General features: G+C 29.5%; 3 protein-coding genes across 4 annotated transcripts; 2 read left to right on the plus strand and 1 right to left on the minus strand.

Annotated features, from left to right (window-relative positions):
* Positions 1-32,537: 32,537 nt before the first annotated feature.
* On the plus strand, positions 32,538-46,520 carry LOC107444791 (putative protein-lysine deacylase ABHD14B). Of its 2 annotated transcripts, none has more exons than XM_016059014.5 (5): positions 32,538-32,917; positions 35,517-35,779; positions 38,335-38,506; positions 42,394-42,704; positions 45,654-46,520. In XM_016059014.5, the coding sequence occupies exons 1-5, from the start codon at positions 32,908-32,910 to the stop codon at positions 45,843-45,845; spliced, it is 948 nt and encodes a 315-aa protein (XP_015914500.2). In that variant the 5' UTR covers positions 32,538-32,907; the 3' UTR covers positions 45,846-46,520. The 2 variants fall into 2 exon arrangements, with proteins under 2 accessions (XP_015914500.2, XP_087020499.1); XM_087164373.1 differs by having other exon boundaries at positions 32,665-32,698.
* A 4,399-nt stretch (positions 46,521-50,919) lies between these two features.
* On the minus strand, positions 50,920-88,712 carry LOC107444792 (uncharacterized). The gene is made up of 5 exons (XM_043046938.3): positions 88,374-88,712; positions 62,617-62,776; positions 58,693-58,835; positions 55,633-55,750; positions 50,920-51,628 (listed from the first exon to the last, which is right to left on the minus strand). Exons 1-5 carry the CDS (start codon positions 88,453-88,455, stop codon positions 51,388-51,390), a joined length of 744 nt encoding a protein of 247 aa, XP_042902872.2. The 5' UTR covers positions 88,456-88,712; the 3' UTR covers positions 50,920-51,387.
* Positions 88,713-96,443: 7,731 nt separating this feature from the next.
* Positions 96,444-120,722, plus strand: Crk (Crk proto-oncogene, adaptor protein). Its single transcript, XM_016062878.5, has 8 exons — positions 96,444-96,636; positions 102,235-102,357; positions 103,777-103,930; positions 106,187-106,237; positions 109,207-109,338; positions 110,427-110,537; positions 115,075-115,152; positions 119,357-120,722. The coding sequence occupies exons 1-8, from the start codon at positions 96,602-96,604 to the stop codon at positions 119,492-119,494; spliced, it is 822 nt and encodes a 273-aa protein (XP_015918364.1). The 5' UTR covers positions 96,444-96,601; the 3' UTR covers positions 119,495-120,722.
* The last annotated feature ends 1,174 nt before the right edge of the window (positions 120,723-121,896 follow it).

The following is a 121,896-nucleotide window of genomic DNA, read 5'->3' on the forward strand; positions in this document are numbered from 1 at the left end:
TACTTATTGAAAGTTAGATTAAAAATTTTAACATAATTTGTAACAATAGTTTTTTAAAAAAAAAGCTAGCACTTTTAATTTGAACAATTAACACTTCAACCCAGTTGACCTCAAATATTAATCTTATCATATCCCATGATATCAATTTAAATGTAATGGTAGGAGATTTCATGATCAAAATGATTATCTTGTCGTATCTATTTAAATGCAACAACATAAGAACTCTTGACTAAAATGATCTCTGGTGTAAATCTTGTCGTATTCCATGATCTCAAATTAAATGCAATATGAGATCACATGATCAAAATAATTTCATATGTATCTCCTGATCTCTATGCATATACAACTACGTAAGATTTCATGATCTGAATAATCTCAGGTGTAAATCTCGCCTTATCCCATGATCTCAATTTAAATGCAATTATATGAGATCTAACAATCAAAACGATCTCAAATTTAAATTTAGTTGGAATATATGAAAATTTAGAAGAACAGGCATAAAAAAACAATTATTCCTATTAATTTTTTTTTAAATTTTATTTATTTATTTATTTTTTATTAAAAAAAATTACTGTTAATTCCATTTTAAAATAATAAATGAAAAAATGTTAAATCAATGTTTTTAAAGTGAACTAACAGGAGAAAAAAAATTTAATTGTGTGACTACTGTAGTGAAAAACGTAGGGTCAACACTAATAGAAGACAGGAGATTGGTAATAGAATTTTATTACGAAGGTGATATGCAATACGTTTTTCGTTTCAGGTGTGGCGTATATAGAATTATTTTCACCTCCTCAATCTTTGAAAAACACATTTTTTATTTTATTTGTTTTTAGTATTATATTCTTTGATATTTTACGTCTCTTAAATTGTTTATGTCAAAAAATGATCGAAATTTAGATTGGAATTAAAAGGGAGGTAATTTTTGCTTACAACAATTTTAACTTGAATTGTAATTCAGCACAGAGCACAGAATTGTAATTAAAACTTAAATGCTGAAAACGTTCGAAATTTTGATTGGTTCGTAGTGATTTGAAAACAATGAGAACCTGTATTACCGACGGGAACAGAGCTCTGATCGAAATTTGTGTGCTCTAGCTCGTCGGAAAGTGAACAGAATTTCGATTGTGAGATTCTCTCGTATCAAAAACGAATGCGAGTCAATAAATAATAACATTGTAAAAAGTAATGAGAATCAACGTCGTTACAATTTGCATCATATTTAACTTGGAAAAAAGTTTTATGTTATAAATAGGAAACACCCTAATTAATAATTCAATCAATAAACAATAAATCAATCTCCGATGTTCTATTTGAATTTAGCTTTCGAAGATCATACTTTCGAAGATAATTATCAAGTACAAAATGTTACAGTAAAAATTAATCTCTTTACTAGAATCACATACTCATAACATGGTAATAAATCAGTTAGTAGAAAACTCACGTGCTGGCTAGCTATTATTAACGGTGATTCTAATAAACTTTTTCCCGAGATTCAACGGGGTTCAATATATAAGGGCCGATCACCTCTACTTTTTTCTAGCTCGGGGGTTGTATAGTGATAATTTAAGAACCATTAAGACACCAGAATGGACTGGAACGATTGCTTTGGGCTATTTTATTTATTATTATTATTATTTTCCTGCAGCGAAATGGTACCGCCCTTAAGGTTTTGTCTGCTTGATTTTCAGCATCGTTTTAAGCACGGCTGTCAACTATTTACGTTTTTGAAGAAAAAAATTATTCTTCAACTATTTATGTTTTGATCATTTCGTTTCAGTTTTTAATTGTCTACTATTATAATAAAATATTTCGCTAAAATCGTAGCTGTTCGGAGGCCTGGTTTTAAATCAAGGTACCATGATACAATATGTATCTCCTCGATGAGCATTCTTTTCTAGACATAAGTTAAAATGCGAGTTAAAGAAAATGGACTCAGCTAAAGATGCGTGTTAAAAAAAAAATAGACAGAGCTCAAAATTCGCCTTTAATGAAATGAACATGGCTATCTATAAAAATGACAAACATTATTTCATTCTTCAAACTTCTCAAATGTGAACTTCTTTTTTAAAAAGAATAAACTAATGCATCCTAACCATTTCCAAATAGTTTATTACATTTTTTTAAAATTAAACTTTTTTTTTGAAAAGTTAAGGAAATTCAACTGTTCTTTTTACAAGTTTGTCATGGATCCTATAACTTTATAACAACGGCATTAAATCAACGCTGTAAGGATTTAGTTTTTCTTTTAAATCACTTTATGTCAGAAAAGTTTCATCAGTAATATGCCCTAACCTACCCCGTAATGATTATGCCAAGTTTTTTAAAAAAAGTAGAGAAAAGTAAGAGCTAAAATCTTCGTTTAACTGCTATATTGAGAGAACAATGAAAAAGCACATTCTTTGCTGTCTTGCATTTTCTTAAACGTGCATTTTGAGCTGTGTCCGTTTAGTTTAAAACACGCACTTCGAGATTTATCCATTTTCTTCACGCATTTCAAGCTGAGTCAAAAACTCACTGAAGAAGAATATTTCTGTTTTATAGATTTCAGTTTTGGCCAGGATTTCAGTATGGTGGTAATTTGAATAGTAAGAAGATAGAACTCCACTTTTGCATTTTTTCCAGAAAGCTAAGAACAAAAGCCTTTTTTTTTTATCACTGCAAAAAATCTAAGAAAAAAAGTTCAGGTCTAGGCACTTGGCCATCTATGTTGTTCCTGTTAGTTCTCTATATCATCGATTCCTAAATGGTGTTCCGAGGGTCCTTAGGGTAAGGAACGTAGAAAGGAGGAAAAGTCTAGCTCTTCGAATATGTAACTAACACGGGCAACTGTTCGGTGTGGTACGACGCTATACCATTAAAACAACTTACAGGGTGAGCAGCATATTTTGATTTAACAGAGCATCATATATACCAGGGGTGGTGAACCTTTATGCACCAGCGTGCCATTTTTTCTAAAAAATTGCTTAATTTGGTCATAGACGTGCCGTCAAACAATTTTGACTTCGTGATTATTGGGGAAATAATAACACTAAATACTATCAATTCAAAACTCTTTATTTACTACGAAAAGGAATACATTTCGCAATGTCTCAGTTATACGCGTAATTCAACTTAAAGTAACATCAGTGTGACTTCTGTTGTTGCAGATTAGATGACAAATAACTTATATTAGGTTGTAAGATGTCATTTTAAGCAGGTCTGTTAATTTGTTTTTGCTAGTTATTTATTGTTAGCTAGTTTTTTTATGGTAATTGACATTGACATGACTTTTTTGTAATTGACATGATGATTGTAATTGACATGACCTTTTGGCATTAATTGTAATTTTTTTGTTAATAATATTTTATTTTTTTATGTTTGTTTTTGTGAATTTTAATTTAATTGGTAAATTGCATCACAGTGAACTTCGTGATCTGTGGCGTGCCCAAAATATTATGTGGCGTGCCATGAACGGCACGCGTGCCATTGGTTCGCCATCCCTGATATATACTAATATCCAGCGCATGCGCATAACGAGTAAGGAGACAAGTGCTACGTCAGCAGTGAACCGGTTGCTGGACAACTATAGACTATATACACGTATGATTGGGTAAGCTACCTCCCGCCAACAGCCATTTAATTCTTTCTTTCTATGTCAAAATCATAGAGATAAGGGCATAGATATCCCCTATATTAGTCCCTGGTCAAAATATATTAGCAGATTTAATTAACATGGATGATTGTATCCTCAAAGAAATATCTTAATTAATAGTACAGTAGTGTTTATAAATAGTAAAGCAGTGTTTATTAATGTGTATGCAGAACAAACCAACAATAAACAAAGAGAGAAAACCTTCTTACCTTTAAACGAGATCTATTTGACTATCTGCTCTATTTTACACACATTACCCTAATCCAAAACCTTGAAAAACAACCTTCTATTTAAAAACCTGAAAATCGAGGTTGTTTTAGGGTTTTCAAGCGTGAAAAAAATCCTTGAATAGAGCTAGTCTTAAGGTGAAAATAATCTTAAATCTAGTAAATTATAAGGTTTATTTTCGCAATGTCTTGTAACAATGACAGTCGAAAAACACGGATAATCCGAAAACTCCTTTTATTAAAGAAAAATTCAATATCAGTACAAAAAATATAAAAATTACTGACATTTGCATGTATAACATCAAACTAGGAATTTTCCTTATTAAAAAATGTGTAATGCGTCTTCGCCATACATCGATACACATATTTTACGAACCGCAGTAACGTCACCGTAATCAAATCCTCCCATATGATCTAATAAAGTTTCCACAGAGCAGCAGAATGAGAAATTGTATTTCATTCATTTGCTACATCTTCTGCATCAGTTACTATCATCACTATTTGATTTAACAACATAACGATGTTTTCATCAGTCAAATACTGGAAGCCAGGCTCACATGCATCACTTTGAAACCAATCTTCTAAATTTTCTTCATCAAGAATTTCGAAACCTTAGATTTCTTTTGCTTGTTCGAGAATACTGTTATCAGAGTTTTCTTGAACATCTGAAGAGGATTGTTCATCAAGCGGTATTATCTTTCTCCAAGAACGTGATAACGTAGACGATTTTACCTTTGATACCTGCTGATATTCCATATTCTGCAATCCAATAACGAATATTGCTTAGGAAATTTGGTAGTATAATAACTTCATGAATCAAATTTTTTAATCATGAAAATGTCTCTCTTTATATTTTTTGTGTGACTCCGGAATGAACACGGATAATCCGCAAACCGGATAATCCGTGCATGGATAATCGAGGGTGTACTGTACTTTATTGACAGTCACTTAACACGTTCACGCCGGGAAAAGAGAAAATACTGGTAGAAGAACTATTTCAATATTAGATAATATTCGGGAGGAGTTAATCTATTCTCAACAATAACAATTCACTGTCAGGAAATTTATCACGGTGAAGAAGCAATTCAGTATAAAAATTGCATCCGTTAAAAACAATTGGTAGTTATGGATTTTTATTATTCCCGGAAAAAAACTAAAAGATGAAACTTATTGTTACCACTTTTTACTCCGATGAAGCAATCTAGCATGACCCACCGGTGGGTCACGCCGGCGTGAACGCGTTAAAACACAACAAAATATTAGCGTCTCCCCTATATGTTTTTTCAACCCTTTCCGAAACAGCGAATTTCGATTTGAAATATAAGTCAGGCAGGACACTAGCAAGTACATGAATAGTACAAGAACTTAGTGCGCAAGTACCTAGGCAGCACATTTTAAGTTACTTTGTTGTTTGAAGTGGTTGGTGTTTTAAACGTTTAAAAACAATTGCTTTTACATTACCAGTGGCCTGTTGAATTAGCGTTGCCAGACTGGTTAAACTGTACCGAAAAGTGTCAAACTGTTTAAATGTAACGGTAATCAAAATTATTTAAAATAAAATATTTTAAAATAAGAATCAATGCTCACAATATAGTTTTCGCTGCACGCAGGGTTTTTGGGTTGACTGATATTAGGTAATCCACCCAAATGTAACTTATTTTCTGTCTTTTTTTTAATTTTCTTTCAAAACATCACTATTTTGTGGAGAAAAAACATTATTTTTATTAAAACATCCTACGTGCAACATTTCTACGTGTAGTTTTAAAAAAATCAAAACAGAATCAAAATTGTAGGACTTTCTTTCAATTTTATGAGTACAGCAAGAAACGGATAATTTAACACGTTAAGTGCCATGTGAATTTTACATGGCTTGCCCGTCTGGCCAAACGGTAAATAATTACAAACTAAATTGGCAAATATTAGACAGATTTTGCTAGTTTTTAATAAGGTTTAGCATGACATATCTGAAGAAAGTGGTGAATTGTATAAGCCTGCGAATTAGAAATCGTGGTGGATTAGAATCTACTAAATTTAATTTATTAAACCAAGAATCACAATTAATAAACTACCACTTGAAAATATTTATTCGCTGTCCAGAACAAGTTGGCATCTCTGTGTATATAAATAAAACTATTTTTGTGTGTTCTATATTGCATTCATTTCTTCAAACCATTTTAGTAACGATAATAATATTAAAAAAATTAAAAGCATTAAAAATTCTCTCGAATTATGTGTTTCGAATAATCTCGACTTCGCCGGTCACTGGTGACCCCCCTTGCGCTACGAACAAACTCAGTGCCGGTGACCCCATGGCATCCAACGTGTTAAAAAATAAGTTTTAAACATTTTAATATATCATCACTAAATTTGCAATAAGATGAAATAAAAACTTATTACTTATTAAAAAATTATCACCATCGCTTCAAAATTCATTAAAAAATCTTTTTTACAGGCTTCTAAGGTGTTGTTCCCCCTTAACCCCTTGGGGACGGGTGATTCAGAAACGCATTCGTACAAAATCAGAATCAGGATGTAATTAAATAAAAAACGGTAACTTAAATGTAGTCGTTGCTAATTTGATAGACTTACTTTGCTTTTACTTTAATTATTGTTAGTTTAATCATATATATAATCAATGCTCATGCTCATATGTGATGGTTATCTTAGCATCAGCCCCGCTAGGGGCTCTAACTAATTCATCTGAATGGAAATAAATAATAAATCGCCGAAGCGCAACTGAAAGGTGAAAGTTGGGGTTCAGTATCTTTTACTGAGAGAGTTAGTTCAAAGTATGACTATATAGTTTTATTTTGAACAAAGTAATGGTGGATTAAATAAATCAAACAATTATAACTCTGCCCACAAATAAACAGCTAAAGAATTACTTTGATTACCAGTTTTATTACCCTGGTTGATACGGTTTTATGCTGGCACGTATTTGTGACAGTCGGCGTGAAAGGGTTAATGAATCAACAATCATACATTAATCTATACAACCTATTGAATCTATACAACCAAATAAATTAAAATAACAATTAAGAATTCTTCACACTAATTAGTATATCAACAACTAATAAATTTAAATTATTTCTCATTATTCAAATTCTAAGTGATACTCAGCATTATTTTGTTCATTATAAAATTCATATTATAAAAAATTACATCCTCTGTGAATGATAATGATAGTTGCTGATTTATTAAAGACTTTAGTCAAATACTAATGGAACAAAAATTGCAGACTGTAGATTTTGTATTTGTGACAAATGACAATACAGAGAGGTCATTGCACCTAAATATAACATAGTTCCTGGATATATTTTCATAAAATAATCATTATGCGTCGCTGCCTTATATATATTTAATACTGGTTATGTTTCTAGTTACATTACCATAGCTGGCAACTCGTACGGAAAAAATTAACGAAGTGGTAATAAAATAATAATTACAAAAGAGAACTTTTCCTAACATTTCACCAGCACTAAATACATCTTATGGACGTATGTTTAAAGTAATGATTAATCGTGGTGAGTTGGAAAAAAAAAGAAACATTGTGTACTTAGAAGGCTCCAACTGCTGAAGATAGTCCGTAGTTTCAGGAAAAGAAGATTCCCTAGTGATGTATTTATGTTCGTTCGTTCGTCGTAATGGAACTGTGCGTCTGATCCACTACGGCCCTTTTCCCATTCATCCTGAAATTAGACTAAGAAAGATACATGGCAAAAATAAAGTTAGGGGTGCAAAATGAAGTTCGAAAGAGGAAAAAAAATGGTGCTTTGCCATTATTAGGTGATAACAAAATTACAAATAACAAAAAAGTACACGAAAAAAGGTTAAATTAAAATTAATAATTAAGCACATTTAGAAAATAAACACTAATGAATATTTACAGTTTGGGAATATACAAAGGGTTTAGTACGAGTTAAAGGAATGTGAGGATGTGTGTATATGCGTAAGTAAGTGTGGCTCTGTTCAAGTAGAGACCCGGCCGTCCTGGTAATTACCACTAGTGCCAGGTTGCTCTCTACACTTAAGTTACAGGGATTAGCTTACCCCTGATCAGACCCCTTCAATTTTAAAAAATAAGAAGTGAAGTTTAAAATTTTCCTGAAGACAAATTAAAATAGCTGCAATAAATGGAAATGCGCCTAATATGACATATCCAGGTTGTAGCTAAAAATAACCTAATACTCATAACCTTATAACCTAATACGCATAACCTAATACTCATAGCCTAATACTCATAACCTAATACTAATGCTCACAACCTTATAACCTAATACACATAACCTAATACTCATAACCTAATACTAATACTCATAACCTTATAACCTAATACGCATAACCTAATACTCATAACCTTATACTAATACTCATAATCTAATACTCATAACCTAATACTATAATAAAAGTAATCGAATACTCATGTAAAATTTGTGTGAAGCCGACAGTACGAAAACTGAAGCCATCTATTGGCTGTATAGCGACGAGCATGGATAATGGATTATCTTTCTTGGGTTTCGTAAATTGCGAATGTTTATGTAATTGTATACTTGTATATTCTCCTTTGTCCTAAATTGTCTATAAATAATTATGGCCCAGAACCATAACAACTGGAACTTACACAAAAAGAGGATTTGTGCTATGGAATCTAAAGTAACGATTTCCAAATGGTGTTCCGCGGTCCCCTAGAGTTCCATGGTTTAGGACTTTTTTTTTTAACCAGTAAGATTTTTTAAACCTGTAATAGGTTTGCATCCAACCAGTAATCAGTTATATATTTAATATTAAGGTTATTTTTATGAAATTTTTTGAATAAATTTGCAATAAGAAATGGCAATTTTAAAAAGACATAATTCTTTAATTACAGTATTCAGAATAAATTACTAAAAAGATATGCATTTACAAATGATAGCACCAGTAGTCCCCATTTAACTTTAAAATTCAAAATAAAATGAACGATTTCAAAAATAAGTATTATTTTTCTGAGATAAAAATTTTAAAAGTTTATAACAGTTATTTTTTTAACAAAAAAAAAATTCAGTTTATTTTATTCAGTTTCAACTTATACGGCAGAAACTACTGGACTTAACTTATACAGCAAAAAGCGAAGCCGTTGCAGACTTGCGAATTCAACTGCCTGTCACAAAACTTAATTTCAGAGACTTGTTGATAATGTATATATTTATATACCGAAGTCAAAATTTTTGATGAGTTTCCATTGATGGACCAACATAATCTGCGATTTTAACCATCAATTCCATCTTTACAATTATATTTTTGAATGGTAACCAACATGAGTAAACATCCTCCCAATGTAGGATTTAGGACTGAAAAGCAACCTGTTTTGATGGTTTGTTCATGTTGAACCATCAGAAATTTCCATCATAACTTCTTCGAAATCAAATATTGGAACAATTGTGAACCACCATCACTCTAATTTAGGACTTCGAACTGATTTATGATGGTCCGCCATAGAAAAACCGAATTGTTTTGATGGTATATTCCTGAGAACCGATAAGAATTCTCATTAAATCATCATGGAAATGTATAGTTGGAACCATAATGGACCATCACGAATCATCATGAATTGTTGGTCCATGAGAACCAAACTTCTCTTGGCGGTTAACCATCTTAAGGTAGCATTTTCCATTGTAGAATAATATCAGTTTGTTGGCATATCAAAATCCATGAACGCATAATGTAAAATGTCGGAAGATGGTGACTATCATATGATGCTGGACCATCAAATTATGTTGGACCATCGCATTGAAACGCATTGAAACCAACATAAACCATCAAAATTTTTTGATATAACCATCAAGTGTTTTGACTTGGGAATTTTAGAGATATTTTATATTTTAGAGAAACAATGAAAATATTTCATTCGCATTAAGTGGTTCTGAATAAAAAAAAAATTTCTGAAAACATCTTTACACTTACTAATGAACATTTTTTAAAGGCCAGGGATGCACCAAAAGAAGTTCGATCGTCTAGGCCAGGGTACCCTAGATGAAAAAAATTGGGAACTGCTTGTCTAAAGCTAAGTAACAATATGAGTAAAGCACAAATAAAAGTACACAAATGGACTTGCTAAGGAATGTTCTGGTTTATAGAATTGAAACTATATAGTGTTCATATCTGTAATTTTATTTGCATTTTATGCACGTTTCTTTCAGTAATTAATATAGTTTGGAACACTGAAAAAAAAGATATAATAATAAAGAAAAGAAAACGGTAAAATGTACCACGCTTGTGGCTCTAAGGGAAGACCAAAGCTGGGTACTTTTTACCGAAGCGCTTTGGTAACATTTTTGGTAATATTAACAGTTAAATATATGGTTTTATAATATGTGAAAAATTTGGTAAATGTTTTACGCGATCATCTTTTTTATTGTATTTTAAAAGTTTTTTGTATAGCTTCCCATTAGAAATAAGAAGAAATATTTAATTTGTATTTATTTAATTTTTTATTTATTTATTTATTTGCTACAAATTGCCCATAGGTTTAAGAAAAAGTACATAAAATATTTTTCGTCCATTCAGAAGTAATTATTAATTTACATAATACTAAGTCCATTCGTTTCATTTTAAAAGTGTAATATGGACTGTTAAGGTTGGTCTAATTTATGAATCTGTTTCCTTAATCGGAATTTTTATTTTAGTTTTTAAAGGGGAAAATTGAAAGAATGATTTGAAATATTAGATAAAAAAAAAAAAGATTAAATTTACTTTCTCTTAAACTCGTTTTCTCAATAACTTATGTCCCCGCAAAAAAAACCCAAAATATACAAAATATTTGATACATATTATTTCCTAAAATAAAAAATAATAATAATTATAACTGCATTAAAAAAACAATTTAATTTACAATGGGATATTAGTAAAGATCTCGCACTAAGTAGAGATGAAAAAAAATTCTGAATTTTTGTTTTAGTTCTTAAAGGGGGAAAATTTAAAAAAACTTTTTTAAATATTCGATTCAAAAAAAGAGATTAAATTTTCTTTTTCACATCTGGTATTTTCAATAACTTACGTCCCTGGAAAAAAAAACAAAATAAAAAAAATGTGTATATATTATTTTCTAACAAAAGAATAATAATTATAATTTCATAAAAAAAATCTATTTGATTTGCAACTATATATATATACTCGTAAGGAACATTGAATAAATAGAGGTAAAAAAAATTCAAACATTTGAAAAAAAATCTTAATTGTTTTTTTTTACATTTCTTTTTTAAAGTAATAAAATCCTCAAAATTTCAAGATTTTTGAGTTCGCTTTTCAGACATGTTCCCCCTCATGTCCTGCATTAAGTAGGAGAGTGGGGTCAATTGTAAAAGGGTACGATTGTAACAGACAAAAAATTTCGAGTGTCGGGTTCTAGATTTGGTTCCTAGGTGGCGCACAAGGTGTATTTAATAAATCTACGTGTACACCCCTGCTGGCAACCATTTTTATGTACTTTTGAAAGTACATCACAAAAGATATTTTCAAGCTACGTAAGTACTTTTTTGGTATTAAAATATTATATTGTAACAAAGTAATTTTGTTTAAACAAATAAAAATTATTAATCGAACATGTAAGTGGACACCTTAATTAACATCTCAAAAGAAAAACAAAGATTAGTTTTGTTAATTAACTAGCATTGTTAAACAAATGAAGCTGAAATGGCCTCTTGGGGACGATTGTAACAGCTGAAAATAAATAATCTTATGTTTGCAAACCATTGCTTGCCTTTTTAAGAACCACCAATAGTTTCCTATATCATTTATATTATGTTGTATGTGCATTATTTTATTTGTCACCTTTCACAGCATAAATTAAAATTTTTAACCGCTTAAAGTTAAAAGTTTAACCCTTTAGATCTCTGCTCATTATTATTTTTACTCCTAAAATATCACTACTGTTTTGATCCAAAAAAAATATATCACAACTATGATAATATGTATAATTAACTATGTTTTAGTTGAATTTGTGAACTGTTACAATTGACCCCGTAAGTGGGGACAATTGTAACAAGTGCACGACTGTCAAAAATTGCTAATAACTAATATAATAACATTTAAAATAATGTTTTTTTTCTAGTAGAGGATAGTCTACTTTACTCGTCTGTCAATTAATACTAATAATATATTGGATTTTTTGTTAGTTAAAAATAGTTAAGTAAAAAATGTTACAATTGACCCCACTCTCCCCTATCAATTTTAAACAACACTATTTGTAAAAATTAGGTTTTTAACAATGTTTCTTTAATTCGATGCGTAACAATACCATTGTTCAATTAGTTTTAACCGTACATTGTTCAAAAATTTTTGAAGAACCAATTAATTGTTGCGGCGTAACAAACTATAGAGTGCATTGTTTTGCAGCGGAATTCATCATTCGAAAAGTTTAAGTGCTATCTGTAGGTGAATATTTTACAGTTGCTTAAACTATTGATTGAAAAATGGCAAATATGCTGAGAGTTTTGCGAAAAAAGCTGTAAGTATCAGATATAAGTAATATTATCTAATAGTAGCATTAATTTAATTATTTTTCCCAGAAAAATGTATTTCATCTCAGATAGAAAACCAACGCTAGCTTAAACTTCAATGTTAAACAACTCAACCGTTAATAGTAATCCAGTAAAATAGCTTAGTGCATTTTTATAAGAACACTTATTTCAAACGTAATATTTGAGAGTTCCTTATCTAACTTTTAAGAACAATATCCACAAAGGTAAGTTTAACTGAACAATATATATATATATATATATGTTACGGTGAAACACCGAAATCTGGAGAATGTCGACATTCACCGGTGAATGTCAACATTCACCGGTGAATGTCAACATTCACGTAGTCGTTTGGTGTATGTCCGAAATATTTGCTAAATACCCTTATTTCTGACACTCAGCGGTGAATGTCAACAGTCACATAGTCGCTTTGGTGAATGTCCGAAATATTTGTTATATCCAAATTTTATATTAATTTATTCGTTAATATTATTATATTTATTTGATATATTTATATTTATTCTATATTTTAATGCTTACTGACGATAGATTAGGAGAAACATCAGTGTTTCATGTGAAGTTCAGTGTGAAACATCAGTATCGGGCAAATATATACCGGGCAATGGCACTTAACCTTAAAAAAACATCAGTGTAGGGTATACCGGGCCAATGTATACCGGGCAGTGGCACTTAACCTTAAAAATACATCAGTGTAGGGTATACCGGGCCAATGTATACAGGGCAGTGGCACTTAACCTTAAAAAACATCAGTGTAGGGTTAAAATATCGAATAAATGTAATTATATCCACGAATAAATTCATATCAAATCGAATGTAATAAATATTTCGGACATTCACCAAAGCATATCTGTGATTGTCGACATACACCGGTGAGGGTCCGAATGTACAAGAATGTAATGAAATATTCGATCTTTCACCTACTTATTTGGTGTTTGACGGCATTCACCGTGAAAGTCAACAACCACCGATTTCGGTCTTTCGCCGTGACATATATATATATATATATATATATATATATATATATATATATATATATATATATATATATATATATATATATATATATATATATATATATATATATATATATATATATATATATATATATATATATATATATATATATATATATATGTATATATATATATATATTATAACCGTCGTTGAACAGCTGACTACCAGTGCTCAACTTCATAGCCTTGTAATATTGAACCCAATCCAGAAGTCAAGAAAACTTCTGGATCAAATAGTAGGGAAAATTTGCCTTTTAATTTTTTGTGTAGAACTTTTTAATGAAACTAACCTACATTTGCGTTACATGCAGAAGGAAACCACAAAAACGTCCCACAGTTAGCCTGATGGCAAAGAGACTCTAACCCATGATACCAATCGCTGGGATTCGACACCGGTTCAGCTCATTGGAAGGCCAACGCTCTATCCCCTGAGCCAGCACGGCTCATCTCTAGAATTTATATAAAATCATTTCTCAGACAAAAGTAAATGTTGTGGTAAATACAGTGTCTGAAAGAGTACTAAAACATGTTTTCATTTCTAGTGCAAAAGTTTTTAAGAAGGTAGAGAATGCGGATGAGAATTATTTTGAAATAAGAGATTGGAACGAAGTTCTGAAGGAACAAATGGCGAGTGAGTTGGAAATTGGAGAGCTTAAAAAAGCTCGAAATGATGAGAAAGAGTCTACCAAGACTAATGATGCAAAGTTTGAGTTGAAAGATTGGAATGAGGTTCTCAGGGAACAAATGATGGCTGGATTGCTGGAGTCTAGAGTGACTCCTAAGGATGATAATCCTGATGATGCACTTTTTGCATGTAATAAGGAGGTAAAGAATGCTCATATATATGGGGCAATTGATGAGCTTGATAATATAGATACTCTGGAAGAGTTGTTACACTGGTTGATATGCTGGTAAAGACTCAAAAAGGATTTTCAAAGTTGATAGACTTTCAAAGAGCAGTTGATGAGGTGGATATAATTGAGACGCTAGAAAAAATTTGAAAAAGTCTTTCTAAGGACAGTTGATGGCGCAAAATTATGTAACTTTCGATAAATGTGCAAAAAAATGTCTAAAGATGATTGAGATAACATTTAAATTGCTTTTGTTATATTTGCAATAGACATAGCTCATATATCTGTTTAAATAAATGATTTATTAAGCGTTATTTCTCATATCCTTTTTTTTTCTAATTTCATTAAGATATAAGTGTGATAAAATAACCTGCAATTCAGTTTTCCTTCATTCTACATATTAGGGAGACAGGAAAGTAATGTCGTTTCAGTGCATTTGATGTTTGTTATCGGGATTTTACTTTTGATTAATAATATATTCACCCTCGTCAGCTGAAACCTTTCAATGTCGGATCGAAAATGAATCGAAACGGATAGAAAAGAAATGAATAGATTTTTAAGACTAATGAATATTTAATGCGCCAAAATGACATTACTTTCCAGTCTCAAGGGGAAAAAAACGAAGAAAATTAAGAAAAACAGTAAGTTTTATTTACTGTGCATAAGCTGCAAGTAAACAGAACTCATAAAATAAGTTCAAAATGCCGAGAAAACACGGGAAAAATTACAGAACAATGAAAAAAGGGAAAAAGAAGAATCATAATAATAAAAATCACATAATAATAACATAAAAATAACATAAATTCGGAAATAAAAAGTACTCCTCTTTGCGGATATAATCATGTGAGCTGATGAAAAGTTGTTGCAGTTGTTGTAGTTAATTTACGTCGCACTAGAGCTGCACACAATGGGCTATTGGCGTCGGTCTGGGAAACATCCCTGAGGATGCTCCGAAGACATGCCATCACAATTTCTATCCTCTGCAGAGGGGATGGCACCCCCGCTTCGGTAGCCCGACGACCTGCACGCGAAGTCGAGCACTTTACGGTAGAACAGTTTAACAAGGACCACACACCCTCGGTTCCTACGCAGACTAATCCAAGTGGTCACCCACCCGCACACTGACCGCAGCCAGTGATGCTGGACTTCCGTGATCTGCTGGGAACCGTGTCTTAACGATCAGTCTACTGCAGGACCTGATGAAAAGATTAAATCTTTTATTTTCCGGATTTTTATTTATTTTTTTTCCAGATTTTTGTTATTTTTATTATTTTTATTTTTTCCTTTTTTTATTGTTCTTTAATTTTTTCCATGTTTTCTCTACATTTTGAACTTTTTAAAAAAAAATTTGACTAGAAAAATAAAATAACGAAAATATATTCTAAACATAATTCAATTGCCTTTCACAGTTTTTTTTTTTTTTAATTTTTGCTAAATGCATTATATAGTATATAGAGTTTGCAGCTAAAGTATTTAGTGTTTTCAAATTAAAAAAAATGATAAAGTAACAGTATAAAGAACGATTTCAAAAAAGTATGCGACAAACAAAAAAAAAAGACAGTAGTTGCCGGTAAGTATTTTTAAATATATTCCAGCCTAGTCGAAGGAAAATGTCAATATATGCAAAAAAATGTGAAAAGGAAAAAAAACCATAAAAAAACTGAACCCATAAATGATAAAGAGAATAAAAATAATTGAAAAATAATTAAAAAAAACATAAGAAACCTTACTTTTAAAAAAATATGCTAAAGGAATGCATTCATCATTATTTTGACGCTTAAGTTTTTTTTATCATTATTTTTCTATATATTTTCGTTTAAATTTTTTTAACTGCTGTTTATTACTTCAAAACTTATGTTTTTTTTTTCTGGTAACCTCCATCAAATTTATTTCGGTACTTTGGCAACGATCAAAACATTCTGGAAATAATACCCATCAGCATCAGTGACTGATGATGAGTATCTGTCTTTCTTATGGTGCAGATTGACCGTTTTATGGTTAAATTGCTAATTCCTTTTTAGTTAATTCGTATATTATGGATTGTGCGAATCTTGAGTTTAAAGAATTGCAATGTCTCTCCCCTTTAATAAACGCAACTTATTTTGTTTTTTTACACTCAACTTGTAAATATAAACAAGTAAGCTTAGAAGCCGGGATAGCCTGGTTGGTAGGAGATTCGGCCCATGTCCAAGAGGTCGTGGGTTCGATCCTCGCTGGCCGAAGACTCCCCGTGTAGTAAATGGTGACTGATGCACGTTGAATCTGTCGAGTCTCAAGGTCCTCCATGTTCCCATAGCAAATCACACCTCTAGGGGTACTGATCCAGGGGTTTCCTTGCCTTCTGGATTGGTTCAATATTACAAGGCTATGGAGTTGAACATTAGTAGTCGTAAGCTCAAAATTGGGTCGGCTATATAAAATAAAATAAAAGTAAACCTAGAAAAGTCGTGGTGGCTCAAAGGATAGAGAATTCGACTCCCAATGAGGTGAACCGGGTTCGAATTCCAACCACAGCTGGTCGATACGAATTCCGCACCCAGCTCACACCGACCACAGTGCTGTCTAAGAATATCCTGAGTGGTAGACTGATTATGGGTTAGAGTCCCCTTGCCGTCAGACTAACAGTGGGAGGTTTTCGTGGTTTTCCTCTCCATGTAACGCAAATGGGGGGGGGTTAGTTCCATTAAAAAGTTCTCCACTAAGGCGAAGTTCTCCCAATACTTGATCCAGGAGTTCCCTTGTCTTCGGGATTGGGTTAAAAATTACAGGGTTACGAAGTTGAACATTAGTAACCGTAAACTCTAAATTGGGTCGGCTGTTCAACGACGGTTTTAGAATATGAAAAAGTAAACCAAGAAGAATTTCAGAAAGAAGAAGCAAAAATGATAATAGGTCTCTCACATTTACTATGGAATCAATATTACTCCAAATAAAGATAAAGAGTATACTATGTGCTATAGGTAAAGTAAAACAACAATAATAAAGCACAAGTAAAGGATACAAAAAAAGATATACTACAATTTCAGTTCTATTAATAAAAACCTTCCTCGTCGTCAAAACACAAAATTGGGAAAGGTGTGTGTGTGATTTTGTGTTCAAACACTGTGGAAGGTTCTTATTTATAGAATCTAAGCTATAACATGTCATTTATGTCATTTATGTGCTTATTTTGTGATTCGTTCTCGTTTCATTACTTTATTATCAAAAGTTATCATGTTACTAAAAATTTCTTCTGTTTCATTCAGTCATTAGGTTACACAAATCGGTTAACTATGGAATCGATATTACTCCAAATAAAGATATAGAGTATACTGTGTGCTATGTATAAGAAAAGCAAAAACAATGTTAATAAAGCACAAGTAAAGGATACAAAAAAAGATATACTACAATTTCAGTTCTATTAATAAAAACCTTCCTCGTCGTCAAAACACAAAAATGGGAAAGGTGTGTGTGTGTGATTTTGTGTTCAAGCACTGTGGAAGGTTCTTACTTATGGAATCTAAACTATAACATGTGCTTATTTTGTGATTCGTTCACGTTGCTTTACTTTATTATCAAAAGTTATCATGTTAGTAAAAATTTCTTCTGTTTCATTCAGTCTTTAGGTTACACAAATCGGTTAATTGGTCAGTTCCGCGACACGGAGAGTTTTGAAGCTGGCTCCAAATTCCTTCAACTTTTGGAAAGTAAACAATCGTTTGATACAACAATCGTTTGATAAAAGTAATCGATTATATCAAACGATCAAGCTCATAGTTTTCATGTGACGTCATTTTTCTTGATTTATAATTAAATCTTTCATAAATATTTTAAATAATTCTATCAGAAAAGCAAAGTAAAATAAAAAAAAAATTAAAATTCTTAATGAATAATAAAATACAAGAAAAAACATCGGGAGCATTCTTACTAAATCAGGTTTGATCGTACTGCTTAAAATATCCCAATAGAATTTTCAATTTCTAAATGTTTTATATCATATGAATTTTTTATTTTGAGGAAAGAGATAAAATAAAATTTTTACTTTCGATGCGACATTGTAATATATTTGTTTACCGAAATGAAAAGTTTGTTTTCAAAACATTTTAATTAAAAGTTAACAGAGTCTTACTTCAATTTACTTTACTTTATCCTTATTGTAAATACTCTTATAAATATTTATTTTGTTATATCACCCTGCCATTTCGAGTAAATATTCTATTGCTTGTATCATTATATTTTAATTCATTTGATTTTATTATTTCTAACTGCCTATTATGCTTATCATTACGTTACCTACTATATTCACTCCTGACAATGGAGTTATTCCCCAATAATTTTCTCATCAATTTAATGCTTTAAACATACTTTATTCCTAACTAACTCATAACTACTGACAGTATCGATGAATCGGCTGTTGGCGCTTGGCGCCTAATACCGAGATACAACATATTCCCAGCATCTGGCTTTCTCGTGGTGAGCCTTTTAAAACGTTGGCACAGTTATCAAAAATTCGGAAAGCTTTATTTTTTAACTATCTACCACTGTGTAAAATAGTATGCAAAAAGTCTAGCGGTTGACAGTCCTGCACCCAATGTCTTTTCCACTATAATCGAGTGTACTGTATCGGTCCCAGAGATGGCAACTTGCTCCGGACTGCGGATTTTTTCTTTTTATATTCCAGTTTATACTGGAATATAAAATATAGTGTTTTAATGTATGATTCTAGGTATAGTAAACTCGATATATGATGCTACCACTACTTCTGAATAATGCAAAGGCTTATGTAAAATGCCACTTTATTACAGTTATGCCGTGTTGAACCTTTTAAATAGGTGGCGAAATTAACTGAAAATCTGTTATATTGTGAGCTTAAAAAAATCCTTATTTCAAATTAAGACATTATATTATATTATATTATATTATATTATATTATATTATATTATATTATATTATATTATATTATATTATATTATATTATATTATATTATATTATATTATATTATATTATATTATATTATATTATATTATATTATATTATATTATATTATATTATATTATATTATGTTATATTATATTATATTGTGAGTCGTAATTTTTCCATGAGACAACTGGATAGCTAATGTGTTATCTGAGTTTTAAAAAAATGCTAATGGCGTTTTTTCTTTTTTTATATAAATAACAATCATAGCTTTTTGCAATAGTCTTCAATCATAAAACAGAACTCAACAACACACTCAGTGCTTATATTCCAATTTTCGAATGGATAAATATATAGCGCAACGGAATTTATTTCAACAATATAATTCCATTAACTAAACAGAACTCAACCAACCTTTGACTCCATGACATCTTCGAGCAAACGACCTGCCTATAAACAAATAGAAGAAAACGGTAATGCAGACGATAACATTGAAGTGGGGTGCACGACCCTTAAATGTGATTGCAAATAGCTGCGAACAAACAACAGGAACTTATTCTCCAATTAGTTCGATGGAACAAACGGGTAGCATAACAAAAAGCCGATTTTACCTTAGAGGCATTCTGGTACCACCCCTTTGGTCTAGACAGTTTAGATGAAGGGTAACATAACAAACAAGAGGATTTGGGGGATTCAAAAGGGGTTAAAAATGCATTTTGGGAATGAACAAATAAAAAAATTGATAGCAGTGCTATATTTGTATATTTTATTTATTTTAAGCAAATAATTCAACGTTTTTCTTCACAGTGTAATAGAGCGGAGATTTTTTTTTCTTTTAAATTTCAAGTTTCAATAGTTTTGCCTATTTTAAAGGATATTAGTTAGGATAATCCTAAGTACGAGTTCATTTACTTTTAGGTTGAAGAGTGTAAAAGTTTAAAATTTAAATAAATGAGAAAGATTTCCATGTGCGCCAAAGTTGAAGTATGTTAAGTGCAATTTAATCTTTGACCTGTTGAAAGCTTTGAATAGAATTTCAATTTTAAGCATTTTATTTATGGCCATACTTTTCTCAATATTTACTCTTTCACAATGAAGAGCAAGAAGTACGTATGCAACAATAAACATTTACGCATTTAAAACTGTGATACAAACGGAATTTATTAGTTCAACTTATAACTGAAACTAATAAATTACTAATTATATAAATACTAAATATTTCAGTTCAGCATTCTCAGAAAACTAAAAAACTGGTAGCAAAACTATAGAAATAAAAATTTACGCCAAATGCGTAAAAGTTGGCAGGTATATATGTATATATATATATTTATATATATACAACTGATTTTTGTTTTCAGAACATTAAAATTGGAAAAGTAACGCAGTGAGTTTTCAATTATTTGTATAGATTTTTTTAGTTTCTAGAGGACAATGCCAGCTTTTTTTTTTTTATACGCGAGTCCCATTTTCATTAAAAATTTTAATTTCTACTTGCTACCATTGATAAATATATTGAACTAAAATGATGGCATGTTTATATGTAGATAAGTTTTCTTTTTACCCTTTAAGACCGAGCTTGAGCGATTGTGCTAATTATATATCAACTCAATATGTGTATAGTGAGTTTTTCAATTATTTGTACATATTTCTTAGTTTCTAGAGGACAATGCCAGCTTTTTTTAATATGTGTATCCCATTTTCTTTAAAAATTTTAATTTCTACTCGCTACCATTGATAAATATATTGAACTAAAATGATGATATGTTTATATGTAGATAAATTTTCTTTTCACCCTTTAAGACCGAGCTTGAGCGATTGTGCTGATTATATATTAACTCAATATGTGATTATATATTAACTATATATGTGAATATATTTTAACAATATATGTGATTATATATTAATGCGATTATATATGTGATTATATATTAACTCAAAATGATGATATGTTTATATGTAGATAAATTTTCTTTTTACCCTTTAAGACCGAGCTTGAGCGATTGTGCTGATTATATATTAACTCAATATGTGATTATATATTAACTATATATGTGATTATATATTAATGCGATTATATATGTGATTATATATTGACTCAAAATGATGATATGTTTATATGTAGATAAATTTTCTTTTTACCCTTTAAGACCGAGCTTGAGCGATTGTTCATTTTATATATCAACTCAATATGTGTATAGTGGTAATATATTCAATTTAAATCAAGTTTAAACTGAGTAAAAAAAATTTCTCTCAGCTACCATTTTAATATTAAAAATATCCTAGTTTCTTCATTACAAACACAAAATTAGATCTTAAATTTAATAGCATATTCTAGGGCGTTTAGCTTCAATGTCTTAGACTAGTGATAGTAAAAAAATAACTTTCCTAATTCTTTTTACGTTCTGAGACATTTATAAAAGAAAAATAAGTACTCTTTCAAATTGCATAAGGTCCTTAAGGGTTAAAATCAGGGCTCAAAAACCACCCGTCCGCCCGTCCTCGGCGGTCAAAAATTCCCCGCGGACAACGAATTTCTCTAATCCGACGTCCGAGCGGACGGCCATTTTCCCATTAATGTTGGTGATACATTTTCAATTTTTGTTATCTTACAAGAGTCTAGCGCCTCACTTCTAAAATGACCCTCTAATCTAGAAATACAGCAACATACTGCGCATGGTGGAATTGATGTTTTCTCTGTCTCCCGGACTGCAGCGATTGAAAGGGACTTTTCAGTAATGAACTTAAAGAAAAAAAAAAAAAAAAAAAAAAACATTACGTACTGGTTTTAAACAGGAAGCGTTAAACGCAATTATGAACATCTACCTAAATAGAAAACCCCTTTCAGATTTTCGTGCAGAAACCTCTGTAAATCATTAGCTTGATTGTGGAACTGGCAAACGTCATATTTGATTCATTTAAAAAAGGTAGTACCCTCGGATAAATTGACATTTCAGATAACTTGACATTTGTCATTTACATTATTTCATAAAAGAAATAAATTATTTCATAAAAGAAATAAATTATTTCATAAAATAAATAAATTATTTCATAAAAGAAATAAATCATTTTGTAAAGGAAATACTAGGTTCCTATTAGTAACCTAGTATTCCTTTCATTACTGTATAATGCAATCCTAGTATTTGTAATCCTAGTAACTACTAATTCATTGTGCAATTTATATAAATGTTAGTAATAAATTAGAGAAAATTATATTTTTATTTTTTTAGAAGTGCGGGTTAGTTTCAAAGGAGGACGGGTACATTGTTGGACAAGTCGTCCTCGGGGACGGGTAAAATTTTTGAGTTTTTTCGAGCCCTGGTTAAAATTTTTAAAGAAGATGTTATATTTGTATTCCATGTAAACAAATAAATAAGTAAATAAGAATATCAAGAAGGACCATAGTGAAGGGGGGTTATCAAATCATTCGTTTTCTTAAAAAAATGAATATATTTAAGTAAGCTATTGCTCAGGGGATAAAGCGCTCGAATCTCAATGGTGCGACCCAGGTTCGAATCCTAGAGGGGGTTAATCGATACGAATTCTGCTCCCAGCTCGCACTGACCACAGTGTTGACATAAATTATCCTCAGTGAAAGACTTATCATGAGTTAGAATCCTTTTGTCCTCGAATTAACCAGGGGAGGTTTTCGTTGTTTTTTCCTCGTGTAACACAAACGCTTATTTGTTCCATTATAAAGTCCTCCACAAAGCGCTTATTTGTGTCAACACTTGATCCAAGAGTTCCTTTGTCTTCTGAATTGGGTTCAAAATTTAGAAGTTACGGAGTTTTACATTGATAGTCGTAAACTCAGAATCTGGGCAGTTGCGCAACGCCGGTTATAAAATAAAACTTTAAATAAAATAAATTCTCCTAATTTTTCATGCAAATAGTAAAAATCTTTGAAAACCATCGCTCTCTTTAGATACAATTAGGACTTATGAAATTTTTTAAATTGAAATTAATCATTACAACTATTTCACGAAATTTTTTAACATGATGATTATGAGTCGTATAAAAATACGTTTCTGAAATTTCAATGATCATACAAAAATTTAAAACAGTGATGGCAAAGCTATTTCGTTTCCACTCTGTCTAAAAAAATGATTGAATCATTATTACCACAGATATAAATGATTAAATACGATTGTTAATATTACGCGTCATGAAATTTTTTTAAATTGAAATTTTAGCTATTAGTATAGATTTTTGATAAAATCTTGTCTACTACTTCAATAGGCTTTAATTTAAAAAAGCCGAATCATTATCTTTTGAAAAAGTTGCCCTTATGTAATGCGTTAAAAGTAAAACTATGAGTTTTTTTAATATCAAAATCAATTACTTCGTTAATTTTTTAAGTCCATTAGTAAAGCATGCTTCGAACGAAGTTTATTTCAGTTTATTTCTTGAATGTAAAACTGCTGGTTAAAGTTCGAAGACTAGAATTTTGAACTTCAAAAGTATTTCGCTGATTCCAATTGCAGAGCCTATGAAATGAGTAAATTTTATTCTATTTTATAACCGGCGTTGAACAGCCGACTCAATTCTGAGTTTACGACTATCAATGTTTAATTTTGTAGCCTTGTAATTTTGAACCCAATCCAGCTCTTGAATCAAGCATCGGGACAAACTAAACTTTTTGATGGCACAACCCCACCTTTACGTTACATGATGGGATGGAAACACGAAACACTCCCACGGTTTACCAACGTCAAGAATATTCTAATCCTCTGTGGATATTTAATGTCAGCACTGTTGTCAGTGCTAGCCGGAAGCAGAATTCGTATAGATCAGCCAACGTTTATTTTTACAACTGGACCAACCTCCTTAGCACCTATGCCCTCGTGAATAAGTTGTAGAAAATCAGTAACTTCTTATACTTTCACCGACTTGTCTTCTTCCTATAATTCTTTGGTGTTTTACCTACCTAATTTTGTATGTTATTAATTGCGCATAGCCTAATCAAAGTAATAAAAGGTTCGATATTTGCAATTTCAGACCGAAAATCCCTGACTTCTCTATTCAGATTTGCCAGTGCCAATTGAGGAGACTTAGCTTTTACAGTGGTCAAAAGGTTTTCCCAGTTTGCAATAAATGTGTATCTATAGAGTCTTCCCCAGACAATATTTTGAACTGCTTGCAATCCATCCTCGTTGTCTTAAGTAGATATCTTCTAATGATTCTGAACTTTTTACAAGCATATAATTTCATGAAATTAATCTAGCTGTTGCTAGACGTGGATGATATGAAAGAAAAACAACATCTGTAATTGTATGCATTGCAATCCTTATACTATTTTATAACCGAAATTGAATCTGACCCATTTTTAAAGTTTGTGACTATCAATGTTCAACTCAGTATACTTGTTATTTTTACCTTATCCAGGAGACAAAGAATCTGCTGGATCAAGCATTGGGACAAACTAGCCTAGGTGAAAGACTTTTTAGTGGAACTAAGTCACATTTGCTCAACATGCAGATGACAACTACGAAAACCACCCTCGCTTGGCCCAGAAGCGAATGAACTGTAATCTATGATCCATGTTCCACTGGCGATATTTTACGTCAGCACTGTAGTCAGTACGCGCTGGAGACATAATTTGAGTCCTGGCTAGTATAATTGAAAGGCGCGAGCTTTATTCTCTTAGCAATCACGGTTCAATTTAGACACTGACTGATGAAATACTTCTTCCAAAATAGATTGTAGAAGTGAGATAGTTTCACTGTCAGTTTTTTTCCTCTCTGTTATGCAACAGCCTAAAAGATTTGAAGAGCTACGTGGAAGAACCACTTGACCAAAGTCGAAATTTTTATTCCATTGATGGACCAACATAATCCTGATGGTAACCATCATGAACCTTTAAATTTTTTCATGATGGAATGTTCATAATGGAATTTTTGATGGTAATCAACATAAGAAACCATCACCCCAATGTAGGAATTTGCACTGATTTATGATGGTCCAACATAAGAATAGCAACTTGTTTCGATGGTTTGTTCATCTTGAACCATCAGAAATTTCCATCATGGTTTCTTAAAAGTCAAATGTTAGAACTATCATGAACCACCATCACCCAAATGTAGGAATTCAAACTGATTTATGATGGGCCAAAATAAAAAAAAATTGTTTTGATGGTATGTTCCTGAGAACCAACAAGAATTATCATTGAACCATCATAGAAATGTATAATTGAAACCATCATGGACCATCACGAATCATCATGGATTGTTGGTCCATGAGAATCAAACTTCTCTTGATAGTTAACCATCATAGAATTGAAGTAGCATTCTCCATCATGGAATGATGGAAGTTTGCTGACATATCAAAAACCATGAACGCGTAATGGTTGGATGATAGTGACCATCAAATGATGTTGGACCATCATGAATCGTACTGAAACCAACATAAACCATCAAAATTATTTGATGGGACCATCAGGAATATTGACTTGGGAACTGACATTTTCAGAGAGACTATAATCAGAATAAGAGGGGGACAAAAAGTGGTATCGGAACTATTTTATTACCGATTTAGTGCAAAGTGGTGCTAATAATTTCTTGCCTTATTTTATTTACCGCTGCCTAATTTAAAAAAAAATTATGCAAGCATTCTCAAAACCAATATGGATTAGTTATATTAAGAATAAAGAGAAAGCAAAAACGATTCTGCCAAATTAAACATACCTATAGTGCAAACAGCTATTTTATGTCATTTTCTGTGAGTCATAAATACCCCTAAAATGTCACTTACCTAGTTCTTCCACTAAGCTCTTCATGCATGAATACAACGATTAAATGTGAGTTTCACATTTTAACTGCCACAACCTTTTTTTAAAAATTTTGCTTTGTGCTTGTTTTGTTATCATTATTATTAATATTATTATATTTATAAAAAACCAACAATGCTATTTCCTTATCTCCCAATAAACCTTTCAATAATTTTAAGTTTTTTTTGTCACAGCTTCCCCAACAATGATAACGAATCTTCGAGTAAAATTAGCTTCTTTTCCAAATATTTTGATTTTATTAAAATCACGATTGTATTTTGTATCTAATAAAAACGAGAATGGGATTTTATTTTAAATTTTTTTATTTTATTTTCTTTATAGAAAATAATGAAAAGGCTACTTATTACAGTCCCCCAATAATCCCTTCAACTAGTTAAAACTTCATTTCTAGCTTGCTTTCACAATTAGAACGAAAATTCATACGATCTGAAATTATGAAATTTTTCATTGCATTATTTTGTACGCATTTTGGTGCTATCGTATTTTTTTTATCTGTTTAAATTGGTAAGAAAAAAAATTTCTGTACAAGAAATTTTTTTTTATTGGTCTCCAAGAAGACATTTAATTATTTGAAGCTTCATCATCAGTTATCGCTTCCTTTGACAACACGATCACAAAAGTTTAATATTAAAAAAAACTGATATATATATATATATATATATATATATATATTTTTTTTTTTTTTTTTTTTTTTTTTTTTTTTTATTATTTCCAGGACACTGGGGTCAGCTTAGAAAATAAATTTTGTCAAATCACGATAGCACTTTGTATCTATTAAAAAATGAAATGCGAGAATAACCCCTTTTTTTAATCAAAAAAAATGTGACTTAATGCAGTCTCTCAATAAATTCTTCAACTGTTTTAAGCATCATTAGTCATAGCTTCCCTAGATGATGATGATGACAAAAGTTCGTATGACAGCTTATGACCCATTACAAGGAAAAGGAACACTACTTTTCTTAGTCATTAACAAACCCACATGACTGGATGCCATATCGATGACTGGTGACTACTAATGGAATGAATTCCCTCAAAATCGCGTGGTGAGGAGGCAGTATCGATGCATACTATGACAACTACTTCCATGCACTAAAAGATATCAGAAGACAACGAAGGGCCAAACCATCCCTGGGGGCTATGTCTTCGGGATCGTGGGCAATAAAGGGGGTAAGAAAAGCATTCTTTGCCCCCCTCCCCTTCACAAATGTGTACCCTATCATTAGGCCTAAGGATGAATTTTTCTGCACTTCAATTAGTCACTGAACGTCAGTAATGGCGGGGTTAACCTCGAAAGCAGTCGATGTATTAATTGTCAAGACAATATTTTCGGACAAGATTTCGATTTAAGGCTTTTAATAATTTTCATGAGAAGGATTTTAGATAAAAGAAAAAAATAGTAAGAGGGTGTTATGAAAATGAAGGAATATGCAGGCGCAAAAGAAAAAAAAAGAAAAGAAACTTTGAAACACCTGATCTAATGATTGGAATTTCAGATTCTGAAACTCAATCTTAATGACATGAAATATACTAATTAGTCAGTGCAGAGTAAGTTACGAAACTGACCCAAAAACTTATTGTCTATGAATAAACATAGTTTTTTGTCTATGAATAAACATATTATTATTTCTGATTCCCAAAATATATGGAGTTGCCGTAATCTGGAAAATATAATCCCAATAATGTGATCAGAAGTGCGGTTAAAAGTTTTGACACTTTGATGTTGATTTTATTTTTTGCATATTTCGCCATGTCTCAAATTTTTTTTAAACGAATTGAAAAATGTTTGCCCCTAATTTTAAAAGTTTCATGTCCAAAGATAAATCCAAGCAAAAAGCAGCTTTTTATAATTATTTATATTTTTATTTATTTTTTACTTATTTCGCCAATATCTCAAGAATTTTTTTAATGAATTGAGAACTTTTTGCCCCTAATTTTAAAAGTTGTATGTCCAAAGATAAATCCAAGCAAAAAACAGCTTTTTATAATTGTTTATATTTTTATTATTTATTTTTTACTTATTTCGCCATGTCTCTAAATTTTTTTAAACGAATTGAAAACTTTTTGCCCCTAATTTTAAAAGTTGTATGTCCAAAGATAAATCCAAGCAAAAAGCAGCTTTTTATAATTGTTTATATTTTTATTATTTATTTTTTACTTATTTCGCCATGTCTCAAGAATTTTTTAAACGAATTGAAAACTTTTTGCCCCTAATTTTAAAAGTTGTATGTCCAAAGATAAATCCAAGCAAAAAGCAGCTTTTTATAATTGTTTATATTTTTATTATTTATTTTTTACTTATTTCGCCATGTCTCAAGAATTTTTTAAATGAATTGAAAACTTTTTGCCCCTAATTTTAAAAGTTGTATGTCCAAAGATAAATCCAAGCAAAAAGCAGCTTTTTATAATTGTTTATATTTTTATTATTTATTTTTTACTTATTTCGCCATGTCTCAAGAATTTTTTAAACGAATTGAAAACTTTTTGCCCCTAATTTTAAAAGTTGTATGTCCAAAGATAAATCCAAGCAAAAAGCAGCTTTTTATAATTGTTTATATTTTTATTATTTATTTTTTACTTATTTCGCCATGTCTCAAGAATTTTTTAAACGAATTGAAAACTTTTTGCCCCTAATTTTAAAAGTTGTATGTCCAAAGATAAATCCAAGCAAAAAGCAGCTTTTTATAATTGTTTATATTTTTATTATTTATTTTTTACTTATTTCACCATGTCTCAAAAATTTTTTAAATGAATTGAAAACTTTTTGCCCCTAATTTTAAAAGTTGTATGACCAAAGATAAATCCAAGCAAAAAGCAGGTTTTTATAATTATTTATATTTTTATTATTTTATGTAATAATAGTCAAAAAAATTATGAATTCTAAGGTTTACAATTTTTTCCATAATTTTAAAGAATGTTATTTTATATGGCGAAATGCGAAATTTTAACGTAATCGGTCGAATAATTACTAAAAAATCGAATTTTATATATTTGAATTTTTTTAATCTCTATTTCTCAAGAACAACCGATTTCGTTCGAACATTATATTTCGCCCTTTAAAATTATATCCTTAAAAATGATGTAAAAATTGGTATTCTTCACAGCTCACATTTTTTTTGAATTATTATTAAGTGAAACAACAAAAAATTATGAATAATAAAAAATTTATTTATTTATTTTGCTTCGAATTATTTTTGAATAAATGAATTTTGTAATTGAGTGCAAAAATTTTTCAATTCGCTTAAAATCTTTTTGAGATATAGCGATAAAAGCAAACCGTAAAATTAATATTATGGGTTTCAAACTTTCGACCGTTCTCCTGACCAAACTATTGGGGTCATTTTTCCAGATTACAACTCCCACCCCCCCTCCACGTATATTTTAAGACTCAGAAATCTGAATCCGTCGACAAAAAAATATGTTTTTTCAGATAAAGTACGTTTTTGTGTCAGATTAAAGGCTTAGTTAACTTTATTGTATCCCTTTATTTATTTATTTATTATTTTAAAATTTATAAACTATTTTTCGAAATAAGCGCAAATTTGAACTCACAGACTACAAATGTTTCATGTTCGCTAATAGCTCAACAACAAATAATAATAATTCCAATGCATAAATTTCAAAAAAAAAATTTTTTTTTCTAGATCAATAATGTCATTACCTGTGTTATGAGTCTTAAAAAAATTTAACGTACAATGAAATGGAAATAAATATATTGTTTAATATAAAATTTAAACAAAAAAATTATAAATATTCTTACTTAAATCTTGATTAAAAAAAAAATAACATCTTCACAATTAGACCTTAAAATTGCAAAGATTATATAAAATCTACTTACGAAATTTAAAGGAATTCTATTATAAACTTTTTTTTGATGCAATGCGTGTTAGCGCAAAGAAATTTTCTGGAAGTCAATGTTCTTCAGAAAATTCAATTAAAATGCATGAAAATTTTGAAAATTCAGAAAATCCTAAGAACACTATGAAAATTAATACATAATTCAAAATATTGATTTCTGAAAATCTATTTTACTTGTCTTTAAAATATAATTCATTCAAATAAAAAAAGGTTAAAATACTCAAAGCATAACAAAAACTATTTTACTTTCGTTTTCGGGAGTGTATTTCTGGTTTCAATTTCATCTGTCGGCATACGAAAATACTACTATAGCTCCGTTTCTAAGAAATCAGAGAATCCGAATCGGAGAATTCTAAGAATCGGAATGTTACTAAGGAATCGGATTTTGGAAATGTAATGAACTGCACTAATCTGCAGTAATTAATAAGCACATCGGAGGTTATTCTCTCAATCTCGAATCGTTAAGATTGAGTCATAGTATGCTAAAATACAATCAATAGATCAAAATTAATCAAAGAGTTATTAATTTATTTAGTTTTTGCACAATGTACACAGAGCTGAGTACTTAGTAATTGAAATTTTCTATTCTAACTCCCCGTGGCTCATCAAGATTTTATTTCGAAAGGGGTCAAGATACTATCCTTCATAAAAAAAGTAAACAAAAGGTGGAAATTTTTAGAAGAAAAAAATTCCTTCATTGTTTTTTCTCTTAGTTATGGATAAAAAATAATTCATTTATTAATTAACAAACATATAATTCTTAATCACTCAAATCCGATAAAAAAAATATATTATTCTAAAACAGGTGGTGTGTTAGCCATCAATAGCTTTATTTTTTTTTTCTTCCCCCCCTTTTTTTCCAACAAATTGTTTGGCAACAAATTGATTGTAGATTAACGTATCATCAGAACAGGATGCGATCGTACTGCGCGAAATTCGGGATTAAAAAAATCTTTCAAAATGAAAGTAAAGTATTCCTTTGACATTCCACTGCTGGCCTAGGGGGTCATGGAAGTTAAGGATAAACAGTTTTGTAAATAATGGGTGACTCTCACAATACTGTCAGGATCGCACACAGATCTCCTTTATCTATAATACAAGCTGGAACCCATCGGTGTAAAGCTGGGTCGACTTGAAGCAACCAGTGGTGATCGAACCGCAGTTCTACGTTATAAGAACTCAGTGTCTTAACCACTAAGTCATTTCGGCTGAACATTACTACCTCAAATTCAAAAAACCAATCGAATTCCAGCCAGTTAAGAAAACCAAAGGAAGATGAGGTAAGATACTAACCCAATTAAGCAGGAACTAAGCAACTGCGAACGAAATAAGACCTTAAGAATTTATTAAAATGTAATTTCTATAAAATAAAAAAAAAATAAAAAAACATTCGTCATAAATGTATAAAAATTCCTTAAATATTACACATTACTAAAAAAACACTTGACCGATTTTAAAAAGCAATACTTTACTTAAAAAATAATTTGGTAATTAACAGAAAAAGTTATAAGAATGCAACTGTTTTCTACATAATATCCTTTAAAATAGTGCCTTTTTGGTGCAAAAAGCATTACAAATAAAATGTTGGTCTGGGTCAACATGCATCAAGGTAACTGCGTTTTAACTCGAAAATAAAGGCATGGGGACAAATTACAATTCGCAAAATATTTCGCAAAAAGATCGCAAAATATTATTAAAGGGGACAAATTGCTTGTATTGAATTGTATTCTTTGAAACTAAAGTTGCACAAATTATGAAGGACCATAGATTACGATAACCTAGGACTTAGGGGACCATATCACTCTTTCTACATTCAAAGGGGATTTCAAACTACTTACATTTATTGTGTGGTAACATCAAAGGAAATAATGCTTTGAATAATTTCGTTGAAATTTTTAATTCTAAATTAAATATTGTCTAAATGTTTATAGAATACCAAACGGGAATTTATGCATTGAATGCTATGATAGAAAGATCTCTAAAATGGAAGGTCGTACTAAACCACGTGGGTAGCACTTTTGATCCTTTCAGGTGCAAAAAGAAGTCGATATATTAGAAAATTTCTGCCTGAAAAAATGGCAGTGCACATCTATTTATAGCAAGAGGATTTTTTTTTGCTGCCGTGCATGGATGCAAAATTGCAAAAATATAGAGGGTTTAAGTTAATCGTATTTATTTAAAAAAAACTTTTTTTTTAATTTAAAGGAAATGTTGAGTCATCTGTGTAGACCATAATATGTATTTTTAGAATCATTATCATAAATGATCTATGAAATTATAAACTTTGGGGTCACAAATCATTATTTATACAAGAGTTTTAAAAAAAATGATAAAGGATGGGGGAGTGCGTTGTAATCAAAATGGGCTGAAGGTGGTGTAGAGCAGAACTCTCAACCTATGGCAACACTTTGCATGCTTTCCCCATTAGCGTGTGGAGAGTCATAGGAGAAGGAAGTACATTAGTTTCTGTGTTGATTTTCAAATAGATTGAAAACATTTAAGTTAGAAAACTATATGGAACTGAAAACTACAATAAACATAGTTTCAAAAAATGTCACGGAAATTTTAAAAAACAGTTTTGTCTATTGAATACAAAAATACTATGGGGGAACATATTGTAGTATATTTCTATAGAACCGAAAAGAGAAGGAATTGGGGGAGCCAAAACATGGAACTGGTATTCTCCCCAGATGGCGTATTTGAGCGTTAAAAAAATTGTAAAGGAAAATGCTATTTTGAATTTTGTTTCATAAATTTTGCAAACAATCTTATAGTAGAAAAAATAATGCTGAGATAAAGTATTTGCTCAATGCTGTCTAGCAATGCAACCTGTGACGCATCTACAATCTTCTCATAAACTCCAACCAATGGTGAATTTTTAATTTTGCAAGATCATCATAAAATGCATCTGGCAATCAAAAGTGAGAAAAGTGTAAATAAATAAATCACTATTTTAACAGCTGTTGATTGTTCTGGAGAGCCGAATCTAATTTTAAAAATAAAATGAGTTTCTCACGAAGTGATACAATGATTAAGTTCAACATCTGTATTGAATTCTTATTTTTCCAAACTTAAGAATCCAGATTTTTGTGGCAAATAAGATTACTTTGTAAAATTACTCTTATTCAAAATGGTGTCTAGTAAGTATGATTTCAACAGGTAGCTAGTATTAAAACAAAATAAAAATAGCTAGATAATCTATGAATTGCAATAATTTTGTAAGAAAAATATTCAGCTGCTTAAATTCTACCATTTTTTAGGGGATATTTACGTATCTTGATGTGTATATTACTTGCAGACAAATTTTTTTAGATTGCTTTATAATGTATTTTTTTCATAAGAAAAATATAATTGTCATTTATAAGTGCTCGTTACTAATTTAAGGAGCAAAAGTGTTTGGTTGCAGATAATATATTTTTATCTATCTAATGTATACATATATTTGCTAAGTTATGTCATTGCATTATTATATTATCATTTTGTAATAAGTTTATTTTATGTCTTGTAATGAGTGCAATGTTAACTTAGACATTTATGAAAAGAAATAACATTGCCCTTCATGCTCATATATTTTTTAAATAATTAAATTAGTGAATGTATGTTTTTTTTTTGTAGCTTTAGGCTCAGTCTTTATTTTTACTTCTTATTTCAGTCTTTAAATAATTATGTTCCATGCTTGTTTAAATATTAGTGAATTATAAAACAAACAATTATTAGTTTTAGGTAAAATGATTGCTTACTATTAAAAATTATTTTTTATAGCAAGATTTACATATTGTGATTTGTGCCAGAATAATCACTAAATTTTGGGAACTTCAAGGCAGGCAAACGTAAAGAACTATAAAAAAAAAAAAAAAAACATTGCAGAAAGAGACCAACTCGACATGTAGTCAGGGGTATATCCGTATCGTGATCTGTTGCGCCAACTACAATCGCCGAGGTGCCAAATACATTTTAAACTTGCAATTTTTCTTATTAAAAAAGTGTAGATGTTGGCCCGGGGGCGACTATGAGTTATACATTTCGAGTTGGTCCCTTTCTATGATGTTTTTTAGTGTAGTTTCTCGCTGGCTGCTGCCTAGAAGTTACCAAGACTTGGCGATTATTCTGCCGCAGATCCTGAAACTTAAGAACTGGAGGGGAGTTGCCATGGACAGAGGGAGCTGGAGAAGGCATGCTGTTGAGGCAGCCAAGGCCTGCAAAGGGCTGTTGCGCTCCTGAAGAAGAAGATCAGGATACGGAAATCTCTCCCGTAGTCACTCCTGGATAATCCTTTACCTACAAATTTTTTTTTATATTTGCAATTTAAAAATTCATTTGGCACCTTGGTGATACTAGTTGTTGCAAAGGATTACAATATAAAAATATCCCTTATTTTACTAATAAGCAGTCAATTTCAGAAATTTATTTTGTAATTTGCTATTTTGTTCTGTGAATGCCGAACGAATTTGATTGAAGAACATTGAAGATTTTGGCAAAGTTTCAACCTCAATGCTTAAGCGATTTATGAATATTTTTGCTTTATAATTTATACTTCTTTCTATCGCATTTCTTATGAACCAAACTAGCCCCCCTCTAAGTTAACGACTTGGTGTTTTAACAATTTTAATTATTATTAAGAAATATATAATGTCTTGATAAAAACATAAGAATTTGATGAAATGAAAAAATTGTTGGATTTAATAACACCCGATTAACCGAAAACTACTAATGTTTTCATTATACTCGCATTTGTCTCCAACATAGTGCTTTTAGTTAGTATGGTTTGATATAAGCAAAAAAGTTGTGAATTTCGGGTCTATGTGTTTTTCAGCAATCAAAACTCTTTACTTTTTATTTCTTTTTTTATTTGCTTTTATGTATAAGCCACAAATTGATTAGAAATTCTTCTATTTTCCTTTAATTTTTTGCTTATAATTTTTTTAGCTTGATTTTTTTTCCTTAATTAACTAATTCTTTTTTCCAAATTGTGTAAAAGTTCTAGTAAATTTTTTCTTGTAATTACTTGACAGTACAGTCAAACCCCGCTATAGTGAATGCGGCTTATAGTGAACTCCCGGATATAGTGAACGAAATGCTCGGTCCCATGCCCTGCTATACACGTACAATGTTATTTTTTGTGGATATAGTGAACCAAAAAAGTGAGGAAGCTGGATATAATGAACTTTTTTCTGTCTTCGACTGATTCCCCCCCCCCCATTTTCTTTGTAATAATTTTGAAATTTCTACTTCAAAATAAATACATATACCGATTTTTAAAACCATCTATAGAAACTTCTTTTATGTGCTGCTCGAATGGCAGGTTAGACAGGTTTAAAAAGCGGAATAACAGAAATTCAGGAAAAATTATCTGAGTGTGGGGAAGTGTTTCCATATCTGATGTTGAGGATTGCTCATCAGCTAAAGATTACTAATTTTTATTTGTACGCAAGACGAAGAGTGATGAAAAGTAAAAAATTTTTTGCTACTACATAATATTTTTCAGTCATTTATATGAATATAATGTAATAAAAGGGAGGAGTTTGGGAACCATTAGTGAAATTGCCTGCATAACGGATATAGTGAACTCCCGGTTATAGTGAACCGAAATTTCGGTCCCTTGAAAGTTCACTATAGCGGGGTTTGACTGTATTTTCATTTTTCAATATGTTTTTATTTGCATGCTGCATTTCTCATAATTGTTTCTGAAGTTCTTAATATTGCTAAATTTTCAGCTTTTCTCCTTGTTTTTATTTGCAGGTCGCAAGTTGATGATTATTTCTGGTTTAATATTTTTGGTTTGGGTTGGTGTAGGAATTCTTATGTATACATCTCCTTCCATGAAACTTCCATCAGATGATCAGAATCTAATTATGTCAGAAGAAGTTGTGAAATGCAAGACATATGGCCAGAAACTGAGTCCAGATTTTTGGAAACATGTTGACTTACAGAGAGATATTCCAAGTTCTGTGAACAAAACTGTACCTCAAATTGCTGTACATTCTGATTTTGCCACTATACAGGTATAACTAGTTAAATTTATGTGTTGAAAGTCTATTGTTGATCTGTTATTTTATTTGTACTTCTTCATTTTCTCCTTTATTTTTATTATATTTTTTTAAAGCCGGCCAGATGGCCGAGCGGTTAGCTCGCCTGACTGTGAAGCCATTGGCTGCTAGCTTGAATCCCACTCTGGGCAGGGTTGTTTCTCTCGTCCTCTGTTGTGTGTGAATGTGGTCCACCCTATAAATGGGTTTGTGGCAGTGTGGCGTGGGTAATGTTGCTCGCCTCCGTGACTTTGTTTCACAGGTGCCCCTTGGGTAACGTGAAATGAGTTACAATTCTGGCATTTTCTAAGGCGAAGAATAATGATCAGTGCCTGCCATTTGAAAAAAAATTAAAAATTAAGAAATATTTTGTAAAAAAAGAAATTTTTCAGTCAAACCTCAATCGTTTGGTTTGGTTCCTTGATCATTTGGTCTATCGTTTTTAATCGTTTGGTTGATAATTTTGAATCGTTTGATTTTAATAGTCTTGTTGTAAATGCTATTTTTATAATGTAAATATTACCGATTTTTATCATTTTTGAAACTAGTTATTACTGTGTCTATCCTTCAGAAATTCTACTGCTAATAGAAATAAAAATTTAAATTATAAGGATTTAAGAAGAAGAAGAAAACTGCAACTCCTGGTACTACTGATGGAAAAGAAAATTAAGATTTGTTATTGTTTTGGAATAACACCTCAATTTTTGCATCAGTTTATGATAATGTGAAAAATTGTTGGTTTAAGTGATTGAGAAACTGAAAAAGTCCAAAATGATAGGTTGAAAAGGGTAAAACGTGCAACCAGTGCCAATATTTTCAGAAGGCCTTGAAGCCTTTGAAATGACTAGAAACTTTCTGTATTCACAGAAACTTACAGAAAATAAATGGCTATCTATTACAAATGTCAAAAATTGTTTGCACTGAGTAGAAAAAAGTAGGTTCCAGTCAAAATTTCCAAATATTTTTTAAAAAAAATATGTGTTTATTCATCTTTCTTTTGCATTGTAAATATTTTTAGAATGAGAAAATATTTTAATTTTTATGCTCAATAATTTTCTAATTTATCAATTTTTCTAGCATTACTCTATTACATTGCACACATTTTCAAGTCATTAAATGATATTTTATGTTGATTCTTCCCATATTGATATGTTGATTTTTCCCATATCTATTGTTCAGCATAAAAGGCCACATTAAAAACATTGGATTGATGCTTTATGGTATTCATTGATGTAGGATTAGTGTATTAGACTAAAATAACTGCTTTAAAGATTAGTTATATCTATTTACGAGGTTTGGTGTAAAAATAATTAGGATCACATTTTAGAGGTTGTTCATCTACGTTTTAATCTGTTTAATTATCTATTAAATTAAGCTTATAATTGTAATTTTTCTTCCGAAAATCTTTTACTTTGTACTCTTTATATGAAATCAACTATCTCATCCTAACACAAAAACTGTTTAAATTTGTGATATATGATAAAAATAAGGATTAACTGAATGAATTTTAATTTTAAAAAAAAACGGATTTTTAGAAGATAACTCGATTACCGATGTTTCAACTCCATTAATAATTTAAAATTTATAGTTAAAAAGAAGGTGGATACACAGACAATTAGAGTAAAAAATGAAGTTTCAAATACTGAAAGAATTTTTTCAAAATATCAAAATGCAAAAAATTTATTTGCAAATGAAGCTCCCATTGAAAAAGCATTAGCTGCTGGCATTGAGAGGGGAAGCATCGTGTTCATTCTCTTAAGGAACCTGTTACCACACTACTCATATAAGCATAACAGGTAGCTATTACAACAATTAATTTTCATTACTGTCAATAATAGTTTGAAGATTTTTTTTAAAACCCCTTAAAATAATTAAGTACCAAAAATTGTTTCAGCATTTGAAAGAAGAGCTCAGGGTATTTTTTACCCCAAATTTTAAAATTTTTTAATTTTCCTTGATTTCTTCCATAAATATGAAGGTATCAATTTACTTAATTAATTCCACACCCAATAACTTAATGTAAAAGAATATTGATATACTTATACATTGTATATTACTTTTAATGCATAATTAATAAGTTATTTATAACAGTGTGAAATTAATTTTTATTTTTATGCTTTTTTGCATTATTTGAATTCTTGATTTTTAACTTTTAATTCTTTTATTTTTATCTGCATAGTGTCTAAAAAATGTTAGGATTAACTTTTCTTTTAGGTATCATGAGAATTCAGATTTGTATAGCAACTCTTGATTTGAAAGACAACGCCACTAGCATAAATTATTTAATTTTAAATATTGTTAATAAAAATCTTCACAATTAAATATTTGAATGAAATTATGTTTATTACCTAAATTATAACCATCTTTAATTTTCTTAGTAAAAACTAATTGTTCAGCCATTCAAAGAACATTAAAAGAAACAATGTTGTTTTAATCATCTTTCTAATTAATTATTCTTTTATAATCTGATGTTGATTATAATATTATTTACTAATTTGTGTTTATTATTTAACATTTTGCTTGAATTTCAGAATACAAAAATACACTATCTCTACGCTGTTCATCCAAATCCTGCTATGAAGAAGGATGTGTCAGTTTTATTACTTCACGGCCAAGCATTTACATCTGATATTTGGAGAAAACTTAATACCATTCAAAATATTGCTGCATTTGGTTTTCATCCTGTTGCCATTGATTTACCAAGTATGTTTTACATCAAAGTAAATTATTTTACTAGTGCTTCTGTATTTATTATTATGTATGCCAAGTACTTTGCAGTAAGATTATTCCATCTTAAAACTTTACTGCACATATATATATTTTTTTTTTCAATTAATCTGCTCTGAACTTCTTGTGAAAGGTTTTAAGTGAAGTCAGGGAAGTGAATGTTATTTGCATGTTATGGAAGTAAAGTCTCTATTAAAAAAATGATACTGTACAAAAATAGGGAAAAATGAATTAATGACTGAAAGATTTACTGTATTAGTATTGTTATTCCATTGTGATAAAAAATTTTAGTTTATGTTGCACTCTATTGCAATCTGGTTAAGCAAAACAGTATCTAAGCATAAGAATTTAAAATATTTGCTTTTATCAATCTTATATTTTATATAAACTAAATTATATTATTAGTTATAAAAATTAATTAACAATTTGAATCTTATTCTTTACCATCATGTAATTTGACTGTGCAACTGTTCTATTATTTGATAAGAATAATATTCAGAATATAGGAAAACATTAGAGAAAAGTAAATGTCTTTTGTAATTTTACTTGTATGCAATCCATTATGCAAGTTATTTCTTTTTTGAATTGAATAAGTATGTAATATGAAGTGTCCCATCTTTATATTGTTAAATGTCATCATATCTATTATAGAACTCTTTTTTCCATAAACTTGCAAATATACCTGTAGCACCTTTTCCAACAACACACAAACCTACTGCTAGTGCCTTCTTCACAAAAGAGATAGAAAGATTTATTTTTCGGTAGAGATTAGGACATAGCGCTGTCAACGACTTTCCACCTCCATTTTGTTCAGCTTGTAATCCTATGCATTGTTTTGTGGATAAATTAGACAAAATTGAAAAACTTTACCCTAAAGCCCTTTTCGACACATATATTACATGGTGCGTAGCGTTTTTAAAAAGTGCTGCTTAATGGTACTTATTTTCAATTTTCGTTATTTAAAAGCCCTTAAAGGTGCTTTTGTCATTGGATGTTTTTAATGTAATTGGATGTAATTTTAAAAAATGTTTAATTTTCTCTTTTCAAAAATGAGATTTTTTTTGTTACCATGTCGATTTTCGCCACGTATTATGCAGAAGCGTGCTTTTCACATTGTTCTATTCAATGTTTTCACAATTCATTTCGGCCTACCATTGGTCCATAGCGTATGAAAGCGCCAATCATTTTACATGTTTGCTGAAATACTTGGGAGTCTGTATGTGCGTTTACTGAGCTGGGTTCGGTGAGATTATTGCCTTCTCATGTGCAACTCTGCTGCATTTTGCAAGATATTCTCAATTTCAGGCTTCACTTCATACCCTCTGAAATCGAACCAAAAAATATCTCGATCCTTTTATGGTGGCTAATATAATCCGGAAAAGAGTTCCTTGTCAGAAACTAGTTATTTTATCATGATCATGTAAAGTCTTTGAAAATTATTTTCCATTTTGCTAATGCATATAGTGCTTAAAAATACTTTTTGATTGCTTAAAAAGTACTTAAAAGGTGCTTATTTTTTGTAGAAAGATTTGGCTCCGCACCCTGTATTATATTTAAGCCATTTGAACTATATATTTAACCATTTGAACTATATATTTAAAAGTATCATATATCCCAGTGTATAAGTCAAATTTCAAACCCCCAAAATATTATGAAAAACAGGAGGTTGACTTATACACAAGTAATAAAATCAGATATCCGATAATCAAGAAATACTGATGCATTGTAAACAATGAGATAAAAATAAATAACTCTTTATCAATTTTTCCTTCAAAAATCACCCATTTCAAAAACAATTATTATTATGTTATAGGCAATTAATTTTGCATTTTCTCTCACTGTATTTTCCTTACATATAAAGGATTTGTTTTAGGAACAATACTTTGAATTATGTTCAGAAATTATAAAAGCTAAAATAGTTTATTTAAGAGTATTTAAAAAAGTATCACTATGAAAACTTTTAAAACATACCATGAAGTTACAAATGTTGATTCCACAACATCATCTGTGCAGGATTCAATAACGTTATCAGTGTTGTTATATGGATCCCAATCTGTAATTATTCTACTTCATCCTCAGTCCTGCAAAAAATTGTCTTCAACCACCACACTTAATAAAATATTTTATAATAACTTTTGAATCCACGTTTTGCCACACACTTAGTATTATTTTACACATGACGTGTATAGGAATAATCATCGACTTATACTCTCTACCGACCAGTAAATTTCCTATCCCTTATCAAAAATAAGGAGTTGACTTGAACACTGGTATATAAGGTAATTGAAGAAAAAAAATATTGGAAAAAGAAATATCAACAATTCCATTATCACAGTTTGATGATTTCAGAGGTGAAAAAATCCGAATTTCCAGATTTTTCGCTAACCTTGATCCGAAAGTTTCCGGAAATCCAAAGTCCAGAAGTTTCAAGAAATCTTTGATCACATTTATATATAAAAGTTCTTGTGTATTTTATAAATGTGATAATGTATATGTGTATAAATGTGATTAGAGATAAAAGTAAACTTACACATAATTATTCATTTCAATTATGCTGTATATAATTCATTTAAAATATCATGTTTTGAAAATTTAATGATTTAAATTTATAAAGATATAAATTTTTTGAATGATTTTACTCAAGAAAGTTTTTGGATTTTTAAGTTGGGCCCACAATTACCTCTGCTGATTTGATACACGTTGTCTACAATTGCAGTGATGTATTTCAAGTAGAGTTCTGAATTGCTTTCCTGAATTGTGTAACTATTTTAAATGCTACTCACCTATTTTAGACTAATATTACAAAGCTAAGACTTCCAATTTTTCATATTTGTAATCATACAGTTTGTTTCCCTTAATTATTATTGAAATTTTTTATTTTAAAGAGATTAAGTAAATACAATTTTCTTTAGATGTCATTGACTCATTATTAAAACACCATTTTTAATTTGCTGATATATTTTTCACATCTTGTTTTTTTTTTTTTTTTTTTTTAAAGGGAAACACATGATTAATAACTTAATTACCTAAACATTTCAAAGCAAATTACCATTGCTTTTATATGTAATGACAATAATATTAATTAATATTATGTAGTTTTGAGCTAAGTTAGTATTAAAATCCAGTTTGGAACAACATTTAATAAATGGCAATTAACATGATGGAGAAAGAATGATGGTGACTAGGAAAGTGTATTTCTCTTGTTTGGGAAAAATGCACAAAAAAAAAATTAATAATAAATATTTAAAGATCACCTATACTACTGTTTGCTTGTTTTTTCTTTTCTTGTGTAGATTGCATGACTATTCAGTCTTTCTGGTTTATTTCCGTTTCCCTTCCAGTAAAAGAAATCTATTGAGGTCTTTTTTTTTCAGTGAAAATAGCTGAAAAATGTTTTTTTTTTTTTTAAATTCTATTAAAAAAATGTTAAGCTATGTTGAAATTTTTTTTAAAATTTTTAATTTTTACAGCAGAATTCAAGTTGCAAAAAAAAAAAGTTTTGTGAGCTTAATATTTCACAATTTATGTAATTAAAATTTAAGTATGCATGAGTAGCAGGATAAGCATTTAAAGTGATTTCTTCCAGCCTTCTCAAGTCATTTAACTTTTCATATTCTAGGAAATATACTTTAAAATTGAAGAAAGAAGTCTCCAAATTACATAAGAATTACTCCGAATTTCATATGAATGTTTTGAGCAATAATTTCGGAAATTTTTTAACTGATGAAACATTAAATTTTTGTTATTATACAGCATTAATATACATATATATTGTGAAGAGATAAAAATGGTGTGTTGTGCTTGTAAATGTTTTTTAAAAATATTTGATTTTTTTTTTATTAATTAATATCTTTATATCACAGAATATGGTAAGAGTCCAGCCATTGAAAACCTGAACAGAGGGGAGTTTTTGGACAGTGTCATCAAAACACTGAACCTGAAGAATCCTGTGATCGTTAGTCCGAGCATGAGTGGTTCCTTCTCATTGCCGTATCTCTTGGAACATTCTGACAAACTTGCTGGATTTGTACCAGTTGCACCTGTGGGTATAAACATTCTGGACAAAAGTTCATGCAAAAATGGTGAAAATGTCTACAAAACATCTTTGAGTGAAGACTGTGAAAGAATTAAAGGTTACTTGAAAAAACAACCTCCAGATTTGAGTTGTATAAAGGCAAGCAATTAATTACTGTTATTTAATTTAATACTTGTTTCAAAATAACCTGGAAAGATAATCTTCAGAAGTATTTCATTTTACAAATTATTAAGATTCATGACGACAATTGTCGCCAAATGTTCTAGAAAAGTCGCTAAAATTACATGCATGGGCAACAAATTTGTTGCCTTGAAATATGTTTGGAATTCTAAATTTTTTTTTGTTTTTTTTTTGTTGCATCGAATTCCATGCACTTAAAAAAATTTTGTTATTCTAATTTTATTGTTCTATGTGTGGTATGAAATTTAAATGGAATAGCAGAAAGTGCCTGATACAAAAATGTTTACATTTAAATGTTGAAATTTCAAACTTACATGTTGTACTGTGCTTTGCATTCATGTACTTTGTTTCTTTGGTCTCAGCATTTTAATCTCTGTTTTGAATCTATTTACTAATATTATTTTAGCTTTTTTACACTTAATTTTACTAAGCACTAATCTTTAATCATTTTGGGTTAATGAACCTAATTAGTTTTAGGGTGTTATAGATGGCAATTAATAATTTTTGATGTGTACCGTGAAATTAATTACGTAGTTTTGAAGTTATTTTTTCTTGAGTTTGTCTACCACATTAAGTTTTTGGGAACACTGAATGAATAACTAGGTGGTCTTATTGGACCATTAAGCTTTCATAGCTGGTATGAACCCTACAAATTATGGTATTTCTATTTATTGGTTTAAAATCAAATGAATCCTTAAAAAAGGTTTATTTTTATAATCAATGTAAGATTGTTAGGTTTAAAAGATAATATGATCATTATCGAAATGTAAGTATACATAAGCCAAATGCAGCTTAGATAATTGCTCTACAACTTTATTATTTTTTTTTAAACTTAACAGAGTGATATAATTATCAGTATATTACATAACCATCCTGTAATTCTTATGCTTTTTAAAAAATGCAAGAAAAGAAATTAATTACATAAATTGAACTATTTCTCTTAATTTTATAATTTTGTTTAATTATTTATTTTAATTAAATAAAATAACTGCTTTCATTTATTTAAAAGTAGTGCAAAAATGGTTCAAATTTTTTGCTTAAACTGTGCAAAACTGTTCAAAACATGACCTAAAAAAAATAAAAATTGTAGTGATAATAATGTTTATCTAAACTTAATCAGACATATGATTTTTCAGTATTTTTACTATGTTCAGAAATTCTTGTGGGATATGTGTTTGTCTTGTGTGTGTTTTCAGTAGTTTTATATGCTTATTCATTAATATCTCAAAAAAGTATGCAAGCTAATTACTGTACCGTTTCATTAATTTTCATTCTAGTTGCATAACATGTCAGTGTAATACATGATTGTAAATTTAAGTTTGAAATAGAGTAGTTTAATATAATTATTTAAATTTATATCTATATAAAAGGAGAACATTTTTAAAATTAGCAGGGTTAAATCAAGCAAATTATTTCCTCTTTATTTACTGTACTTAATGGTGAGCGCATTATTTAAATGATAAGATTTTAAGACATGAAACAAATTATTTTAATGTCGTTAAAACGACCAAATGTTTCACATTTTAGTAGTTTGAAATGAAAATAGCATTTCAGATTGATATAGAAATACACAACTTTAAGAATGCAAAGATTGGAACATGGGTGGAAAAATAACAGGTTTTTAGGCGTTGTTAATGTTTAGTCAAATAAGCAATCCTAAAAAATTTACAGTGCAAAATCAGTGTTGTCACTCCACAGGAGAACAGGAAAACCTGGAAAATACAGGGAATTTTGTATCTTATATTTTTTTTTTAAAAAATGGTGACCATTTAAAGCGTAGTGTATGGGATATTTAAGGATGATATTTCAGCTGTACTAAACTATTTCATTTACTTATAGCATTATTAAAGTTTGTTCAGCTGTTACTTGTCCAGCAATTGAAACTAGCATAATAGCTAAATATAGCTCACACAAAAGCACAGTAATTTTTGCGTTTTCTCTTAATATATTGTGTATAATATGTACAGGGAAAACACTGGGAATTTTTTTTTCGAGATTTGAGTGGCAACTCTAAAAATATGAAGCATTACAGCATTATTATGTTTCAGAAATGAATATATTAATAACTGATGTTCTTGTTTCAATGTAAAATTTTTGGCAAAAATTATTCTTTAAATCCTGTTTATTAAGTAATATTTTTACCATCTGTCTGAGTAAGTTTCATCTGAAACCTATTTTACTTTTTTAAAAATGAAGTGGAAAACAAAAGGAAATTTTCTGATTGGTTAAGCGTTAGTCATTGTTTGAAATTTTTCTATAAGCGACTCAGTCTTTTACATATTTTAAAGATTACATGAGTGATAATTTTTAACTTATAGCTCAGTTTGAACAAAGGAAAATAGTTTATTGCGCACATTTAAATATTTAATCATTTTTTATTCGCTGTGTCAGATAAATTCAATAAAAAACATTATGTGGTAGCACATGTGGTCCACTTCACCAAATTTATACTTTTGTTGTTGTCTAATACAATGCGCCTTTTTTTTATTTTATCGATTCCTACTATTAGTTCACAGTCTTTCTATATATATTTATGTATCTTGTTCAAATTTTCAATCGTTAATAAAAACTTTTTGTTCATCTACTCAAGTTTAAATACATTTTTTTAAACTTGTAGTGGATGACGCTTGATGTTAATACAGTTTTTTCAAATATTAATTAATTAATTAAGTTTATTTAATTAATTTTAGTTTTATATGAAGAAATTTTTTTTATTATTTATTAAAAAGTAACTATAATAAAATTTTTCTTCATTGACCTAAGTAGGTATTGACTCAAAAAAATTTTTTAATATTACTTGTTTCTAAAATTCATCTGTTTTCTAATATCGCTCTGATCGATTAAATATTTACTTTTTCAGAAAAAAACTCCTGTTATTATAAAATTAATCTTTATTTTCATTACCAGGTACCAACTTTAGTTGTATTTGGTGAGAAGGATCGAGGAGAAAATTCTGCTAAGTTGTGTTTTTTGCCAAATAGTCAAGGAGCTGAAATTCCAAACGGCAGTCACACTGCTTACAAGAGCGATCCTGAACTGTGGCATAAGTTACTTTATAACTTTCTTTCTGTGATAAATGAAACATTAAAGTGTAAATAATATGATTACATGTTCCATGTTAGTATGGATTTAATATTATGTGATTTTTGCACATTTTGCTTTTGCACTTTGGAGTTAATACATGTATATTGTTAACAGATCTTTTGTAAGACATATTATGAAGTTTTTCTCACAATACGTATTGCATTTAACTATAGCACTTTTCTATTTTCATTTTTATGTTTGCAATTTTAATTTTTAAAGCATGTTTTGAATTGAAATACAGAAAATCTCTGATTATCAAGAAAACTGCTTGGGGTGACAGCAGAAAATTGGCCTATTCTGCAATTAATCTGCTAAATGGTCAAAAGATTTTCATTCTCATTTGTTTGATCTAATTAAGTTAGTTTCCCCAGTATTTGTAATTGGTGTTTTGTCAAGACAAAAAATAATATTATTATCCTAAAAAATCTTAAAAATGAAGAAAGATTATAAGATATCTATTTAAATACCATGGGACAGAGACTCAAGCTGACAAAATATCCTAAGGCAGAATCTCACATGAAGAAAATACTCATAAATAGAGTAGATTTGGAACCAAAATGAAAAATAAAAATAAATAAATATAAAGCTTGTATGAATCACAGCAGAAATGTACTGTCTCTCTAACTAAAGAACTCTCCTTGCCATTTCTCTTGAACAACTACCATTGACAATAGTTATAAAATTAGACTGTTAGAAATGGAGGTTAGGAGGACGAGTTATGTCGTGGTTCAGTGAAACAAATACCTAAAGTTCCCCTGGAGAGTTCTTTGGTTAATTGAACCATATTTAGATAATCTTGACTGCTTTCTGAAAATGATGTCATTAAACCTGAATTTTTTTATCTTACTTTATTTCCCTTCTGCAGAGAAGTTGATAATTCACTAGATGCTTGGAAGTCAAGCTTATCTTTCTTCTCCTCAATAATGCATGGGCAAAACAGGGAAGAATCAAAAAAGATCCATGCGGCATACCATCCCTTTAGACTTGTTTGGTCTTTAGTTCACAGGACTATTGATTATTGTTTTATGATGCTGAAGTGGTCTTGAACCAACAGATTATCGTTAGTTTTAATCTCTAATAAAGTTTTTGAAATTTACTTAACCATTTGGTGCATGCAAAAGTTTGTAAAATCAGATCACATATAAACCACAAGAGAAATGATCAGGGGTTTGCTGTGTAGTGAGTGTATATGAACATACACATAAAAAATTCGATGCAATAGTTTTAAATTTTATTAATGCAAATTAAATGAATTTGATTTTTTAGAACCATTTACAATATTTTACACATTAGAGCCTCAATATATTGTTAACAAGCATCCTATCTTTGTCTTAATTTCCCATGAATAATAATAAAAAAAATAGTACAATTATATTAATAATTAATTATTAATAATTTCACTATAAACTTAGATACATAATAAAAAGATAGTTTCATATTTGATGGTAAATTGGCATATCTGATGCAATGTATCATCTATTACAATCGTCTATATTTACATTTTCATATATTTGCCACCAAATCTTGCAATGTCAAAATCTACTTAAAGATTTTTAGTTAATATTTTATTATATTTATCTGGAAATTTTTTACTCAAATATTTTATCTTACCCCTTCTTGATACATTCCATCATTAATAGATAAAATCCATTCCATCAATGGATTCATCATTACTAGGTGTTTTATATTTCAAAGTTGACTTATTTATTTTAAAATGTGAAAGTTATATTGCTGTTTACTAAATATGAAAATTCTCATAACTCTGTTAATGCATTTTTCTACGTTTTTAGTTTTATTGCATAATTTTTTCATTTGTATTTAGTTTCATTTTCGTTACTTAGAAATTTTTTGTACTATTTCACTTTTAGACATTATTACAGATTTATGCCTTCAAATTGGTAATTTTTTTTATATGAAAATCTTTATCTAATAGAAAAAGTATAATGAGTTATAACTGAAATACTTGAAAACTGAAATACTATATACATTGAAAACGAACATAACAGATAGATTTATACAGATTCCTTTGAAAAACTAACTTATACTTTGACAGTAGTGTACACAAGACTCTAGATAAGAAGACAATTTTTTGTGTGGTTATATTAAGAGTATTATGGTTTATTATAATAATTTATTTTTAAAATAATATAATTTGAACATAAGAATCTAGCGTTAATTTTTTTATTATAAACTAATATAACTTGTATGTTTTGATTGTTACCTTGCATAAAAGTTTCAAAAATATTTTTTCAAACTTTTGTTTCGAGATAATATATATTTTTTTTGTTGCAAAGTTTAAGCACACAAAACTTATGCTTGAATAAATTGTATGGAAAAAATTTGCCTTGCTGATGCAATTTTAACAAAAGTTATTTAAGAAAAATGGTTAATATTTTTTTAAAAAAAGCAGTGAAACTTTTAAAATAAACTACTCAACATTTAAAAAAATATTTTGCTCCAACTAAAAACGAAAATCAAGTTATTTAGCCGATTAATACTAAGCTACAGAAAGTGGTCTATGTGTTAAAACATTTATTTAAACAAAATGCTTGTGCATAATTTTTTTCTTTTACTATGTGGATATTTTTTTCCCACCGCTTTCATATTTTATGTATATATATAAAAATAAAGGAACCATCCTTCCTAAAAGATGCTAGACACAAGCTGTTTAAAAGTTGATGGAAAAAGAGAGATAAATCATGAAAATGAGAAGTGTTTATTTTATGTACTCTGTTTTTTTTTTCCGAATATGAATTGATGCACTTCTTACTGTCACACATAGTAAGAAGTTCAGATTATTATGCACTTCTTACTATGTGTGATCTGAATTACAGCTCAAAGAAACAAATACCTTCCTCTTTCATTGTAGATATGCATACCTTTCAGATCTTACATTTGTTTTACATTAAAAATAAATAATTTAAAGTATATCCTACCCATCAAAGTACAACACAGTTCCTCAAAGTCTAGTAACAAGAAGAAAAAAACTGAAATTAACTGTTCAAATCAACTGTTTGCACCTAATACTGTTTTATTCAAAGCAGTCAATATGTAACTTTTTTTTTGCGATGATGCAAATTTTAACTCCTTTTATTTTATAGGTTTTCAACTTTTAAAAAGGAACATTTAATTAGATTTATAAAATTTAGATTTTATTATGAAATATTTCATCAGAAAAGTATCGCCATCCACTTCAATAATTTTATTGTGAAGCTTTTAAACATTTCACTTCATTTCATTTTTATTAAAAAAATTTTCATTCTTAATTTTACCTGTCCGGGATTGTGATCACATATATTTGATGACACAATTCTCCCTCAAGCTCCACCATATCATGCATGAGATGGGCTTTTCTGACCCCAGCAGCCCGTGATCGCATGGGTTTGGAACGTTTTTATTCCAATTTTTATGTACCACTAGATGGTTGTGGAAGTCCATTGAAATTTCGAATAATATCTCACAGGTGTTTAATCTTATGTCTTTTTGGTGCCAAATTTTTTTTGTTTGATCCAGGGTATTTAAACGCATGAACAACTGTGCATCTTCGGTTCTTTCGAGAGGATTGGGCTCTTGAATTACTGCGCTCTGGGGTTTTGTTTAGATTTTGATGAAGCAAGAAAATGATGCAATGCTTATTGTTTTATGTGAGTGTGGATTTACCATTTGCAGTTAGCGTTTTACTAGGCATGTATGTTTTGGATATGCTTAGCAATTTATTATTATTATTTTCTTGAGCATTTAATTCGAGAATATTCAGGTGCTATCAGTCATAACAAACTGTAATGCAATAATAATTTCAAGGGAATTTTTTACTGAAATTAAACTTAATGTTAAAAATCACCCTGCCCTGTGCATATATATATATTCTCAGAGAGTGCAGGCCGTTGAAAGAGGTCTTTCTCCTTCTCCCAGTCCTGAATAGGTTAAAGACAGAATTCACTAAATGTGGTAAATTTTACAATGATTTAAAATTGATGAACTCTCATTATTTTATGAAATGTTCTGTTTTCTTGTATACTAAGTCTGAGAGGAACTAGTTTGCTTTCTTAACGTATTTTTCTTATGAAATTATCTGAATTCATGTTGTGGTCATGTATTTTTTAAATACTTCATAGGTAATTGTTATATATTTTCTTCAATACCTCATATGTTGTTGTTGTTTTTGATGTTTTGTCTATTCTGCACAAAGTCTTAGTTATATGAAGAAAATAGAAAATGAAATAGTAGTTAGTCAATGCAAATCTTCAACTTTGTTTGTATCAGTTGTTATTTTTAAATGATCATGTATATCTTAATAAAAAGTGTTGTGTTTATTTATGTTTAAAACTTGTTTTCTTATTTTTTTATTTTAAAATAATTAAATATGCATGATTTTTTTATTGCTTTGGGATTTAAAGACTAGCTTTAAAGCAAGAAAACATTGAGCGATTCAAAATCATAAAACATGATCATCAAACGATTTTAAGAATATGCAATTTCAACTTATGAGCTTTTATTTTACTTTTAAATCCTCTGCGTAGCGATTTACTGATTATGACTGGCCGTTGTGTATTCTTTTTTTAAATTTCATCTATTTATTGGGAATGTGAGGACTAGCATTAAAACAATTGAACTACATTTTTATTGAGTATTTAATATATCACATTATTATTAGAGCATACAATCCTGATTTAAAGGCTATTGCTTTGCTTCTAAATCACCTGTGTAGCAGTTCACTGACTGTGACTAGCAATTTTATATATATATATATATATTCTATTTATTTATTTAGAATGTAAAGACTAGTATTAAAACAATGGAACAATATTTTTATTCAGTATGTAACTTGGTATGACATTATTTTTTACAATGTATAATTTTGACTTTAAGGCTGTTGCTGTATTTTATTATTTGGATTGTGAAGTATAGCATTAAAACAATGAAACAACATTTTTCTTAATTAAAACTTGATATCACTATATTTTTAGAACTCACAATCCCAACAATAGGGCTGTTGTTTTATTTGTAAATTACCTGTGTAGTAATTCACTGACTGTGATATATATATATTTTTAATTTTATTTATTTATTTAGAAGGAAGAGGCTGGCATTAAAACGATGAAACATAACATTTTATTAATTATTTCAAAATCACTACAAGTACAATTTTTATAAAGCTTGAACATCACATGATTTTAATTCACTGAAAAATTGTAAAAGTCTTAAAAAAATGAGAAGATTATTATCTAAAATGAAAACTTAGAATAATCTAATGTTCACAGAACCATTGACACTTGATTACTATTCATTTTTTTTTTAAATAAATAACTGCAATTTTTTTCAACGTTGGAAATGTAAATAGAAACTTAAATCATTGAATGCAAAAATAAATTTTAAAAAAATAAGTAAGTTTGAGTTAAGTACGACCACTTATATTATTCTTACTTATTTTTATTTTTCAAGATTGGTCTTGATATGGCAAATTTTTTGAAACGAATTTTTTTTTTTTTTTTAAAAAAAGGCTTAGCTTAAAAAATGGAGTCAGAACCCTGTGTAATAACATAGTACAACAGTAAAATTATCCAAACGTTCTTACAAAGAAGTTTTTGACTGCCATCCAAGCTGTCACAAATGGTTCCGCAACATAATCGTACCACATTTTAGGGGGTGGTGGCTCTGGCTTTTCATCCATCTCATCTTCTTCAGGTGGTTGATCTATTCCGAATAATGTTCTAACAATCCTATTTAGGCTGGTCCTAGCTTCTTTGCTACATTCGATGTTTTCTCGATTTGTACATCTTATTCCTTTCGTCACTGCACTGTAATTTAAAATGCATTGTTTAAATATGTATAGGCATAGAGTGAAAGACATTTTTCACACGTATTGTAATTTTTCACACTTAAAATTTTTATGAGAAATTTATATTGTTCTTATAAAAGTAAATCATTTCTGTAACAGCCCGTGGTGGGTCAGGTGGTTGTGGAGGTTAAGGCTTCACAATTTCATGATTGTGGTATCATCGCACACAGGCGCTACTTGTAGTTAAGACAAAATGGTACCCTCGATCGGCAGTTGGGTGGGCTTCAAGCAGCCATTGGAGATTCAATTCCAGACCTCATTATCAACTGATTACATAAAAGAAATAAATTATTTAGAATTTTTTTGTGTGTGTTTTAACCTGTTTTTGCTATATCTCTAGACAGGGATGAGAGTAGTCAGAAAGTAAAAAAGAGGAAATCCAAGAAAAAAGATATATATATATATATATATATATATATATATATATATATATATATATATATATATATATATATATATATATATATATATATATATATAAATAAAAACAAAAATTTGATAAAAAAAAAGTGCAATTTTTAAACTTGTAATTGTAAACCATGTGATTATAAATCCTGATATGAGGCTTTTAAATCACGTAAATATGAAAATCTACATCGAATTTAAAAAAGGCGAAAATACAAATCATGATTTTTTAATTTTTAGATCTCGATGCATAATTTTTAAATCGTGCGAAATTACAACCGCAAAAACGAATCACGACATTGGATTTTAAGCTCGCGTGAATTGCTACATAGGGTTTTAAAAGCTCGTAAATACAAATCGCGATATTGATTTTTTAAATCTCGTAAGTAAAAATCGTAATGTACAATATTTAAATCGCCTGAATAAGAACCGCAACGTTCAACTTTTAAATCAGGTAAATACGAAAATCGAGGTTTGATAATGAAATCGCGATTTGAAAAATGCATAAATACAAAACACGATACTGGATTTTTAAATCTCGTAAATAAGAATCGCAATGCGCAACTTTTAAATCAGGTAAATACGAAAATCGATGATTGATATTAAAATCGCGTGAATAAAAATCAAGATATTTGCAGAGTCTGGACTTGGGATTTCTAATAGGCTTGTTTGTATTGTTTTTGTTTAGACATAATAAATAAAAATTTACAAGATTAATTGAATGAGCAAATAAATATTTTCACAGCAAATATTTTTGTTCTCTTTTTTCCCCTTTGTTTCTTCTTTTTTTTTGTTTTTGTTTTCATGCCAGAATACAAGAAGCAGCGACGTCTGAATTACGAAAATAAGAGCTATCCAGCCGACGGATAAAAAATACGGAAAATCTTATTTTCTGCGCGTGAAATCGGAGAAAATAGTTAATATAAGTAAAAATGCGGAAGGATTAGCAGCTAGGGCGTAGATTGAATTTTCTGTTTATTTTTGAAAATCGTAAATAAATATAATTATTTTACTTCAACGACTGAATTTAAAAAAAAAAAAAAAAAGCGGGATATTTATAAAAAAAAACGAAACTTTCAGAGAATCGGAGTTTTTGATAAAAAAAGCTGAAATTCGAGAGACAAAAAAAATCTCATCTCTGAATAAAGAAAGGTCAACCAGTTTTATCCCAAGGAAATGATTTTTAGAGAAACTTCAGAGGGAGGAATAAGGACTTCAATAATTTCGCTCCGCGAAAAATTAAATTCCTCATAAAATATTTTAACTTGTGCAAAAAACAATTTCAGCGGAAATTAGCGGGAAAAATGGAAAAATCTGAAAAAAAGCGGAAATCCGCGAATCCGCGGAAGAATCTCATCCCTGTCTAGATCTAATTGGCCAATTTAAAAGCAATTAGTGCCATTTGATTTATTTATTTATTTTTTTGGCAGAAATTTTGAATTTTTTGTCAAGTATGTGAAAGCCTGCTTGGCTTTATTTTAAGTCACTGCTTTTAAAGACTAATAGTTTCTTTTTTTAAGTTCCTTTACTTCATTGAAGTACAGAACTGCCATTGTAAAGGCAGTTCAATGTCTTAACCATTGAGTCATCAAGACTCTCATTGTTCAAGCAGCCATTGGGGATTCAATTCCAGATTTTCACAATGACAGTTCAGAGCCTTGACCATTGTGTCATGAGGACTCCAATTGTTCTTATTGCAGAAAAAAATTAAGCTTTACTGCAGTAGAACCCCCTCTCTGAGCTGAATATGAGCAGCCATAGCTTATGCATAGGTGGACTATGCGATATTGGAACAGTTGCTTAGATGTTTTGTTTTCAACAAAAATATTTGTCTCAGACGCAAGATTACAAAATGAGTGTTCGGTACTGTTCCTATAATCCTAAGCTCCCGGCCAATGGAACTAGATTGTTTTCTATCTTTTGCAGGTAGAGAAAGGCAGGGAATATTCTACTAAAAAGAATACAGTAGACTAAATTTCTTTTATTTTTCAGAATTAGGGAATCGAAAATGAATCATTACTTTTCTAATAATAAACAGCATTTAAAAGTATTTCGCCACTTCGATTTTGTTGATTCTTGCTTTGTGTTGATTTTTTTATACCATTATATTCCTTCATATATTTTTTTAAGTTGTTGAAATACTTTTTGTCCCAGGTGTGGCTAAGAATTTCGCATAATTTAAGTTAGAAAAAAATGTGTGAGTAGAGAATAAAGGTTTATGGCACCTTAAAAGTGTAAAAAAAAACCCATCTGCTTAAGGAATACCATGCATTTCCAACCTTTTTCCACTTGCAAAAGAAACGGAACAATCCACTCACATGGGGTCGGAGCTTAAAATTAAAAGCCGCCCACTTGTTTTATAATCTTGCAAACAGGCTCAACCTTTTGTATCATGCAACGTGTTCTGTTAAAGATTGAAAGTACCAAACACCTTTCGGACAGAACCATGTTTGTTTTCATTTTGAGTGTATATTTTTTCACTTACGCATGTAGATTTGTGTGCTCAATGCAACAACGCCTTTTAAATACTAATCAAGTTGAAGAACTTATATCACAAAAGAGAGTAGGACAAGACAATATAAAACCTCCATAACACCCTGGCTATCTATAAATATAAAAGTTGCATAAGCCTATTTAAATAATGCCTGTGGTATTCGAAATCGCTACCTTGATGCTGCAGAGCGTTTTGCGTAAGCATGATATCACTTGGTTTTCTCTTTTGATTTTGAAAAAGTTAACAGTAAATGGTTAGTCAATTTTACATCTTCGCATAATGCAAAAATCACGTAATGTCTATTAGTATTCAGTTTAAGTTGTTATATTTAGATATTTAGTTGTTATATTATATTTAGTTATATTAGATTACAAATCTTCCCTACTATAAAATGTGTAGGATATAGATCTAAGATGTTCTTTAACCTGTGTTAAACCAGCATGAGCTTAAAACATGCCAACAAAAATCTTTATCTAAATCAGCAGCATTAAATTATAGCATTCCAGGCCTGCCAACTACTACGCTTTTTCCAAAATATTTTATACAGTGGTGGACATTTAAAAACCAAAGCTTTTAAAATTTTAGGTACTTTTGCCAACATTTTAAAAGCCCCACCACGTGACAACTGGGATAAAGTGACGTTGCATATAAGCTTTTAAATCATTTACATATAGTGGTGTGGAAAATAAGTTCAAATTAGAAAAATAATGCATTGAAGCATAACCATATCTACCACTAGAATAAATTTTTACAAAAAGCTTAGAAAGTTGGCTAACCTGGTATTCAAAACATGATGTGTGGTCCTATTACCAATCTCAAAGTATGCACTCTTTTATAGCATAGAAATTCAATTTCTTTTCTAAATGCAATCCCACATTGTATTTGTAAAAGCTGCTTTTTTAGGCAAGACACTATCATCATTTTAAAGTTTTGTAACACCCTAATCATAAGCTATTTTGGATGAGAAGTATTTAAAAGTATGAAATATTGTGTGCAGTTCTTGTATCTATGCTAAAGTAACGCCTGATTTTAAAAGGTTAAGTATTGTCACAGATAAAGCTTACCTTTGAATTTCATATTCACTTTCATTTATGGCTGCTGGAAGATCCCTGAAACATCTCTCATATCCATTCATGGATAATGTGTCTTCCACACATGTTAAATCCTTTATTTTCTCTCTTCCTAAATTCAAATATGAATAATATCGATCAATTAACAAGCAATCTTAAATTCAATTATGAATATATATTAATATGTCAATCGTTATTAAGATTTTTTAAGTTGTTATCATAAAAGAAATTTTTTAAATATTAATGTTATTATCGTCTCTCATTAGTTGAAATTCTTGTTTCCATAGCACCAGGCGCCCTCAGACTTTGTGGGGGGAGGAGTTCTTTACTTAGACAGACTATACGTTTCTTCAAATGAATAATTTTATGTGTATCAGGGTGCACCATTACTGAAAGACGTGTGAGGGAATGGGTCGACTGGTGATAGAAGTTTAATACTAAAATGATGTGCCTTACATTTTTCGTTTCTGGTCTAACAAACAATTGAATAATTTTCACTTATTTAGTTTATTTGAAAAACGTAGTTTTTATCTAAAAGTGGTCGGAATTTTGGTTTCCCACAAATAAATTCGATGGTAATATGACGGTAATCAGATACAGTTAAAATTTGATCAAATTAACTATTTGGAAAGTTATAAAACTGGACTGTTAGCACTAATTTCTGTTTGACAATATTGTCGATAAATTCTGCTGGTCCCGTTATGAAAACGAGTAAATCTTCAGATGTCATCCTCCACAGAACTTCAGTTGAATTTTAAGTGCACTTATTAATCTTGAACTAGCCGAAAAGATTATAATTTTAGCGATAATTTTGCATTAAATTCTGATAGCAGCTGTCAAGAAACGATTATAATTTGTATTGTCACTAAACAGAGAGCTCTAGTTAAAATATAAATGCTCTAGCTCAGCAGTTCCCGTTAGGGAGGGGGCTTATAGTTTTAGAGGGGGTAAGGTCAGTTCGATTACACTTGCTGCCTGCTACGAATCCCGAATGTCTCTGGTACTTCATATTTAAAGTTCTCAAAACTCAGATTTACATCATCAGAAAAAGTAACATGCTAAATTCTAACTTTTATACAATATACGTATTTATAAAAGTTTATAGAATCCCCAGAAGCAGAAACTGCCTAAAACTGTGACGTTCGTCGCAGAAAAAATGAAGTCCTGTGGAACAATTTGTATCTTGAATTAGGGACAGCGTTTTCCTGCGAAAGCAAGCCGTAAAAGAATTAAATTCTGAGATTTTGTGAAGCAATTTGTGAATCGTGGGGATTCACGATTGACAGAATTGTTTCTAAAAGATCAAATGTTTTCGATGGAGATTAAGAAGTTGTTGGAACAACAGACCAGCGAATGCTTGTGTTTGCAAATGGTGCACCATCTGGGCATTTGTCCCTTCGAAAGACATTTAAGGCAGCCCTTATTTTAATGTCCGGACCTTCAGATCATAGTCATTTTATTAATAATTCATCATCGTCATTAACAAAATTTTGTACTTCAAAAGTGATTGAAAAAGTAACAAATCAAGAATGTTTGCCTTGGTTTAAAAAATAATGTTGTGTATCTGTGTATGATCCCGTATTTTAATAAATGAAAATATAGTATTTTAACGAAAGTTGACTTTTTTTCACTTTGAAATGCTTGTAGAACATATGTATAAATAGTCCTGTTGCCGAGCATAGTCCTGTTGCAGAACATTTGAAAATATTCTGCTTATGGGATAGAATTTATGCAGTTTGAATGGCGTATGTATTTTATTTTTTTAAACTCATCAAAATTTCATTCAGAATAAATATAAACTAGCATAATTTTTTCATAAATCTTAAGAGAATAATATAAATTTTAGCTTAAATCATATAAAAAAATATTCTTTGTTTTAAATTTTTAATGTTATAAAAATGTGAAAAAATTGCACAAAATAAATGAAGGTAAACCAAAAATTCTTTATAAAATTTTCTCAGACCCGCCGCGTACATTATATTGACCGATATTTACTAAACTTTTATCATTAAAAAAATAATAATATTTTGAGTTTTTTTTTCTGTTTATATGCCTTCAGAACGTGGTTTTCTTTGTCAAAATATCTTTGATTTTATCGGTCGGAATTTTCAACTACAATTAAAAATTATAAGAGTTGAAATTTAATTGTCAGACAATTTCATGCCATACAGATATCTTACTATTTGTGTCATTGTATTTTTTTTTCAAGACTGAAATGTGAAGAAATACACTATAAAAATTCCTTACAATGTGTTAAAAAAAGCTAAAAATTAGAATTTATCAATTTTTAGCAATAATTAAAAACAGTTCAATGCGTTTAACTTAGTAGATTAAGAAAAGAAAAAAAAAATTTTTACCATATTTTTGAGTTAACTTTCTCCTGAGCTATATTTATAAGTAGAAATCGTACTTTATGATATTATTTATAACTTGAGTTTCAGAAGAATATTATATATTATAGTTTCAATTCTGAAAAGTTAAAACACAGATAGAAGAAGAAAATATAGATATGCTATAGAAAACTAACAAGGTATAGTGCGGCTTTCAGGAGAACTCCTCCAGACACCCGCCTCGTGTCGTGGCGGGTACTATGGTTACGAGGAAAGTTCACTTCGAATAGGGGTGTGGTGCGAATAGTTATGTCTTAATCCTAGCGTAGGTCGTCGTGAGTAAACCAATCAACACCTTCTTTCCTCCATTTTAACCCCCTTAGAAATGTGCCCTCGCTTGTTACCATAGCAGCAAACAGCCGCAGACTTTCAATCTGGAGGAGTTCTCCTCAAAGCCTCGCTATCCGACAGTTAAAAGTGGATTGACCAATAGGGGGAACTAAACTATAGCATGTTTGTTCATGTGTCACGATTTTTTTCATATAATTTCATTCTTAAGCAGCCCAAAGTTAACCCTTACTTTGTTCCCTTAAATTCACTCTAAATGTTTTTCAATCAATAGTATGTTTAGCCAATAATCACTTCCTTATTATTTCAAAATAGATTGAGTAAATTAAGTTTCTTCTCATTTGAAAAATCACTGATAATTATACATATCTCTTACCAGAATATATTTCGTCAAGATACATGCTTGAATAATCCTTCATTTGCTCCAAGACTTCACTGAAAATCATCTTGAAATCTTCAAAATCGGGTTTACATTCTTTGTCTGAAGTTTCCACGCATGCTTCCGCGTGACTTAGGATTCTGGAAATTAAAAATCGAATAAAGCTTCCACAAATTACAACTCCTATGTATACAATTTTAGTGTACTTTAAAGCAACTACTTTATACCAAAAGAGGAGTTAGGATTCTGGAAATTAAAAATCGAATAAAGCTTCCACAAATTACAACTCCTATGTATACAATTTTAGTGTACTTTAAAGCAACTACTTTATACCAAAAGTGGAGTTAGGATTCTGGAAATGAAAAATCGAATAAAGCTTCCACAAATTACAACTCCTGTGTATACAATTTTAGTCTACTTTAAAGCAAACTTTATACCAAAAGTGGAGTTAGGATTCTGGAAATTAAAAATCGAATAAAGCTTCCACAAATTACAACTCCTATGTGTACAATTTTAGTCTACTTTAAAGCAACTACTTTATACCAAAAGCGGAGTAAGGATTCTGGAAATTAAAAATCGAATAAAGCTTCCACAAATTACAACTCCTATGTATACAATTTTAGTCTACTTTAAAGCAACTACTTTATACCAAAAGCGGAGTTAGGATTCTGGAAATTAAAAATCGAATAAAGCTTCCACAAATTACAACTCCTATGTATACAATTTTAGTGTACTTTAAAGCAACTACTTTATACCAAAAGTGGAGTTAGGATTCTGGAAATTAAAAATCGAATAAAGCTTCCACAAATTACAACTCCTATGTATACAATTTTAGTGTACTTTAAAGCAACTACTTTATACCAAAAGTGGAGTTAGGATTCGGGAAATTAAAAATCGAATAAAGCTTCCACAAATTACAACTCCTATGTATACAATTTTAGTGTACTTTAAAGCAACTACTTTATACCAAAAGTGGAGTTAGGATTCGGGAAATTAAAAATCGAATAAAGCTTCCACAAATTACAACTCCTATGTATACAATTTTAGCGTACTTTAAAGCAACTACTTTATACCAAAAGTGGAGTTAGGATTCTGGAAATTAAAAATCGAATAAAGCTTCCACAAATTACAACTCCTATGTATACAATTTTAGTGTACTTTAAAGCAACTACTTTATACCAAAAGTGGAGTTAGGATTCTGGAAATTAAAAATCGAATAAAGCTTCCACAAATTACAACTCCTATGTATACAATTTTAGTCTACTTTAAAGCAACTACTTTATACCAAAAATGGAGTTAGGATTCTGGAAATTAAAAATCGAATAAAACTTCCACAAATTACAACTCCTGTGTATACAATTTTAGTCTACTTTAAAGCAACTACTTTATACCAAAAGCGGAGTTAGGATTCTGGAAATTAAAAATCGAATAAAGCTTCCACAAATTACAACTCCTGCTATCCAAGTCAAAATTCTTTATGGTCCCATAAAAAAAATTTTGATGGTTCATGTTGGTTGCAATGGGACTCATGATGGCCTAACATCATTTGATTATCACCATCATCCAACATTTTCCATTATGCGTTCATGGTTTTTGATATACCAAGAGACTTCCATCATACCATGGTGGAAAATGCTACTTTAATACTATGGTTAACCGTCAGGAGAAGTTTAATTCTCATGGACCCACAAACCCTGATGATCCATGATGGTTTCAACTATACATTTTCATGATGGTTTAATGGGAAATCTTGTTGGTTTTCACGAGTATACAATCAAAACATTAAATTAGGAGGGTTTTTTTAAGTTGGATCTTCATAAATTTATCGGAATTCCTTCATTGAGATGATGGTCGGTCATGATCATTCTAACATTTGATTTCTAAGGAACTATGATGGAAATATCTGATGGTTCAACATGAACAAACCATCAAAACAAGTTGCTATTCTTATGTTGGACCACCATAAATCAGTCCGAATTCCTACATTTGGGTGATGGTTACTTATGTTGGTTACTATCAACAACATAAAATGGTTCATGACGGAATTATTGATGATTACCATCAAGATTATGTTGGTCCATCAATGGAAAACCAAAAAAAATTTTGACTTGGGAATGTGAAGAATTTTAGTGTACTTTAAGGCAACTGCCTTATACCAAAAGTGGAGTAATGACAAAAAAGAATGTTCCTTTATTCTCAAAAGTAATGGTGGAAATTACTTTTGATGTTAAGTAATTTCCACCTTTTTTAGTGTTTATAGTAATACTAAAGTTTATAATAACAATAAGCTGTAACACACGTAAGAGTCTGCAAAGTTATCTTTGCGATAAAGTACAAACAATTAGTTTAGGGTCTGCATACATGGACTCTTTCTTAAAATAAAATTAGTTTGTAAATCTAACAAAGAGCTACATATCGCAACGAAAATATTAAGACGAATTCCATCAGTTGGACTTAAAAGAACAAAAGCAGATAGAAATTAAATATTTTAAAACTATTTAAAACGCTGACCGATATTTAAAATTTAATAAAGCTTTTTTTCTTTATTCAATTATTCAATTTTATTAAGTTTTTCTTTATTTAACTGGGCAGTTCTACCATTTTTATCCCGTACGTGATGAACGTAAAGTAAATAATGTTTTAGTTAAAAATATTCTATAAATGTGCATTTATACCTAAAATATCTTTGTATAAATTTTTCATATGTATATATAAAAAATCTTTTCATTCATATTTATGAAAATAATAATAATTAAAAAAAGTTTTTTTTGCTTGTCTTTATCGTGGAATGTCAATATATTAAAGATTATTTGATTTTATTTTTTGGAAAAATATTTTACTTTAAAAATATTAATTAAATGTTTAATTTTGCATTTTAATATTATTATAGAAAACTACCCCAAGACTATGCCAAAAAATAAACAAATAGTTCCACCTTTAACACTTCATGTTTAAGGTGGTATTGTTCTATAGGCCGTACAGTGATAAAGCGAACTGGAAGCAAGTGAGGCACTCTGGTGGCGAATTGTCATAGCATTAATATGCGCACATCACCTCCGTGCATGCTTATGAAACTTATGGAAATTTGCCTCCGGTATGCCTCCTGCTTCACACTCACTCCCTCATTGAGCGGCCTATTTTAAGGTGGGCTTTAGAACATAGTTAGTATACAGTCTCTGGCCAAATTATTAGACTCGCTATAAGATCCTATGTAAAATTTTAATTATCAGGTGATATAGCATTATTGTTTTTACAAGGCTGAAACCGGTTTACATTAGTTTATGTTCGTGTATCATTTGGTTGACATTGTAATGCAATACGTTAAAAATAAATACAAATGAGAAGTATATAAAAAATCTCCTGAATAAAAAACCATTACATGTATGTTTAAATATAGAAGTACAGCATATAAACTCGTGCAAAACATGTAATTATTAAAACGCTACAATGTGTCAAGCAATTTAGTCTGATTATTATAATATACTCATATAATACCTGATATAATAAATATTCTATATTTATATAATATATCGTCTAATTTATCCAATCGTCGAATTTATATAATATATCGTCTCATTTTACCAATTGATACACGAACGTAAACAAGTACAAACCGGTTTCAGCCAAGTACAAATAATAAACTGTATAGTATCACCTGATAAGTAAGATTTTGCATAGAATCTTATAGTGCGTCTAATAATTTGGCCAGGGACTGTAGCCTAATATATAGGCAATTTTGTTATGGTTCGTATGAAACAGTTTCTGCAAAAGCTAAAGTTTCTGTAAACTAAAAATTGTCTCATCACATGTTTTTTCAGTTAGTTCATAAATTTAAAAGAGAAAAAAAATTATCGGACTGCAATACTTTGATAAATTAAACATGCAAAATTTCAATTTTATTGTAAAATTAATATAAATTACCTATCTATAATGTGTTCCAAATTCCTACCGCCATCGTCATATTTCTTTCCCAGAAAGCAATCATGAAAATCATTTTTCCACTTTGTGGCAGTCTCTTTATCGCATTGATTTAAGACAGCAATAAATTCTTCACTCGGAGAAAACTCACTAGACGTAGCTTCTAAAAAAAATAAAGTTTTCAATTGCAGAAAAATCATCGCACAAATTCATTATGCAAGATTACGTAGAAGGAATAACTTGTCCGAAAAAGGAATATTTTCACAATTTTGTTGTTGTAATGAATGAAGTAAGTTAAGTTCCGTTGTAAGAGTTATTTTATATAAACATTAACCATATAAACTAAAACAAATTTACCATTATTTGATAAAATTTTTTATTAAAATCTTGAGTTTGTGTCCATGTGTGTCATATTTTTTTTGTAACTCCGTTGTGCAATAGCGACCTAAAATTTGGATAGAGGGTAAAAGGGCAATTTCAACAAATGATCCTAAAATTAATTCAAAAAGTTTAATTAGGTCATTCGGAAGTTTTAAGAAAGGAATTTTCTTATTGGTTCAAAACTAGCCGTCGTTTTGAATTAAACTATAGATGATTCAGTTTTATTAAATAATAGTGGGCTGCGCCCCCTGCTCGCTAACGCTCGCCAACCCCCGAAAATTGCTACGCAATCTTATATGGTTTGCTTCGCAAACCAAGCTCGCTACTAACTTAGGTACATTGCAAATGCACTAAATTCTACGAATTCGAAACAATCATTCAAATCCATATAAATTTTTTTTTAAATTACATTTTTTTAATAATCACTAAGTCATTAAAATAAATTTGAATTCAAATAAATGACATGTAATTCGTTAAACCTATTAGAAATGTGCTATAGTATAATTCGTGAAATAAATCAAAAATCGTCAAATAAATTCGTGAAAAAAAGCGCTTTAGACAAAATACTAAAATAGAGATCTATCGACAAAGACTACTCACTTCTGCCTAGCTTAATAGTATGCTTAATTGTCACCGTGTAAGAGAAATAGTAACGTAAACAAAACAACGCAAACATTGCCACCGGCGGAAAAGAAATACAACCAAAATTTGGGAGCCACGTAAAAAAATTATCTACTATATATTAGATTTTAAGGATTACCTCAGTGATGTTTGCTAGCTTATAGCTTTTAGTAAAAAAAGGAGTGGAGTTTATCACTCTTTTTTTTAATTCTTTATATTGGAGACATCCAATGATCAACGTGAAATTGTTAGCACAGGTGGATTATGACACCGAATTAACATAATGTTTTCTAAAACCAATTGATTTTGCTTACAGCTACGTGTTTGCATAAAAAAGTATTTGTATAAAACTAAGTAATTTAAAATGAACACTATTTGAAATAAATGAAATAAGCTATGTTAAAAAGTCTCAACAAGTTTGTGGAAGAGGTAGGCAAAAATAGTATGCCAAACATCAGTTGTCAATTACTCAATAAGGTTCGCTAATGATGAGAGATGTGATTTCATACTTTTCTCCAAAATAGGATTTTTATTTAGGCTTCTAGGTAACAATTCATAGAAAAGTTAGAGGCCAACTAGGCAGTAGCTTACAGAGACTATGACAGATACAGTTGTCTTGCTGTATTTCTCCTTTTTCATGTGGATAACAGCATTTTTACTCACCGAATTGCAATAAGGGAAGTTGTTTCTACAACCGAAAGTTCCATAAACAGCTAGAGAAAACAACACCAGACTGTTATAGAGCCGCATCGACTTATGGTGCAGGTGCCAGGTGCTATATTATCAGCGTGAAGATGTTGGAATCTATATTGAACTTCTTGCTACTCAATTTCTAATCTCTAGAGTATATACTCTGTGTTCTGTTACTCAAGCAAGATGTTAACTTGATGGTGTGCATAAAGCAATGGTACACACGATTGAATTATATATATATTGGTGGTTGGCAAAATTACTTTAAATAAAAATCACTAAACTAAGAATTGGGTATTTGCACTTCAAGAAGAAGAAGATCATTGATACCTAGACATGTGACCTATGATCTCCGCTCCAGCTGATTGCTTATAAACAAGATGTCGTGTTAAAGTATAGCTAAGTCTCTTCACATAAGTTAGAATGTTGATTAATTAAATACAAGGTCGTATCGCACATCAAATTAGTTAAAATATAAATATTTCTTTTTCACGTCTTTTACTTAACTTAGATGTATTATTTGTTTATATTTTTCATTGTAACAGTGATAAATTTTTGTTTTGTGCACCTGCCAATTTTGATGCATGACTAGTTTCATTATGTTCTGCATGGCTTCACGCCTGTCTTTGTATTAAGAGATATTCAGTGCAAGAATTGAAATCTTTGTGGAAGAATCTTTGTAATAGAAAATATAACGTGTCATTTAAGAGAGTTGATACTCGATGGACTTGGCTTACTCGAAATAGAATGGAAAGAACAGTTGATAACGTAAACAAATGCGTCGTTTCAACAACCAATCAGGATCGAGATACCCATACTACGTCACTTGCAGGCATCCCATTAAATATATCACAACCTAATTTTGCTAATACTACAAAATGTTTTTCCGCAAGGTGGAGCAAAATGACGCGTCTGTATTAGAACATACAGATACGTCTGCTGCCACATTAAACGTAAAAATTCTAACTTATCTCGAAAAATCAGCGATATTTGTTAACTTTCATTATCGATGCTTCAGATTCTTTCTTCAAGGCATCTTCAGATTCTTCTAGAAGGAGCATCTTTAACAAAATTTTAAAAACCTTTCGTTGGATGTTTTTTCTGTTACACCTGTTTTTGTTATTATTCTATCAACCAGAGCAGTGCTGTTTTGTAATCCAGATTTTTCAGAAGAGAAAAAAAAATGAAAAGAAAGTTTTCGACGCAGTTTGTCATAAGAGAAATTTTATTGACATCTAACATTTTCATTCCCTGCCAGCTGTTAACACTGGGAAGGTAGTTAAAACAATCTTTGCTGGAGTAGTAAGAGAATGGTGCAATCCGAAAATGTTATTGCGCATTTTAATGTAGGAGTAAGTCTATAGTCTATGAATGTAGTTACGTGAATCACGAAGATGACGTAATTCATACTATGTCAGTGATTTATATATTCTCCTATCAATGACAGCATTCATATACTTTCTATCGGCAATGTTCTGAATATTATTGAAACATTTTTCTCATTTAGGACCAAGAGACATCTGGTGGTGTACGTGAGATATTTAACAAAAATATTTTATTCAGTATACACCATCAATGCATACTGAATGTCGATATTTGCTGAGGGAATACATAAATAACAATATTTATAAAACATTTCGAATCTTCATATCTTCTCTTAAATTTAAAAGTAAAAACAAAACTTTTTCTACCATTGCAAATGGTACATTTTTTAACTGTTTAAATAGGTTGCAAAGTCATAAAATATGACTGAGTATTAGGGTCGGGTGGGATTTTGACCAGCATCATTTTTAAAAAATTCCTCTAGAGTAAATTTCAGAAAAGTATGCTTTATCAAAGTTTTGTGTGGGTCTCTAGTTTCAGGAACGTTTAAAACAGTTCTTGAATAAAAAATTTCTTGTCTATATTTAAATAATTCATCAGATCAAAGACTATACAAAACTTTGAATTTTGTCATATGCTAGTTCAAAAATATTTAAAAACTCGAAGAAAATTTTTATGGTAAGTGCATATCTGATTAAAACTAAGCTCAAGTTGTTGTTTTTTTCTACTTTTGATTATAATTTTCTGCATTTTTCTTATTCAGTTGGAAAAAAATGCTTACAATATAACAAAAATTAATTGTTTTTTTTTTTACTTAATAAAGAACTTGAAGGATGCTCCTGTGATGGTAAAAGAGAATAGCTTCAATAAAAAGCTGGAAAAAAATATGGCATTCTAAAATAGGTAACAATAGGTTGTATATAATGCCGGAAAAGGAGAAGTATTACATACTTTCCCTAGGCATTGTATATAAAACCTAGGCATTCTATAGAATGACAAATGGTATTTAGGCAAAGTATGAAGAAAAACGTCCTGATTTTTTTTTTTTGTCGTATGCCTGTTTAGGCAGTGGAGGTGCGATTGTTCCTGTTATTCAGTGGCGCCATCTATGGCCAGGAATTCGACTTCTGCCACGCTATTCACTCAACCACAACCCGTTTATCGGGCGGGTCACATTCAAACACAAAGGAGAAAGGACATAGAACACACAGAGAGAGAAAGAAACATCCATGCCTTGCCCGGGATTCGAAGCCAGGACTTTCTGATGCAAGAACAGTTAAACGTCCTGATGAGGTTATTATGTCAATGATGTGCATTTTAAAAATGCTATGCTGAAAAAATAGTGAGAGTGCCATTAAAAAAAAATATTCAAAATGCGTAAAGAAAAATGAAAGTTGTACAAAACATTATTTATGCCTTCCTTATTAAGGGAAACAAAATTTTCATATAAAAAATAAGAAATTAGCCTACTTGTTGCAACATGGCATACTTGAATGACAATTTGAATTACATTGCGAAACGAATCGGAGATGAATTTTATACTTTGCCGGTTCCGGTTTCTCATTTGGCATTCTATAGAATGCCTGGGAAATGTGTGAAATATAAGTCGTTTCATACACTGCCGACTAGTTTTAGGCATTATATACAATGTCTAGGCATTCGATTGGAAGTGTGCCTAGGAAATGTGTGAATGCCTAGAAAAATGTGTGAAATATAAGTCGTTTCATACATTACCGGCTAGTTTTAGGCATTATATACAATGTTTAGGCATTCTATAGAATGCCGGATTTCAAACTTTGCCGGTAACATATACAATATCTAGGCATTGTATACAATATTTAGGCAATGTGAAATTGTTAAGCCATTATATATTTTGTCAGTCGAATTATCAAAATTATATGTAACGCCGGATTCCCTATATCACTTATATTATATCCAACATGATAAAGAATAAGTAAATGAGAGTTAAATGATATAATTTGTATAAAGTTAAGATGAGGAGGTCGTAAATGAACAAGCTTCCTGGAAGAACGTCTCAAAAATAATAAAATAAATAAAAACATGTGCATACATGTCAAAGATAATATGATAAAAATACCAATTATTTATTATCCATAAATTATAAAAAAGACCCTGCTACCTAAAACGAAGAATGCGAATGATATAATCTTGTACAAATAAACAAAAAGAAGTCTTACGTTCAGTTGATTTTTACGAATCTATGCTACATTTTAGAAACTCATTTAGATTAATTTATTATTTGATCTGCACACTTTGTAAAGGTTGACGGGAATAAATCAATTATGCGCATATAAAGCTGAAATAGTGAAAGTATTTAGTATTTTCAATTACTTGAATAAATATTTGATATTTATAATACTTTTTTAAAAATTTAATTACAATTTATATTATCTTCAAAATATTTTGAGTTTACAAATCAAAACTAGATCCGACGGAACCTGCACAATTGTGCCGGCTATTTGACCACTTGAAGGACATAATTTCATATTTGGAACATGTGCCTTTTTCAAAATGGTAAAGACTGGTAACTCTATTCTTTCTTTCTTATCATTTGTATTGGAGAAGTTTAATAGTCCTATCAACCAAAAGTATTTTGTTGAAATAAAAATTAATATTTATTTCTAAAAATCAAGCAGTTGTTATGCTTTATTACAAAATAAGTAGTTAACAGAAAAAAATTTGCATTTTAATTTTATGCAAATCTGCTATTACCATTTTTTTCATAAAGGCACATTTCAAATTACTGCAAAATAGGAATCAGGTCGGCAAACGGTAAAACCTTGAAAAACGTTTTTTTTCTCTAAGCTAACGTTTTAAATTTTAAAATATTCGTTACAAATTTAAATTCATTTAAAGCGGTAATATTTTTAAATACATATCAAGTCAAGTCAAGAAAATAAAGCATTCTCCCAAGTGTTAGTTATTATTTATTTAAATAGATTAATCGTAGTAACGAAAATACATCCACTTTTTTCATTTTGAGGTTTTCTTTATACGAGAGAAATAAGTACTTTCAAATTACACCAGGTTTTAAAGAAAAAACTCGATATTATTCAAATTAGTTCATATCTGCCGTTTTTTGCACTTTCTGGTTAAGATGATTGGTAGTGATAGAGATATAACAATCATTTTAACTATAACAACGCTTGAAATTTTAAAATTATATTTTAGGAACTTATATCGATTTGTTTAAATTATTTATGTGTAGTGGTGGTTCAATATATAAATAATTAATACAATTATAAATATTATTATATGCAATTATAATAATAAATTAATAATGCATAGATCAAGATATGAATTATTAATACATACATTTTGTTGGCAGTTGTGTATATCGCATATCTTCCAATTTTTACGTCTTGAAAAAAAGTTTCTCCGAGTGGTAATAATTTTTGAGGTTTCTATAAAATTTAACTAACATTAACTTGCGAAAACTAGTTCTTGGTGCACCGGAGTACCTGGCCAAAAAGGCCACCTCCGTAAATTATATGATTACGAACTGAATCAAAGGCCATTGATGTTAAAATTATTTGGATTAGTAAACTTAATGTTAGGTTGTTAAATTATATTGTGGTAAAAAAAGATAGAAAGGATAGCACAAAACAGGAATAACACAGACAGGTAATAACAAAACAAAATGAAGTCATTAGGCTTTAAGAAAAAATATTATTTTAAATTATTTTTTTTTTTATTTATAATTATTGACAAATAAGCAGTTAGTGATTAGCATTGTAAATAGTTGTATTAGTAAATTAAATCAGAATTGCATTAGGTCTCTATGGAGGGGTGATCGTGTAAAGCTAAGGGTGGTGGTAAAATTGCTCTTTCAAGACTTCCGGGTTACTGCTTCCGATATATTTTTACGCCGCAGATTGAAAAAACGTGCCATCATATTATTGCATCATACCTTTTGCAGTATTTCACATGTACCGAGTTCTTTCTTTCAGCCTTTAAACTTCAGCATTATCATATTAATATTATAATCATTAGAATATTTTCTAATTAGGCTAACTTAAAAAGATATTTTTGGCGACATTTTATTCAAATGTAGCCAAATAAGGGATAAAATACAAAACATGGCAAACCTTAAGATTTATTGACAATAAGATATTAACTTTCCAAAATTTTTTTGGCCTTACGACCTCTGAGAATCAATACATTTCTGAAAGCTCTTATGAATGGTACAATTATGTTTAGATTTGAACCCAAATTACAATAACAAAACTGCATAGAATATTAGGCTTGTTCACACATCGCCTCGTAGTCATAACATAAGCGGAGGGATACACCGGAAATTTTCTGAATTTCTTCCGGTTTAAGGCAATACCTCCTAGAGAGGAATCAAGCCCCACAACGGGTTACTATAGGCGATGATGACGTAGTAGAGTTAGGCCCAGAGGAAAACCAGTCAGGGTAGCTATTTTTACGAAAAACTCCGAATCTGATCAAACGAGCCATTGGCGATATTCTGAAGTATTGTAACCTGTGTCGGCATTCAGCCAATTGGCGAATATTTCTGATTTGAATTTGTAAACAACCGTCGGTGTTCTGATGTCAACGTTCTTCGTAAAATTTATATTTATTCTACAAATGTTATAAATGTCAGCATTAATTTAATTCTTAGTGTTATGAATAATTGTATATGAATGCTGTGTACCAAACTGCAGAGGAAATTACCAAGTTGATGGTACAAAAGTATCAGTTTGTGGAGTTCCCAATACGTAAGAAATGGCTTGCCGCCATGCCAAGAGATTTTGAAGTTGCAAAGAATTCTAAAGTGAGTAATATTTGTTTTTATTTTTAAAAATTTAATTATGATTCTTTATTATATTTTTACTAAGAGTAAATTATTTTGAATTGTGGATAAATTAATTATAATAATTAAGTTGTTCTTATCAATCATATCGCAAACTATTGTAATAAATTTTGTGTATAATGATAAAATAACTATATAGCTATTTTTATATATATAGTTATTTTTATAGAGTTTTATTTTATAAAAATATTAATAATTTTAGTATTTTATTAAATTTTTGCTGAAACTTTAAACATTTTTGTTTGACCTAATATATTGTAACTGCTTAAAGCAAAAAATTTTTTATTTGATTATGAAATTTAAATCAATTAATTTTTCTACAAAAATCTATTAATTTTTCATACATGAATATAGTATATACTATTTATTTTAAATGCACATATAAATATTGTATTCATTTTGTTATAGGTGTGTGAGATGCATTTCAAGGAAAATGACATTAGAAAAGAAATGTTAAATGACATTAGAATTATTTTTAAATGTTACTGAAAGTTAAACATATTTCAGTAAAATTTATGTTTACATTTTATTTATCATTTTTTGAATTTGCTATTGAATAAAATATTTGTTATCTAAGGTTACTTACTTTATTTTAGTTTATCAGTGTGATGGGTAAAAATTATACTTTTTTAAATGTTACTGAATGTTTAACATATTTCAGTAAAATTTGTGTTTACATTTTATTTATAATTTTTTGAATTTGCTACTTAATAAAATATTTGTTATCTAAGGTTGCTTACTTTATTTTAGTTTATCAGTGTGATGGGTAAAAATTATACTTTTTTAAATGTTATTGAAAGTTTCAGTAAAATTTGTGTTTACATTTTATTTATCATTATTTTTAATTTTTGCTATTTAATAAAATATTTGTTATCTAAGGTTGCTTACTTTATTTTAGTTTATCAGTGTGATGGGTAAAAATTATACTTTTTTAAATGTTACTGAAAGTTTTAACATATTTCAGTAAAATTTGTGTTTACATTTTATTTATCATTTTTTGAATTTGCTATTTAATAAAATATTTGTTATCTAAGGTTGCTTACTTTAATTTTAGTTTATCACTTTTAACAATCACACTTCCACAGGAAAAAAATGCAAATTATAATCATGCTTTTCATATGTTTTTTTTCTATCTAAACCTTGTTTGAAGACTGCATTTGATTTTCTAAATTTTCCTAAGCTCATTTTATGTCATTGTTTATAAACAATTTCTATTTTATTTCGTATGCTCTAGTTCTAATAACATGCAAAACATAATCTTTAAAATCCAAAATAATCATCTACTAAAAATGTAAGTATCATATTATAAAAATTAGACCCCTTTCTTAGTTTTATGTCAAAACTATAATAATAATAAATGTGTAAAATCCCTTTAAAAATATAATTCTTTGCTTTTAATCCATAAATTTTATAACAAAAAGTTAGATAAAATTTTCCAATTTATAAAATAAAACTGGTATTTAATGCTTAAAAATATATTTTTTTCATTCACACAGCAGTTATTTTTGTTAGAATTGATTTATTGTTAATCATTTCTGAAAACAAATAAATATATTAAGCATTTTTACACAATTTAAGAACATTTAATCTAGACAAAAAAAATAATAATAATAATTTGTAGAAAGTAAAAAATTAGTAGAAGAGTAACGAAAAAGTGTCGAGAAACAGAGGGTAAAAAAAAACCCGTCATCGTCAGAAGTGATCAGCAAATCTGGGCCTAACTGTATGAGTCATCGTTTTGCGTCCTTCGGCTTTCTTCCATCTAGGAGGTATTGTTTAAGAACGCTTGTTATTGTACCACCCATCCATTTTATATATGTATAAATTGTTAAATTTATAGTGGTAGTCAAAATCATTTAAAATTATATTTATTCTAAGAAGATTAAAATGCGGCTCTATAAATTATTCTAACTCATTAAACATAAAATAAAATCTTCCGGAAATGTTTTTAGGCGTGATATTTTGATCGAAATGCAAATAGCCGTTTGTGAAATTTACCGGTAGCTGTTAGACAATTCTGAGTTTTTTGTTAAAATATAGGATCTTTATATTTATGTTACCTATATGTGTGTCTTTTTATTTATGTTATATGTATAAATAAATACAAAAAAAACACGAAGAAAATTAAGAAAAACTATAAGTTTCTTGCGCACATCCATTTCTGGCCCATCCTTCATAACTAACAAATCAAACGCCCTTCAGCAATGCAGTAAGAACGGCACTTTAAAACAAATCTCCTGTAGTTACGCTCAATTTGCGCTTTTGTTTTTATATTTTGCAATCTGGCAATCTTGTTACGAAAATATTTTTTGAATCATTCTTGAAAAATTTCCCGTTCATTTGAAATCGCTACTCGCTTTATAGAATTTGTTTCATTCTGTTTTTTCTTTTATTTTATTTTCTGTTTTTACGTGTTATTTTTACATATTGTGTTCAATTTTATTTGTTGTAATTTTTGTAAAAAAAAATTTTGAGTGCTCATCGCACTATTGTATTAATATATTTTGCTTTGGCTATATCAGAAAGCAATATCAGAAAGCACTCTTTTTTGCGGATATAATCATGTGGGCTGATAAAAAGATTATATCTTTCATTTTCCAGATTTTAAAAAAAAAAAAATTATCCTTTTTTTTTCTTCTTTTTTTCCCCCAGTTGTTTATTTTTTTGATGTGTTATTTTGTCTGTAATTTTCCTTTGTTTTATCTTCATTTTGAACACACACATATATATATATTAATAATAATGCATAGAATAAATTATGAAAAGAATATGCATTTATAAAATTCTTATCAGCATTTCTCATCGAACTTTTCAATTCAAAATAAAATAACTAAATTTAAGAATTAAGTTTTCCAGATAGCAATTCTCGCGTCCATAACAGTTATTTTTTAAAATTCGTAATTCAGCTTATTTTATTCATTTTCAGCGTATGCATACACGAAGAAAAAAGTCATAATATTAAATACTTCATTCTTCTCATTAAAAAGTTTCAAAATAATTACTAGACTTTTTCTTCTTCTTTTGGTTAGTATATGAATTGCTGCCAATGAACTTTTATTCATAATTCCGGGGATTCCGGCAAAAGAGCCTCGATTATTGTTCTAATCTATTGTCATGCCGTACGACTACTATGGACTTAGCGTTGTAATAACCAAACACAAAATTAATTGCAAAGGTTTTGAGTTAATATTTTATTACAAGTTTGATAAATTAAGTTTAAAAGAATTTTGACAGCCACGACTTATAATTCAAAAGTAGGTAAAAATGCGAAATAGTTAAGTGGTAGTGTTCTTGAAGTGCTAGTAAAATTTTAAAAAATGTCATGTTTGCTTTGTCAAAAATTTCCAGCTTTAGTTCATCACCATAGGAGAAAATATTGCTCTGAAATTATAAACGTTGGAGGTTGTCGAGCACTTTACGAATGTTTTATAATAGTACTGAGATTAAATCTTTTCTGAGGCTGAAGAAAAAAAACTATCCCGCAAATTTGACTAAAGGTAATAATAGTAAATCACTAAAAGTATTGTAGTCTTTATCTTTTAAACTGCATGGTTTTAAATTTACACTTAAATCTTGACAAGGGTTTATAAATCGTGCATTATCATGCCCACCGGCATGTATATGTAACAATAAATAAATAAAGCGCTTAAAATTTCGAAGTTAAAAAAAACATAAAGTATAACACTGGGGTGCATATTTTTTTGTTCATTTTCACAAGTATCGATCTTACCAAATTTGGGTGTGGTTATTTCAAATCTAAAATTAGTTTTGTTGCAAAATTTCATTTCAGAGTTTTTTTTTTTACTGTCTTTTAAGTTCAGTTTTTTTTCTTCTGAATGTACAAATTTATGAAGACAGTAATTATCTTCTTTTTCCTACTGCTCCCTATGTAGCAGAGAAGAGGAGACACTTAATACTGACTCGAGTAAATTTTAAAACTGAGAATATATTATCAGATTTCTTAAGAACTGTAGCTTGTTGAGAGAAAATGATTACAGATTTGAAAACAGCAATGCGAAAGTATCTATGATTTGTGTAAAAAAAAAATTTAAAACCAAAAAATTAAAAAAAAAATCCTATGCAACATAAAAAAAAATGTTCCTAAGATCACCCCAGGACGTGTATAAGATGATCACTACTCTTATGACTTTTCTTAATTAAAATTCTGGAACAAATTTTTCTGCCCTTTCCAGAGGGTTGCCGCAAGAGAAGGAAACGATCCAAGCAAATATACAGGGTGATTAAAAAAAGATGGGCAAAAGTTTAGGAAGTGATAGTACACACCCAAGCAAACAATTTTTATCAAAGAATGTATGGTCGAAAACAAAACACAAAACCGCTAGAGGGCGTCAAAGTTTATGTTTTTATATGATGCAAAAACACACAAAGAACGATGAAGTTAAGTTATAAGAGCCAATTTAATGACATGTGATTACAATAAGTGTTCAAAACAGTGGCCGGCAGCGGCTATGCACGCAGTACAACGGCGAAGAAAAGATGGGCGAACATTCTGAAACACACCAGGCATACCACGAACTTTCCCTGCAGCGGCCGAAAGCTTGGCGACAAGTAACGCAGCGCAGTAACTCGCAACAGGAATGGAGCTTTCACGTTTGCATCAAACAACTTTTCGAATGCACCAGCACCTTTGTTTTCGACCATGCATTCTTTGATAAAAATTGTTTGCTTGGGTGTGTACTATCACTTCCTAAAATTTTGCCCATATTTTTAGAATCACCCTGTATAACTATAAATATTAATTTTTTCACTCGCGATGCTAAGTGATAAGTGAAAATTCTTCAGTCAAGGGATTTTTTTTTCTTTTTGATTTGCTAATGCCAAGTAACCTGAAGTGACAAGAAGATTCTGACTCAAATTTTAAGTGATAGAAGAGTATTAGAATACATGCCTCAACAACTATTACTGCAATATTTAAAAAAAATATCGCAGGGCTGTAACTTTGTAAATATATCGTTGGAATTATTGTTGTTGACGTATGCCTGTTTTAGGTAGAGGAGGTGCGATTGTTCCTGTTTTTTAGTGGCGCCATCTATGGCCAAGAATTCGACTTCTGCCACACCATACGTCACACCCGTTTATAGGGCGGACCCATTCATTCATCCATTCATTTATCCACAGATCGTAATTTTGACCGGAATCAGAGAACGATCGTACTCCAATCCAGTACCCCCAGAGATTTTGATTTGTTATGGGAACATGGAGGACTTTTGCGACTCGACAGATTTAACGTGCATCAATCACTTTACTACAGTCTTCGTTCGGCGGAATCCGTTGTAATTGTTTCTCCTATATTTCATTGATTGTCAAAACAGTTATTCCGAGCATTAAGCTTCTGAATGACACTCATATATTTTGAAATCTTTTTAGTTGGATAATAAATCGATTTGCCCCAGGTTCTTATTAATCACCAGATAATAATAAAATAAGTATATAAATACTGATGATGGTCCATGGTTCGATCCTCGGGCCGGGCAGGGTTGACTCAGCCTTTCATCCCTTCAGTGGGTCGATAAATGAGTACCGAGCATGCTTGGGAACTAAACACTGGGGGTTCCACGTTCGGCTGACCACCTGACCGGAACATCTGCTTCTGCACCCCAGAGCCCAAGGTCAAGAAAACTGAGATGGGCACAGTAGGCCCTGGCCCTCTAGGGCTGTCGCGCCGCTGAGTTAAATACTGATGAACGATTTGCTTTTTCTGTACGATATGCTTATGAAAAAAATTACGCTGTTAGTCATTACGGAAAATTTATTCAAAATTTATATTTACTAAAATTTTATTTGTTACAAATTAAATTTTTTCGTTATTTCAATCTGTTAGCAGAGCGTTTCATATACCAATTATGCAATCTTAAGATCAAGATCTTGAGTGCAAGATCTTAAAATAAGAACGCTTCTCGGCAGCGCGCATGCTCAGACTGGGAGGATTTCCTCAAATGTACGCAAAGCGCTGAACATACTAAGATGCCAATTATTAATTGAAACGTCGTGTGGAGACTTTCTCTTCTAGGATTTATCTCAGGAACAGATTGGCAGTGATACAAATTCTGATCTTAAATCATAAGTTTTCTTTTCTTCAATTTCCAATACCCCTGTGTTAACACATTGCTGACAGGTCACAAGTTAACTCGTATTTTCGTGGCCAAACGTTGCTGACCGGTCACGAGTTAACTCGTATTTTCGTGGCCAAACATTGCTGACCGGTCACGAGTTAACTCGTATTTTCGTGGCCAAACATTGCTGACCGGTCACGAGTTAACTCGTGTTTTCGTTAGCATTGATCTCGTGGTGACTATTTTAAAAAGTGGGAGTAATATTCCTTACTTTTCAAGTTCTACTATTTAATTTTATACTAATTTATTATAACTTTACGAAATCTGATATATTTGAAAAACTTGTGGTGTACCATTACACGTAAGTGATTGTTATACATTTTATCATACGGCATTAAAAATTAAAAAATTTTAAGGTTTATTTATATTGTTTTGCTCTCACATCCGCTTTCAAAACTATAGCCGGGCACATGGGGGTAATTTTCAGAAAAGTTGCCGGTCAGCAATGTGTTAACATTTAGCCAATTCAGGCATTTACAGGGAGGATTTGTTGGCCACTCTTTCAGGGGCACCATATTAGGTTGGCCCCAATGTAAGGACAGATAGTACAGAGAATGAAAGAACATCCATGCCTTGTCCGGGATTCGAACCCAGAACCTTTCTGATGCATGGCCAGTTCCCTGACCTCAACATAATCCGGTCTGCATGGATCAAAAGCAAATTCTTCAAAATGTCATATGTATTATACATTTAAAAAAAAAGGGGGAGGAGCACACAATTTTTTAAACGACGTTAGCTAAAAACATAACATAAACATTTTCTTTTTTCGGATCTTATATTTCATGAAGGAAGAAAGGAACAGCTATTGCCCAAGCATCTCGTTGCTCCATCTCTCTGCGCTCATTTAAATTGCTGGTCCGAAACCAATTCCGGAACATGCTTTCAGAGAATTTCCGTAAAAGCAATATACACAAAACCTGGTTCAACCATGTTTTAACTATCCCAAATCATCCCAGGTTTAAGGCAGTTGCTCTCTTTAGACTTGTAACGGGCCATGACTGTCTGGCCAAGCACCTTTTTAGTATAAACATTTTTGACTGTCCTAAATGCAAGCCCTAGGGGAGGACATGGACCTGCCCCATATTTCCGTCTGTCCTGAGTTCATCTCCACTACTGTGTGTGGACGCTACTGGGAGGCTATAGGGCCCGTATGGGCTAAGCATGTCACTATGCATTCCATTCTATTTATCTCTTTTTGCCTTGTTTTTCTTGTTATTTTATACTTTTTGTTCTTTTAAATTGGCCTGCCATTGGAAATAAAAAAAAAATAATAAATATTTCATAAAGTTATCATCATCGTTTTATTCGTAACGTTTCGAATAATAACTAAAAGAAAAGGGGAAAAAAAAGAAACGGATTGGTTTAAAAGCTACGGTGAATCCTGCAATTGTTATCAAAGCAATAAATAAATTTGGAAATGAAATGATTCATATTCCCTTGAAGCAAGCATCGAAGGATAAGTTCTTTATCGACCTCTAAAAATAATCTTCAATAAAACTATAAAAATTCTCCATGACGTGCGTTGTGAGTGACATTTGGCGTCAAAAATGTGATTTCAGTCTGTTTGAAAAGCTTGTTTATGAACAGCACTCACTTGATATATATTTTTTTTGTTTTTTACTTTTGTATTTAAATGACAGTGATTTGGAAATGAGTTGCATAAATCAAAAGAAATCAGGTGACAAAATAGTTACTTCATTAGTTGCAACCGATGTTCCATTATTCAGGTTTGAATTTAGTACTCAAATTTCCGATGATTTCTACGTACTGTCCATGAAATGTAAGTTTCAAACATACAGTTAATTAAAATTTGGAATTTTTTGCTCTCCAAATTTAACCCCTTCCGAACTACTGTTGCGAAAACGCGTGGACAGTTAACCGTCGTTGAACCGTCGACCCAATTTTGGGCTTACGACTACTAATATTCAACTCTGTAAGGTAATTTTGAACCTAATCCAGAAGACAAGGAAACACCTAGATCAAGCACTGGGAGAAATTTGCATTCGTGGAAGACTTTTTGATGGAACTAACACGCATTTGTGTTACATGGAGAGGAAGACCAGGAGAACCTCCCACGGCAAGGGAACTCTAACCAATGATACGTCTACCACTGAGTATATTTCAAGTCAGCATTGTGGTCGGTGTAAGCCGGATGCGGATTCATATCCTGCTTGCATCGACCACAATGCTCACGCAAATTTTGGAAGTGATGTAATGAAAATATTTTATTAATTTATACTTAGCAGTCAAATTTGATATTCTTTAGCATTGACTATGGATTGATAACCGTATAAAGCTAAGCTCAGGTGGCGCTAGGGGTTAAAATTCGTCTTAAGATTTCTGGGTTATTATTTTTACGCCTAAGCTTGAACCCAACATTATTATACTTGTAGTGTTAACAGTGTAACGCTTTCTTTCAATTTAAATTTAAACGAAACAGCAAGCGAATTTGTAAGATTCCACAAGCATGTTATGATGCTGCAAAATAATAATAATAACAAACAGTAATATTTTACACTAATATAGCCAAATAAGGGACTCAAAACATAGCAAACCTGATGCTTTATTTATGTTGTGATGTTAATTTTCTCAAATTTTATTCCAGTTCACGACCATTTAAAATTTATAAATTACAGAAATCTCTTATGTATGGTAAAATTACGGGTAAATGTAAACACAAATCACAATAATAAAACTTACTAGAATATAAAGCCTGTTCACACATTGCCTCGTAAATATAACATAAGCGGAGAGATACACAGGAAGTTTTCTATATTTTTTCTTGTTTTTTGAAACTTGTTATTATTTACATTCATTCATTCATTCATCCATTACTCGAGTTTTGTTTAACAGTTTCATATGTATATAATTCCAGATCAAAACATAAATATTTACATTATTAGTATACTTTGATCTTTCAAAAGACTTAAAAAAAAAAAGAATCATAGCTTATAATGACTTTCATATTTCTTTTGACTTTCATATTTATATACTTTATTTTGTATTAGAAATTCAAAAGTTGACCGACTTTTGAATTTTTAATTCGACAAAGTTGACCAAGACAACTTTTAACCAATTTTTTTTTCCCAAGTTATAAATGTAATTTTTGTTATCAATTCAAAATTGCAGCAAATATTCTGTTTCATTTAATTGAATATTTTTGCCGTTATACTTAAGAAAACGTAAGGCTGTAAAATCAGTTTTCAATAAAATGTCCATATCTCCATAAATATTTTTACTATAGGTTTATGTAGTAATTTTACTTTATTTTAAACCGTCGTTGAACAGCCGATCCAACTTTGGGTTTACGACTACGACTGTTTAACGCCTTTAGTCCTGTAATTTTGAACCCAAACCAGAAGACAACGGAACTCCTGGTTCAATTAGGAGAAATTTGCTTTCGTGGAGGACTTTTTGATAGAACTAATCCCATTTACGTTACATGGAGAGGAGAACCATGTTAACCTCCCACGGCTAGCCTGACAGCAAAGGGACTCAAACCTATGATCCGTCAACCGCTGAGAATATTTTTATGACAGCACTGTGGTCGGTGCGAGACGGATGCGAAATTCGTATAGGCCAGCCATCGTTGAAATTTGAACCCGGTTCACCTAATTAGAAGGCGAGTGCTCCATCCCCTGTGCCAATACGGCTCTATGCAGTTATTAAGCAAAGTAACTAAAACAAGTTACAGGCTTACTGCTATATTTTCTGTCATAAGGTGCTCAAAAAACCCTCTTTTGCCCTCATAATTTATTGTCGGTCCCTCAAAATTCTGAAAGCTTTAAACTTTATTGATAAGTATGAGAAATTGCTTCACCTAAGCACCTTTAAAATTATAAAATTATTGCCTACGTGTTTAACCCCTTGGGGACGGGTGATTCATAAAAGCATTCGTACAAAATCGGACTCAGGATGTAAATAAATAAAAAACGGTAGCTTAAATGTAAGCTTTGCTCATTTGACAGACTTACTTTGCTTTTACTTTAATTACTGTTAGTTTATTCATATATATAAGCAATGTTAGTTCAAAATATAAGTAAATAATTTTATTTCGAACTAAAGTAATGGTGAATTAAATAAATCAAACAATTATAACGCCGCCCACAAATGAACTACTAAAGAACTACTTTGGTTACCAGTTTTATCTTTTTACCCTGATTGATACGGTTTTATGTTGGCACGCATTTGTGACAGTCGGCCCGAAAGGGTTAAGTATATCACGAAAAATTTAAATAAATTTTATAAATGGAAAGTGTCTCCTTTATTGTTGTAGGGTAGCTGTTTTATTTTGTTTCTCCGTTAGGCAGTCGCTGTCGTTCATTTTCTCCTTGTTCTATGTTTGTATGGCATTTACTGTCTCCTGATCATTTAATAGTTATATTTCCTTTAACATTTCCTTTTATTCATATTTTTTATTAATTCTATGACCTTTGAAACATCTAACATCAAGGTATCAATATGTTGAGAAAAAGTAGTTTCAAATTCCTGAAAAAAGGCATTGTAAAAAGTTAATTTTGTATTTATAACATGACATTAGTTCGATACAAGTAATTTTTTTTTTTTTTGTTAATTCTTCTAAATATTTACCTCTAAAATTATTTTCATTGCTAAACACAAATTTTAGCTGATGGCATAACTTTCCGCCAAATGAACTAAGCTTCTAAGAACTAAACTTTGTATTTTGCTAACATTTTCCATTGTTTGCCAATTAAAAAACAATGAAAGTGAAGAAACGCCTCTGACAACAAGTGAATGTCCATGTGAATAATCTTTCCTTTCATGAATATTAACAATTTAAAGATCTACCAACAAAGTTCTTCCTTATCGTAAATTGCGATTAATATTCCTTCTTTGAACTTTTTTTTTTCAATTGAGGCGAAAGATCACACTTATCAGATAATAAAGATAAAACGCTTATTATCCGTTGCCAAAAATAAAAAAAAGTAATTGTTCTATTGTTATAAGGAATCCGAAAGCGAAACTAGTTTTAAAAATGGTTATTGAAAATGTTGTTAGAAAGTATCGAACACGGTCATCTTTACTCACTCATCTGAAACACAAATTCCTACTGACCGAATTTTCAAGAAAGAAAAAATAAGCCTTTAAATTCTTTTTTATACTTTTTTAGAATTGTTATTATTTGAAATGTGTTCTGTATTTTATTTTTCTTCTTCCTTATTTTAAAAACCAAAAAGTCAAACAAAAGTTTTGACTCATAAAACAATGAAGAAAAGGGGGTGAAAGAAAACAACAGTGTGAAATGCTTAAAATAAATTTAATATTGATTCAAAGTTTAATTTTAGTGACTGTGGAGTTGGTTGAATGGATTTTGTTCAATTAATTTTCCCACAGATTTCAATGATGTACAAAATTAGTCACTATTTAAATATTTACTAAATCTCAAGTTGTAAAAAATAATAATTTTCCTTTGAAAGACTTTTTATTTATTTTTTCCTTAGGTACAATAATTTTAATTCACCCCACGAATCTTACACTTTATTAAATAGCTCTAAAAATTCGTAACAACTTTTTCACAAATATATTTATAGTTCACTACTACATTTTGAGGAATCACGCAATCAGAAAAACAAAATTTTAAAAATAGGGCATCGAAGCTCTATAATTTTTGATCTAATAATCGAATTTTTGTGTTCTAAGATGCAATTTTAAGCATGAGGAAGGAGCCACAATATTGAAGACCTTTTCCCAATAATTTGGTAAGGTAAACGCCATGTCTCCAGAACTAGTTGCAGAAATCTCAATATTTTGCAACTACCACATATAAAATTTTTGGAAAGGTAATTTATTATTCTGAATTAATAATAATATTCATATCTGATTAAACAATGCTTCTTTTAACGACAAAACCTTGAGTTTTAACGAGTAGAAATAAAAATTTAAATATACGGCATTTTTAGTTCTTACATCTCGGAAATAATAGGTCCGCAAACAGTGCCAGTTACCCAGCTCCGAGATCAGGATAATTCGAAAACTATTCCAACGGTTTAGTTGGCTAGAGAGTAAATGATTTATTTCATCTGTGCCTAGCGTCCTTTACGGTTTACTTATTAATTTTTCAAATGGAAGAAAAAAACGTAACAGAAGTATTTCATAAGTACGGTTTATTTCGCATTAACAAGATAGTTCTATTAGTTAAATTAAAATAAATGTTTAGAATCTGAAGTCAAGATATAAGTAATTTTATAATACTCAAGAGATAGGTAATAGATCGAAACTTCTATCCATTCATTCCATTCCAATCCACTTGTAACAAGCAAATATGTACTATCACTTTGTTCCTGTTTCTCTTATTTTTAATTCCAAATATATATAGGTTTCAGTTTCTAGGCAATAAATAGTTAAATAAAAAAATTTCTCGTTTTACTGTTTTTAATCCCCCATCAAATTCAAGAAAGAAGAAGAAAATACTTAAAAATCGATTCCCAACTTTTGGGAGAATTGTTCCAGAAATTCGCCATTTTTCCGTATACCATTAGCCACAAAATGGACGGTGATGATCGAGTCTTCTTCAAATAATGATAGTTAGAGCGTTTCAAAGACAGTCGCCGTGGAAACCAATCGATTATAGATGAATGATTAATTGATAAACGCACACAAAGTTATTTGACCTTCACAAATACTAAAAGTATTTAAGTACATCTAATGTTATTACAAACAGCAACTCAAAAAACTAACCATTGCATCACTATTTTGAAATAATTGTTTCAAAAAAGTTCACTGCTATAGTTGATATCGGAGAGAATTTATTGCGAATTTATACTATGAATAATAGATCAACCTTCAATCGCATCCTCGTTGTGAAAAACTTGTTAAGGATTCTTGCGTTACAATTCTGTTTAATAACAATTATTTTATTTCATAAACAGCCTTGAACAGTCGACCCAATTCTGAATTTACGATGAGCAATGTTCAAATCCATGGACTAGTAATTTTGAACCTGATCCAGCAGACAAAGAAACTCCTAGATCAAGAATTGGGATAAACTAGCCTTCGTAGAGAACTTTTCTTTTTGCGGAAACTAACCAGCATTTTGCGTTACATTGAGAAAAAAAACAAGAAAATCTCCCTCGGTTTACCAGCTCAACCAGTATCAACCAGCTCAAAGCTGGGATTCGAACCGGGGTCACCTGATTTGGAGGCGAATGCTCTATACCGTGAGCCACTACGGCTCTACAAGAAGTTATTGATGATCTTGAGAATAAAATGTTCCTCTTTAAAATCATAAGGATTAAATTTTTCAACTAACTAAATTCGTAGCTAGTGCTTTAAAATATCCACTTCAGAAAAGTGAAATTGCCCTACTGCTGTTTTTCATAAAGGCTGTTTTGTTGATGTTATCATAAAGGCTAATTTGTTGATGTTAATGCTGTTTTTCGAAGCTCTGTCACCAAGGAAATTAAAAAAAAAAAAGTTTAAGTGAAGCAATGCGATGATTTTAAACAATAATCTTGCCGTGAAGTATTATCTGGGCTTTATACAGAAATATAACTTAAATGTATTAAAAGTTACTGAACTTTTTTAAAAATCGTCTATTTGGTGATATTTTCCCCCTAGAAGAAAATTACCAAAATCACTGCCTTATGTTCAGTTTTTGTAAATTTTTATGAGCCCAGGTAATGCAGCATTGGAGTAAGTTCTTAAATATTAAAAAAATTAGACCAAAAATGCTTTTCCTTTTCACGAAACTGTGGCTTTCTTCATGTTGACGTTTTGCGCCATTTTTAAAATAACCGTTGATAGCGCTTGCTTTAGATAGATTAAACAGGATCTAACAGTCACGACATGAGTAATAGTTGCAAATTCACTGCAGTTATAAATACAGCATATTATTAGCAAAAAAGCATCATTTCATATTACTACAGATCCTTCGAAAAAAAGCCTCCATACGAAAAGATGCAATCTCTCTCCCTCTATTCGAACAAGTGTTGACTAAATTGAAATTTAAATTCAGCTTACAATAGTAAAATTCATTATATGTTAAATACAGCTTAAAATCATAACCTGAAAGCTCAAAAGTTGGTAACTGCAATCAGAACTCCGAGGGGGGAGGGAGCTTAGAATAATTTAATGATGATAATGAAAATGAAACCGATCCTTTAACACATTTGTGATTACCACTAAATTTTGTTTGGTAACGAAAATATGTTCGAAAAAAATTCTTTCACTACCGGACCTTTAAACATAAAAGCGGTTACATAAAAATGATACGTATTCCTAATAGCATTAAAATAAATATATTACAGCTATTAAATTTTTCTGAGAACCGTGGGAAGTAACGATGTTAAAATAAATAGAAAGTAGTACTTTTTAAAAAAAATTTTTTTTAAAGACTAATATATTTTTAATATTACACTGAGTCGTATGTGAATACGATTGCTGAAAAATTATTAATAAAGAACAATTTTTTTTTTTTAACGTTTCAATGGACCATGAAAAATAACACAGAATACATGTGATATACTTTATCTTAAAATCTATGGGTTCGAAAGTCCTATGGTTGGTCGTTGAGCATTACTAGGGGTGCTGGGATCTGAAGAAAATTTCCTGTTCCTTCAGATAGATCTGTTATAAATCGAGCATTCTATCAGCGAGCCTCACGCTGTTTTTTGTTTATCTTGTAGAGTTGCATTTTGTAATCTGGCAACTTCATTTATGTCTAAGTTTTTTTTTTTAATCGTACTTTTATTTTTCTTTCGAAGTTCATATTAAATATTAACTTAAAATAGCTGTCACCCTTATTTTGCTAATAATTACAACAAGATCTATGTCTAAATTGAAGAAGTAGCCTCACAAACGATGGGTATCCGTAATGTTCTGAGCTAAGACTTACTTTCACCTTTGCGGTGTTCTCTTGTCAAGCGAAAGGTGCACCTTACTGATTTAATTCGTCGAAAGTCAATAGCTGGCGAGCTTGGTTTGTCCGAGCGTCATTAGAAACAACATGAAAAATAACTAAGTGATAGCAAAATTTTCTCATTTGTAATCAATTTCAGGTGATGAAATTGATTGATAAAATTGAACCACCTCCCTCAATTATCATCAATTATATTAATATCAATTATTATTAATATAATTAATATATTATTATTAATATATTAATATCAATTTCGATGAAGGAACAGTTATCGCTTCTGGTTATGTACTCTCTATCCTATGTTTAAGCCGGTAATCTTTGCATTACTGTGATCAGTAAGCAGAAAAAATTGCTTTAAAAGGTTATTAAATAAATCACCACGTTTTGCATTTTTAGTTGCCCTTGACAGCCCTACTTATTTGATATGATTACACTTTATATATATCGATAAAGAGAATGGAATCGATGGTTTTTTTTCTTTGGCTTTAATATCTAATTTTAATCAGGAATTATGGTATTGTGATATTTTAAAACTAAAGTGGTAGTCAACGCTAGAAAATTTCGTATCTATATATATATATATATTTCTCTTACACGGCGTCAAAAAAAAGCCTCATTACAACTCCCCGAATGGCAAAGCTAGAAAATCGACCAATGATTGCCGCTGAAAATGTCACATGCCAAATCTAGCTGAGGAGGCTCAACATATAGCGCTTTTAAAAACGGAATCTTAAATAACCAGAGAGAGCATTCTCACTAAATGTGATCTCTTCCGAAATTCACCCCATCAGCTGCGGTAATCTCATACTATTAAGCTAGGCAGAAGTAAGTAGTCTTCGTCGATAGATCTCTATTATAGTATTATGTCGAAAGCGCTTTTTTAACGATATTATATACTACGAATTTATTTGACGATGTCTGATTTATATCACGAATTTATTTGTTTTATTATTGTTATTAGTTATTCATTGAAAAATGAGTCTCAGTCGTGCTGTTACGCTTTTAGATTTTATACTATAGCACATTTCTAATAAGTTTAACAAATTACATGTCATTTATTTGAATTCAAATTTATTTTAATGACTTAGTATTTACTAAAAAGATGTAATTTTTTTTTTTGAAAAAAAGTTGTTATATGGATTTGAATGATTGTTTTGAATTCTTAGAATTTTGTGCATTTGCAATGTACCTAAGTTAGTAGCGAGCGAAGCGAGCTTGGCTTTCGAAGCAAACCATACAATATTGGGTAACAATTTTCGGGGGTTGGCGAGCAGGGGGCGCAGCCCACTAGTTAGTTTAAATAGAACTGCGGTGACTGATTGTTACGAGTCTTGCTCTCTGCCCTCACCGACCACAATGCAGACGAAAATTATTCTCAGTTTGAGACGAATTATGGGCTAGTATCCCCTTACCGTCGAGTTAGCCATGGGAGGTTTCATGGTTTTCCTCTCCATGTAACGCGAATGCTGGTTAGTTCCATCAAAATGTCCTCCTCGAAGGTTAGTTTGCCCCAACGCTTCATCTAAGAATTGACTTGTCTTCTGGGTTGGGTTCAAAATTACAAGGCTACGGAGTTTATAATTCATAGTCGTAAATTCTGTTTTGTGTCTCCCGTTCAATGCCGGTTATAAAATAAAATAAAATATTTATCTAAACATAAAAGTTTTGCTACTTTTCCCTAAAAGTAGTTTTTCGTTAACACTAAATCTTAATTTTTGCAGCTGTAATCTTAAGGAGTTAAGGCTTATTATTACTCTTTTACAATGAAGTGAAGACAAAGTAAGCGGAGTAGTTAATTGTTGCTTTAGCTACCATTGCACTGTTAAATATTTTAACAGATGTATTAGGTATTAAGATGTCAAAATAAAACTCTTCTTAAAAAATACATTGGGAAAATCACAGTAGATTAACTTATTTCTCTCGAAAACCTTTACGAGAAAAAAAAACATTTTCTACCACTTATTTTACAAAAATATTTTAAGTAATAAAAGTTTTCTAAAGAAATGCGATAATCTATTGTCAAATAGTAATATGTAATCGCGTTTAAAGTTTTGAAACTATTAATTTGTACTGGTAGTAATGCACTATTTTGGGGGTGCAACAGTAAGTTATAATTACTGGCAACACATGTTACTAATTTTAGTTAATATACAATTTTTAGTTCTAAAATTGAACGTGATATTTTTAAGAAAAAGTGACTGTTTGAGATATTTTGTTAGCTTGTAACATAAATTTACTTTACCACTATCTAATTTCTTATATTTCTTATCGAGCACTACAAATAATGACAAAATAACTTTAAAAAGCATATGAAATTTTAATTTTTTATCCTTCAGTTTAAATTAAATGGGCAAAAGAACTAAAAATTCTACATATAGTTTTAGAATAATTAAGTTAAGTTAGGAAGGTGTTTAATGTTCAGAAAATAAGTACTTTCAATCATTAATTTGTAATTAATAATTTTAATTACGATCACAATTAATAATTATGTTCTACTTTTAAATGAATTTCTTTTTTTGAATTACGATTTTCTTCTTTGCCAGGGTGCAATTTAGATACATGCATTATTTATTATGTACATTTATGATGCACAATAATATTACTAATATGATATTAATATTGTTTATACTTTTGATTACTTGTTTAATTGATCCTAAAAATATTATTTGTTTAAGTTTTAAAAAAGGTGCAAATGTCACGTGTTTTACCCTCCAAAATTCATGATATTTCGCAAAATTTAATTAGATACTTATAAGTTAAAATTAGGGATCAGATTATTAGTTTTCATTGGCTTTAATTAACCAATCAAAACATTTAACTTTTCTATGAAACTTTAATTTCTCTAACAGTTATTGTTTGTATATTAATTAAAAAAAAAAAAGGTTTTACTTACGTAAGAAAACAACATCTTGTAAAGAATTAACGGGTAAATTTGAAATCCAAATCATCAATACGGCATATAATATTCCAATCATATTTTGTTTGTATTTAAGCAGACACTCAAAAAATTCTTACAATTTAAGTAAAAAATTTTTAACGTTAAGGAAAAACTTCACAATTGAACGAGGAAACGCCATTTATTTCAAAACATTCTCACAAAACCATTTTGGAGAACTGCTTTCTTCAAATATCGCGTGAAAAATATTTTTTAACTCGATTTGGCGCACCTGAAGTCACGTGGTCTTAACTGCATCGCCAACAGCTGTTACCGCGAAAAAGTTTAGGTTTCAGTTTGTGTTTTTATTATTTGATTGTCATTTGTTTGCATAGCTGACGTTCGAATTTCACTAGAAATCATCCGAATAAGATTACGCTTTTATTCTATTAGCGTCTAGATTTTCATAAAGTATTGGAATTTCCGTCTCCAAACAGGTAGTTTAAAAAGAAAGGGAAAACACCGAAGGAAGTTACTGATTTTTACTTAAAGAATTAATAATATTTAAACATGTCACGCTACTGAGCAATTTTAAAAATAAATTCTTAAATACCTCTGTGTTTAAAATGATAAGTTACTCGAAAGTTAATTATTTGATTATTTTGGAAGAAAGGAACATGATGAACTCATAGTTTTTGATTGCTTGTGGTATTAATAAAAGAAATGCTTTAAGAAGTCAAAAAAAAATAATAATAATAAATAAATAACATACCATTCAATCTCCTTACATTAATTTGGTAAATATAAATTTTGCATGAGTAAAATGTTTACCATGCCTAAAGCTTTGATCATAACTATAAGAACGCGTTAAAGGGCAATTCCACGGAAGTGTCAACTTTTAAGTGAAATTTTCATTTTTATGAATTGCATATTTTAATTTTAAAAATATGTTCAAAAATAGCCAAAGTCTACATATTGCCGTTCCATTTTTGATAATTTTAAATTTTTTGAATCTGGCAGCATTCTAAAGTAATCACATAGCTGACAAGTGAATTGTTCACATTTGTGCTCAAATTGCTTTCTTGAAAAATACTTATAAAATAAAAGAAATGTATCTTTCTTTTGCAATATTTTGATAAAAATATGCATATAGATCAAAATTTAAACATTTTAAGCTTAATATATAAAATAAAAGTAACTTCTTTTACGTCATTCCGTCACATGTCTTAATAATGCATAAATTTCCGGAGAACGAAGATAAGATGTGACATTGGCAAGTTAGATATAAAACCTCTTCAGAGACAACCTAATTTTCAAACTGTTGAAATTTTTACTAATTCTTACGTAAATATTAATCCTGTTTATCTGTTACATTCTGTTTATCATTTACATATTAATAAAACATTTTTTAAATGAAGGCTTTCTTCTACTAAACTTTTTGTCATTCCGTCACGGTCATTCCGTCACAGCAAATAGATGTTAATAACTGCTAGCCAACCTGAAGTTAATTTTCCAAATTCACATTTTACATTGCTTACACATTATACTAAAAGTATAAAATAGTTCAGAAAAATAATAGCTGCAAAATTCGCAGAAACTACCAGTTCTAAGCGGCATGCCAAAATGTCATTCCGTCACGCAAATAAAAAGTTCGTAAAATTAAAAGTAAAAAAGATAGAAAATCCTATTTTTTTAGTTTATGAAGCACATAATGCCAATAATAATGATATGCATGAGAAAATTTTTTTTTATTTGAAATTAGATACATAGAAACTTCAATTAATTGTTATTTTGCAAGTCAAAATGTCATTCCGTCACATATGGAATTGCCCTAAAAGTTTTAACTTACAAAACTTTTCAAACTTCTATACCTTTTCTTTACTTTAGGATGGAAAAAAAACATTCGCGTTTATTTGTTTATTTATTTTTTGCTTATTTAAGGGGAGGGATGTCATGGAGAAAATAAATTTTTATTAATATTCTTTTAGTTCCTGATTCTTTTTTTCTATTCTATTTTCAAATATTTTTTTCTCTTACCGTTTCGATGATTTTTTTTTTAATTTAAAAAAAATAACTCAAAATACAATAACTCAAAAACAAAAATCGAGCTTCGCTTTTAAAAAACATCTACATTCTGTTTTATTGATTTATTTATTTTTCATTAACTGATCTATAAACAACAATTGGATACTTGCAACTCGAGAGGAAATGAAGTAATATTACCTAACCATGGGATTTAAATCTGATTTAATTGGATACCTATAAGCGACGTCACGCATGTGTGTCGAACCTGATTGGCTTCTGAATCGACTAATGTCAGGATACACCTACGATGAAGTCATTTGCAAGCATCTTAATTTCTTTAAAAAAAAATTTAAAAATAAAAAACAATAATAAGAGACAAAAGAAAGACTTATTTATTAGCAAATGAGAGCAAATCATTTGCTAATAACAAGATAACACACAAGTAGAATCTGCCAAAGTTGCGAAAAATAAGACCAGGGCTGTAAGTTCTTATACATCAAGACGGAAAAGAACAAATACTGGTTAAAAAAAATCTTTTCAGAAAAGCTTGTTTCAGTCTTTCTGAAAACAAGTTTTCAGAATGAAAGCTTTGTTTTCAAGAATATTATAATTTGCATGACCACCAAGATTTTTTTTTTTTTTTTTTAAATATAGAGCTGTTTTTTACCCAAAAATTAATAACGCTGAAATAACAATTGAGAATATAGTTAAAAATAGTAAAAGCTTATTTGTTTCTTATCGAAAAACTGTTATAAAAAGTGGCAGAATTACCAGCTCTTTTTCTTTCAGCTCAGATTTATACAGTATATGCACCTCCTTAAAACACATTTAAATACGTTGTTAAGTATTGTAAGAGGGAAAAAGAATATTATAGCACGCTCAACGCATCTATGCATTTTAAAGACTCTATACACATCAATGTAACTTCACGATCAGGATTGATAAAGCTTTAAATAATGGGAGGAAATGCGATTTTTACTAAGAAATATGAAACATATAAACAAACGTAAAGTCGTAAATACGATAAAAAAATTTTCTCAAGTAATTATAATTAACTTAATTTTTTTTTAGTTTTTATATGCAAATTCTAATTTTCAATTTTTAGCATTTTTTAAATATCGTGGTTATTTCTTGCAGCGTATTTTTTTTTTACATTTTGGTCATAAAACACAATCCATAAGAATGACATAATAAAATATTTTCCTACCTTTCTTATAACTTTTCATCTTATGAACAATTATAACTTACAATTTTAGTCGTAGGATATTTTTGCTGTGTATTTTTTTCATATGTTTGGTCATAAATTTTTTTTTATAAGAGTGAAATAATAATTTATATGCTATAAAATTGCCCAAAAGTTTGCTTTAATGAAATTTTTTTCCTTTCTTCTAATTTTTCATCATACATAGAATTATTATTTTTTTCTTTTTTTATATATATTTTGTCATAAAACACAATCTATACGACTGAAATAATAGGATACGTCATAAAACAGCCCCAAAATTTGGTCAAATGAAATTTCGTACCGTTCTTATAATTTTTCATTATAATTTAAAATTTCTTCGAATGAGGATAAAACTAACTATATTTTTTAGTAGACAATCGCTTTGTTAATGCATACAAACAGGAAAAAAAATTCGCAGATTATTTTTTTTATGTGATAATATAAACTAAATACTGTCTAATATATACAGATGCATAAGCTGACTTCACCTCACTTACCTGTTCTTTGAAAATCCATCAATAATCAATTAGTTGCAGATGCAACCAATAAGAATACGTTTCTAATGGGACAGGAATACGAATCGTCCAATAGGAATAGAGTAAACGAAATAAGTTAAATGATAGTGGAACACAGATCGTATTCTGGCTCTGACTTGGTCACTGTGTCTCATTCGAAATATTGGTCCCGCAGTGGACTGATCGTTAGGACACGGTTCCCAGCAGATCACCGAAGTCAAGCATCACTGGCTGCGGTCAGTGTGCGGGTGGGTGACCCCTTGGATCAGTCTGCGTAGGGACCGAGGGTGTGCTGTATTGGTCCTCGTTAAACTGCGTTACCGTAAAGTGCTCGACTTCGCGCGCAGGTCGTCGGGCTACCGAAGCGGGGGTGCCATCCCCTCCGCAGAGGATCAAAATTATGATGGCATGTCTTCGGATCTTCCTCCGGGATGTTTCCCAGACCGTCGCCAATAGCCCATTGTGCAGCTCTAGTGCGACGTAAATTAACAACAACAACAACATTCGAAATATTGCGAGTTTTAAGTTTTTGATTTATATGTAAAAGCTAATTTCAAAAACTTGTCTACTTATAAATTAATAATATAAATATTTTTATTTGGATCTGAACTGAACTGAATAAAATATCTGGGTAACTCAGGCCGCTTTTGGCCCTTGTCCCATTTCTTTTGATCTTGATCTATGCAGTAGATCGATGAGGTGGTGGGAATGCAAATGGAGTAATATATTTAAATTTAATCTTAGATGGTTAGATTTAAATATATTACTCCATTTGCATTCCTTGCGATAGTAATATATTTAAATCTAATCTACAATGGTTTCTTTCTTTTTTTATATGTTTGTTATTAAGCTAAAGTGGTAGATAACAGAAAAAATACCCACTTGGTACAGGATTGCAACAGTCCCGAAAATTTTTGCAAGACTTAAGACAATTCAGAAAAATATAGATGCTAAAAGTAACTCTAAGAGTATTTACCAAACACTTTTATTTTCAATTATAAAGGAAATACATACACCACAGATGGCAAATTGCTCCGCTTTGTCATGAAGTAATTTCTAATGGTAACGAAATTTAAGATATTTTTAATTTTATATTTTTCATGTTAATTTATTTTTTCACCACTACTTGTTCAAAATTCACAGTGTGATATAAAATATAATTTTGTAGCAAGTCATCTCGTGGTAATAATTCTAAAGAGTATGTGTAATTATCCTTATTCTATAGTTTAACTATGTAATTCGCTAAATATTTATTAAAAATTTTGCGAAAAGCGAAGGTATTGGTATCGCTGCATACGACACAGGTGTAAAAACCTTGGGGAATGTTTTGCAATGCTCAGGCAAAGCTAATTGTTAGTAAAGTTGTTTGTATGTAGTGATGTAAAAATCATTACAGATTAAATCTATTAAATCAATAATAAAATATTAAATAATTGAATTTACTACTACTCTAAATATTAAAAGTCCCGCAGTGGACTGATTGTTAAGACACGGTTCGCAGCAGATCACCGATGTCAAGCATCACTGGCTGCGGTCAGTGTGCGGGTGGGTGACCACTTGGATCAGCCTGCGTAAGGACCGAGGATGTGCGGTATTGGTCCTCCTTAAACTGTTCTACCGTAAAGTGCTCGACTTCGCGTGCAGGTCGTCGGGTTACCGAAGCGGGGGTGTCATCCCCTCCGCAGATAATCAAAATTGTGATAGCATGTCTTCGGATCATCCTCAGGAATGTTTCCCAGACCGTCGTCAATAGCCCATTGTGCAGCTCTAGTGCGACGAAAATGAACAACAACAACAACTAAATATTAAAATAAAATGTTCCGATAAATCGGAACAAATTAGCTTGCGTGTTTTTATCGTGACATTTATCTCAGTTGCTTTAGGGTTCAGGCTCTTTCTGATCACAAATGTCCGCTTGTGTGTTCTACATTTACTCTGCTAAGGCTCATATCAAGTTAAGCCAGATGTGCTCAAACCAGAGATTCCAGTTTTTAAATTTTTCCCCGATTGCGACCACTCTGTAAATATATAGTTGCTACTCTTAATTACAGCTACACTTGCATATGGCTTTTGGAATTTTTGTTGACCTTTAAAAGCTACCCACCAATTGTGTGAAATTAGGTTATTTTGATCTGTGGATAATTATTAAGAGTTACAATAGGAGGGAACTAAGAGACAATTATTTATTACCTGAAAATAATATTATTCCTTTTTTATTTAATTTTAGTTTATTCTTTTTAAATGAATGTTTAAACGCAGCTAAAAAGAGAAAAATTATATTTTTATTGATTATATGTAGAATTAATACTGCTATCATTAAGAAAGACTGCTATTGCAATTGTTTCATACCCTGAAAAGAATGCCAACATACTGCGGGATGATTTAGTATAGTGGTTACAATTACACATCTTGAGGATTTAGAATCGCATAGCAACTTTTGTTCTGAAATGCTATTGTACGTCGCTAGGTGCTCTTGCCCATTATAAACTAAATGTTTATGCTCCTTCGAAATGGTAATTTTATTTATTTAAACTTTATGAATTTCATATTATTTGAAGTTTTCTAGTATAATCAAAAACGGATTCTAATAGGTCAATATCTAGACGGCAAAAACATTTTAGAAGCTTTTTTTTCCCTAAATAATAACACAATGAAAAACAGACATTCCTCTCACGTATAGTACGAAATTGTTCAGTAGACATTGAATATTTTCATGTCGTCTAAGGAAACATCTACCATTTATAGGGAAGTTTCCGCGCATCATTAATATTTTTTATAATGTCATCAAATTCTTAAAACGCCCTACTTAGCGCAAAAATTATTAAAAATTTCATTTTACAAATAATATGCAATTTATTGATTTCATTTTAACAGAATTAAATTTTTGCTAAAGCTTTCAAAAGTCAAACAATTAGTAAATCTTCTAGGAGAATAAATCTGTGGGGAGAGTTAAATTCGACCATGGGGCGGAGTTATCGACTATGCCAACCTTCATCTATCAAAAGGTACCTCGTGATTGAACCAAGTTAACATGTCTTACATACTAGTGTATTGTAGTTGTAATTTTGTAGTGGTAGATACGCTACAAATCAATAGCAAAGACTAGAGAATCTTCAAATGAGGATAGGGCTTACTTTGTATTACGTATGAATAAAGCAAGACAACGCGAATAAAGCACAAATAAAGATGGAGAAATGATAAATTGACGTTTCGTTCTATAAAAAAGAATAATCTCAATAATACTGAAATGATCTGCTAGCCTGTATGTTTGAATCTTTTTCAAATTGACAACCAAATCAGAAAGAAACTTTTTTCACTGCGAACAAAAAATGCCGCTGCTCAACTGACCCCTTGAGCAGCAGTAGTAGTTTATTTACGAGTCATTAGAAGAGCTGTACAATGGACTATCGACGAACGTCTGGGAAACATCCCTGAGGATAATCCAAAGACATGCTTTCACAATTTTGACCCTCGGCAGAGCGGTTTCAGTAGCACGTGTTCTGTACCTGCGTGTGAAATCGAGCATTTCACCTTAGAAAAGTTCAACTAGTGCCAATACCACGCACCCTCGGTCCCTTCACTGGCCAATCTAAGAGGTCACCCACCATCACTCTTACCGAAGCCAGTGTTGCTTCACTTTGGTGATCTGCTGGGAACCGTTTATCAACGATCAGTCCATTGTGGGACCTGGGCCCATGAGATTCTCCAGTGATAAACTCACCAAACAAGTTCTCGGTGGCGATCGGAGGGACGTAAATTACGTGCAATTGAAATGCTTCGTTAACCGTTAAAAATCCGCTAATAAAGTTCTAGTTCGTTCTAAAGAGTTCGTCTTCATGTCACGGCGTTTTTTAAAAGGCCATTCTCACTGCATGCAAAATTATCGCATAAATGAATTTGGAGATGTGATTAAGAATCTAATGGCGAGTTTTGTTCGGCTTAGTGTATTTAATCAATCAGATTCACGTTCGCATTCGCTAATTTTTTGCTTGCTCTGAGAATAGTCCTTCAACATCACAAAGAAAAAAGTATTCATTGTGTCATTCTTACTCCATCCAACATACACATGCAATCGTTTTCCAATTCATTTACAGCAATGTGGGTGAAGTTTCCCGCACATGCAACTTTTCAAAACGCCCGCTATAGCATGTAGGGAAATAAAATATAAGGAAAATGGTCCTAAGGAACATTGCTACGAAATCCAGTCATTTATGTGGTCACTTTCACTTGTTGTGATTTCTTCGCATTAAGCGAGAATAGTCATTTTATATGTATATTATAATTGAGTTTAATTTCAGGTTTGGCAACATCATTTTATATGGTAAGTATAGTTCGAAAAATCTGGCAATCATCTAATAGACGTCTGCCGTAAAGGAAAGGCGTTGGTCATATGGTTTTTTATTTATTAAATATTACAAACCTGTCAAAGTGTCAAAATTTCTCTAAAAAGGATCTAAATAACAAAATAAATTCTTATCAAGATGGCTGCAAGCTTTGATCCCTATGATAAACACAGGTTTGTTTTAATGATGGGAATGATGCACCTATGGTATTTCGGGAATGTGACTAACCGGTTTCTTTTTTCATGGATTAGGAAAAACCTAGACATAAGCCTAAATTGTTTTTTAAAATATTTTAAAATTGGATTTAGGATTTATATATTAATTTCAACTATCTAAATCATCTAAATTGTGAAATCATTTGCCTGTTTCTAAAATTAAACTACAATTTTAGCTTAACTTGACACATTTCATCAACATTTGTCCACAGCTTTTTTTTAAGTATAAAATAAATTTAAAATGCAGGTTTATATTATTTTCTTTTTATTAATGAATAGACATTATCTATTATACCCGGTTAGTTAAACTACGTAGTATAATCAATATGTTATTTAGTCATGTTATTTACATCAATGGTAATGGAAAAAAATTGTACATTTATGAATTCATAAAAATTTGATTTATATATGAAAATTATTCACGCATTTTAACTAATAAAACTAGTACATAATGTTAGTGGTTTCTCTAAAACAAGTATTGAATTTATTTCTGTTATTACCGATTGTTGAATGGGAAATTAAGTTGTATGCCTATGTTTATTAAGCTGGCAACTAGTAATTATGGTAGAGGAGGAATATACCACGTTTTTCATAGAAGTCTATCATTAAGTACAATTTGTTGGTGTCAATTTCTTTCCTTCACGAGGAGCATAATTACCATGAAATGTGTTTGCAAAAAATATATATATAGGGTGACCCGGGGTAATTCACGATCACTTTGTTTCTGGGGTAAATAATGATCACTTAAGTTTTATTTTAAAAAAATTTTTTTTTTTAAATTTGAGACTTGGACAAGAATGCTTGTACACTTTACTAAAGTATAACTACATTTACTTAATAATTATTTTTTGTTTAATCTAACAGAATAAGTATCTTTTAAACTGCTTTCTGTATTTTCTATTTCAACGATGGGTTTCAAAATGTGCATATTTCTGCAAAGATTCCCCTCATTCTCTTAATAATAAATATTTTGAGTTACTTTCTTTTTATTTGATATAAAAGTAGTGTAAGCTTTTGTTTCATTGTTTCACATCAACTGTAAACTTTATAATTGATTATAGGAAACTATATCAAATGTTGCCCCCTACAGATGGGGTAATTATTGATCACTGGGGTAATTCCTGATCATTGTAATTTCTTCTTATAAATAGTATATAAAATAGCTTATAAATAGCTAATTGTCTTTTCTTAAATAACAGTGCATATTTATTAAGTGGAATTTTTGTTTTGAACAAAATTTGTTTTTAACTGTATACAAGACTGTATTCTGATTTACACCATTTCTGGTTTGTCTTACCTTGCTTCTATCTTAATTTTATGTGTGTACATCGTTAGAATAATTTTTAATTTTAAATTAGCCTAGTATAAATGTTAAAATAATTTTTAAGTTTATAAATTAGCCTTGCATAAATATGATGAGAAATTATAAGCCTAAAAAGGATACTAAGCTTCTAGAAAACAAAATTAGTGAATTTCTTTTAATGATTGAAAATTAAAATTTCAGTGTGAGAGCTGTTGGCATACCTTACTTAACTTTACACTTTCCCTTAATGAAGTTAAAAAATCTAGAAAAAGTAACCCATGTGGGAACTCTCTTATATTTCAAAAGAACATGAGAATGAGTTGGCTGATTGCCTAAAATGTATGGCACGATGCAAAAATTTTTGAAACTTTAAAGCGTTAATCGTTCTTCTTGCTTTTAAATAAATCGTTTTATTAGCTGCTTAAACATATCTTTTTGGTTTATTTTTTTATCTTGATGTCTTATTTGTTAATTACCATTATATAATTATTTTCAAACAGCCCCTTTACAATTAAAACTGCTGATCAGTAATTACCCCAGAAGTGATCAGGAATTACCCTAGAAATGATCAACACCAGGTGTAATTCCTGATCACTAAAAATTTAAAATCTTCTAAATTCTAATTAGATTTTCAAACAAAAGTTGGCATAGGACTCATCACATATAGCCTCAAACTTCCAGTAAATATTAAAATTCTATTTTGAATAGTTTTTTCACAAAATAGATGTTTGCGTTTTTTGATCAGGAATTACCCCAGGTCACCCTATATATTAAGTAAAAAATAAGTAATCCTACACATTTTCTGTAATAAAATTAATCTATGCACAGTCTGATAGAAATTTAGTTATACACTGATCCATAACTATAAGGTTACTCTCTGTTTGCACGCTTTTATTAGATTTTTTTTTTAATAAGAAGTTAATGAAGACAATTTTAATTAAAATATATGCTACAGAAAATGTGTGATCTTAACTATTATGAAGAAATATATAAGATAACACAAACTAGACATGAAACCAAGAACAGAAACAGATTACCACTTTTAACATTAACTGCTGATCCCGGGAGACTACTGTTAATTTATTTTATAGTTTGCTAAGTCAAATTTTAATGGTCCAGACCACTATTGACCTTAAACCTGTAAGTTCTAAATTTTCTCAATAAAAATATTGAATACTTATTCATATGCTAGTTATCAGACTTAAATCTCATTAAGTTTTTGAAGCAAAATGGTAAACCTTACAGTAGTCTGAAAGAAAGTTAAAAATGCATCACAGAAAAAAAATTCTTAAAGAATTAAATTTACATCCATTTCTGGGCAAGTTATAACGTAATATATTCTTTATTTACTAAAAGAACTTAAACCGGGCAATGAATTCTTTGCTATCACAGTCGATTTTATCTGGATCTGATATAAGAATTGTACTGAATCTAAATTACAGTTGACCAAAGTAAAAAAATTGGTATACCACTTAATATCACCTGTTACTTTTGCTCTATGAATTACTTATGTGTATTTTTCTTTTATTTTTAAATCCTTGATTGCTCCCACTGACATGCCAAAAATCATAGAACAGCAATATTCAGATGGCATTTGCATTGTATTAAGTTTAAGTAGCCAGTACATTGAAAGGGCTTTCATTCGAAGCCCAAGACATATGTCTTATTGTTGTGTATGACTTAACTTAGAACCCGAAATAGTAATAGTTGAAACAACATAGAATTTCTGAAATTGTAATTAAATTCAACATTTCTCGATCCACAATTGTAAGAGTGTGTGTGGAAAACTTACTTTTAGGTACTTATTTAACATGCTCAGGCTTATTGCCTGTGCTTATTCACTGAGACCAATAATGCATACTTAGAGTTGTGAGTGTTACCACCGATTGCACCACTGAATGGTATTACTAACAAGAAAAATGAAAAATTCACGAAGAAAATAAACAATTTTTTATAAGTTTTTCTCAGTAAATAGTTTTGTAAAATTTGACTTCGCTAAATTAATTCAACAAAATATAGTCTAGAACACCAATACATACATTATACTTCATTTTGTTGAAACTCCAGGTACCATATTTAAGAAAAATAAAAAAATAATTAAAAATTAATTCCAAAATAAAATGTTTTTTCCTTTAAAGATCCTCAGTTTCATTTCCTATTTGGAGGCCACATAGCCTCTTCAAATACTTATTAAATTTATATAAAAATAGAACAAAATTGTAGTTTGCCTTAAATTTTTTTTTTTTTAAATTATTTTTGATCAATCAATCAAAGACAATAAATGTAATGAAAACCATCTAAGCATTATAGCAGTTATGTTTGTAATATCCATCAATAAATTTTAAACTAAAACTGAGAGAAATTTATGAAGTTATCGAGATGCGTTATCTTAAAAAACAATATTACAGTACAGAACTTCTTATCCGGAAATCAGAAAACCGGAACGAAATTCAATACATTTTCCTACAGTTTTTAAAAAAAAAAAAAAAAAAAAAACTTTTTCCTCAAAAGATTTCAGAATTCTTTCTTTTTTAAAAGATGTTTACACTCATTTTAAAAATAATCATTAGTTTCTACAATGTCAAAAGAAATATGAGTTTTTTAAAATTATTCTAAATATATATATATTTTTCAGTTGAGTTTGACAATAAAAAAAAAGCTTTTTGTAGCGATTCTGAAAACCGGAAAAATCAGATATCCGGAATGGTCCCGATCGTTCCGGATAATCGGTTCTCTACTGTATTATGTAAAGTTGAAAAATCTTATTCATTGTAAAATTTTATGAAGTCCTACACTGTATTGCAAGGGAAAACAAAAACTGAGATTGTCCATGGGTGCTGCAAACCTTAGCTATGCCTCTTCAGTATGGAGTCAAATTTTAAAGCATTCCTCAAGCTGGTAGTAGATCAGAGACTGTTTAGACTGCTTTTGCATGCTAAGGGCTTGTATTATTATGAAAATGGAATAATCATTAAATCACATGATTATATTCAGTTACTTTGAGCTTTTCAAGGACTTCATTTATCTTTATGAAGCTATGATTTTCATTTATCTTTATGAAGCTATGATTTTCTTGGATGACAGTGTTACTTGTCACCTGAACCACATTTAGTATAATTGTATAATTAAATCTATTTTAATGATTTTTGGGAAAACACATCACTGCCTGAAAATATTTTAGTGGGAGTATTTACATATAATTATTTTTTGTAACAGGATGAAACATTAAAATTAATTGAATATTTTATCTGCTGCCTAAAAGAGATTTAGTTTGATTCAAACAGGAAATAATGTTCATAAATATATTTTATAACTATATTACCTTCTAAAAAGTTTTAATTTGTGTAGTATTTTGTTTGGTAGAAATTTTTTTTGATTTGTTTACTAGTTTTATCATTAGGAATATTTAAGTATTTTCATTTTAATGGATAATAAAACATATTTTCTTGTTGAATTCAAATAATTTAAACTAGATTTTTTAAAATGTTTTTTTAATATTTTTAAGGGCATTTAAGACTACTGAAATTTAAATGAAATATAAAAAACAATTAGAAGAATGGAAAGCATGATTTTTTAAAACTTTTTTGGTTTTAAAAGTTATCCACTACGAAATTATAAGGGAGATTTCCGTATCGTGATCTCTGGCAAAATAATCTGCAAGTCTTGGCAACTTCCGGGCAGCAGCCCTCAAAAACTAAAAGAAACATCACAGAAAGGGACTAACTCAAAAGGTATAACCAGAGAGGCCAACTTGCTCTACTTTGTAAAAAATTATTTTCGAGTGGTAGCTAAATTTAAGTTATTTTTAGTTAAGTATTTTCCATTTTAAGTAATTTTTTCACCACTGTATATCAAACTCGCAGCATCATATGAAACGCAACTTTATTGCATGGTGGCACTTTTAAAGAGTAGGCATAATTATCATATTTCTACAAGTTTTATTATTTAATTAGTTGCCAATTTATTAATACTAATGCAAAAAGCAGAGCAGTTGGCATTTTTGTATAACTCGTAGTCGCCCTATGACAAACATCTATGAGTTTTTGTTTTGAAAAAAATCGCTAGTTTAAAATCTACTATGACACCTTAGCACTTGAAGTTGGCACTGCAGATCACGATAAGAAAATATCCCCAAATTATATCTAGTTGAAATTCAATAGTCACTGGAATCTGCTGTTTTTAATACTGTAATAATACTGTGTTTTACCTTTAATTTTGTTTGGTGGTTTTCAAAATACATTATATTCTTACAGCTGGTATTTTGGACCATTGACAAGGCAGGAAGCAACTGATATACTGTTGGGTGAAATAGAAACTGGTGTTTTTCTTGTCAGAAATAGTGCAACTATTCATGGAGACCTTGTTCTTTGTGTTAGGTAATTTAATAATTATATAATCTTTTAAATAAGATTATTAAATTTATTTGCACCTATAAATAAATCTAATAATTATATTTATTAGTGGAAATTAAAAATTTTTTAAACTTATAATTGTTTTTCATGTGTGGCATGAAATTTATATTTGTATGACCATCAATTTCATTTGCTGAATCTTAATGTTTAAAGTTTTATTATTGTGAAATATATAGCCTTTTATCTTTATTACCAAGTTAAAGTGATTATTTAAATGAAAATTTTTTTTTTTATCTAGTGAGATTACATGGTTTTGTAACATTTTTGAAAAGTGCTTAAAGGTGCTTATTTTCGATTTTTGTTTTTTAAAAGCCCTTAAAGTTGCTTTTTTCGTTGGGTGTTTTTTAAAAGTGCTTGATATTCTATTTTTGAAAAAGATATTTTTTCTTTACCATGTTGATTTTTGGTACAACATTTAGTTTTCACATTGTTCTATTCGACGTTTTCACAATTCATTCAACCACTAGCCGTTTTGGTCTATCATCGGTCCATAGCATATGAAAACGGCAATCATTTTACATGTTTTATGAAATACTTTCAAATTCACATATGCGTCTACTAAGCTGAGTTCGGTGAGATTCTAGCACTCTCATATGTAATTGCTGCATTTTGCTAGATATTCTCAAGGGCTTCATTTTCCACCCTCATTTTTCGAACTAAAAAATCTCTCGTTCTTTTTATGGTGGCTGATATAATCAAGAAAAGAGTTCTTTGTCAGAAACTAGTTATTTTATCATGATTATGTAAAGTCTTTAAAAGTTATTTTGCGTTTTGTTAATGTATATAGTGCTTAAAAGTATTTTTTAAGTGCTTAATAAGCAGGGGTCTGTCCAGGGAAATTTACTGCCATTTAGTTGTACTTTCCCAAATTCAATTTTAGGAAAAACGGTAGTTTCACAAAATACTTTTAACATATTTTCAAAATATATTTAAGTATTTTTGAAAATATTTTCTTATTTTACCATATTTTTGTGTTGATTTTTTAATATAATTTTTAAGTTTCACAAATTATGTCTAAATTTTCACAAAATACGTACCTCTAAAAAAAATCGAGACAGATCCCTGATAAATACTTATTTTTTGTTGAAAGGTTTGGTTTAGCACCTTGGATTAGTGTAATTTAAAATAAATAAATATGTTTTTTAATTTTTTCATGGAATATAAAATTCATAAATGTATCAGATGGCCAGTTTATGTCTGGTATACTTTCAATTGTGAAAAATCAAGTTTTTTAATAATATCTTTATTCCATGTAAACTAAATATTTATTAAGGGTGAATATTTTTGTACAATCAACTAGTTAATATTGAATAAAAAACTATGACATTGTTTTAATTGTAATATTTATGCATTTTCTAATCTTGAGTTTTTTACACATTGCAGAGAAGACAGTAAAGTAAGCCATTATATTATCAACAGAGTTCAGCAAGATGATCAGACGAGATTTAGAATCGGAGATCAAATGTTTCCAGATGTACCATCTCTCTTAAATTTCTACAAATTACACTATTTAGATACTACTCCATTAATTAGGCCTGTAAGTGTTTTCACTATTTGTTTTGAAATTGTATTAAAAAAGAAAAAAAAAGTTTTACATTTCTGTTATAGGTTTACTTGATTACATTAAAAAAATTCAGACATTCTAAGCTAATTTTAGTGATAATTTATAATTGTTTTTTTATTGTTTAAAACTTAAACGGATATTTTAGGATTATAAAACTCTAGATTCGCGAAAGTTATTTGATGCAGCATATTACATAGTTTGAATGTTATTTCAGATTAAAATTTGTATTGATTACAGAATATTTATTTCAGAATTATTTAAAATATAATATTAATGGTTCTATTTTATGAATTAGAAGCATTTAAAATGTCATTCATTATCTTCATGTCTATAAATTGCACATTATTTTGCCTGTTCATCTATATGAACTATTTTTTATTTATTGGGCAAGATCTATCATCTCACTAATTAACTTATATTAATCATTTAATAAATTATATTTGTTTTTAAATTTTATGTTTCTTTCAAGCATTTTTTGTGCTTTTTTTCTTCAGAAAAATGAATAAATCAAAGTTTATTTAAATTTCTTAGGATCTTATTTCCTAAAATTCCAATTAGACAATTCATATGAAAAGAAAAAAAACTTTTCTAATATGTTATTGTGATCACACTCTGTATTATCCATGTTTTTTTTTTCCCTCTGAGAAAAAAATTATTTAATTGCAGCTACAACTGCTAATAATAATTTGGGAAATAAAAAATATTAATTTGAGAAACTTTTTTTTTATTTCAATTTTTATAAGCATTTAATTGATATAAATTAAAGTTACATCTAGTGATGAAATGACCCCATTGGACCTGAAACAAAAGCAACCAAACATTAAAATTATTCACTGCAGTTAATATATATACAGTTTAACTTTCTAAAACGTAAACAAAGAAAAATTTGCATACTTCGTATACTCTAACTGGGAAATCTTCAGGTTAAAGTTAGTTAACTCTAGATCCAAGTGATAAACAATTATGTTCATAGTGAATTGAAATTTTGGAATCTAACCTGGTGTTTCTCTTGTAAAGCTTGTTTTGAACTGTGACTCAGGGTTAGTTTACATCATGAATTCAGGTGGAACTTTTGTTTGGAATTTGAATAGATTTAATAAAGAATAATCAAAAGTCATATTTATTACTATACATTATTAGAAGCAGTTTCTACACATATTTAAGTTCTGAAACTTACATAGGGCTTGCAAATTTATGTTATGGAAGACAAATGGAAAAGTGAAATTTGATTAATTTACACTAGATTAGTTTACTGAACAACTAGTTTTGAACAGCTGATTTTCATTTTTTATTACATTCAGGCGAGACAATTTTGTCGTTTATTTTCTTCATCTTTTTGTTTTAAGAATTGTGAAAAAAAATTTTGGTCAATTTTAATGGAGCATTACTGATAAAACTTATTCTTATATTGTTGCTTTTTTCTCTGTATGGCAGATAGATAACAGGTAACATAAAAAACTGTGATTTTCAACATCAAAGTTATATTTTAAAAACTAAGAACAATTTTTTTTCTGTTTCTCTTTTGCCTTTTTCTATTAACTTTTCTTTTTATCAGTGTTTTTATTAAGACGCAGCATTTTTATAAAAGTGCTTCTATTTGACTTTATACTTTTATCATCACTTTTTTTTCTAAAAATACAGCTATGTGAAAAAGCATAGTTGAAATTTTTAGTGTTAAATTTTCTAGTTTAAAAATTAAGAAAGATTTTAGTTTTGGTTTTTATCTAGTTTTTTATTTTTTATAAAACTTGGTTTTTTACCGATGTTTTTGTTATAACGCAACAAATTTTTATTAAACTTATTTTTTTTAAAACTTTTTCTTAATTCAGCAGTTGGAAAACTGAGATACTCATCTTAAAATTTTCCATTGAGAATTAAAATTGATTTGTATTCTGTTTGTATTGCTTTTATATATAATCTTTTGTTTTTATGATAACACAGTATTTTTAAAAGCATTTCTGATAGATTATATTTCTTTTAACGTTTTATGGATACCTTTTTCTAGAAAATATTATTTTTAGCATTACAGTTTTATTTTAAAAATTAAGAGGATTTCCTTTTTTTCCCTAAATTTCTTTTTTTAAATTTTTTTTCATTCTTTCTTGCTTAGTTTATTTATATGTATAAACATAAAAAGCCTCAATTAATCTTTTTATGCTATTCCTTTATCTAAATCTTAATTAATTTTGATTGTTTTTTCTAATTATGATGATTTTTTTATTATTTTAGGCTCCTAAAAAACTTGAAAAAGTTAGAGCTAAATATGATTTTGATGGAAGTGTAAGTATTTGTACTTTTAGAGTAAATTTATAAAATAGTTATTACTGTCCTGTTCGATAAATTTTCTAAATTTTATATGCAGTTTAGGTTGTGAATTATTATTTTTAATGTTGTAGTTTGTGTACTTTAATTTTTCAAGCATATCTTTCATGATTTTAGTTCATGTCTAAAAAAGAACTATGCAGTTTAATATTGCCTTATAATTATTTTAATAGTATATGATGTTAGCAAATAGAAACAAAAATTATTCACGCTATTTCTATAATCAAATTTTACTTTAAGAAATCAAAAATCGAACTTCTGAAATTTCGAGATATGGAAATATCTTTTAAGTTACAGTGCCATTATGTAACTTGTAATAATGGTTGTTTTTGTTACATTAGCTGTTATAATATATTTTTGCATTCACAATGTGCATTACTTACTATATCATTGTTGTCATAATTATCTGAAAATTAAGAGGAATTTGGATATATTTCCCTCCCAAAGTTATTTTCTATCTATATCAGTTTTGTTAACAAGGCATAATTTGAAAGAGAATGAAAAAAAAAACATTTTAAAATTGCTAAACTTTTATGTTTATGGAACACATACATTATAATAAGTAAATTTTATAAAAATATTTTATATCACCTTCAGCTATAAGCCCCTTTGATTCTTACGTGTAGAATCCAACAAGTGTTATATATATATAATGTGTGTGTGCATATATATATCTATATATACACAAATTCTACACATTATTATAGACGTAAATAGTAAAAGCTGTTCCCACCATTAAATTATCTACTATTTTTCATACATTTGCATGTTTCTTTTTTTGTTTTGTTTTAAATAGCTTCAGGAGAATAATTTTTAGCAAAACTATAAATTCTGAACCTACAAAGTGCTTAAGAATGATTCCTCATAACTAAGCAAGATTGTAGTTTGAAGGAAAATCTTCATTAAAATTTTTTTTAAAATTAACACTGAATTAAAATTAATGCTAGAAAAAAACTTTGTTAAATGACTTTTAAATCACCTGAAACTGTATTTAAAAAAGTTTATAATTCTTTAATTTATATTTCTTACGTTGTTTTCTTCAGGATCAGGTGTAAACAAATTAGTCTTAATTGTTTTTCTTGTGTGCTATTTTAATTTTTGAAAAAGTTTCGTTACAAAAGTTATTTTTAATTTCACTACAGAAAGTAAAGACAGTTTAATTAGTACCACTCAATTCTTTCTAATTAGCATGGATTAATTTTTTTTCCGCTTTAAGACGGAATTTCGTCCCCCCCCCCTCAATTTAATAAAAGGAAAATGTTCTCTTTATCAAGAAAGTTCTGCTTTTTCGAGTTCTATTCCCCCCTCAGAAGAAAAGTTTCTTCTATGTAAACGTGATTTAAAATTATTCACGCAACACAGTGCCACTCCTATTCACGTGATTTAAAATTGCCTATCACTATTTGTATTCACTAGATTTAAAATTACTCATCGCGATACTTATTCATGTGATTTAAAAATCTCATATCAAGATTCTTATTCACACAATTTAAGAAGAAAAAAAAAAAATTTCGGATCGCTCACACTTTGCGATTCGAATTCACACTATTTAAAAGTCCACATTGTAATACTTATTCACAGAGTTCAAATATTACACACCGTGTTCTGTTCTCATGAGATTTTACACATAGCCTATTTATATTCATGTAATTTAAAAACATCCCAGCGAGATCTATATTAACAAAATTTAACAATCACACACTGAGATTTATATTCTTACAATTATATATATAATAAACAGGGGTCGCATTCCCCCTAAAATTCATAAAATTCCTAAAACTATGTGCAAACCCTAAAATTCCTAAAAGTCTGATAAAATTTTGTTGGTGTTCCTAAAAAATTAGAGTTATAGGCTAAATATATATAAAAAAGCAATAATCTAAAATATAAGAATTTAACTACATTAATTAAAACTGTTTTAATTTTGCCACATGGGAATTCTGATCCTGAGAGAGGTTTTTCGATAAATCAATGCTTAATGTGAGTCACCATGAGAATACTATTATGTCTCTTAGACTAATCAAAGATACCATTTGAAATTATGGAGGGGTGTTGAAGATCACCACAACACTATTGAGGGCATTAAAAGAATCTCACAAATCATATCAAGAATATATTAGAAAAATGATCATGATTAATTTGTTTTTCTCTAACTTCTAATATAAATTGCTGATTTGAAATCTAATAATATCACACAATAGTTTTTCTTAATAAAGTGAGGTAAAGGGTAATAATAAAGTTTTGATTAAGAAGGTTAGAATTAATTAAAAATCCAAGTTGGTGTTAATTTATTTTTTCTCGTGATTTATTCTCACTTTTGCCTGTTCCTGAATTATGCACTTAGTTTCTGATAGGTAATATGTAAAGTTGAAATTTCATTTTTACACTTTAGAGATTTCATTCTTGACTTAATAAATTTCAGAGCTTTATTTTATGGCTTGCAATTATTTATGATATGTGTGGATGAATTGTAATAATCTTCAGTTATGTAATAAACTACCGTGTGATCTGTTTTTATCCTAGCAAAATAATATATTACCCCTAAAATTTACCTGAAATTTTTTGAAAAAAGTTCATAAAATTACCCTAAAATTTTAAAAAACTTTGCTGCTACCCCTGAATAAAAAAAAAGAACGTGCATCGATATATTTAATTATAACGTTGATAATATTCTTCCTATTTGCAATTTTTTCTTGCACAAATTTCAGGTATTTTTACAATTTTTCAAAAATATGTTCATCACATAAGTTTTCATTATTCTATTTTCATCTTTTTTGATTTTTTACCAAACTCATCCTTGAATTACTAGAAATTTAGAAATTTGACTTTTCTGTAAAGTATTTTTCTTTTTAAAATTAATGTCTCAATTAATTGTGCTGCAAACATTGTAACTTTTTTCATACCTTTCTTGTTTGTGTACTTTTTAGGGAGATCCTGATGACTTACCATTCAAAAAAGGAGAAATACTTACTGTAATTTCAAAAGATGAAGATCAGTGGTGGACAGCTAAAAACAGTTTAGGACAAACTGGATCTATACCTGTCCCATACATTGAAAAGGTAATGGTATTTTCGACCAGTTTTAGAATTAGTTTGCAACTGAGTGTTTAATTCTTTTGAGCACGATACATATTTGAATTTTACCTGGTTACTGTTTTTTTCCATTTCCTTATAAGAGAACAACTCTGGTATTATTTAGAACAGTAGATATAAATCACATGTCTCAAATTTTTCTCATGTTTTATATTTTATAATTGTTGTTAACCAGCCGGCCCAATTTTTGGGTTTAGGACTATTAATGTTCAACTACGTAGCCTTCTAATTTTGAACCCAATCCAGAAGACAAGGGAACTCCTGTATCAAGTATTAGGAGAAATTTGCCTTTGTGTAGGACTTTTTGTTTAAACTTACTCGCATTTGTATTTCATAGAGAGGAACACCAAGAGAACCTCCCACGGTTAACCTGGCGGCAAGGGGACTTCAACCCATGATCCGTCTACTACTGAGGATATTTCACGTCAGCACTGTGGTCAGTGCAAGCCAGATGCAGAATTCGTATCGACCAGCCATTGTGGCACTCGAACCCGGTTCACCTCATTAGAAGGTGAACGCTCTATCCCTTGCCTTGAGCCATCACGTTTCTCATGTTTTATATTAAAAATTTCTTTTAAAAGAGTGAGGAATATATTTTTGAGTATGAGAAACTACGTTGAATTTTTATGACCATCAATAAAGAATTTAGCATAGGAATGAAATATAAAACTTTTTAGGACCACCTCTGAACGTTAGCATGACCGCCCCACACCAACTGAACATCTTCCATAGGATTTATATTAATAGTGAACTATTAGATGATCCTTGGGTTCAATTCGTTACAAAATGCCTTTAACAGAAAATATATGTAAAAACAAAAAGGAATAATATTATGATACAATGTCAGAGAGGATTCTATATAGCAATCAACTTTAAATTGCTGCTCAGAGCGCCATCTGTTGGATTTTGAAAATATGAACATGAATTGTGGAGTTTCCCTATCGCACATTAAAAACTTCTGATTTAGAATATCTAGTTTGTTGCATTTGATTATTGTATTCGCTTGTTTCTAATCTATGATTAAACCCAAAATTTTAATTATATTTTTTGCTTAGGTGGATGATAATTTTTTACCTGATGGTGTACAAAATAGTCAACCCCCTACTTCTGGACAAACACAACGATCTTCGACAGATCCAACACGGTATAATACTCCTAATATACAAGTAAGATGCCTGTTTGCACTGCTTCTAACATAGTTTAGTCTTATTAATCATTCACAAGTATGTTTTTATTAAAAAAAAAAGCATGCCAGTTTGCAGTTTATTAAAGTAATGAGTTTCCCTTCACTAAATTTAGCACTTATCTAAGTTCTGATATGTGTTTTGAAAGAATTGTTCATAAATTGATGTGTGATTGCTTTTGAAAGAAAAATTGCATTGGAATGTAAATTTGTCTCCCAAAATCAGTTTTGGTGCATTGAATTTGTTTCCTTAACAAAGATTTTAATATCTATAACTAGTTTTAATAAGCCCCTTGTATCACAACTGACAGAAATAAGATGAGAAGTGAGTTCTTTTTATAATTTAGTTTATTTGTAACTTAACATTTACGAAGAAAAAAATGATGTCAATTTCAAAGAAACTATCTTTTTAAAATACCATAAATAGTTGTTACCTGCAAAGAAGTACTTTAATTTCAATTTTAATTTTTTTCAAGAGATGTCCTAGATATTTTTAATGTTCTTTATGTATTGAAGTTTAGTAATTTAAAATTTGTCTGGCATCCATTAAATTACAGAAACCACTATTGATATGAATTAGGGATATTTTAGCATGATAAGACGGCAGAAATATTAAAATTATAATTTCTGCTTTCTCACGCACCTCTTAAGCCGTAACTTGAGCATAGCATAATATGCATCAAAAAAGGCAAGCTATGTCACAAATAAAGAGCATGACAGTATGTGGCACCACTGCACCATTTATATTTAAATATTTTCTGCAGACTTTTTAGATATGATCAACAATAAATTTAAATGATTACTTCATATATTAGTTTTTATTTCTATACAAATACAAAATTATTCTGAAAAAATACTTAACACATAACTAATGAGGAACCTGCAAGCGTTGGGTAATCACAGAATGTTGATTATTTTAACTAGTCTATATCTTAAAACTCTCTAAAATCAATTCAGAATTTGAAAAACGGACTCGAATATTAAAAAAAACTTATCTTAAAATTAGCCCAAAACGAAATTAACTTCATGTGACACAAAACGGGGCGGGGTTTGCTTATGATGTCAAAGTATAATAACTCAGCGAACGAGAGGAGTTAACCCAAATCTTCCTATCTAGAAATGTGTTACAAAGGCGTTTTAATTTGAACTGCATTTTTAAAAAATTGTATTTCTTTCATGTTTATATCATATATATATTTTAAATATATATATGTAGTGTATATCAGTTGCATCCTCCCCCTTGAGAAAATTTTTGTGGGCACCTTTCAGCATAATGAAATAAAATTGAACGAAAAATAAATGTCAAAACTACTTTTTTTTTCAATAACTTGTGAAATAAATTTATTTTTCTTTATTTATACTGATTTATTTTTATTTATATTTGTCTATATACAAAAGTCTGAACTGTTTTGAAAGTTTTTTATTTAATGAGTTGATCCCAATTAGAAGGAATGGAATGAATGGTATATGACCTGGAATTATAAGTTTTTAGGTAAATAAAATTTTTCAAAAAATTCTTTATTATTAACTTCTAAAATATTTTCTTGATTTTTTTTTTTTTGAAGAAACATAAATAATGCTAAACCCCTATCATTTTTTATTTTAACTTTGATAATTTTTTCTTCTAGATAAAATTACTTTTTAACTTTAAAAAAAAGAACCTGTACACCACTTTTCTCTAAGAATAAAATCCTTTCACTTTAAAAAGAGAAAGAAAGAAAGTGATCTGAACAGCATTTCATAAACATTTTAATTCAGTATAATGAATTATTCATTCAGAGAAGCTTATTAATCAGAAAAAAAAATCTTATAAAATTAAATTATAATTAAGTAAGTTATTCTAAAATAGTCTTAGAAACAGTATAATCATCACCTCCTAGAACAAGGTGGTATAATGCAGTAGTTACAGACAATTTGTGAGTATTTTTTTCATAGCGTTTTGACGACTTTGCACCAAATATGTCTTTTTCCTCCTTTTGGTACACTAAAAAATAATTTATTTGGCGTGTTTAACGTAGAACTATTGCACATGGTACAATGCAACACTTGTAGTTTTTGCTTGGAGCCATTTTTAAGAATTTATACTTGGCGCTGCATATGCTTTCACAGTTTCACAACATGATGGGAGTCGTGGTTGTACTATACTGTGACATCATCAGAGCGGATGGGAAACCTAGCAGCTATTTAGGGGGCGGGGCTAGTCGAGCGGTTTTAACTATTAGTAACAAAATAACTAGTTATCGCACCGGTCTGAAATTGGTGTCTATCTTTATAAAAGGGCATGATGTTTCATTTTAAAACATTAAAAAAAAGCATGCAGGTTCCTCATTATTCAACACTATTTAAACTATCTCTTAAGACTAGTTAACAAAATGAATCTAAATAAGTAATTATTTGACACTACTTAGATTATTACTGAAGACAATCTAATAAAATAAGTTCTTATAGATGACATCATTTTTGCTTATTTATACAAATTAAGTATATAGCAGAATTTAAGTTATTTCACAGATCTATGTTTACAGATTAAACTTTTCAATAACATGGTCCTAAACTTAGGGGCCATCTGGCATTCGCTGATAGATTCTCATAATGTTACGTCATTCATCCTCAGCCATTTACCGCTTGTTTGGGAATTTGTGTTCGCAAAGGGATTTCCAGATTTAAAAAGGGAAATTCGCTAACACGCGGCCCAACCACCAGACAATGCTATGAAACATGTACAAAATATTAAAAAAAATTGAAATACTTATTTACAATTTAAATATTGGACTGTGGTGTCTTGACTTTTTAAAAAATTTAATTGACTGAAAATAAATACATAACAGAAAAATATACTCGTTGCTATTTAGGGAAGTGATATGCTTCCGGGGAATTTTTCTAACGCCGAATCAAATGAATACACACCTAAGTCGATAAATTTAAAAATTAAGAAGCTATTTCAATTTATGAAACAGAAAATTCTGACTCTTACTTATTTATGCATCTGACCTAGCTATCAAGGCAAGTAAGTTATTGATTCCAATGTATTTTTTAAGTATTTAAGGGCATAAAAGTACTTGCCTACTTTTGTACACAAACTTTTTTCTAACCTTGCCAAATTCTTAAGAAAAGTGGATATTAAATAAATATGATTTATGTTTCCAAATTTTATCAGAAATTTTAAAGCTGAAAATTAATTTTAATTTATCTAGTCAATTTAATGTTTCTTAATATTTCTGATGTGAATTTTATACCTAATGTTCATGAATGTTACCTCACTTTTTTAATGCTAATTTTTAAGTTTATTTATTATTATTTACCTTTAAAAAATAAAGTACATGCAGTTAAAATTTCGTAGTTTAAATTTCAAACCTTTTTGGTATTTTTAAAATATTTTAATGCAATTCATAATTTCATATCTATGATTTGTTTTTAGAAATTTTTAAAGTTGAAGTTTTTATTAATCATTATAAATCTTAATCTTCACCTTTTATACTGATAATTCTAAATCAAGTGCACAATAAAACTTCAAATTAAGACAACTTTTGGTAAACTATCAAAAGTCTAAAATTTTATTGGTATACTAGCTGTAATTATATTTATATAAGTAAATCTATCTCTATATTATATATTAAATTGTTTCCTTTTAAGGTCTATAAAATATTACTTTTAGATTCAAATTTTTTTTAAACCAGCATGAATTATGTTTTTCTTTTGGTTATTTTGGTTTGTTGTTCCCCTAGCTTGATAGTATAACCATTTGCAATTAAGTACCTTACCATCTTAGATTTGTATGTTAGCTAATTTTCTTCCTTCCACTGTGTTTATTTTCTCTCTTTTGAAGTCTGAAAATTTAATTCTTCATATTTGTGGAAATCTACAATCCTTTTATTTACTCTGAATTACACATTACTGATCTCAATTTGTCTAGAAAAGACACAATTTTATGACACTATTTAAAACGTTTTGCTATCCATTGAGTCTATTAATAGTGTATCTCCCTGTATAAATTGTATCAAGGTTATTTACAAATTAAAATCAAAAATTGGGATTGATATTGAAATGATTTTAAGGTTATACCCTATGAATGTAATTTGTGAAAAATAAATCACCATTTCCATAGAAATAATATATCAATCATTTTCTTTCTTATTTTTAAAGCAGGTTTCGCTATTTATAGTTACAGGTTTTTTCTAGAAATCTCACATCAGGATTAGTATAAGCCCGACAAAGGTTCATACAATTTTAAGTCTGAAATATCACTGACTTCTTAATCACATTCTTGATCATTGAAAAAGTGCAAATTATTAAAATGTCATTAAAAATTTGGGGATTACCAATCACATGCACAGTTTGCATTTTAATTTAATAAAATCATTTGTTTTTTCTTTTCTTTAAATGATTAGTTTCTTTAAGTTACTCCGTCCTAGTGTCCTTATTTCACTAGAAATATAAAGGTTTGAAAAAGAAAATCTTTTTAAGGCTTGATATATAGATATTTTTTAAACTGATTTCTTTTCTCCTTTTTATTTCATCAGAGAATGCTACCAGCATTAGCAAGAGTTAAACAAGCTAGAGTACCTAATGCTTATGACAAGACAGCTTTAAAGTTAGAGGTAAGATACGTTATTTTGTAACTTTTTTTTTAATTTTTTGTCCTCCACTAATTAAATGTCTTGGGTAATTAGTTTAGAAATAAGGAGTGAAACTACCTTGATTATTTGAACCCTTCTTACAAAATCTGCTTCAATCAAAATTAATTTAGAATTTATTTTTAACTTTTAAATCTTATTTGCTTTTAAAGTTTTTCAAAAAAAAAAAAAGTTATCTAAAAAAAAATATTGAATGAGTGAGAAATAAAACAGCTCTGTATCTCTTAGCTATATTTAAGAGCATGGTTAATATTATTATTTAATCACTTGTATTAAATCTTTTTTCTTAAAAAATCCTTGATTCAAATAACTTTTTTTATTTGGATATTTTATAAATATATTTCTAAGGTTGCAATTTTTATAAAGTTTTATTTCATTCTTATTAAAGGTTTTATCCCGAGAAACAATGAGAGGATAATGTATGTAAATTATTATGAGGTTGTTGCATATGAATTGTCGGATTTTTTTAAAAGTAACTTTGTTAATAATTTTTTTGATAAATGTTTATGAATTGTATAAAAATTAAATATTATTCTAATACTAATTATTTGCTCTTTCTTATCATACTTAAAGTTTTATGCATTATTTATTTTGTATTGTTGTAAAGATTAATTTCTAAACATGAATTCTCGCAATTTACCTGTTATTTTTTTATGAATTCAAAAATGGTCTTGGGGGCTGAGTAGCTGTTTGAAACTAAAACATTAGTGCTGCATTTAGTAAAGCTACTGTTAATGAATGGACACTTCAACGTTTGTTTAAAAAATTTGAAGATGGAGAGGAAAATCTTGAAAATGAACCACGCAAAAGACTAGTCAAAGTTTTATGATTCTCTATCGCGAGCCCTTATGAAATCTATTCCTTGCATTACGGTTGAAAAGTTGCATAAGAATTAGGATTTAATACAGTAATGGTATCAAGCTACCTCTCAATCATTGGCAAAGTCCTAAATCGGCAGTTGTTTGCTTCTAAGAAATAAGAGAGCATTCTTGAACCAAAATATTAACTGTGATGAAAAATAGATCCCTTATGACAATAAGCATCGTTCAGCGCAATGGTTAAATGTAGAGGGACCAATTTTTCTTCATGATAACGATCGATCGTATGTTTCATTGATTGTGGCAAACAAGTTGGCTGAATTAAAATGTGAGGTTCACCATATTTACCGGACAACTTTCTCTGTGATAAAAAGTTCACCAATTTAGAGCAGTTCAAAAACGACTTTTTAATCTTTTATTGACATCAGAGAGCCAAATTTTTTATGAAAGTAGTAGCTGAAAACTAGTTACAGGTTGTCAAAATTGTGTTGATTGTGATGGTTTTTACTTCGATTAATTAAGTAGTTTTTTTAAAGAAAGTTATACATTTATCGTAAAAAATCCGACTTTTAGTAAATAATAGCGTAATATTTGATATTCAAAATAGAGTAAATAGTAATAAAAAAAGACTAAATGTGGATTAAAACGATGTGGGAAATTTTAACTTCTGCATCTGTATGTGTAAAATAACTTGTTATTTAATAAACATACTTCAAGTAAATCAATTTAGTTCTATGCTATTAAAAAACAATTCTATGCGGAAAAAAAAAATTTCTTCTAAAAACTTACTAAGCATGTAGTTTTTGTACATAGATGAGAAAAGACTTTTCTGTGAAAAGTTGTGTAAAATTGCTGATTTTGTAAAATTTTTTATTTATTTTTTGTTTCCTGATCTGAATCAACTTATTCTTCATTTCATACTTAACTGATGCAATAAGTAGTTTTCTTTACACAATCACAAAAACAGCTGCAATTTTATTTTTTGCTTTATTAGTTAGTAATAATTTTCTAATTTTAACAATATCTGCTAAAAATTTTTAAGTACTTGAGTTTTGATAAATGTATGTAAAAAGGAAGAAAAAAAATTCAAAAAAATCTTAAATTAAGATTTTTGTTTAGTCTTTTTTTTTATATGAAACAAAAATATCAGGTCTAAGAATTTTTTTAATTTTCAGTCCTGGTAATGATAAACCTTACACAGTTTAATGCATTGAAATGAAGACTTATATAGCTTAACAATAACATTTTTATGAATTGCAATATACCATGATATCAAATGAATTATGGTAAAGTGTCAAAAATCTTTCATTTAATTGTTCTACAACAGGTGATTTCAAATCAAAAAAGTTTTCTTGATGTGATATCACTATCTCTGGTTGTGGTTCTGGTTTATTATTTTCTTTCATTTAGTAAAATTCAGATAAATGTTATGGATTCACACTAAGTAAATGTGTAAAAGTGATTTAAAAATCATTTCGAAATTTGCCGTGTAAAGAAAAAGTGCTTTTATTACAAAAAGAAAAAAAGTACTATTGATTTTTACGGTTATCATTGAAAGTGGATGGTCATAGTAATGAACCTTAATTGTTTGGAACATTGATTAAATGAAGTCATCGTTGTCCTAATATACTATAGATAATTGATGTTTTACTGTTAAATTTTTTAAACTCAAATTTAAATTGTAATATATGTTTATCTTTTTCTAATTTTAAAAAAACTTAGTAATGTGCAGTAACTTTTTTAAATTAGGATTTCCAAATTTATTAATTGAATTTTTATGAGGGAGAAAAATCTCTTCCTCTATCCATTTTGAAAGAATTAATATGTAAGTTATATGTTAAAATTAATAATTACCATCACATCTCTCTTATGTTCTAGAAATTTTGAAAATTGTGATTTATATTAACTGCTGCTTTTTTTTAATGTTGCTTTAAAAAAAATCCTGAAAAATAAATATTACTCTGAACAAAATTTTAAATTTTTTTACTTTCTGTTGGTCAATTTTATAAACAAATGGAAAAGTTTTAAGTACTCGTATGAACCAACAAGAATTTAATACAGATTTTTTAGTTCCAACTGCAGAATTACAGCAAACTTTTGACAATTAATCGTAGAATTTCTTGATTTGTTTTTATTTATTTCATATTTTCTTGTGTCCCAAAAAAAGGAGAGGAGAATTTTTTCAACTGATTTATTTCAACTTCAATAACAAGTACAACTGATTTGTAAAGAATAAAGAATGATAAAGAATAAAGCATAGTTGAAAAATAAATGATAAAATTTGTGCCACTGGTTACAAAAATAAGGGAAATTTCATAAAAATCGGGGGATATTTATCCTGGCTACTACTGACTAGGTTCAAAGAGATTATTCTTATCATTTTTTTAAAGTCAAGCTGTTAGTCTTTTTATAATTATATATAATAATGCTTATTTCAGTGTTTTCAAAAAATGTAACTTTTAGAATATCTACTAAATGTTTATTATTGTTAAAAGTGCTACAGCAAAGCATAACTATAGATTGATTTCTAACTATTCACTCAATTTGGTTTTCTTTGTAAGTAGTGGAATTAATGATCTTCTTTCAGATGGTTGGTTTAATCAATTAATAATAAATTGATCTTTATAATAGTCTGAAGTTTTTTGTTATTTATGTCTTTAATGATAGATTTTTTCATTTTTTTATAATAGATTCTTTTGTCTTTTAATATTTGATTCTTTTTTAATAGTGTTCCAGGTGAGGAAAAACTTGAAATTTTCAGGAAAATTTATTTTGACTTTAAAAAGCTGTGAATAGTAGGGGAAAGTTGTGCTTTTTTACAAAAACCTTAAAAATTCCTGACTTTTACCTAGAAAATAATTAGCCTTAGAACTGTCCCTAACAGTAATCAATTATTGAGATTTGATTTAAATAATTCTGACATCTATTACAATTATTTGTTGCAAAAATTCCATGTTTTCATCCTCATTCGATAATATTGTTTTGCTCACAAAATCTATTTAATATTACCAAAAAAAAAAAAAAAAAATCCCAGTTTTCAAACAATGAAAAATCGCATGCTTTAGATAAATATGGTATGGATTTGCATTGAAATTTTCCTGAAATACTTGGAACAGTCTAGAGGAATTTTTTTCTGAACTTAATAACTTAACCCTGTAATAGTGCATTTAATAAATTTAAGTATTAATTAATTAATTAATAAGTAATTAATTAATATTAGTAATTTAAATATTAGTGCTTAAGTCAAAATTCCTACATCCAGATCTAATGCACTGTCATTCAAAAAATTATATTTTTTGACAGAATTTCTCTTTTAAATATGTTTTGTCTAATTTAATTTTTTATTTCAGGTTGGAGATATAATTAAAGTCACAAAAATGAACATAAACGGACAGTGGGAAGGAGAGTTGAAAGATAAAGTTGGTCATTTCCCTTTCACGCATGTGGAGTTTCTGGATTCAGATAATCCAGATGAGGAAGAACCCTAACTGATTCTTGAAACTCCTGACAATATTTTTTTCTTTTTGCCAAAGAACCACTGTGAGAGACATTAATTATCACACACTTAGCCACCTTAACACCCTTCGAGCAAATGAACTCTTTGTCCCCCCCTTGTAAATATATGGAGTGGTTGGTGTCAATTTTTGTCAAACTTTTTAGCTCAAAGTTACTTTTTTTTAAAAAGAAATAAATGGAACAGAAAAAAAAAAGCAAAGCATGAGGGAGAAGTGTGCAAATTTGTCATGTCCTGCATGTTCAATGACAATCTTATTTTTTTTTCTTCCTTGCCATTTAGAATGAAGCTAGTCACTAAACAATGAGTATTTTTGTTTTGTTTGTCAGTGGTCAGGGGCAGGCTGTTAACAGGGATGCACAACTTCCGGCCAGTGACCCTTAAAGCCATTTAATTTGGCCTCTGAACTGTCTTTAATATTAATAAGTATTAATAAAGATATGAAAAAAGTAAGACATCTTTTTTATAACCATGCTCTAGCTCTGTAACATTAAGTTCCTGATCTAGTTTAGATTTTTCTGAGTGCTTGATTGTAACAATTTTTTTTATTTGGATCATTGTTTGCTGCAAAATGTGATTTTATAATTTCAAAGTTTCAATCATAACCTTCACACAAATTTGATACTTCATTTGTATACTTAATAAAAAATTTTGTTTTTTGAATACTTAGCTTTAAAGTTAACTTTTAAAGTGAAAATTATTTTTGACTTCCTTTTTTTTTAATATCTGTCTAACTATAACTGAAATCTATAACGTAAACTTATAGAAATATGTGATTTGGTTTATCTTTATTAAATATTTTACACCTGAGTAAAAAAAAAGAAAAAAGAATCAGCTATAATTAAGTAGTCAATCATATTATTTCAAACAGTCTTAACACACCTTACATTTTTATAATTACTTATGTTGGCTTACTATATGGTATTCTCTAGTTACTGTGGTCCACTAGCAAGAATGATTGTGCGTCCCTGCTGTTATGGTAAGTAAAGGTTTGAAATAATGGTATTATATTAGGTTGTATTTGAATGGTATCATAATGTTATCCTATTTTGCAGGTTATTATTTATTGTTTACTGAATATGTTCTCTTGTTAATCTGAATTTTTTTTCTTCTGTTGAATATGAAGTGAATGATTTTATTTTTACTTATAGTTTATAATTTCAAAGGATTGATTACTTTTTATTAGAAGAGGAATAAATAAATTTTTATTATTTGTTTAAATATGTAAATTTTATTATGGTATCCGACTATCCCCCTCTCCAAATTTTTGTAGAATCTTTGGAGTGTATTATTTTCACAGCAAAAAAATCAATTTTATTTTTTAACTTAGGAGTGCACAACCTGAAAAACGTTTGCCTTTATTAGCTGCAAAGAATCATTCTTTTATGTAACCAGAAAAAAAAAAACTTAAAAATTAAATGACAATGCTTATAATATTTTTGTATTAAAAAACATTTGAATTTGGCATTTTTTTCCCCTTTTGAACTGCACATTTCCCACTTTCTTTGTAGAAATTTCTTTATATATATATATTTTTTAATGGTTAGAATAGAAGTTACTATCATTAATTTTTTAATAGATCAAGGTTATGTTGAGATTTAATTGTTTTAACATTTGATGTAAGTACCTGCATTTTTTGTGTGAAATTTACAGTTATATTGTCAGTGTTCTTAAAGTTTATTGAAATCAATTTTTCCATTTTTTTTTTGTTGGAAGACAAGGATTTATAGCTTGTGCACTCTTATTTTAAATTAGAACTTCTCGTTATATATATTATTTTCTTATTTAAAAGTATAAAAGGTGTTATAATTTTTATCTAGAAATCCTTTTTTAGTTTCTTATTAATAAAATATTAGTTTAAATGTATTTCTCATATTTATGATACTTCAGCCTGCCTCTGCATAACTAATAAGCTTCTTAGATTCTCCGTTGATTAAAATTCTTTGCAATTGAAGGCAAGAATTGTGGCTAACTGCTCTGTGAGAATTTTTATCATTAAAAGTGTGATGGAATTGCACATGTAATGTGTGATAACTGCACATTTATGTAAAGTTTTATTGCTCACATTTTATATTGCTGGAATTACAATATATATATATTACAAGTGTAGTATAAAAATTTTGAAATTTATTTTTGAACTTGTGTGATCAATCATGTATGTTTTGTTTATTAAAAATCAATTTAAATTTTAATCACTGATATGAAATTAATTTTTTAAAATTTGTTTTAAAAGAGAACAAAAATAAGTTTTATGTTTGTAAAATATTTTTTTCTTTCAATTACAATTTTCTGTAACTTTTTAACTTTATAGGCATACCCTTTTTTAGTTCCTTAGTTCATATCATACCTGTTACCAAATCTTTTTAAATTTTTATT

Source organism: Parasteatoda tepidariorum, chromosome 5, assembly GCF_982258835.1.
Source record: "Parasteatoda tepidariorum strain Cologne lab strain chromosome 5, Ptep-v5.0, whole genome shotgun sequence".
Taxonomy (NCBI): Eukaryota; Metazoa; Arthropoda; class Arachnida; order Araneae; family Theridiidae; genus Parasteatoda; species Parasteatoda tepidariorum.

Bases quoted from the DNA above. Each gene is read 5' to 3' on its own strand.
- Crk (XM_016062878.5), top strand. From the start codon at position 96,602: ATGGCTGCAAGCTTTGATCCCTATGATAAACACAG. The intron at 102,358-103,776 runs GTAATTTAATAA...TACACATTGCAG, and splicing joins GACCTTGTTCTTTGTGTTAG to AGAAGACAGTAAAGTAAGCC. The intron at 106,238-109,206 runs GTAAGTATTTGT...TGTACTTTTTAG, and splicing joins AATATGATTTTGATGGAAGT to GGAGATCCTGATGACTTACC.
- LOC107444791 (XM_087164373.1), top strand. The intron at 35,780-38,334 runs GTATAACTAGTT...CTTGAATTTCAG, and splicing joins CTGATTTTGCCACTATACAG to AATACAAAAATACACTATCT. The intron at 42,705-45,653 runs GCAAGCAATTAA...TTTCATTACCAG, and splicing joins CAGATTTGAGTTGTATAAAG to GTACCAACTTTAGTTGTATT.
- LOC107444792 (XM_043046938.3), bottom strand. From the start codon at position 88,455: ATGATTGGAATATTATATGCCGTATTGATGATTTGGATTTCAAATTTA. The intron at 62,777-88,373 runs GTAAGTAAAACC...TATTTTTTTTAG, and splicing joins ACAAGATGTTGTTTTCTTAC to AAGCTACGTCTAGTGAGTTT. The intron at 58,836-62,616 runs GTAATTTATATT...TTTAATTTCCAG, and splicing joins TTGGAACACATTATAGATAG to AATCCTAAGTCACGCGGAAG.